Source organism: Cyclopterus lumpus, chromosome 15 (genome assembly GCF_009769545.1).
Source record: "Cyclopterus lumpus isolate fCycLum1 chromosome 15, fCycLum1.pri, whole genome shotgun sequence".
NCBI classification, from domain to species: domain Eukaryota; kingdom Metazoa; phylum Chordata; class Actinopteri; order Perciformes; family Cyclopteridae; genus Cyclopterus; species Cyclopterus lumpus.
Genome location: NC_046980.1, coordinates 15001 through 127500, shown reverse-complemented (window position 1 = coordinate 127500; position 112500 = coordinate 15001). Strand labels below are relative to the sequence as shown.

The 112500-nt window shown below is 44.6% G+C and overlaps 8 protein-coding genes across 20 annotated transcripts in view; 4 read left to right on the top strand and 4 right to left on the bottom strand.

Annotated features, from left to right (window-relative positions):
• ubr2 (ubiquitin protein ligase E3 component n-recognin 2) overlaps positions 1–3068 on the bottom strand; it is a 43516-nt gene extending 40448 nt beyond the window's left edge. For all 9 annotated transcript variants that reach the window (XR_004611135.1, XR_004611136.1, XR_004611137.1 and 6 more), the window contains exons 1-2: positions 2937–3068; positions 1351–1634 (exon numbers count right to left, since the gene is read on the bottom strand). Coding sequence is in view for 6 of the 9 variants with exons in the window: in XM_034551835.1 (XP_034407726.1) it covers positions 1351–1634; positions 2937–3020 (368 nt within the window). In the remaining 3 variants the exon portion in view is untranslated. The remainder of the gene's footprint in view (positions 1–1350; positions 1635–2936) is intronic.
• A 2654-nt stretch (positions 3069–5722) lies between these two features.
• LOC117744252 (transient receptor potential cation channel subfamily V member 5) lies at positions 5723–26940 on the bottom strand. The gene is made up of 16 exons (XM_034552440.1): positions 26854–26940; positions 21838–21924; positions 21400–21556; positions 20881–21042; positions 20215–20324; positions 19860–19971; positions 17679–17707; positions 17328–17419; positions 17105–17216; positions 16906–17018; positions 15451–15618; positions 13709–13833; positions 13020–13212; positions 6244–6451; positions 6003–6061; positions 5723–5927 (listed from the first exon to the last, which is right to left on the bottom strand). The coding sequence occupies exons 1-16, from the start codon at positions 26938–26940 to the stop codon at positions 5723–5725; spliced, it is 2019 nt and encodes a 672-aa protein (XP_034408331.1).
• A 6175-nt stretch (positions 26941–33115) lies between these two features.
• LOC117744402 (E3 ubiquitin-protein ligase parkin-like) lies at positions 33116–38171 on the bottom strand. Of its 2 annotated transcripts, XM_034552644.1 has the most exons (8): positions 37992–38171; positions 37724–37807; positions 37491–37606; positions 36175–36311; positions 36028–36089; positions 35321–35551; positions 33818–33935; positions 33116–33481 (listed from the first exon to the last, which is right to left on the bottom strand). In XM_034552644.1, exons 1-8 carry the CDS (start codon positions 38154–38156, stop codon positions 33378–33380), a joined length of 1017 nt encoding a protein of 338 aa, XP_034408535.1. In that variant the 5' UTR covers positions 38157–38171; the 3' UTR covers positions 33116–33377. The 2 variants fall into 2 exon arrangements, with proteins under 2 accessions (XP_034408535.1, XP_034408536.1); XM_034552645.1 differs by lacking the exon at positions 37491–37606 and having other exon boundaries at positions 37992–38109.
• Positions 38172–40715: 2544 nt separating this feature from the next.
• On the bottom strand, positions 40716–66614 carry LOC117743657 (E3 ubiquitin-protein ligase parkin-like). 2 transcript variants are annotated; one of them, XM_034551346.1, is made up of 11 exons: positions 66491–66614; positions 49236–49399; positions 48583–48847; positions 45596–45711; positions 45328–45411; positions 45091–45206; positions 43775–43911; positions 43628–43689; positions 42921–43151; positions 41418–41535; positions 40716–41081 (listed from the first exon to the last, which is right to left on the bottom strand). In XM_034551346.1, the coding sequence occupies exons 1-11, from the start codon at positions 66495–66497 to the stop codon at positions 40978–40980; spliced, it is 1404 nt and encodes a 467-aa protein (XP_034407237.1). In that variant the 5' UTR covers positions 66498–66614; the 3' UTR covers positions 40716–40977. The 2 variants fall into 2 exon arrangements, with proteins under 2 accessions (XP_034407237.1, XP_034407238.1); XM_034551347.1 differs by having other exon boundaries at positions 48637–48847.
• LOC117743658 lies at positions 66377–71023 on the top strand. Of its 2 annotated transcripts, XM_034551348.1 has the most exons (7): positions 66377–66560; positions 66716–66869; positions 67561–67823; positions 67906–67983; positions 68054–68267; positions 68411–68639; positions 68716–71023. In XM_034551348.1, exons 2-7 carry the CDS (start codon positions 66807–66809, stop codon positions 68835–68837), a joined length of 969 nt encoding a protein of 322 aa, XP_034407239.1. In that variant the 5' UTR covers positions 66377–66560; positions 66716–66806; the 3' UTR covers positions 68838–71023. The 2 variants fall into 2 exon arrangements, with proteins under 2 accessions (XP_034407239.1, XP_034407240.1); XM_034551349.1 differs by lacking the exon at positions 66377–66560 and having other exon boundaries at positions 66576–66869; positions 67561–67717; positions 67906–68267.
• A 119-nt stretch (positions 71024–71142) lies between these two features.
• LOC117743659 (potassium voltage-gated channel subfamily G member 3-like) lies at positions 71143–75003 on the top strand. Its single transcript, XM_034551350.1, is given in 5 exon segments — positions 71143–71883; positions 72052–73835; positions 73837–74254; positions 74257–74511; positions 74513–75003. Coding segments are annotated over 4 exon segments (879 nt in total). The 5' UTR covers positions 71143–71883; positions 72052–73758; the 3' UTR covers positions 74642–75003.
• A 7470-nt stretch (positions 75004–82473) lies between these two features.
• Positions 82474–88927, top strand: tspan14 (tetraspanin 14). 2 transcript variants are annotated; one of them, XM_034551924.1, is made up of 10 exons: positions 82474–82513; positions 82890–82999; positions 84050–84130; positions 85872–85922; positions 86080–86226; positions 86461–86631; positions 86743–86868; positions 87181–87231; positions 87638–87763; positions 87895–88927. In XM_034551924.1, exons 3-10 carry the CDS (start codon positions 84050–84052, stop codon positions 87958–87960), a joined length of 819 nt encoding a protein of 272 aa, XP_034407815.1. In that variant the 5' UTR covers positions 82474–82513; positions 82890–82999; the 3' UTR covers positions 87961–88927. The 2 variants fall into 2 exon arrangements, with proteins under 2 accessions (XP_034407815.1, XP_034407816.1); XM_034551925.1 differs by lacking the exons at positions 82474–82513; positions 82890–82999 and adding an exon at positions 83128–83651.
• Positions 88928–91635: 2708 nt separating this feature from the next.
• Positions 91636–112500, top strand: part of LOC117744250 (echinoderm microtubule-associated protein-like 4) — a gene marked incomplete at its 3' end in the record, with an annotated part of 32847 nt that continues 11982 nt past the window's right edge. The window contains exons 1-4 of the mRNA XM_034552437.1: positions 91636–91946; positions 99367–99549; positions 99717–99837; positions 111273–111467. Of these exons, the coding sequence (XP_034408328.1) occupies positions 91922–91946; positions 99367–99549; positions 99717–99837; positions 111273–111467 (524 nt within the window). The remainder of the gene's footprint in view (positions 91947–99366; positions 99550–99716; positions 99838–111272; positions 111468–112500) is intronic.

Below are 112500 nucleotides of genomic sequence, written 5' to 3'. Positions count from 1 at the left end.
CAAATATTATGAAAGAATTAGGGTACGTTTAGGGATGCCATGTGGACATAGGCTAGCAATTTGGTGAGGATAGGCCAAGAGATTTGAAAGTTATGTGTCTTTACATATTAGGCCACACCCATTAGAAGTTCATTGGTTCATATCTACTGAACACAATGAGATATCAACAAGATGTTGATAGGTTTTGATCACATTGAACCAATAATGAACCACAGAAGGTTTCGTAAGAATCGGACCCAGCGTTTAGGAGAAAATGGAAAGAACGTTTTTTTTTTTACAATATTCAAAATGGCGGCAAATCTGATTAGGCGCATTTTATGATCACCATTGACTTTTTTGTAGAGCAGGTCCAAGTGGACATGTATGCCAAATCAAGTCAATCGGTCATCGGTCTATAGAGGATTTTTTGAATACCCAAAATGTTGTGTTTTTCACCAGTCCTGATATGCATGTCAAATGTAACAACTTTTGGGATATGATAAAGGCAACATTCCTTAAGGAAATAATAATAACTCCATGAAAAACAATAGGTTCCTCTACGACGAAGTCGTCACAAGGACCCTAATAATAATAATAACCTTCTGGAGAAGAAGCTCCACCACCGAGCAATCGGCAGAGAGAGAGAAGCCGTATCATCAGAGATGAATTAACGGGGATATCCAAATCAACATGAACAAACATTAATGTTTACATTAAATATTATTGTATTGCAAATGTATTACATTTTCAATTTTGTTATTTTAATGGCAACTTTTATTGAATGAGTAATGTGAATGAAGGAGATGGTGCGAGATCTAGCTAGGCTAACAAACGTGATGTTCCCAATGCTGTTTGTCTATTGCTTAGTAACAGCCCCACACACAGGGACTATTGTCTCTGTGTTTGTTTTTATATATATATATATATATATATATATATATATATATATATATATATATATATATACACACACACACACACACACAGGACATTACATTTACAATATATTAAATAAAGAAAATGATTTTTTTTAATATATATTGTATATAAGTGTGTATTACATTACATTACATGTCATTTAGCTGACGCTTTTATCCAAAGCGACTTACAATAAGTGATTAAACCATGAGTCCAAACTCAGAACAACAAGAATCAAGCAAGTACAATTTCTTCAATAACGTTAAACTACAGAGTGCTATAAAAGTATATAAAGTATATACAGTGAAAGTGGTGCTAGGATTATTGATGTTGTTCAATTGGAGGAGGATGGCCCTGCTACACGGCGCCATCTTTTGACGGGGTGTGTATTTATATTTATATATATATATATATATGTGTGTTTGTGTGTGTGTGTGTATAAATATGAGTTACCTGCAGGAGTAGGTGGGCTCTCCCACCTTGAACACGTGTCCACACAGCGGTGATGGCTGGTTGTTCTCCTGCAGGAGGTGCAGGCCACTAGCCGGCTCTTCCCCCAGCAGGAGCCACTCCAGAGGAGCCAGGAGGAGCAGCTGAGAGGCCAGGTCCTCCCTCTGCTCCTCCCTCTGCTCCTCCCTGCTGCTCCCACCACTCGGCCCCAAGCAAAGGATTCTGGGTACGTACACGGCCAGGTGATAGGACACCTCCTGCTGCAGGTCGGCCGCCGCCAGCCATCGCTGAGGAGGAAGTGGGACAGTGGAGGAGATGAATAGACATTAAATACACAAGGAGGAGGAGATAAATGGATAATAAATACACGTTAAGAAAAACGTTAAATAGACACAGACTATAAGCGCTAATAAAGCGCCTCTTTGATAGTGCTTATAGTTAACGCTGAATCAGGTTTGCCCTGGTCCAGCCCCTTGATATGCTGCTATAGGCTTATAGGCTGCTGGGGGATGTTTTAGGATACACTGAGCACCTATCTATGCCATGGCCCTGCTAATGCAACCTGCCCCCCCTGTCCTCTCTGCTTCCTCCCCGGAGTCTTTGTGACTTCACATCTCATAGGGTCCATTGGACCTGGCTGTGTCTGATGCCTCCTGCCATGGCCCTGCTAATGCCCCCCCCCACCCCTACCTCCTTCTGTTTCATGGATTGTGGAGGTCTGGATTGTACTACTACTCATTATTCATAATTTCTGTCATATTCATTGAATGTTTATGTAACTGTTCATCTGGTCACATGACATCTATTCATCTGTCCATCCGGGGAGAGGGATCCTCCTCTGTTGCTCTCCTGAAGGGTTCTTCACTTTTTTGTGGGTCCAGCTGAGCTCGGCGTGCATAGTCTTGTTCTCAACTACATTTAAGTTCCCTGTTATATGCTTTTGCAAAAAAACTTTTTTTTCTTCAAAATTCCCGTGGAAACTTTCCGGAAATTTACCGGGAACTTTCCGCCCCTTTGCAACCCTACTTACATTACACTGTTTAAAGTACTGTTACCGGTTAGTCTGTGCACTTTATGTTATATAATATATTGTTCTGTACATTTAATGTTTCAATTCTTGCACTGTGTTGATTGTTGTTGATTTTTTAATGTTATTGTCTATTGTTGCACAACCCGCCATAACAAATTCCTCGTATGTGAAAACAATAAAAGTTCCGATTCTGATTTTGATAAATAAACATTAAATACACGTTAAATAAACAATAAATAAACATTAAAAACATGTTAAATAGATGTAAAATAGACGTTAAATAAATGTTAAATAGACAGTAAATAAACAAAAATAAAAAATGGAATAGACATGAAATAAACGATGAATAAATATTAAATATACATTAAAAAAACATAAAATAAACATTTTAAATAGTGCACAGACGCGTTACTCATCCAGATGTTTTGCAGATGATTCCGCGTATTAACGTTAGCATTAGCTCCTCGAGCAGATTAAGCAGGTGCGCGCTCGCGCTGTGACGTGGTGACAGGTGACAGGTGAGGGGTCGGGGTAACGGAAAGCTCGAGAGGCCTCTCACCAGTGCGGTGTCTTTGGCGGAGAAGTGCAGGAACTCTGAACACAGGAGAGACGGAGGGTCTCTGTCGGACTGGGCAGCCGCCATCTTTCTCTCTCTGCTCTGCTGCTGCAAGGAGAAGAACCCGGAACCGGAAGTCACCAACAGCTGAGGGGGCGGGGTCACACACCAGGAAGACAAGAAGCCACCTGTCAGTCACTAGGGTTTATTTATATTGCACAGACAAAGGTTCACAAAGTGCAGTACAGTAGTCAATTAAAACAAATTGACAATAACAAGGGCCAAAAACGTTTCAACAGTCAAAAGAGCAGAGTAAAATACACAGTAAAACAAATTATACAAATAAATATACAAAACAGATAAAAAGCAGGTCATAGAAAATGTAATTAACCAAACGCCAGTGTAAACAGGTATGTCTTGAGTTGCTGTTTAAATGAGACGATTGAATCAGAAACCTTCGGGGTGCAGGCAGAGCATTCCACAGCTTTGGAGCTACCGCCTCAAAAGCTCGGTCACCACGAGTTCTAAGGCGAATATGTGGGACTGACAAGGTTTTGGAGGTTTGATCTGAGATTGCGGGCTGTTGAATATGACTGAAGTAGTCTGGCCGTGCAGTGTTCTGTATGTGAGGGTGAGGATTTAAAAGTGGATCCTATGCTCTACAGGGAGCCAGTGAAGAGCACTGAGTATCGGGGTGATGTGAGACCGTCTTTGTCCTCGTTAGTATTCTGGTAGCAGTATTTTGGATTACCTGCAACCGGTTAATCGCATATTTACTGAGAGAGGAGAAAAGTGCATTACAGTAATCAATACGAGAAGAGATAAAAGCATGTGTGATCATCTCTAATTCAGCTGTAGATAAAACATCTCAATTTGCTGATGTTTCTTAAGTGGAAGAAACATGATCTAGACAGCTGCTTAACATGGGGGTCAAACAACAAGTATTTGTCAAGAATTACCCTGAGATTACGCAGGTTTAGGTGGACAGCAGAGTGGACCAATGCTCTGCTTGATCATATGGACAGCATCACCAGATGCAATAACTACAACATCTGTCTTATTATCATTCAGTTGTAAGCAATTTACTGCTGTCCAGTCCTTAATAGCATTGACACAATCAAGGAGGCTGGTTAACCTGAAGGCCTCACTGGGTTTAAAGGAGACATGGACCAATTTTATTTACCTTATATATGCTTCCTTTGGGCAACATTATCAGGAAACACTGCATAAACTTTCATTGCTATGCAGACGATACTCAATTATATCTATCGATCAAACCAGAGGAGACCAACCAGCTCGCTAAAATTCAAGAATGTCTTAAAGACATAAAAACATGGATGACCTGCAACTTCCTGATGTTAAACTCAGACAAAACTGAAGTTATTTTACTGGCCCTGAACACCTCAGAGATCAATTATCTGGTGATGTGGTTTCTGTAGATGGCATTTCCCTGGCATCCAACACCACTGTAAAGAATCTCTAGTTATCTTTGACCCAGACTTGTCCTTTAACTCCCACGTTAAGCAAATCTCAAGGATTGCATTTTATCATCTACATAACATTTCAAAAATCAGGCACATCTTGTCTCAAAAAGATGCAGAAAAGCTGGTTCACGCGTTTGTTACTTCCAGACTAGATTACTGCAACTCCTTATTATCAGGCTGCTCTAATAAGTCTCTTAAATCCCTCCAGTTGATCCAGAATGCTGCAGCTCGTGTACTCACAAAAACTAAGAAAAGAGATCACATGACTCCTGTATTAGCTGCTCTGCACTGGCTCCCTGTAAAATCAAGAATCACATTTAAAATTCATCTCCTCACCTACAAAGCCTTGATTGGTGATGCACCATCATATCTTAAGGAGCTTGTAGTACCATATTGCCCCACTAGAGAGCTGCGCTCACTAAATGCGGGGCTACTTGTGGTTCCTAGAGTCCTAAAAAGTAGGATGGGAGCCAGAGCCTTCAGTTATCAAGCTCCTCTTTTATGGAACCAGCTTCCACTTTCAGTCCGGGAGGCAGACACAGTCACCTCATTTAAGACTTAAGACTTTCCTCTTTAATAGTGCTTATAGTTAGGGCTGAATCAGGTTTGCCCTGGTCCAGCCCCTAGATATGCTGCTATAGGCTTATAGGCTGCTGGGGGATGTTTTAGGATACACTGAGCACCTATCTCCTCTTCTCTCTCTCCTTATGGATGAATTTACATCTCTCCATTGCACCTTATTAACTCTGCTTCCTCCCCGGAGTCGTTGTGACTTCACTTCATAGGGATTGTGGAGGTCTGGATTGTGGTCCATGCCTACTACTAATTATTCATGATTTCTGTCATATTCATTGAATGTGTTGTAACTCTGTAATGCTGTTTATCTGGTCACATGACATCTATTGCTTCTGTCCATCCGGGGAGAGGGATCCTCCTCTGTTGCTCTCCTGAAGGTTTCTTCCCTTTTTTCCCCTGAAAGGGTTTTTTATATTTCTTGGGAGTTTTTCCTGATCCGATGTGAGGTCAAAGTTCAGGGATGTCCAATATGTACAGAGTGTATAGCCCTCTGAGATATTGGGCTCTGAGATGTAGTACGGTAAATAGTAGAATAGTTACCTATGGGATGTAGTACAGTAAATAGTACAATATTTAGAACTTGAGTAAATGTACTTTCTCAATATTTCATAGTTTAGTCCAACAGAGAAGATTAAAGACAAGAGTACATGAAATATAAATGCAATAATACCTTTAAAAACCTAAAGTAACAGCATGACATACAGAAACCTGAAAAGGATATTTAATTTATTATTGTTTCATTTGGTCCTCAGTCTGGTTCTCCACTATCTGCTGGACCAGAGTCCGGTTCTCCACCAGCTGCTGGACCAGAGTCCGGAGCTGCTTCAGCTCTGCTCGGATAGCCTCAAACTCCTGGTTTTGCAGGTTCTGGAGCTCTTGGTTCCAGTCCTGGTAATGGTTCAAAATCTGGTCCCTGTCCTGGTTTGTATGGACTCTGGTAGGGAGATGAACACATGTAAGAGCCACACCTGTTGATTTAGACGGGATAGAAGAACATGAAAAAACTCACCCAGAACCTCCAACTGTCTCCTTGTTTCTCTGCAAGACCACAAACTGATCCAGGGTCTCCTTCAGGGGACATGCACGCACGGACGCACGCATGCACACGCACACACGCACACACACACACACACACACACACACACACACACACACACACACACACTTTACTTCCTAAACTTCACTCTAATTAATAATATAATAATAATAATGTAATAATAATAATGTAATAATAATCCCCAGACACAAACTTTAATCTGCGTAGTGATGCGGCCCATCTCGCCATGGTAACGGGAGTTAGTGGTGATGTCATCGTTGTGGGCATTGGCGAGCGGAGCACAGTGTTTGGAGATGTACTGGTTGTCATAGAAACGGCGTAGGAGAGGCATGGATTCCTCCACCTGCAGGATGACGGAGGCTTGTTGCATCACAGCGTTAGCCTGGGAGTTATCATGCACCCTGTATACACACATATTTACACACATATATATATATATATATATATATATAATGTATACATATATGTACACACACACATATATATATATATATATATATATATATATATATGTGTGTGTATTTTAAGTGCTAGTAAAGTGCTAAACTACAAAGTGCTATCGGTAAGGGACATTTAAGTGCTACTAGAGTGCTACTACGGCTCTACCTTCCCTATTCAAGGTATAGTCGAAAAAGATGTGTTTTTAGTTTGCGACGGAAGATGTAGAGACTTCCTGCTGTCCTGATGTCAATGGGGAGCTTGTTCCACCAATGAGGAGCCAGCACAGCAAACAGTCGTGATTTTGTTGAGTGTTTAGCTCGAAGTGAAGGAGCTACAAGCCGATTGGCAGAAGCCGAGCGAAGTGAACGAGCTGGGGTGTGAGGTTAGACCATGTCCTGGATGTGAGGTTAGACCATGTCCTGGATGTAGACCGGACCCGATCTGTTCGCAGCACGGTACGCAAGTACCAATGTTTTCAAGCGGATGCGGGCGGCCACCGGTAACCAGTGAAGGTCGCGGAGGAGCGGAGTAGTGTGGGTAAATTTCGGTAGGTTGAAGACCAGTCGAGCAGCTGCATTCTGGTAATGTTGGCAGTCAGGGAGAGTTGACTGTCGAGCGTCACTCCGAGGTTCCTGGCAGTCGGGGGCGGGGCCAACACTGAGTTGTTGAAGTTAATAGTCAGGTCGTGGGTGGGAGAGCCTTTTCCTGGAAGGAGGAGAAGTTCAGTCTTGTCCGGGTTAATTTTCAGGTGGTGTGCAGACATCCACTGAGAGATGTCAGTCAGACATCCACTGAGAGATGTCGGTCAGACAGGCAGAGATTCGTGCTGCTACCTGTGTTTCAGATTGGGGAAACGATAGGATCAGTTGGGTGTCGTCAGCATAGCTGTGGTAGGTGAAGCCATGCGAGCGAATGACAGAGCCAAGAGAGTTGATTTACAGAGAGAAGAGAAGAGGACCAAGGACTGAGCCCTGAGGAAACCCCAGTAGTCAGAGGACAAGGCTCAGACACAGATCCTCTCCAGGTTACCCGGTAAGAGCGGTCGGTGAGGTAGGATGAGAAGAGTGAGAGCAGAGCCTGAGATACCAGGTCCTGGAGGGAGGACATGAGGATCTGGTGGTTCACTGTGTCAAAGGCAGCGGAAAGGTCTAGAAGGATAAGGACAGATGAGAGAGAGGCTGCTCTAGCAGTGTGAAGCTGCTCAGAGACAGCAAGGAGGGCAGTCTCTGTTGAGTGGCCTGCCTTGAATCCAGACTGGTGGGGGTCTAGAAGGTTGTTACTGTGGAGAAAGGAGGAGACTTGGTTAAAGATAGCTCGCTCTAGAGTTTTGGAAAGGAAGGGGAGGAGAGAGACAGGTCTGTAGTTATTGACTTCAGATGGGTCGAGAGTGGGTTTCTTCAGGAGAGGGTTGACTCTTGCCTCCTTCAGAGAGTTAGGGAAACAGCCGGTTGAAAGGGAGGTGTTAATAAGATGGGTGAGAAAGGGAAGAAGGTCAGGAGCAATAGACTGGAGAATGTGAGATGGGATGGGGTCAAGGGGGCAGGTGGTTGGGCGGGCAAAGGTTACCAAGGTAAGAACTTGATTAGGAGACAGGAGGATAAAAGAGGAAAACAAGGGGGAAGAAGGTGAAGTTACTGGAGGTGTAGTTATGGAAGATGGATTAGTAAATGAAGAGCGTATGTCGTCTATCTTTTATGTAAAGTAGTCAACAAAGTGGCTTGGTAGAAGGGTGGAGGGAGGGGGGGGACCAGGGGGGTCAAGGAGGTTGGAAAAAATTGAGAAGAGCTTTTTGGGGTTAGATAAAGAGGATTCGATTCTGGATTGGTAGAACAGACTTTTGGCTGCAGAAATGGACGCAGAGAAGGAGGAGAGAAGAGATTGATAGGCGAGCAGGTCGCCGGCGTGTTTGGATTTTCGCCATTTCCTTTCCGATGCTCGCATAGTGGCTCTCTTGGCGCGCACCGGTTCGGACAGCCACGGAGCCGGAGAGGACTTGCGGACCTTTCGAGTCATAAGAGGACAGAGAGAATCAAGAGAGGACGACAGCGTAGAGAGAAGAGTGTCAGTGGCAGAGTTAGGCTGCATGAGTAAGAAGGAATCGGTTGAAGGGAGGGCTGACAGAACACTCAGCCATCATCCAGTCAGTTGTGTTCTTCCATCACTGTAAGGTTTGGATCACACCAAACAGGACCAAGACATGCCACAACGGGTACTCATGTCTGCAGGGAGAACTACTGGTTTCAGCCCGCCCTCCATCCTGGACTTGTACACCTCCAGAGTCAGGAAGCGGGCTGGAAAGATCACTGCAGACCTTCACACCCTCTGGGGGGCGCTACAGAGCCCTGTATGACCCAGGAAGAGCTTCTTTCCACTGGGGGGCGCTACAGAGCCCTGTATGGACCAGGAACAGCTTCTTTCCACTGGGGGGCGCTACAGAGCCCTGTATGGACCAGGAACAGCTTCTTGCCTCTGGGGGGCACTACGGAGCCCTGTATGGACCAGGAAGAGCTTCTTTCCACTGGGGGGCGCTACAGAGCCCTGTATGACCCAGGAACAACTTCTTTCCACTGGCCGTCCCTCTGATGAACAATTAGTCACCTCCATCTACAATACCTACACAGTTACGACCTTTCGGCACTAATATCCCAAATTCATTGTGAAACGCAACCTCTGCTCTCATCTCGATGGACCAGCTGTCTGCAGAGTTTGAAAAGCAGAGAACTACACTGATTCAAGACTGATTCAAGACTCTACCAAGCCAGCCTCACTAGATTCACTGCAGACAACAGTGAATACTTTCCAGACGCGTCCTCTGTGGAGTCCGTAGCTAGCGATAAATTTGAACGGTTAAACGTAACGGAGTCCACAATGAAAACACTCCAAACCCAGAACCAATCACTTTTGGCCCAACTCGAAGACCTCGAAAACCGATCGCGGAGAGCCAATGTCCATTCAATTCAATTCAGTTTATTTTGTATAGCCCAATATCACAAATTACAAATTTGCCTCAGAGGGCTTTACAATCTGTACACATACAACATCCCTGTCCCAGGACCTCACATCGAATCAGGAAAAACTTCCCAAAAATAACCTTTGACAGGGAAAAAAGGGAAGAAACCTTCAGGAGAGCAACAGAGGAGGATCCCTCTCCCCGGATGGACAGAAGCAATAGGTGTCATGTGTACAGAATGAACAGCATTTACAAAGTTACATAAATACATTACATGAATATGACAATGTATGAATGGAACTCCAGTCCATGAAACAGAAGGAGGTAGAGAGGAGGGGGCGGGGCATCAGCAGGGCCAACGCGGGAGGCCGGTTCACCAGCATCAGACACCTCCAGGTCCAATGGACCCTATGAGACGTTAAGTCTCCGGGGAGGAAGCAGAGTTAATAAGGTGCAATGGAGAGATGTAAATTCATCCATAAGGAGAGAGAGAAGATGAGATAGGTGCTCAGTGTATCCTAAAACATCCCCCAGCAGCCTATAAGCCTATAGCAGCATATCAAGGGGCTGGACCAGGGCAAACCTGATTCAGCCCTAACTATAAGCTCTATTAAAGAGGAAAGTCTTAAGTCTATTCTTGAATGAGGTGACTGTGTCTGCCTCCAGGACTGAAAGTGGAAGCTGGTTCCATAAAAGAGGAGCTTGATAACTGAAGGCTCTGGCTCCCATCCTACTTTTTAGGACTCTAGGAACCACAAGTAGCCCCGCATTTAGTGAGCGCAGCTCTCTAGTGGGGCAATATGGTACTACAAGCTCCTTAAGATATGATGGTGCATCACCAATCAAGGCTTTGTAGGTGAGGAGAAGAATTTTAAATGTGATTCTTGATTTTACAGGGAGCCAGTGCAGCGCAGCTAATACAGGAGTAATGTGATCTCTTTTCTTAGTTTTTGTGAGTACACGAGCTGCAGCATTCTGGATCAACTGGAGGGATTTAAGAGACTTATTAGAGCAGCCTGATAATAAGGAGTTGCAGTAATCTAGTCTGGAAGTAACAAACGCGTGAACCAGCTTTTCTGCATCTTTTTGAGACAAGATATGCCTGATTTTTTAAATGTTACGTAGATGAAAAAATGCAATCCTTGAGATTTGCTTAACGTGGGAGTTAAAGAACAAGTCTCGGTCAAAGGTAACGCCTAGATTTTTTACAGTGGTGTTGGATGCCAGGGAAATGCCATCTACAGAAACCACATCACCAGATAATTGATCTCTGAGGTGTTCAGGGCCCAGTAAAATAACTTCAGTTTTGTCTGAGTTTAACATCAGGAAGTTGCAGGTTATCCATGTTTTTATGTCTTTAAGACATTCTTGAATTTTAGCGAGCTGGTTGGTCTCCTCTAGTTTGATCAATAGATATAATTGAGTATCGTCTGCATAGCAATGAAAGTTTATGCAGTGTTTCCTGATAATATTGCCCAAAGGAAGCATATATAAGGTAAATAAAATTGGTCCAAGCACAGAACCTTGTGGAACTCCGTGATTAACGTTGGTGGTCATTGAGGCTTCATTGTTTACAAATACAAATTGAGATCGATGGATGATAAATAGGATTTAAACCAACTTAGTGCGGTACCTGAAATGCCAATCGACTGATCCAGTCTCTGTAATAGGATGTCATGATCAATGGTGTCGAACGCAGCACTAAGGTCTAATAATACCAGTACGGAGATGAGTCCTTTATCTGATGCAATTAGGAGGTCATTTGTAATCTTCACCAGTACTGTCTCTGTGCTGTGCTGTTTTCTAAATCCTGACTGAAACTCCTCAAATAAACTATTCTGATGTAGGAAGTCGCACCACTGATTTGTGACTACTTTCTCAAGGATCTTAGAGAGGAAGGGAAGGTTAGAGATCGGTCTGTAGTTAGCCAACACCTCTGGATTAAGAGTGGGCTTTTTCAGGAGAGGTTTAATTCCAGCTACTTTGAAGGAATGTGGTACATGGCCTGTTAGCAAAGACACATTAACAATATCCAGCAGAGAGGTGCCAATTAAAGGCAACACGTCTTTAAGCAGCCTCGTTGGGATGGGGTCTAAGAGACAGGTAGACGGTTTAGAAGTAGAAACCGTTGAGGACAATTGGTCAAGGTTAATGGGAGAAAAGCTATCCAAATATACACCAGGGCATACAGCCGTTTCCAAGGCCACTCCTATTGATGACAGATCGGCAGTAGTTAAGGGCAAGAGAGCATCAATCTTGCCTCTAATAGTTAAAATATTTTCATTGAAGAAGTTCATGAAGTCATTACTACTGAGGTCTATAGGAATACACGGCTCCACAGAGCTGTGACTCTCTGTCAGCCTGTCTACAGTGCTAAAGAGAACCCTGGGGTTGTTCTTATTTTTCTCTATTACTGATGAGTAATAGGCTGCTCTGGCATTACGGAGAGCCTTTTTATATGTTTTAAGACTATCTCGCCAAACTAAGCGTGATTCTTCCAGATTGGTGGAACGCCATATACTTTCGAGCTTTCGTGAAGTTTGCTTTAGGTCGCGGGTCTGAGGGTTCTACCAGGGAGCAAACCTCCATGTGCTGAACATACCAGAAGGCAGCGAGGATGGTCAAGACCCGGACTGCTTCTGCCATGCCCTAGGTCCCTCCTCCGGCTGCCCTCCACCCACCCTAGATGAACTTCTGAATGGACGTCTGAAATCCGTCCCTTGAGAAGGGGGTACTGTAACACTCCGTTAGTTCTGTGTCTGTCTCCCCAGTGTCTGTTGATTACTCGTTCCCTTCACCTGCCCTCAGCCACTCCTCTGCCTCCTTAATTACTCATGCCCTACACCTGTGGTTTTCCCCCTTATATATACTCCCATTCTTTCCCTTGTCCCCTGCCAGATTGTCATGTGTTTCGGCATGGTGTTTAGTCGTTGTTAATCCCTGTTAATCCCTGTTAGGGTTAGTGTTTTTCCTTTTTCGGAGTAAAAAGAGTTTTTTTGTTTCCCTGTACCTGGACTCCTGCCTATTCTCTCTGCGCCTGAGCCTTACCCTACCATCCGTGTGATGAAGACAGAACAGGTGAAGACAGACAGGTGAAGACCGACCAGGTCAAGTCAAGATAGACCAGGTGAAGACAGACCAGGTCAAGACAGACCAGTTGAAGACAGACCACGTCAAGACAGACCAGTTGAAGACAGACCAGGTCAAGTCAAGACAGACCAGGTGAAGACAGACCAGGTCAAGTCAAGGCAGGTGAAGACAGACCAGGTCAAGTCAAGACAGAACCAGGTGAAGACAGACCATGTCAAGACAAGACAGAACCAGGTGAAGACAGACCAGGTCAAGACAGACAGATGAAGACAGACCAGGTGAAGACAGACCAGGTCAAGGCAGGTGAAGACACCAGGTCAAGACAGAACCAGGTGAAGACAGACAGATGAAGACAGACCAGGTGAAGACAGACCAGGTCAAGTCAAGGCAGGTGAAGACAGACCAGGTCAAGTCAAGACAGACCAGGTGAAGACAGACCAGGTAAAGACAGACAGACAGATGAAGACAGACCAGGTGAAGCCACTGACCTCTGGAAGGTGTCCGTGAGCAGGGCTACTAGCAGGTTAACACACAGGATGGAGGACGCAGCCAAAAACGTCCCACAGAGTAGAGGAGCCATGATGCCGTCCACTGATGCCATGGCAGCGTACTCGTACTCGTCCACCAGAGTGATGCGGTATAGACTGAACAGCAGGCCGGAGACAGACTGCATGCTGGGAACTGAGGAGGAGCCTGGAGAGACTAATCAATTAGTCCATTTATCAATTAGTCAATTGATCCATTTATCAATAGGTCCATTTATCACGGACTAACATTATTAACACTATAAGTAACAATCTTAATAATGGTAATGGGTTTGTAATAATATAAATAGTGTTAATGTATTAGTAATAATTTAAATAATGTCAATGTATTAGTAATGTCAATCATTAATGTATTCATTATGATGTAAATAATGTTAATTATTAGTAATGTTAATGTATTAGTAATAATGTAAATCATGTTAAGTATTAATGATAAATGTAAATGTTTATTATTAGTGATAATGTAAATAATGCTAATGTAGCAGTAATATTGGTTATAATGTTAATGTATCAGTAATAATGTAAATATTGTTAATAGATTAGTGATAATGTAAATAATGTTATTGTATTAGTAATAATGTTAACAATATTAATGTTAACGTATCAGTAATCATTTTAAATACTTTGAACACACAAACCTCCAAATATGATCCAGAAGCTGCAGGCGTAGGGTATAAAGATCTCAGCGTAGAGAAACAGGAAACACATCAAGTCCCCGATGATGTTTCCCAACATGACAATGAATGGACCCATTAACCTGCACACACACAGAGAGTCATTATCTTCATTATTATACATATGAATTGTATATTTCTTTGTGTTGCTATGAGAGAGATAACAGATAACTTCCCCAGGCATTTGCATTAGCAGTTGCCTGTGGAAGTTATGTTGCAGTATTATAAATAACAGAATCTTAGATTATCTGGACCAACACAACATCGTTAGTAAAACTAAAATTGGGTTTCTTCCAAAACACCATTATACCCTTCACACGCTCATCCAGAAACATGTACACCAAACAAATAAACAAATATGTGCTTGTTTTATTAATTTTAAGAAAGCATTTGATTCAATTTGGCATAAAGGACTATATTTCAGACTTCTGAAATCTGGCGGAAAAGTCTATGACATTATAAAATCTATGTATTTGAACAATAAATGTGTTGTAAAAATAGGAGAAGGACGCACTGATTTCTTCACCCAGAGAAGAGGCATTCGTCAAGGCTGCAATCTGAGTCCGCCACTTTTCAACATCTATATAAATGAACTAGCAGTGCAGTTGGACCAGAGTGCAGCCCCAGGCCTCCGTCTCCTAGACAGAGAGGTGAAGTCTCTGTTCAATGCAGACGACCTGGTTCTGTTGTCTCCCACAGAGCAGATGTCAGGAAAACAAACACCATTTTACTCTAGGAAGTACCACCATAGAACACACCATGAGTTACACCTATCTGGGTCTGACTACAGGAAGTACCACATAGAACACACCATGAGTTACACCTATCTGGGTCTGACTACAGGAAGTACCACATAGAACACACCATGAGTTACACCTATCTGGGTCTGACTACAGGAAGTACCACATAGAACACACCATGAGTTACACCTATCTGGGTCTGACTACAGGAAGTACCACCATAGAACACACCATGAGTTACACCTATCTGGGTCTGACTACAGGAAGTACCACATAGAACACACCATGAGTTACACCTATCTGGGTCTGACTACAGGAAGTACCACATAGAACACACCATGAGTTACACCTATCTGGGTCTGACTACAGGAAGTACCACATAGAACACACCATGAGTTACACCTATCTGGGTCTGACTACAGGAAGTACCACATAGAACACACCATGAGTTACACCTATCTGGGTCTGACTACAGGAAGTACCACATAGAACACACCATGAGTTACACCTATCTGGGTCTGACTACAGGAAGTACCACCATAGAACACACCATGAGTTACACCTATCTGGGTCTGACTACAGGAAGTACCACATAGAACACACATCTTGATCCGATGTGAGGTCAATGGTCAGGGATGTCGTATTTGTACAGATTGTAAAGCCCTCTGAGGGGAGTTTGTAATTTATGACACTGGGCTATTCAAAATAAACTGAATTGAATTGAATTGTGTAGCTGTGTGCACGTGAGGTTATGTTAATCTAAGTTACCTTTATTCAGTTCAGTCAAACTTTATGTTTATATTGTTGGTATATTAGTTTGGTTCACGTGGAGCAGAGCTATTTATGTAAATAAACACCTTTGGTATCTCATGACTGCTTCCTACCACTTTCCAAAGCCACTCCGGTAAGGCTTCACCACAGGGTGAGAGAGATAGAGAGTACGTGTGAAAGAGTGAGTACCTGAAGGCTCTGACGTGCTTCATCAGTCGCAGCCACAGGAAGACAACCGTGATGGAGAACAGACGCAGGCTGGTGGTGTGAAGCAGGATGGACGGATGAAGCACGTCGGCCATGTGGACGCTGAAGGACACCGTCAGCAGAGAGTAGACCACCCAATCAAACACGTTCCTGACACAGGAACATGAATGATTAATACATGTTACTCTTCTCGTAGGGTACATCCTGACACAGGACGTGGGATGTAGCCTACGAGAAGAGTAACATGTATTAATCATTCATGTTCCTATAGTCAGGAAGATGTTTGATTGTTATATAAACAGAAACATGAAAGAGTATTAATCATTCATGACTGACATCTCTCAGTGGATGTCCACTCACCACCTGAAAATTAACTCGGACAAGACTGAACTTCTCCTCCTTCCAGGAAAAGGCTCTCCCACCCACGACCTGTCTATCACCTTCAACAACTCAGTGTTGGCCCCGCCCCCGACTGACAGGAACCTCGGTGTGACACCTGTCAGTCAACTCTCCCTGACTGCCAACATTACCGCAATAACACGCTCCTGTAGGTACATGCTGTACAACATCAGGAGAATACGACCTCTTCTCACTCAGAAGGCGGCACAGGTTCTGGTCCAGGCTCTGGTCCAGGCTCTGGTCATCTCACGGCTGGACTATTGCAACTCCCTCTTGGCAGGTCTACCTGCTAATGCCATTCGACCGCTACAGCTCATCCAGAATGCAGCTGCTCGACTGGTCTTCAACCTCCCGAAATTTACCCACACTACTCCGCTACTCCGGTTTAATGCACTTATTGTAAGTCGCTTTGGATAAAAGCGTCAACTAAATGACATGTAATGTAATGTAATGTTCCTGGCTCAGGAACGTGTTTGATTGTTATATAAACAGAAAAATTATGAAAGAGTAACATGTATTAATCATTCATGTTCCTGTGTCAAAGTCCGTGAGGGAGGAGGTTGGGATTACGCCATATTACCTTGTTTCCTTGTGTGTGTGTGTGTGTGTGTGTGTGTGTGTGTGTGTGTGTGTGTGTGTTACCACAGGTCCTGGCTGTAGCTTCCTCTCATCTTGTGAATCTGTTTGTTCTGATCCATAAGGAAAACTCTCTCCTTCAAGCACACACACACACACACACACACATACACGCACACACGCACACACACGTTATTATTATTATGATTATTACAACAGATGTTTTTAACACAATGGACCATACTGAATGCTGACCTTTGACCCTGTCTTTTGAACTAAAGGCTGACCTTTAACCCTGTCTTTTGAACTAAAGGCTGAACTTTGACCCGGTCTTTTAAACTGATGCTGAAATTTGACCCTGTCTTTTGAACTGAAGCTGAACTTTGACCTCCTGTCTTTTGTACCTGAGGCCACATGGGATGTGAGCAGCTCAGATCATCTTGGAGACGAAGCTCCGCCCACCGTCGCCATAGGCGGAGCTTCCTCCTTGACCGCAGGATGTCCTGTATCTCCCTCAAAACCTCCTCCACGGTCAACAGCAGCGCCAGGATCACAAGGAGGACACGCCACCAGTCCTGAGACAGAGAGACGGGTAAAGATACAGACAGACAGGTGGGGAGACAGACAGACAGGTGTAGACAATTAGAGGCAGACAATTCACCTGGGGGAGGATGTAGCGAGATGTGTCTTGGTACGCAGAGATTGAAATGGCGACGGTTGTCCACGAGACGTTGAACAGGAAGTTGAGGATAAGAAGAAGCCACGCCCCAAATCTGGTAGAGACAGATGGACAGACAGATAGGTACAGAAAGAAAGACAGGTACAGCAGTGACCTTGTACCTGAGAGGAATGACATAAAATAAATCAAACCAATCCCAGTTTACCTGCCGTACAGTTTCCATTTGACCTGGATCAGTTTAAGAAACACTGGATTCATGATAAGGTCCAGTTTTCCATGATGCACCACAACCTCCAGCTGAGGGACAAGAGAGACATGTAAGACAATAGAGACAGACAGACAGAGAGAGAGAGGACAGAGAGAGAGAGAGACGGACAGAGAGAGAAAAACAGAGGGAGAGACACAGACAGACAAACAGAAAGATGGAAACAGAAAGATGGAAAAAGATGGACAGAGAGAGAGAGATACTGTACATACTGGTTACTGTATACTGTGTTTATATGTATCCAGTTCAGTCGGCTCCACATTGAACTGGACTACAGGAAAGTGCACTCACTGGAGACGTTGGTTCACTGAGAACTGCTTCTGTCAAAACACAACAAAAAGACAGGTGTGTGAGACAGCACTGTATCATGAGTCGTAGTATTGTCTGTAACACTACGATAAAAGAATTCTCTCTAACACTACGATATAAGTATTGTCTTTAACACTACACTAGTAGTATTGTCTGTAACACTACGATAAAAGAATTCTCTCTAACACTACGATATAAGTATTGTCTTTAACACTACACTAGTAGTATTGTCTGTAACACTACAATAGTAGTATTATCTGTAACACTAGGATAGTATTGTCTGTAACACTACAATGGAAGTATTGTCTGTAACACTACGATAGCAGTATTGTCTGTAACACTACAATAGAAGTATCGTCTGTAACACTACGATAGAAGTATCGTCTGTAACACTACGATAGCAGTATTTTCTGTAACACTACGATAGAAGTATCGTCTGTAACACTACAATAGCAGTATTGTCTGTAACACTACAATAGCAGTATTTTCTGTAACACTACGATAGCAGTATTGTCTGTAACACTACGATAGCAGTATTGTCTGTAACACTAGGATAGTATTGTCTGTAACACTACAATGGAAGTATTGTCTGTAACACTACGATAGCAGTATTGTCTGTAACACTAGGATAGTATTGTCTGTAACACTACAATGGAAGTATTGTCTGTAACACTACAATAGAAGTATCGTCTGTAACACTACGATAGCAGTATTGTCTGTAACACTACAATAGAAGTATCGTCTGTAACACTACAATAGCAGTATTGTCTGTAACACTACAATAGAAGTATCGTCTGTAATACTACAATAGCAGTATTGTCTGTAACACTACAATAGAAGTATCGTCTGTAACACTACGATAGCAGTATTGTCTGTAACACTACGATAGCAGTATTGTCTGTAACACTACAATAGAAGTATTGTCTGTAACACTACGATAGCAGTATTGTCTGTAACACTACAATAGCAGTATTATCTGTAACAATAGGATAGTATTGTCTGTAACACTACAATGGAAGTATTGTCTGTAACACTATGATAGCAGTATTGTCTGCAACACTACAATAGCAGTATTGTCTGTAACACTACAATAGAAGTATTATCTGTAACACTACGATAGCAGTATTGTCTGTAACACTACAATAGAAGTATTGTCTGTAACACTACGATAGCAGTATTGTCTGTAACACTACAATAGCAGTATTGTCTGTAACACTACAATAGCAGTATTATCTGTAACAATAGGATAGTATTGTCTGTAACACTACAATGGAAGTATTGTCTGTAACACTACAATGGAAGTATTGTCTGTAACACTACAATAGCAGTATTGTCTGTAACACTACAATAGAAGTATCGTCTGTACCTCTACGATAGAAGTATTGTCTGTAACACTACAATAGAAGTATCGTCTGTAACTCTACGATAGAAGTATTGTCTGTAACACTACAATAGAAGTATCGTCTGTAACACTACGATAGAAGTATTGTCTGTAACACTACGATAGCAGTATTGTCTGTAACACTACAATAGAAGTATCGTCTGTAACACTACGATAGCAGTATTGTCTGTAACACTACGATAGAAGTATTGTCTGTAACACTACGATAGCAGTATCGTCTGTAACACTACGATAGCAGTATTGTCTGTAACACTACGATAGAAGTATTATCTGTAACAATAGGATAGTATTGTCTGTAACACTACAATGGAAGTATTGTCTGTAACACTACGATAGCAGTATCGTCTGTAACACTACGATAGCAGTATTGTCTGTAACACTACAATAGAAGTATCGTCTGTAACACTACGATAGCAGTATTGTCTGTAACACTACAATAGAAGTATCGTCTGTAACACTACGATAGAAGTATTGTCTGTAACACTACGATAGCAGTATCGTCTGTAACACTACGATAGCAGTATTGTCTGTAACACTACAATAGAAGTATCGTCTGTAACACTACGATAGAAGTATTGTCTGTAACACTACAATGGAAGTATTGTCTGTAACACTACGATAGCAGTATTGTCTGTAACACTACGATAGAAGTATTGCAGTGGTAGTGCAGCATTATCATTTTGTTTGTTTTCAATTTGAAAAGGTTTTAGTGGTGAGAGTACTCTAGTATACCTGTGGTTGTACTACAACAGCAGTGTTACCTTGCAGGTGGGTCCCAGATGGGTGTGTTTCCGGTTCCAGCAGGTTCAGGTAGTAGTACTGCTGTCGGGTCATTTTGTCAATCACATGGAACTGACTGAGCGCCATTTGGGCCTGAACACCACATACAAGCACATTTATCACAACTGCAGGTTACGTTCATGCTGTTCCACTGTATTCCATTCTATTCTACTCTGTCATTTAATTATATCCATCTTTCCACATTTTACAACATGATCTAACTTCAAATGTAAAGGTCATCAAGAAAATAGAGAAACAGAAATATGAAATAGTTGGACATGTTAATTCTGGATCAATCACAGCCCTGTTATCTGTCAGTAAATCGGACATCGTTACCACTGGACTCATCCGGCCAATAAGAGCAGTGATACAGAGCTGTCCGTCAGAGTCCATCTTCCCCGCCTCCGCACCGAGCTCCAACAGCACCTGGGCTGCTTCACTGCGCTCTGGAAGTACCACACACAGTCCTCATGTCAGTACAGGGCTCTATAAATGTTCAATAGTAGCTGCTAGTGTATTACACAATGTTCAAGGACAGGACAAGACAATGTGTTAATCCTCTGATCTCAATAGACTCTGTAGAGTCAATAGACTCAGTGGAGTCAATAGTCAGTAGAGTCCATCCATCCATTTTCAGGCACTTATCCGGGGTCGGGTTGCGGTGGCAGCAGACCCAGCAGGCTCACCCAGGCTTCCTTCTCACCCGCAACATCCTCTAGGCCAGCGTGTCCTGGGAACCTGATGTTCTCCAACCGTGAAAATCACGAACAGGATCGGTGATAAAGGGCAGCCCTGGCGGAGGCCAACACCCACCGGGAACATGACTGACTTAATGCCGAAAATGCAAACACAGCTCTTACTGCAGGCGTGCAGAGACCGGATAGCCCGTTCCAACGAGTCCGGAACCCTATACTCCCGCAGTACCCCCAAGAAAAAACCAGAGACCTGTTTGCCTTGAGAGACCCTATCAGGGGTCAATAGAGTCAGAAGAGTCAGAAGTACCCATGTTGGCGGCAAGCTGCAGTGGTGTTCTGCCCTTGTAGTCAGTGCAGTTGATCGAGGCTCCGATCTGCAGCAGCAGTCTGATGGAACTTACAGCATCATTCTTGGCAGCGTAGTGAAGAGGACTCTGCTGGTCCAGAAAAGTCAGAGCCTCTAGATCAGCTAAGGACACACACACACACACAGGGATATAAGAAGAGATGACTCGAGAACCCGCCGTCATCTGACTAGGGTTCGAGCCGACATAATTGACCTCATTTGATTAATTTTGTTAACTTTAATAGAGTTGAGGCGATATACCTCACTTCTACCGAGTGGCCCAGACTTTCATATATTTTTCTGTATGTGGCCCTCAGCTAAAAAAGTTTGGACATCCCTAGTATAGACAGTCTGGTTGTTAGGATTAGTTCAATAACTAGTAGGACCGTTTAGAGGGATCTGGTTGTTAGTTAAACCTGATGACCAGAAGATATATTGGACTCTTTGGATTTCTTTGTACAGGTACAGAGTATAGTCCACACAGACCTTTCCGGTCCAGCAGGAACTGAACCATGTCTTGGTAGTCCAGCGCCGAGGCCACGTGTAGTGCCGTGACTCCAAACTGATCTGGTTGGAGGAGGTCTGATCCCCGGTCTAAAAAGAACCGCATTACATCCACACTCCATGCCCTGGAGATCTAAAAACACATATCAGTGTGTGTGATGGTGAACATATTGACAACATGTTACACACAAGATCAGTAGGAAAACTAACTTCATCACACAAGTCTAACCCTTAAGTTTGTTTTTCGATGCACAAATAAAATGTCTAACTGTGACTACATTCAGGAAACATCTTAAAGGGTTAGTTCACTTAAACCAGTAGAATGTGAACCTGGATCACATCAGTGAGTCTGTTATTAAAGTTATTGTTGTGCGGTTAAGATGCATTCAGTGTTTATTCTTCATAAATGTTGACCTCATGCAGGATGGTCTGTCCATATCTGTCTGAGCTGTTTGGATCGGCTCCGTCTGAGATCAATTCATCCAAAAAGTCAAGGTCCACCTGCACACACAGACACAACACACAAAGACAAACAAAAACAAACAAAGACGAAAGACACACACAGACACAAGACTAATAAGGACAAAAGACACAACACACAAAGACAAAAAAACAAAAGATACACAAAAACAAACAAAGACAAAAGACACACACAGACACAACACACAAAGACAAACAAAGACAAAAGATACACAAATACAAACAAAGAAAAAAGACACACACCACACAAAGACAAAAGACACACACACACACACACACAACACACAAAGACAAACAAAGACAAAAGACACACACAGACAAACAAAGACAAGGAGACGCAACAGATCAAACAACACATAAAAGACACAGAGGCGCACCAATAAAAATAGACACAATACTCAAAGACAAAAATATATAGAGACAAAAAGACAGAACATAACACAACGCACAAGGACACAGAGACAAAACACACAATGACACACATGATTAATACAAAATTTAAACTCACTGATTCAAACTGTGAACTGGGTCAGAGTTCCCTGGTCAGAGTTCCCTGGTCAGTGTTACCTGGTTGGGTTACCTTGTCAGTGTTACCTGGTCGGTGTTACCTTTGTCAGAGTTCCCTGGTCAGAGTTACCTGGTCAGGGTTACCTGGTTAGTGTTACCTGGTCAGAGTTACCTGGTCGGTGTTACCTTTGTCAGAGTTACCTGGTCAGGGTTACCTGGTCAGTGTTACCTGGTCGGAGTTACTTGGTCGGTGTTACCTTTGTCAGAGTTACCTGGTCAGGGTTACCTGGTCGGTGTTACCTGGTCAGAGTTCCCTGGTCAGAGTTACCTGGTCAGTGTTACCTGGTCAGAGTTACCTGGTCAGAGTTCCTTGGTCAGTGTTACTTGGTCAGCGTTACCTGGTCAGAGTTACCTGGTCAGAGTTACCTGGTCAGTGTTACATGGTCAGGGTTACCTGGTCAGTGTTACCTGGTCAGAGTTCCCTGGTCAGAGTTCCCTGGTCAGTGTTACCTGGTCAGTGTTACCTGGTCAGAGTTACCTGGTCAGGGTTACATGGTCAGGATTACCTGGTCAGTGTTACCTGGTCAGAGTTCCCTGGTCAGAGTTACCTGGTCAGTGTTACATGGTCAGGGTTACCTGGTCAGTGTTACCTGGTCAGAGTTACATGGTCAGGGTTACCTGGTCAGTGGTACTTGGTCAGAGTTACCTGGTCAGAGTTACCTGGTCAGTGTTACATGGTCAGGGTTACCTGGTCAGAGTTACCTGGTCAGTGTTACCTGGTCAGGGTTACATGGTCAGGGTTACCTGGTCAGTGTTACCTGGTCAGAGTTCCCTGGTCAGTGTTACCTGGTCAGAGTTACCTGGTCAGTGTTACCTGGTCAGTGTTACATGGTCAGGGTTACCTGGTCAGAGTTACCTGGTCAGTGTTACCTGGTCAGAGTTCCCTGGTCAGTGTTACCTGGTCAGAGTTCCCTGGTCAGTGTTACATGGTCAGGGTTACCTAGTCAGTGTTACATGGTCAGGGTTACCTGGTCAGTGTTACTTGGTCAGAGTTACCTGGTCAGGGTTACATGGTCAGGGTTACCTGGTCAGTGTTACCTGATCAGAGTTACCTGGTCAGGGTTACATGGTCAGGGTTACCTGGTCAGTGTTACCTGGTCAGAGTTCCCTGGTCAGAGTTCCCTGGTCAGGGTTACATGGCCAGTGTTATCTGGTCAGAGTTACCTGGTCAGAGTCCTGGTCGGTAGCAGCCAGTAATCGAAAGTGATTCAGCAGTTTTTTATTTAGCTGTTGGTTTTTATTTGCGGCGTCAGTTTCATCACTCTGCTCTTCATGACCTTCCTCATCCTCAGCCAGACCTCTGTACTTCATCTCCAACTGAACACCTGGACATTAATTATTGATTATAACATTTTAATAAATCCATATCTGAAAAAACACATGGACTCTGTGTTTGTGTCACCTGTCAGTTTTCCTCTTCTCTGCTTCCAACGGTGGCAGGAGTACGACGCCCAGCGAGATGCAGCCTTCATTGCTGCAGACACTGAGGACCTGGCCCCCTGAAGATACCCTGGGACCTGAAGACACACAGAGACATGAAGACAGTCAGATGCATGAAGACAAATAGAGACCTGAAGACACACAGAGACCTGAGCACAAATAGAGACCTGAAGACACACATAGACCTGAAGACAAATAGAGACCTAAAGACACACAGAGACCTGAAGACACACAGAGACCTGAAGACAAACAGAGACCTGATGACAAACAGAGACCAGAAGACAATCAGAGTCTTGAAAAAACACATGGACCTGAATACACACAGAGACCTGAAGAAGCACAGAGACCTGAAGACAAATAGAGACATGAACCTGAAGAAACACGGAGACCTGTACCTGAAGACACAGAGATGCCTGAAGACAGACAGAAACTGAAGGCAAATAGTGACGTGAACACAAACAGAGACCTAAAGATAGACAGAGGCATGAAGACAAATAATTCAATTCAGTTTATTTTGTATAGTCCAAAATCACACATTATCTTCAGAGGGCTTTACAATCTGTACACATACGACATCCCTGACCTTTGACCTCACATTGGATCAGGAAAAACTCCCGGAAAAAAAGGTAAGAAACCTTCAGGAGAGCAACAGAGGAGGAGCAGATGAACAGCATTACATTGTTACATAAACACATTCAATAAATGTGACAGAAATTATGAGTAATGAGTAGTAAGCATGGACCACGATCCAGACCTCCACAAACCATGAAACAGAAGGAGGAAGAGAGGAGGGGGGCGGGGGCGGGGGCGGGGCGCATCAGCAGGGCCGTGGCAGGAGGCCGGCTCACCAGGCAAGAGGCATCGCGAAAGAGGCAGGACCAATAAGGCCAGGCCTTTGAGGCAGGAGGCACAGAGAAGGCGGCAGAGCCATTGGGAAGGAGGCCAGGTCCAGTCCAGGGGCTGGATCCAGGGAGCAGGGGCAAGAAGGCAGTGGGGGGGCAGGAGCCATGAGCCAGGACCGGCTTCAGACAAAGCCAGGTCTAATGGACCCTAGGAGAGGTGAAGTCAAAAAGACTCCGGGTAGGAAGTACAGTTAGTAATATGCAATGGAGAGATGTAAATTCAGCCATAAGGAGAGAGAGAAGAGGAGAGAGGTGCTCAGTGTATCCTAAAACATCCCCCAGCAGCCTATAAGCCTATAGCAGCATATCTAGGGGCTGGACCAGGGCAAACCTGATTCAGCCCTAACTATAAGCACTATTAAAGAGGAAAGTCTTAAGTCTATTCTTAAATGAGGTGACTGTGTCTGCCTCCCGGACTGAAAGTGGAAGCTGGTTCCATAAAAGAGGAGCTTGATAACTGAAGGCTCTGGCTCCCATCCTACTTTTTAGGACTCTAGAAACCACGAGTAGCCCCGCATATTGTGTCTTATGCTATACTGTTTGCTATTTGTTTTATGTTTGTTGTGTCTGTCAAGGGACTACAGATGCAAATTAGCTGTAGCTACAATCTGGTACAGGTGCATCAAATGGTGACATTTATGTTTTAACTGTACACGGTCCCTTTTAAATAAAGATAGAATAATAATAAGAGACCTGAAGACAACCAAAGACTTGGAGACACAGAGACCTGAAGACAAATAGAGATTTAAAGACACACAGAGACCTGAAGACAATTAGAATCCTGAACCTGAAGAAACATAGAAACCTGTACCTGAAGACATAGAGAGACCTGAAGACAAACAGAGAAATGAAGACAGACAGAGTCTGGAGGCAAATAGAGACCTGAAGACAAATAAAAACCTGAAGATACTCAGAGACTTGAAAAAACACAGACCTTAATACACACAGAGACCTGAACACAGACCTGAAGAGACATGCTTATAGGCTGCTGGGGGATGTTTTAGGATACACTGAGCACCTCTCTCCTCTTCTCTCTCTCCTTATGGATGAATTTACATCTCTCCATTGCATATTACTAACTGTACTTCCTTCTTTATGACTTCACGTCTCCTCAGTCCCACCTGGATTGTGTTGGTGCGTCCTATCATCTCCACCTCCAGTCCAGGATTTAGCAGACCTGTCAGACTGGCCCGAGGCCCCCTTTTCATTCTGGTTCTGTTGAGCTACCAGGTGAGAACTCCAGGCTTCCACACTCTCTTAAACCTGCCAGACCTCCAGAAACCTGCTGGACCTACTGAAATATGTTGGATTGTGAGGACTTGATGGACTTCCTGAAATGTGCCGAACCAGTCAGGATTATTCTGCCCTCGAACCTTGATCAAGAACAAAAATCCGCTAGGACAACCTGGTCTTCACCACATGATCCTGAAAGACTAAGCCGATCTGGATCTGTCTGAATTCAAAGCCACACCATAAAGTCAGCTGACAGTGACGTTTATCAGTCTGCTGCCCTGCTGAAAGGTTTATGGTTCATGTTATCAGTGGGTGGAGGATCCAGGTCCACCTCCCGGTCTCAGGTTGAACAAAACATGAAACAGGAAGAATCTGAATGCAACCAACGAAATTGTTTTATAAACATTTAATATATAAAACCAACAGCCCCCCTTTGGGATGACAGACATATGAGCGCTATCTGCTAGACTGCTTCATATTTACACTACAGAGACCTGAATACGTTTAGAGACCTTGAAGACACAAAGAAACCTGAAGACCAATAGAGACCTGAAGAAACAAAGAGACCTGGAGACACACAGAGACCTGAAGACAAATAGAGACCTGAAGGCACACAGAGACATGAAGACAAATAGAGACCTGAACCTGACGACACATTGCCTTAGTTTGAACTGTTATTTTTTGGTTTTAATCTGTTATTTAAAGTTTATTATCATGAGTTATGCTCCACCCGTCCAGGAATCCAAGCTGACTGGAACAAGCTCTCAGACTGAGGGTGGCCCTGGCTCTGGTTCTGGCTCAGACTCACCTGGATTGTGTTGGTGCGTCCTGTCATCTCCACCTCCAGTCCAGGATTCAGCAGACCTGTCAGACAGGCCCGGGGCCCTCTTTTCATCCTGGTTCTGTTGAGCTACCAGGTGAGAACTCCTTCCACACTCTCTTAAACCTGCCAGACCTCCAGAAACCTGCTGGACCTCCTGAAATATGTTGGACTGTGAGGACTCGATGGACTTCCTGAAACGTGCCGATCCGGTCAGAATTATTTCAAGATTGTGTATCTTCTGCCCTCGAACCTTGATGAAGAACTAAAATCCACTAGGACAACCTGGTCTTCACCACATGATCCTGAAAGACTAAGCCGATCTGGATCTGTCTGAATTCAAAGCCACACCATAAAGTCAGCTGACAGTGACGTTTATCAGTCTGCTGCCCTGCTGAAAGGTTTATGGTTCATGTTATCAGTGGGTGGAGGATCCCGGTCCACCTCCCGGTCTCAGGTTGAACAAAACAGACTTTTTTCATGAAACAGGAAGAAACTGAATGCAACCAACAAAATTGTTTTATAAACATTTAATATATAAAACCAACAGTCCCCCTTTGGGATGACAGACATATGAGCGCCATCTGCTGGACGGCTTCATAATTACACTATAGAAACTCACACTGGTGTCGTTTTGGTTTTGAGCCTCCTCGGACCTCCTCAGACCTGATTGGTTTCACCTTGACATTCTTACCTAAATGCGAACAAACCTAACCAACCCAACTAACGAAGGCAAAGAGAACTGGCCTATCCGAGGCAGGGTCGGGGCGGGTCTTAGTCCAACAGGAAGTCATTGTAACTGGTTCACTCCACAACAGCCAATCAAATTCCACTGTAGTATTCCGTATTATTACAGAAAACTCATTACATTACATGTCATATAGCTGAGACGTTTATCCAAAGTGAATTACAATAAGTGCATTCAACCATGAGAACAAACTTGGAACAACAAGAATCAAGAAAGTAACATTTCTTCAAGAAAGCCAACAAAAATAAATTTAGGAGGTTGAAGACCAGTCGAGCTGCTGCATTCTGGGTGAGCTGTAAAAGTCAGATGGCCTTAGCAGGTAGACCTGCCAGGAGTGAGTTACAGTAGTCTAGGCGTGAAATGACCAGAACCTGGACCAGAACCTGTGCCGCCTTCCGAGTGAGAAGGGGTCGTATTTTCCTGATGTTGTGCAGCATGTACCTACAGGAGCGTTGTTGTGGTAATGTTGGCAGTCAGGGAGAGTTGACTGTGTCACACCGAGGTTCCTGGCAGTCGGGGGCGGGGCTAACACTGAGTTGTTGAAGGTAATAGTCAGGTCGTGGGTGGGAGAGCCTTTACCTGGAAGGAGAAGTAGTTCAGTCTTGTCAGGGTTGATTTTCAGGTGGTGTGCAGACATCCACTGAGAGATGTCAGTCAGACAGGCAGAGATTCGTGCTGCTACCTGTGTTTGAGATTGGGGAAACAAGAGGATCAATTGGGTGTCATCAGCATAGCTATGGTAGGACGAGCAACCGGATGAGTAACCATCACAGCATGAAACTCAAAAGACAGTGGGGTAAACAATGGAAGCGGGTAGAGAGAAAAACACCATTTGTGGGAGATGAGTAGACCTGTGCCACCACCCCGACCAGAGGGTCTGGATGTGTGGCTGAAGGAGAAGGAGAGGAGAGGGCAGTAGGGGTAGATGTGTTGTCTGGTGTGATCCAAGTCTCAGTGAGATCCAGAAAGTCCAACGATTGCTTGATAGCAAAACCAGAAATGGTTTTGCTATCAAGCAATGCCTTGCGGTTAGCTGACTGCCAGTTCCAGAGGCGCCCTGTGACGGGAGATATAATCCCTCCAGCGTGTCCTCGGTCTTCCCCGGGGCCTCCTACCAGTTGGACGTGCCCGGAAAACCTCTAATGGGAGGCGTCCAGGAGGCATCCTGACTAGATGCCCGAACCACCTCAGCTGACTCCTTTCGACACGAAGGAGCAGCGACTCGACTCCGAGCTCCCCCCTGATGTCCGAGCTCCTTACCCTATCTCTAAGGCTGAGCCCGGCCACCCTACGGAGGAAGCTCATTTCGGCCGCTTGTATCCGAGATCTCGCTCTTTCGGTCACGACCCAGAGTTTGTGACCATAGGTGAGGGTTGGAACGTAGACCGACCAGTAAATGGAGAGCTTTGTCTTCCGGCTCAGCTCCCTCTTCACCAAGACGGACCGGTACAGCGCCTGTTTTACTGCTGCAGCCGCACCAATCCGCCTGTCGATCTCCCGCTCCACCTTACCCTCACTCGTGAACAAGACCCCGAGATACTTGAACTCCTTCGCTTGGGGTAGGCAGTTTGCCCCCACCTGGAGGGACCAATCCGCCGGTTTCCGGCAGAGCACCATGGCCTCAGATTTGGAGGTGCTAACTCTCATCCCTGCCGCTTCGCACTCGGCTGCAAAACGCCCCAGTGAATGCTGGAGGTCACGGTCCGAGGAGGCAAACAGGACCACATCATCCGCAAACAGCAGAGAGGCAATCCCGAGACTCCCGAACCGGATCCTCTCCGCCCCCTGGCTGCGCCTAGATATCCTGTCCATGAAGGTCACGAACAGGACCGGTGATAAAGGGCAGCCCTGGCGGAGGCCAACACCCACCGGGAACGTGTCTGACTTACTACCGAGGAGACGAACACAGCTCCTACTGCAGGCGTACAGAGACCGGATGGTCCGTGCCAACGGGTCCGGCACCCCATACTCCCGCAGCACCCCCCACAAAACCCCCCGAGGGACCCGGTCGAAAGCCTTCTCCAGGTCTACAAAGCACATGTAAACTGTTTGGGCAAACTCCCAGGACCCCTCCAGTAATCTTGCGAGGGTAAAGAGCTGGTCCACTGTTCCACGACCAGGACGGAATCCGCACTGTTTGTCTTGAATCCGAGGTTCGACAAGCGGTCGGAGCCTCCTCTCCAGCACCCTGGCATAAGCTTTTCCCGGGAGGCTGAGCAGTGGGATACCACGATAGTTTGAGCACACTCTCCGGTCCCCCTTCTTGAAGATGGGAATTACCACCCCGGTCTGCCAGTCCATGGGCACTGTTCCCGACCCCCATGCGACACTGAAAAGGCGTGTCAACCAAGACAGCCCAACAATGTCCAGCGCTTTCAGCATCTCAGGGCGGATCTCATCCACCCCTGGCGCCTTGCCACCAAGGAGCTTTTTGACTACCTTAGCGACCTCTGCCAGGGATATGGGTGAAACCACCCCAAAGTCTGCCGGCGCTGCCCCCTCTCCGGGGGACATGTTGGCCGGGTTTAGGAGGTCCTCAAAGTGCTCTTTCCACCGCCCGACGATGTCCCCAGTTCGGGTCAGCAGTTCCCCCCCCCCCCTGCTGAGAACAGCCTGGGGTAGACCCTGCTTTCCCTTCCTGAGCCGTTGGATGGTTTGCCAGAACTTCCTTGAGGCCAACCGAAAGTCCTTCTCCATGGCCTCCCCGAACTCCTCCCATGCCCGAGTTTTAGCCTCCGCGATCATCGCCGCTGCAGCCCTTGTGGCACCTTCCGGCCACAGCCCCGAGCAGCCGCGTCCACAATAGAGGCTTTGAACAAGGTCCACTCGGATTCCATGTCCCCAGCCTCCCTCGGGATTTGTGAGAAGTTCTTCCGGAGGTAGGAGTTGAAGACCTCCCGGACAGGATCCTCTGCCAGACGTTCCCAGTTCACCCTCACTACACGTTTGGGCTTGCCAGGTCTCTCTAGCCGAGTCCCTCGCCATCTGATCCAACTCACCACCAGGTGGTGATCAGTTGACAGCTCTGCTCCTCTCTTCACCCGAGTGTCCAAGACATACGGCCGCGGATCAGATGATACGATTACAAAGTCGATCATTGATCTCCGGCCTAAGGTGTTCTGGTACCAGGTACACTTATGAGCCACCTTATATTCGAACATGGTGTTCGTTATGGACAAACTGTGGCTAGCACAGAAGTCCAACAACAAAACACCATTCGGGTTCAGATCGGGCAAGCCGTTCCTCCCAATCACGCCCCGCCAGGTTTCTCTGTCATTGCCCACGTGAGCGTTGAAGTCTCCCAGGAGAACTATGGAGTCGGCAGGCGGCGCCCTTTCCAGGACCCCTCCCACCGACTCCAAGAAGGCCGGATACTCCGAAATGCTGTTCGGTGCATAAGCACAAACAACAGTCAGAGCCTTACTCCCCGCAACCCGTAGGCGCAGGGAGGCGACCCTCTCGTTCCCCGGGGAAAACTCCAACACAGCGGCGCTCAGCCGGGGGCTCGTGAGTATCCCCACTCCCGCCCGGCGCCTCTCACCCTGGGCAACTCCAGAAAAGGACAAAGTCCAACCCTTCTCCAGGAGCTTGGTTCCAGAGCCCATGCTGTGCGTGGAGGTGAGCCCAACTATATCTAGCTGGTACCGCTCCACCTCCTGCACCAGCTCCGGCTCTTTCCCCGCTAGTGAGGTGACGTTCCACGTCCCTAGAGCTAGTCTATGCCGCCAGCGATCGGCCCGCCCAGGTCTCTCGCCTGGCTCGCCGCCCGGTCTACATAGCACCCGACCCCGATAATTCTCCCTGTGGGTGGTGGGTCCACAGGGTGACTGCTGCTCCATGATGTTTTTTCGGGCTGAGCCCGACCGGGCCCCATGGGCGAAAGCCCGGCCACCAGACGCTCGCCGACGAGCTCCCCTCCTGGGTCTGGCTCCGGGTGGGTGCCCCGGTTTCCCTTGTCCGGGCAAGGTAGCTTCAGTCCGTGGGTTGCTTATCATCAGGGTTTATTGAACGGCTCTTAGTCTGGGCTCTCCCCCGAGACCTGTTTGCCTTGGGAGACCCTACCAGGGGCTGATGCCCCGGACAACATAGCTCCCAGGATCACTGAGCCACTCAAACTCCTCCACCACGTTAAGGTGGCGATTCATAGGAGGAGGCAGTAAACAATTAAATTGAATACTTGGACAACAAGCACCACTGTGCAGCCCTTTTTATTGACTTGTCCAAGGCTTTTGACACTGTCGATCATGGAATAATGAAGTATAGACTTCTTACAATTGGACTGTCAGAACAAACTATCTGTTGGTTTGAAAATTATTTATCAAACAGATCACAGTGTGTCCAGGCTGAAGGCATCACCTCTAGCTCTCTTAATGTAATAAAGGGTGTGCCCCAGGGTTCGGTCCTGGGACCACTTTTATTCACAATTTATATAAACAGTATCGGTCAAAGTGTGCCTAATGCAAATTTTCACTTTTATGCAGATGATACTGTTATTTACTGCTCTGCTCCTACACAGCATCAGGCTCTCTTTCAGTTGCAAAAAGCTTTGATACAGTTCAACAGACTTTTTATGAGTTGAAATTAATTTTGAATCCTGACAAAACAAAGCTGATGATGTTTACAAACTCAAAGAAAAAACCACTGAACCTTCCAGCTATAATTACATTTCAGGGCAATGTGATTGAGTCTGTATCGTCATATAAAGACTTGGGATTCTTAATTGATGATTCTCTCTCTTTTAAACCTCACATTCAGCAACTTGTGAAGAAGTTGAAGCTGAGGCTGGGTTTCCATTTCAGAAATAAGTCTTACTTTTCTTTTGATGCTAAAGAGACTTGTTGCTGCTACTTTTATGTCTGTGATGGATTATGGTGATGTTTTATATATGCATATATATATATATATATATATATATATATATATATATACTCCTTAGATACAGTCTACCATGGAGCATTGAGGTTCATAACCAATCTTAAGGCTCCATTGCTCCCTGTATGCTAGGGTTGGTTGGACTGCATTGTCCATCCGTAAACACATACTCAGAGCAGTTTTATACTCAGCCACCCCCGAAGACTCTAACCAAAGACTCCCATGTCTTTATCCTCCGAGTCTTCGTACAACGAGTATCCACTGACGCTAAAGCTGACTCTTAAAGACCCTTTAAGTATGGGGAATCTTCACTAATGATTCACTAGAGGGCAGTTTACTGACCTGTTTTATTTATCAGACAACTAAACGCTGTGTTAGAAGTACACCTGTGCATCCTTTTGTCCTTTAAGTGAGTCCTTGAGTAGTTCTGAGGACGTATTCATAAAAACATGAAACTGAAAGTTAATAAGGGTTAATTAATTAATTAATAATCCATATAGAAGAAAAGATCCCAGCATGCTGTTTGCTTAATGTCTGTTTCTTTAGTTTGATCTTTTACAAATAAATGAAGTTCAATTTCAACTTTGGATCCAAACCTTTAACCCCAAAAAGCAATCTGACACACATAAATATATATTGGAATAAATAGATATTTTTAATTAGACAGACGGAGAATGAACAGGAAACATGTTAATCTTAAACCTTTCAAGTCTGATATAGTCTAGTATATTTCTGATATGATCATTGATGCTTTAGACACGTTATATAAGACTTTATACAACTAAAACATCTGGAGAGAAGACAAGAGATGTTGGTGGTTTGATTCCCAGTTGCCCGAATGTCTTTGAAGAGGAAGCGTTCTATTGGAACCAGTGGTTCCCCATAGTTTGTTCTATCCGAACCAGTGGTTCCCCATACAGTCTCTGTTCCAGGAGACGCCACAGAGCCAGCACCAATCGGCTCGGCACAGAGGACACTGCATGTGCATGCAGCCGCCTACAGAGGGAGACAACAGTGAGACACTACTTCATACAGTAATTAGTCCTTCTACATAGTACTTACAGTACTAAATGTAGAATGTGTCTTTACTAACAGATGTTCTTTAGTTCAGTAGATGTTCCAACTAAACACTGTTCTCTACATGTCTGAATGTAGAACGTGTCTTTACTAACAGATGTTCTTTAGTTCAGTAGATGTTCCAACTAAACGCTGTTCTCTACATTCATACTGTTGTTATCTGTGAGAAGAGTTTATATTGAAGGAAGATAAACATTATGGTAACATTAAAAGATAGAAACACATCACTGAAGACCATTAAGTGTAAACGGTTACCGTCTCGCTCAACAGGAACTGAACACTGAGGACAGCGTTTAGTCGACTCCTGCAGGAGAAGCAAAGAGGCTCGATCCCACCTCCCTCTGAGAGACGCCTCATCCTCCACCATAAATCCCTGAGGAAAAGAGTGAGAGGAGGAGAGGTTATAATGTAATGTAGGACACAGGGGGTTGTACTTTTACCCCTAATTCCAGGATTCATCTGTATGCTGATGACACCACGTATGACACCATCATATATTCAGCTGGTCCTTCACTCCACTCTGCTGTGTCCACTCTTCAACAAAGCCTCACCTCCATCCAACAGTCTTTCAACAACCTCCACCTGCTCCTCAACTCCAAAAAGACCAAATGTATGCTGTTTGACCAGAAAAACCTCATCATCCCCAGCCCTCCCAATATCTAGTGCTGATGGCTCAGAGCTGGAGTTTGTCACCTCCTACAAATACCTTGGCTTCTGGTTGAACTCATCTCTCTCATTTAACATACACATCAATAACCTTCTGGCTAAAGTCAAAGCTAGACTGGGTTTCCTGTATCGAAACAAGGCTTTCTTCACACACTTTACCAAATTCACCCTTGTGAAAATGACCATCCTTCCTCTATTTGACTACGGCGATATCATTTATAAAATGGCATCAAAGACCACCCTCAGAAAACTGGACCCACTCCCCCACTCAGCAATCCGTGTTGCCACATGTGCACCCTTCACCACCCTCCACTGTGACCTTTACAGATTGGTGGATTGGCCCTCCCTTCATACCAGGCGGCTACAACACTGGCTGCTTGTAGTCTACAAACCCATTTTGGGAATGACCCCTCGCTACCTCTCACATCTTCTGCACATTTCTGACAGCAATCGCCGTTTAAGATCCAGTGACTTCATTAGGCTCATCATTCCAAAAGTCTGTACTGCGTTTGGTCGTAACGACTTTCATTTTGACGCTGCAAGTGACTGGAACTAACTACAAAACTCGCTCAAACTAACAGCTCTCACCTCTCTCAACATGTTCAAACAAAAGCTGCAACATAGTTGACTACTGTACTTGCTGACCAGCCATCACTTCTCTCTCTCTTCCATTTTTACAAAGAACATCCAGTAATCCGCCTTTTTTTTTTGTACATAGTGTTTATTAATTTACCTATATTGTTTTTAGCCAATTTCTCATGTGTTTGTCATACTGTATTGTATCTGTGCTGTATTGTATATGTGTTGTCTGGACTGTGCTACTGCCTCTTAGCCAGGTCATCATTGAAAATGAGAATTGTTTCTCAATTGATTTTACCTGGTTAAATAAAGGTCTAATAAGTACTGTACTGTAGAACATAGGTTATAATGTAATGTAGGACACAGGGATTATAACATAGGACAGAGGTTATATTGTAATGTAGTACGTGGATGTTTTGTTGTCTTCTGTCGAAATGCAGAACAGTATCCAGAACAAAATTTCTGATGGAGACAATGAAAGTATTTATAGTCCTATCTGATTGGTCAGCTCACCTGAGACGCTTCAGCTGTGGGCGGGGCCCGTTCAGTGAGACACGCCCCCTCATGGTATGCCTCTCTGCAGTATTTGCAGAAGACGAAGCCACAGCCCAGCTGTCTTTCACACTGCACCCTGCTGGTGCCGTCAGGTGGGATAAGCCCCGCCCCGCAGCCAGGTGACGGACACATCAGTCCTCCGTTCATTAGTAGGCACTCCTCCGCCCCGTACTGCTGGTACCGCCCATACTGAGAAACAAGTTACATCATGGGTTACAGATGGAACGGTCTGAACCTCAAACAATGCTCTGCTTTTTGCTCTGAAGATGAATAATGTGATAAAGTGTAACAATTCTCCCTCCAAATAAAACCTAAGGGGAAAAGTACAACGCTATTTTAAGGGAATGGGCGGATCTGATAGTGAGTGTTGTGTCCCTGCTTAATATGATGGAAAACCACCATGAACGGCAAATGTGAAATAATCATAAAAGAAACCAAACAGTCAATTGCGAGCACCAAATGTTATAATAAAATTAAAATCAATGCGTCATACGCTGCAACACACAAAACGAACACGCATCACGAACAATTAACCCCTCCCAAAGCATGATTCCATCCCCGGATGTCCCCAAAAGAAAGTTAATGCCAAATGAAATGGTCACACCGGTTACAATGGCCACACTGGCCACAATGGTGGAGGAGAAAGAGGAGGAACAAACACTCACCTGATCCTCTCCCAAAATCCGGAAATGATGCAACTCTTTAATGAGAGAGTCGATGCAGCCGGCTGGACACACAAACAGCACAGCTTATTATGAGATCATATTCACAAAAATCTAATGGTTTGTATTGATGACACATTGGAGTCGCACCAGCACATGGCAGCGAGTATCCAATCACAGGATGAGAAACAAACTGTCTCTCACTGAGACGAGTCTGACAATAGCGATGGAAACAGTCGAGACAGATCACATGACGCTCTGAACACTGGAAGACCAGGACCACGTCCCTGAGTGACAGACGGGGAGAGAGAGACAGGGAGCGAGGAAGAGAGAAAGAGAAAGAGAGAGAGACAGGGAGAGAGACAATGCTATTATGACAGCAGAAAATAAAGATCGCAATGTGTGTGTTACAGTGTGTGTGTGTGTATACAGTGTGTTACAGTGTATACTGTGTGTAACAGTGTGTACATACTGTGTGTTACAATGTTTACATAACGTGTGTTGAAGTGTATACTGTTTGTTACAGTGTGTACATACTGTGTGTTACAGTGTTACAATGTTTACATACTGTGTGTTACAGGGTATACTGTGTGCAACAGTGTGTACATACTGTGTGTTACAATGTTTACATAACGTGTGTTGAAGTGTATACTGTTTGTAACAGTGTGTACATACTGTGTGTTACAATGTTTACATAACGTGTGTTGAAGTGTATACTGTTTGTAACAGTGTGTACATACTGTGTGTTACAATGTTTACATAACGTGTGTTGAAGTGTATACTGTTTGTTACAGTGTGTACATACTGTGTGTTACAATGTTTACATAACGTGTGTTGAAGTGTATACTGTGTGTAACAGTGTGTACATACTGTGTGTTACAATGTTTACATAACGTGTGTTGAAGTGTATACTGTTTGTTACAGTGTGTACATACTGTGTGTTACAGTGTTACAATGTTTACATACTGTGTGTTACAGGGTATACTGTGTGCAACAGTGCATTAGTGTGTATACTCTGTTACAGTGTATACTGTTTGTTACAGTGTGTTACAATGTTTACATACTGTCTGTAACAGTGTGTTACATTGTATTCTGTTTGTTACAGTGCGTTAGTGTATAGTGTGTGTTACAGTGTGTTTGTGTGGTTAAACAGTGTGTTACAGAGTCTACGGTTTGTTACTGTGTAACAGGATGTCAGTGTGTGTATAGGTTTGTTGCAGTGTATACTGTGTGACAATGTATGCTGTTTGTTACAGTGTGTTAGTGTTACAGTGTATACTGTGTGTTACAGTGTATGCCGTTTGTTAGTGTTTACAGTGTGCTACAGTGTGTTCATGTACTTTGTGATACTGTATTACAGTGTGTATTGTTGGTTACTGTCTGTATACTGTGTGTTACAGTACATACTATGTAAATACAGTGTGTGTATATTGTGTTAATGTGAGCTAATTGTGTGTGTGTGTTACGTGATGTCGCAGCAGGCGATACAGGGGACGTCTCTACTGTTTGTTATAATGAGGTCGAGGGCCACAGAGAGCTCATCCTCTGAGGTCGGATGGGACGCACACTTCATGTAGAACTCCTACACACACACACACACACACACACACACACACACACACACACACACTACATCTCCCAGAATGCAACTGGATGAATGGACGTTACATTAACACACTGAATTCTGACGGCTTATTACCGCTTCATTGCCGTGACAACCGTCTGATTGGCACAAGCCATGGACACGACCTGGGAGGAGGACATCGTCCCAGCAGGACGGACCCTGAGAGAGGACACAGATACATCCCCTTCATCTTCATCACCATCAATATCACAACCATCATCACCCACCTGTGCTCCTGAGCGGAGCACTTTTATCCGAGGATAATAAATACATATAATATGTATTTATTGATACAAAGTTCTATAAAAACACATTATTTATGTATATTTTAAATTAAACTCACTCTGCTGAGTGTCAGCGTCGTTTGTCTGCAGCTTCTGCAACGAACTCTCAGCTTTCCTGGTTGTATCGACCGACAGCTCTTACAGTACACAAAGAAAGTACTGCAGGTAGGCACACCTGTACACACAAAGTCAGAGTAAAAATACTGATTTATAAGGGACGACATACTGAAGTGTACTGAAATACTACTGGAGTACTGACATACGGCATGAGTATAGAAATACTGTGGGAGTACAGACGTACTGCATAAGAGAAAATATAATATAATATTTTATTAGTACATGAGCACTGACATACTGCACGGGTACTGACGACATACTGCAGTAATACTGACGACGTACTGCACGAGTACTGTCGACGTACTGCAGGAATACTGACGACGTACTGCAGGAATACTGACGACGTACTGCACGAGTACTGTGGACGTACTGCAGGAATACTGACGACATACTGCACGAGTACTGACGACATACTGCACGAGTACTGACGACATACTGCAGGAATACTGACGACATACTGCAGTAATACTGACGACGTACTGCACGAGTACTGTCGACGTACTGCAGGAATACTGACGACGTACTGCAGGAATACTGACGACGTACTGCAGGAATACTGACGACGTACTGCACGAGTACTGTGGACGTACTGCAGGAATACTGACGACATACTGCACGAGTACTGACGACATACTGCACGAGTACTGACGACGTACTGCACGAGTACTGTCGACGTACTGCAGGAATACTGACGACGTACTGCACGAGTACTGACGACGTACTGCACGAGTACTGTCGACGTACTGCAGGAATACTGACGACGTACTGCACGAGTACTGACGACATACTGCAGTAATACTGACGACATACTGCAGGAATACTGACGACGTACTGCAGGAATACTGACGACGTACTGCACGAGTACTGTCGACGTACTGCAGGAATACTGACGACGTACTGCACGAGTACTGACGACATACTGCAGTAATACTGACGACATAGCACCCGACCCCGATAATTCTCCCTGTGGGTGGTGGGTCCACAGGGTGACTGCTGCTCCATGATGTTTTTTCGGGCTGAGCCCGACCGGGCCCCATGGGCGAAAGCCCGGCCACCAGACGCTCGCCGACGAGCTCCCCTCCTGGGTCTGGCTCCGGGTGGGTGCCCCGGTTTCCCTTGTCCGGGCAAGGTAGCTTCAGTCCGTGGGTTGCTTATCATCAGGGTTTATTGAACGGCTCTTAGTCTGGGCTCTCCCCCGAGACCTGTTTGCCTTGGGAGACCCTACCAGGGGCTGATGCCCCGGACAACATAGCTCCCAGGATCACTGAGCCACTCAAACTCCTCCACCACGTTAAGGTGGCGATTCATAGGAGGAGGCAGTAAACAATTAAATTGAATACTTGGACAACAAGCACCACTGTGCAGCCCTTTTTATTGACTTGTCCAAGGCTTTTGACACTGTCGATCATGGAATAATGAAGTATAGACTTCTTACAATTGGACTGTCAGAACAAACTATCTGTTGGTTTGAAAATTATTTATCAAACAGATCACAGTGTGTCCAGGCTGAAGGCATCACCTCTAGCTCTCTTAATGTAATAAAGGGTGTGCCCCAGGGTTCGGTCCTGGGACCACTTTTATTCACAATTTATATAAACAGTATCGGTCAAAGTGTGCCTAATGCAAATTTTCACTTTTATGCAGATGATACTGTTATTTACTGCTCTGCTCCTACACAGCATCAGGCTCTCTTTCAGTTGCAAAAAGCTTTGATACAGTTCAACAGACTTTTTATGAGTTGAAATTAATTTTGAATCCTGACAAAACAAAGCTGATGATGTTTACAAACTCAAAGAAAAAACCACTGAACCTTCCAGCTATAATTACATTTCAGGGCAATGTGATTGAGTCTGTATCGTCATATAAAGACTTGGGATTCTTAATTGATGATTCTCTCTCTTTTAAACCTCACATTCAGCAACTTGTGAAGAAGTTGAAGCTGAGGCTGGGTTTCCATTTCAGAAATAAGTCTTACTTTTCTTTTGATGCTAAAGAGACTTGTTGCTGCTACTTTTATGTCTGTGATGGATTATGGTGATGTTTTATATATGCATATATATATATATATATATATATATATATATATTATATACTCCTTAGATACAGTCTACCATGGAGCATTGAGGTTCATAACCAATCTTAAGGCTCCATTGCTCCCTGTATGCTAGGGTTGGTTGGACTGCATTGTCCATCCGTAAACACATACTCAGAGCAGTTTTATACTCAGCCACCCCCGAAGACTCTAACCAAAGACTCCCATGTCTTTATCCTCCGAGTCTTCGTACAACGAGTATCCACTGACGCTAAAGCTGACTCTTAAAGACCCTTTAAGTATGGGGAATCTTCACTAATGATTCACTAGAGGGCAGTTTACTGACCTGTTTTATTTATCAGACAACTAAACGCTGTGTTAGAAGTACACCTGTGCATCCTTTTGTCCTTTAAGTGAGTCCTTGAGTAGTTCTGAGGACGTATTCATAAAAACATGAAACTGAAAGTTAATAAGGGTTAATTAATTAATTAATAATCCATATAGAAGAAAAGATCCCAGCATGCTGTTTGCTTAATGTCTGTTTCTTTAGTTTGATCTTTTACAAATAAATGAAGTTCAATTTCAACTTTGGATCCAAACCTTTAACCCCAAAAAGCAATCTGACACACATAAATATATATTGGAATAAATAGATATTTTTAATTAGACAGACGGAGAATGAACAGGAAACATGTTAATCTTAAACCTTTCAAGTCTGATATAGTCTAGTATATTTCTGATATGATCATTGATGCTTTAGACACGTTATATAAGACTTTATACAACTAAAACATCTGGAGAGAAGACAAGAGATGTTGGTGGTTTGATTCCCAGTTGCCCGAATGTCTTTGAAGAGGAAGCGTTCTATTGGAACCAGTGGTTCCCCATAGTTTGTTCTATCCGAACCAGTGGTTCCCCATACAGTCTCTGTTCCAGGAGACGCCACAGAGCCAGCACCAATCGGCTCGGCACAGAGGACACTGCATGTGCATGCAGCCGCCTACAGAGGGAGACAACAGTGAGACACTACTTCATACAGTAATTAGTCCTTCTACATAGTACTTACAGTACTAAATGTAGAATGTGTCTTTACTAACAGATGTTCTTTAGTTCAGTAGATGTTCCAACTAAACACTGTTCTCTACATGTCTGAATGTAGAACGTGTCTTTACTAACAGATGTTCTTTAGTTCAGTAGATGTTCCAACTAAACGCTGTTCTCTACATTCATACTGTTGTTATCTGTGAGAAGAGTTTATATTGAAGGAAGATAAACATTATGGTAACATTAAAAGATAGAAACACATCACTGAAGACCATTAAGTGTAAACGGTTACCGTCTCGCTCAACAGGAACTGAACACTGAGGACAGCGTTTAGTCGACTCCTGCAGGAGAAGCAAAGAGGCTCGATCCCACCTCCCTCTGAGAGACGCCTCATCCTCCACCATAAATCCCTGAGGAAAAGAGTGAGAGGAGGAGAGGTTATAATGTAATGTAGGACACAGGGGGTTGTACTTTTACCCCTAATTCCAGGATTCATCTGTATGCTGATGACACCACGTATGACACCATCATATATTCAGCTGGTCCTTCACTCCACTCTGCTGTGTCCACTCTTCAACAAAGCCTCACCTCCATCCAACAGTCTTTCAACAACCTCCACCTGCTCCTCAACTCCAAAAAGACCAAATGTATGCTGTTTGACCAGAAAAACCTCATCATCCCCAGCCCTCCCAATATCTAGTGCTGATGGCTCAGAGCTGGAGTTTGTCACCTCCTACAAATACCTTGGCTTCTGGTTGAACTCATCTCTCTCATTTAACATACACATCAATAACCTTCTGGCTAAAGTCAAAGCTAGACTGGGTTTCCTGTATCGAAACAAGGCTTTCTTCACACACTTTACCAAATTCACCCTTGTGAAAATGACCATCCTTCCTCTATTTGACTACGGCGATATCATTTATAAAATGGCATCAAAGACCACCCTCAGAAAACTGGACCCACTCCCCCACTCAGCAATCCGTGTTGCCACATGTGCACCCTTCACCACCCTCCACTGTGACCTTTACAGATTGGTGGATTGGCCCTCCCTTCATACCAGGCGGCTACAACACTGGCTGCTTGTAGTCTACAAACCCATTTTGGGAATGACCCCTCGCTACCTCTCACATCTTCTGCACATTTCTGACAGCAATCGCCGTTTAAGATCCAGTGACTTCATTAGGCTCATCATTCCAAAAGTCTGTACTGCGTTTGGTCGTAACGACTTTCATTTTGACGCTGCAAGTGACTGGAACTAACTACAAAACTCGCTCAAACTAACAGCTCTCACCTCTCTCAACATGTTCAAACAAAAGCTGCAACATAGTTGACTACTGTACTTGCTGACCAGCCATCACTTCTCTCTCTCTTCCATTTTTACAAAGAACATCCAGTAATCCGCCTTTTTTTTTTGTACATAGTGTTTATTAATTTACCTATATTGTTTTTAGCCAATTTCTCATGTGTTTGTCATACTGTATTGTATCTGTGCTGTATTGTATATGTGTTGTCTGGACTGTGCTACTGCCTCTTAGCCAGGTCATCATTGAAAATGAGAATTGTTTCTCAATTGATTTTACCTGGTTAAATAAAGGTCTAATAAGTACTGTACTGTAGAACATAGGTTATAATGTAATGTAGGACACAGGGATTATAACATAGGACAGAGGTTATATTGTAATGTAGTACGTGGATGTTTTGTTGTCTTCTGTCGAAATGCAGAACAGTATCCAGAACAAAATTTCTGATGGAGACAATGAAAGTATTTATAGTCCTATCTGATTGGTCAGCTCACCTGAGACGCTTCAGCTGTGGGCGGGGCCCGTTCAGTGAGACACGCCCCCTCATGGTATGCCTCTCTGCAGTATTTGCAGAAGACGAAGCCACAGCCCAGCTGTCTTTCACACTGCACCCTGCTGGTGCCGTCAGGTGGGATAAGCCCCGCCCCGCAGCCAGGTGACGGACACATCAGTCCTCCGTTCATTAGTAGGCACTCCTCCGCCCCGTACTGCTGGTACCGCCCATACTGAGAAACAAGTTACATCATGGGTTACAGATGGAACGGTCTGAACCTCAAACAATGCTCTGCTTTTTGCTCTGAAGATGAATAATGTGATAAAGTGTAACAATTCTCCCTCCAAATAAAACCTAAGGGGAAAAGTACAACGCTATTTTAAGGGAATGGGCGGATCTGATAGTGAGTGTTGTGTCCCTGCTTAATATGATGGAAAACCACCATGAACGGCAAATGTGAAATAATCATAAAAGAAACCAAACAGTCAATTGCGAGCACCAAATGTTATAATAAAATTAAAATCAATGCGTCATACGCTGCAACACACAAAACGAACACGCATCACGAACAATTAACCCCTCCCAAAGCATGATTCCATCCCCGGATGTCCCCAAAAGAAAGTTAATGCCAAATGAAATGGTCACACCGGTTACAATGGCCACACTGGCCACAATGGTGGAGGAGAAAGAGGAGGAACAAACACTCACCTGATCCTCTCCCAAAATCCGGAAATGATGCAACTCTTTAATGAGAGAGTCGATGCAGCCGGCTGGACACACAAACAGCACAGCTTATTATGAGATCATATTCACAAAAATCTAATGGTTTGTATTGATGACACATTGGAGTCGCACCAGCACATGGCAGCGAGTATCCAATCACAGGATGAGAAACAAACTGTCTCTCACTGAGACGAGTCTGACAATAGCGATGGAAACAGTCGAGACAGATCACATGACGCTCTGAACACTGGAAGACCAGGACCACGTCCCTGAGTGACAGACGGGGAGAGAGAGACAGGGAGCGAGGAAGAGAGAAAGAGAAAGAGAGAGAGACAGGGAGAGAGACAATGCTATTATGACAGCAGAAAATAAAGATCGCAATGTGTGTGTTACAGTGTGTGTGTGTGTATACAGTGTGTTACAGTGTATACTGTGTGTAACAGTGTGTACATACTGTGTGTTACAATGTTTACATAACGTGTGTTGAAGTGTATACTGTTTGTTACAGTGTGTACATACTGTGTGTTACAGTGTTACAATGTTTACATACTGTGTGTTACAGGGTATACTGTGTGCAACAGTGTGTACATACTGTGTGTTACAATGTTTACATAACGTGTGTTGAAGTGTATACTGTTTGTAACAGTGTGTACATACTGTGTGTTACAATGTTTACATAACGTGTGTTGAAGTGTATACTGTTTGTAACAGTGTGTACATACTGTGTGTTACAATGTTTACATAACGTGTGTTGAAGTGTATACTGTTTGTTACAGTGTGTACATACTGTGTGTTACAATGTTTACATAACGTGTGTTGAAGTGTATACTGTGTGTAACAGTGTGTACATACTGTGTGTTACAATGTTTACATAACGTGTGTTGAAGTGTATACTGTTTGTTACAGTGTGTACATACTGTGTGTTACAGTGTTACAATGTTTACATACTGTGTGTTACAGGGTATACTGTGTGCAACAGTGCATTAGTGTGTATACTCTGTTACAGTGTATACTGTTTGTTACAGTGTGTTACAATGTTTACATACTGTCTGTAACAGTGTGTTACATTGTATTCTGTTTGTTACAGTGCGTTAGTGTATAGTGTGTGTTACAGTGTGTTTGTGTGGTTAAACAGTGTGTTACAGAGTCTACGGTTTGTTACTGTGTAACAGGATGTCAGTGTGTGTATAGGTTTGTTGCAGTGTATACTGTGTGACAATGTATGCTGTTTGTTACAGTGTGTTAGTGTTACAGTGTATACTGTGTGTTACAGTGTATGCCGTTTGTTAGTGTTTACAGTGTGCTACAGTGTGTTCATGTACTTTGTGATACTGTATTACAGTGTGTATTGTTGGTTACTGTCTGTATACTGTGTGTTACAGTACATACTATGTAAATACAGTGTGTGTATATTGTGTTAATGTGAGCTAATTGTGTGTGTGTGTTACGTGATGTCGCAGCAGGCGATACAGGGGACGTCTCTACTGTTTGTTATAATGAGGTCGAGGGCCACAGAGAGCTCATCCTCTGAGGTCGGATGGGACGCACACTTCATGTAGAACTCCTACACACACACACACACACACACACACACACACACACACACACACACACACTACATCTCCCAGAATGCAACTGGATGAATGGACGTTACATTAACACACTGAATTCTGACGGCTTATTACCGCTTCATTGCCGTGACAACCGTCTGATTGGCACAAGCCATGGACACGACCTGGGAGGAGGACATCGTCCCAGCAGGACGGACCCTGAGAGAGGACACAGATACATCCCCTTCATCTTCATCACCATCAATATCACAACCATCATCACCCACCTGTGCTCCTGAGCGGAGCACTTTTATCCGAGGATAATAAATACATATAATATGTATTTATTGATACAAAGTTCTATAAAAACACATTATTTATGTATATTTTAAATTAAACTCACTCTGCTGAGTGTCAGCGTCGTTTGTCTGCAGCTTCTGCAACGAACTCTCAGCTTTCCTGGTTGTATCGACCGACAGCTCTTACAGTACACAAAGAAAGTACTGCAGGTAGGCACACCTGTACACACAAAGTCAGAGTAAAAATACTGATTTATAAGGGACGACATACTGAAGTGTACTGAAATACTACTGGAGTACTGACATACGGCATGAGTATAGAAATACTGTGGGAGTACAGACGTACTGCATAAGAGAAAATATAATATAATATTTTATTAGTACATGAGCACTGACATACTGCACGGGTACTGACGACATACTGCAGTAATACTGACGACGTACTGCACGAGTACTGTCGACGTACTGCAGGAATACTGACGACGTACTGCAGGAATACTGACGACGTACTGCACGAGTACTGTGGACGTACTGCAGGAATACTGACGACGTACTGCACGAGTACTGTCGACGTACTGCAGGAATACTGACGACGTACTGCACGAGTACTGTGGACGTACTGCAGTAATACTGACGACGTACTGCACGAGTACTGTCGACGTACTGCAGGAATACTGACGACGTACTGCAGGAATACTGACGACGTACTGCACGAGTACTGTCGACGTACTGCAGGAATACTGACGACGTACTGCAGGAATACTGACGACGTACTGCAGGAATACTGACGACGTACTGCACGAGTACTGTGGACGTACTGCAGGAATACTGACGACATACTGCACGAGTACTGACGACATACTGCACGAGTACTGACGACATACTGCAGGAATACTGACGACATACTGCAGTAATACTGACGACGTACTGCACGAGTACTGTCGACGTACTGCAGGAATACTGACGACGTACTGCAGGAATACTGACGACGTACTGCAGGAATACTGACGACGTACTGCACGAGTACTGTGGACGTACTGCAGGAATACTGACGACATACTGCACGAGTACTGACGACATACTGCACGAGTACTGACGACGTACTGCACGAGTACTGTCGACGTACTGCAGGAATACTGACGACGTACTGCACGAGTACTGACGACGTACTGCACGAGTACTGTCGACGTACTGCAGGAATACTGACGACGTACTGCACGAGTACTGACGACATACTGCAGTAATACTGACGACATACTGCAGGAATACTGACGACGTACTGCAGGAATACTGACGACGTACTGCACGAGTACTGTCGACGTACTGCAGGAATACTGACGACGTACTGCACGAGTACTGACGACATACTGCAGTAATACTGACGACATACTGCACGAGTACTGACGACATACTGCACGAGTACTGACGACATACTGCAGTAATACTGACGACATACTGCACGAGTACTGACGACATACTGCACGAGTACTGACGACATACTGCAGTAATACTGACGACATACTGCAGTAATACTGACGACATACTGCAGTAATACTGACGACATACTGCACGAGTACTGACGACATACTGCACGAGTACTGACGACATACTGCAGTAATACTGACGACATACTGCACGAGTACTGACGACATACTGCACGAGTACTGACGACATACTGCACGAGTACTGACGACATACTGCACGAGTACTGACGACATACTGCACGAGTACTGACGACATACTGCACGAGTACTGACGACATACTGCAGTAATACTGACGACATACTGCAGTAATACTGACGACATACTGCACGAGTACTGACGACATACTGCAGTAATACTGACGACATACTGCAGTAATACTGACGACATACTGCACGAGTACTGACGACATACTGCACGAGTACTGACGACATACTGCACGAGTACTGACGACGTACTGCACGAGTACTGACGACGTACTGCACGAGTACTGACGACATACTGCACGAGTACTGACGACATACTGCAGTAATACTGACGACATACTGCAGTAATACTGACGACATACTGCAGTAATACTGACGACATACTGCACGAGTACTGACGACGTACTGCACGAGTACTGACGACGTACTGCACGAGTACTGACGACATACTGCACGAGTACTGACGACATACTGCACGAGTACTGACGACATACTGCAGTAATACTGACGACATACTGCACGAGTACTGACGACATACTGCACGAGTACTGACGACATACTGCAGTAATACTGACGACATACTGCAGTAATACTGACGACATACTGCAGTAATACTGACGACATACTGCACGAGTACTGACGACATACTGCACGAGTACTGACGACATACTGCACGAGTACTGACGACATACTGCACGAGTACTGACGACATACTGCAGTAATACTGACGACATACTGCAGTAATACTGACGACATACTGCACGAGTACTGACGACATACTGCACGAGTACTGACGACATACTGCACGAGTACTGACGACATACTGCACGAGTACTGACGACATACTGCACGAGTACTGACGACATACTGCACGAGTACTGACGAAATACTGCACGAGTACTGACGACGTACTGCACGAGTACTGACGACGTACTGCACGAGTACTGACGACATACTGCACGAGTACTGACGACATACTGCAGTAATACTGACGACATACTGCACGAGTACTGACGACGTACTGCACGAGTACTGACGACATACTGCACGAGTACTGACGACGTACTGCACGAGTACTGACGACGTACTGCACGAGTACTGACGACATACTGCACGAGTACTGACGACATACTGCACGAGTACTGACGACATACTGCACGAGTACTGACGACATACTGCACGAGTACTGACGACATACTGCAGTAATACTGACGACATACTGCACGAGTACTGACGACGTACTGCACGAGTACTGACGACATACTGCACGAGTACTGACGACATACTGCACGAGTACTGACGACATACTGCACGAGTACTGACGACATACTGCACGAGTACTGACGACATACTGCTGTATTACTTGTAATACGACAGGAGACACTGTGGCCTCCTCAACTGACCTTTCGGACCTGCAGCCTGCAGCTCCTCTCTTGCCTCCTCTGCTACTCTCTCACCTCCTTCTGCACCATGACCCCCCTCCAGGATCACCGCCAGGCCAGAGGAGGTGGAGGGGAGGCGCGAAGAGCAGAGGTCCAGCCTGGTCAGACCACCTGGCTCGTCCTCCCCTCCCCGAATCAAGCGCTCCTGCACAAGGAGCAGGGCCCGGGAGGAACCTGATGGAGGGAGGACGACATGGACGGTACTCTGCTCAGGGAGGTCACAAGCCTGAGAGGAGAAGGAGGGGAGGTGGTGAGGAAAAGGAGATGAGGAGGGAAAGAGAGGAAGAGACGAGGAGAAGATGAGAAGGAGATTAGGAGAAGGAGATGAGGAGTAGAGGAGAGGGAGGGGAAAAAAGGAGATGATGAGAAGGTAAGGAGAGAAAGAAAGGATATGAGGAGAAGGTGATGAGGAAAGGAGATGAGGAAAATGAGATGCAGAGAAGGAGGTGAGAAGAGGAAGAGCGGAGACAATGAGAGGAGAGGAAAAGGTGAGGAAAGGAAGAGAGGAGAAGGAAATGAGAGAAAAGAAAGAGGAGGAGAGATTGAAGATGATAATAGAGGAGGTGAAGACTACCCCTCCTTGCAGTATTCTTTCTCTCTTAGTGGCTCCTCACCTGCAGGGTGAAGGTGCTCCTTAGCTCCCTCCCAGCAAACAGCACCCTGAGGAGCTCTGGTCGGACTCCCTGCTGACTCCCCACCAGCTCCTTCAGCTCGACCACACTCGCACCATCCTGCAGCTCCACAGGCACACCTGGCCCCAGGTTGTACCTCACTAACACTGTGTACAGGTGGGTTAGTATTAATGTACTACTACTGCATGGAACTGATAACACACCTGGCCCGAGAACTCAGTAGAACCACCCACACTAGACTAGAACTCAGTAGAACTCTGTAGAACTAACCACACTAGAAATCAGTAGAACCAACCACACTAGACTAGAACTCAGTAGAACCAACCACACTAGAACTCAGTAGAACTTCGGTAGAACCAACCACACTAGACCTCAGTAGAACCAACCACACTAGACTAGAACTTAGTAGAACTTCGGTAGAACCAACCACACTAGAACTCACTATAACTCGGTAGAACCAACCACACTATAACTCACTAGAACTCGGTAGAACCAACCACACTAGAACTCACTAGAACTCGGTAGAACCAACCACACTAGACCTCACTAGAACTCGGTAGAACCAACCACACTAGAACTCACTAGAACTCGGTAGAACCAACCACACTAGACCTCACTAGAACTCGGTAGAACCAACCACACTAGAACTCACTAGAACTAACCACACGAGACATCAGTAGAACTCGGTAGAACCAATCACACTAGACCTCACTAGAACTCAGTAGAACCAACCACACTAGAACTCGGTAGAACCAACCACGCTAGACCTCACTAGAACTCGGTAGAACCAACCACGCTAGACCTCACTAGAACTCGGTAGAACCAACCACACTAGACCTCACTAGAACTCGGTAGAAACAACCACACTAGAACTCACTACAACTCGGTAGAACCAACCACACTAGAACTCACTAGAACCAACCACACTAGAACTCAATAGAACTCAGTAGAAACCACACTAGAACTCGGTAGAACCAACCACACTAGACCTCACTAGAAATCGGTAGAACCAACCACGCTAGACCTCACTAGAACTCGGTAGAACAAACCACACTAGAACTCGGTAGAACCAACCACACTAGACCTCACTAGAACTCGGTAGAACCAACCACACTAGAACTCAGTAGAACTTCGGTAGAACCAACCACGCTAGACCTCACTAGAACTCAGTAGAACCAACCACACTAGACCTCAGTAGAACCAACCACACTAGACTAGAACTCAGTAGAACTTCGGTAGAACCAACCACACTAGAACTCAGTACCAACCACACTAGAACTCAGTAGAACTTTGGTAGAACCAACCACACTAGAACTCACTAGAACTCGGTAGAAACAACCACACTAGACCTCACTAGACCTCGGTAGAACCAACCACACTAGAACTCACTAGAACTCGGTAGAACCAACCACACTAGAACTCAGTAGAACTTTGGTAGAACCAACCACGCTAGACCTCACTAGAACTCGGTAGAACCAACCATGCTAGACCTCACTAGAACTCGGTAGAACCAACCACACTAGAACTCGGTAGAACCAACCACACTAGAACTCACTAGAACTCGGTAGAACGAACCACACTAGACCTCACTAGAACTCGGTAGAACCAACCACGCTAGACCTCACTAGAACTCGGTAGAACCAACCACGCTAGACCTCACTAGAACTCGGTAGAACCAACCACGCTAGAACTCACTAGAACTCGGTAGAACCAACCACACTAGACCTCACTAGAACTCGGTAGAACCAACCACACTAGAACTCACTAGAACTCGGTAGAACCAACCACACTAGAACTCAGTAGAACTTTGGTAGAACCAACCACACTAGACCTCACTAGAACTCGGTAGAACCAACCATGCTAGACCTCACTAGAACTCGGTATAACCAACCACACTAGAACTCGGTAGAACCAACCACACTAGAACTCGGTAGAACCAACCACACTAGACCTCACTAGAACTCGGTAGAACCAACCACACTAGACCTCACTAGAACTCGGTAGAACCAACCACGCTAGACCTCACTAGAACTCGGTAGAACCAACCACGCTAGACCTCACTAGAACTCGGTAGAACCAACCACGCTAGAACTCACTAGAACTCGGTAGAACCAACCACGCTAGACCTCACTAGAACTCGGTAGAACCAACCACACTAGACCTCACTAGAACTCGGTAGAACCAACCACACTAGACCTCACTAGAACTCGGTAGAACCAACCACACTAGACCTCACTAGAACTCGGTAGAACCAACCACACTAGAACTCACTAGAACTCGGTAGAACTAACCACACGAGACATCAGTAGAACTCGGTAGAACCAACCACACTAGACCTCACTAGAACTCGGTAGAACCAACCACACTAGACCTCGGTAGAACCAACCACGCTAGAACTCAGTAGAACCAACCACACTAGACCTCACTAGAACTCGGTAGAACCAACCACACTAGAACTCGGTAGAACCAACCACACTAGAACTCAGTAGAACTTTGGTAGAACCAACCACGCTAGACCTCACTAGAACTCGGTAGAACCAACCATGCTAGACCTCACTAGAACTCGGTAGAACCAACCACACTAGAACTCACTAGAACTCGGTAGAACGAACCACACTAGACCTCACTAGAACTCGGTAGAACCAACCACGCTAGACCTCACTAGAACTCGGTAGAACCAACCACGCTACACCTCACTAGAACTCGGTAGAACCAACCACGCTAGACCTCACTAGAACTCGGTAGAACCAACCACGCTAGAACTCACTAGAACTCGGTAGAACCAACCACACTAGACCTCACTAGAACTCGGTAGAACCAACCACACTAGAACTCAGAACTTTGGTAGAACCAACCACACTAGACCTCACTAGAACTCGGTAGAACCAACCATGCTAGACCTCACTAGAACTCGGTAGAACCAACCACACTAGACCTCACTAGAACTCGGTAGAACCAACCACGCTAGACCTCACTAGAACTCGGTAGAACCAACCACGCTAGACCTCACTAGAACTCGGTAGAACCAACCACACTAGAACTCACTAGAACTCGGTAGAACCAACCACGCTAGACCTCACTAGAACTCGGTAGAACCAACCACACTAGACCTCACTAGAACTCGGTAGAACCAACCACACTAGACCTCACTAGAACTCGGTAGAACCAACCACACTAGACCTCACTAGAACTCGGTAGAACCAACCACACTAGAACTCACTAGAAATCGGTAGAACTAACCACACGAGACATCAGTAGAACTCGGTAGAAACAACCACACTAGACCTCACTAGAACTCGGTAGAACCAACCACACTAGACCTCGGTAGAACCAACCACGCTAGAACTCAGTAGAACCAACCACACTAGACCTCACTAGAACTCGGTAGAACCAAACACACTAGAACTCGGTAGAACCAACCACACTAGACCTCACTAGAACTCGGTAGAACCAACCACACTAGAACTCACTAGAACTCGGTAGAACTAACCACACGAGACATCAGTAGAACTTGGTAGAACCAACCACACTAGACCTCACTAGAACTCAGTAGAACCAACCACACTAGACCTCACTAGAACTCGGTAGAACCAACCACACTAGACCTCACTAGAACCAACCACACTAGAACTCACTAGAACTCGGTAGAACCAACCACGCTAGACCTCACTAGAACTCGGTAGAACCAACCACACTAGACCTCACTAGAACTCGGTAGAACCAACCACACTAGACCTCACTAGAACTCGGTAGAACCAACCACACTAGACCTCACTAGAACTCGGTAGAACCAACCACACTAGAACTCACTAGAACTCGGTAGAACTAACCACACGAGACATCAGTAGAACTCGGTAGAACCAACCACACTAGACCTCACTAGAACTCGGTAGAACCAACCACACTAGACCTCGGTAGAACCAACCACGCTAGAACTCAGTAGAACCAACCACACTAGACCTCACTAGAACTCGGTAGAACCAACCACACTAGAACTCGGTAGAACCAACCACACTAGAACTCAGTAGAACTTTGGTAGAACCAACCACGCTAGACCTCACTAGAACTCGGTAGAACCAACCATGCTAGACCTCACTAGAACTCGGTAGAACCAACCACACTAGAACTCACTAGAACTCGGTAGAACGAACCACACTAGACCTCACTAGAACTCGGTAGAACCAACCACGCTAGACCTCACTAGAACTCGGTAGAACCAACCACGCTACACCTCACTAGAACTCGGTAGAACCAACCACGCTAGACCTCACTAGAACTCGGTAGAACCAACCACGCTAGAACTCACTAGAACTCGGTAGAACCAACCACACTAGACCTCACTAGAACTCGGTAGAACCAACCACACTAGAACTCAGAACTTTGGTAGAACCAACCACACTAGACCTCACTAGAACTCGGTAGAACCAACCATGCTAGACCTCACTAGAACTCGGTAGAACCAACCACACTAGACCTCACTAGAACTCGGTAGAACCAACCACGCTAGACCTCACTAGAACTCGGTAGAACCAACCACGCTAGACCTCACTAGAACTCGGTAGAACCAACCACGCTAGAACTCACTAGAACTCGGTAGAACCAACCACGCTAGACCTCACTAGAACTCGGTAGAACCAACCACACTAGACCTCACTAGAACTCGGTAGAACCAACCACACTAGACCTCACTAGAACTCGGTAGAACCAACCACACTAGACCTCACTAGAACTCGGTAGAACCAACCACACTAGAACTCACTAGAAATCGGTAGAACTAACCACACGAGACATCAGTAGAACTCGGTAGAAACAACCACACTAGACCTCACTAGAACTCGGTAGAACCAACCACACTAGACCTCGGTAGAACCAACCACGCTAGAACTCAGTAGAACCAACCACACTAGACCTCACTAGAACTCGGTAGAACCAAACACACTAGAACTCGGTAGAACCAACCACACTAGACCTCACTAGAACTCGGTAGAACCAACCACACTAGAACTCACTAGAACTCGGTAGAACTAACCACACGAGACATCAGTAGAACTTGGTAGAACCAACCACACTAGACCTCACTAGAACTCAGTAGAACCAACCACACTAGACCTCACTAGAACTCGGTAGAACCAACCACACTAGACCTCACTAGAACCAACCACACTAGACCTCACTAGAACTCGGTAGAACCAACCACACTAGACCTCACTAGAACTCGGTAGAACCAACCACACTAGAACTCGGTAGAACCAACCACACTAGACCTCACTAGAACTCGGTAGAACCAACCACACTAGAACTCACTAGAACTCGGTAGAACCAACCACACTAGAACTCACTAGAACTCGGTAGAACTAACCACACGAGACATCAGTAGAACTCGGTAGAACCAACCACACTAGACCTCACTAGAACTCAGTAGAACCAACCACACTAGACCTCACTAGAACTCGGTAGAACCAACCACACTAGACCTCACTAGAACCAACCACGCTAGAACTCAGTAGAACCAACCACACTAGACCTCACTAGAACCAACCACGCTAGAACTCAGTAGAACCAACCACACTAGACCTCACTAGAACTCAGTAGAACCAACCACACTAGACCTCACTAGAACTCGGTAGAACCAACCACACTAGACCTCACTAGAACTCGGTAGAACCAACCACACTAGACCTCACTAGAACTCGGTAGAACCAACCACGCTAGAACTCAGTAGAACCAACCACACTAGACCTCACTAGAACTCGGTAGAACCAACCACACTAGACCTCACTAGAACTCGGTAGAACCAACCACACTAGAACTCGGTAGAACCAACCACACTAGACCTCACTAGAACTCGGTAGAACCAACCACACTAGACCTCACTAGAACTCGGTAGAACCAACCACACTAGAACTCACTAGAACTCGGTAGAACCAACCACACTAGAACTCACTAGAACTCGGTAGAACCAACCACACTAGACCTCACTAGAACTCGGTAGAACCAACCACGCTAGAACTCAGTAGAACTCAGTAGAAACCACACTAGAACTCGGTAGAACCAACCACACTAGACCTCACTAGAAATCGGTAGAACCAACCACGCTAGACCTCACTAGAACTCGGTAGAACCAACCACACTAGAACTCGGTAGAACCAACCACACTAGACCTCACTAGAACTCGGTAGAACCAACCACACTAGAACTCAGTAGAACTTCGGTAGAACCAACCACGCTAGACCTCACTAGAACTCAGTAGAACCAACCACACTAGACCTCAGTAGAACCAACCACACTAGACTAGAACTCAGTAGAACTTCGGTAGAACCAACCACACTAGAACTCAGTACCAACCACACTAGAACTCAGTAGAACTTTGGTAGAACCAACCACACTAGAACTCACTAGAACTCGGTAGAACCAACCACACTAGACCTCACTAGACCTCGGTAGAACCAACCACACTAGAACTCACTAGAACTCGGTAGAACCAACCACACTAGAACTCAGTAGAACTTTGGTAGAACCAACCACGCTAGACCTCACTAGAACGCGGTAGAACCAACCATGCTAGACCTCACTAGAACTCGGTAGAACCAACCACACTAGACCTCACTAGAACTCGGTAGAACCAACCACACTAGACCTCACTAGAACTCGGTAGAACCAACCACACTAGAACTCACTAGAACTTGGTAGAACTAACCACACGAGACATCAGTAGAACTCGGTAGAACCAACCACACTAGACCTCACTAGAACTCAGTAGAACCAACCACACTAGACCTCACTAGAACTCGGTAGAACCAACCACACTAGAACTCACTAGAACCAACCACGCTAGAACTCACTAGAACTCGGTAGAACCAACCACACTAGAACTCACTAGAACTCGGTAGAACCAACCACACTAGAACTCACTAGAACTCGGTAGAACCAACCACACTAGAACTCAGTAGAACTTTGGTAGAACCAACCACACTAGACCTCACTAGAACTCGGTAGAACCAACCATGCTAGACCTCACTAGAACTCGGTAGAACCAACCACACTAGAACTCGGTAGAACCAACCACACTAGAACTCGGTAGAACCAACCACACTAGACCTCACTAGAACTCGGTAGAACCAACCACACTAGACCTCACTAGAACTCGGTAGAACCAACCACACTAGAACTCGCTAGAACTCGGTAGAACCAACCACACTAGACCTCACTAGAACTCGGTAGAACCAACCACACTAGAACTCGGTAGAACCAACCACGCTAGACCTCACTAGAACTCGGTAGAACCAACCACGCTAGACCTCACTAGAACTCGGTAGAACCAACCACACTAGACCTCACTAGAACTCGGTAGAAACAACCACACTAGAACTCACTACAACTCGGTAGAACCAACCACACTAGAACTCACTAGAACTCGGTAGAACCAACCACACTAGAACTCACTAGAACTCAGTAGAAACCACACTAGAACTCGGTAGAACCAACCACACTAGACCTCACTAGAAATCGGTAGAACCAACCACGCTAGACCTCACTAGAACTCGGTAGAACCAACCACACTAGAACTCGGTAGAACCAACCACACTAGACCTCACTAGAACTCGGTAGAACCAACCACACTAGACCTCAGTAGAACTTCGGTAGAACCAACCACGCTAGACCTCACTAGAACTCAGTAGAACCAACCACACTAGACCTCAGTAGAACCAACCACACTAGACTAGAACTCAGTAGAACTTCGGTAGAACCAACCACACTAGAACTCAGTACCAACCACACTAGAACTCAGTAGAACTTTGGTAGAACCAACCACACTAGAACTCACTAGAACTCGGTAGAACCAACCACACTAGACCTCACTAGACCTCGGTAGAACCAACCACACTAGAACTCACTAGAACTCGGTAGAACCAACCACACTAGAACTCAGTAGAACTTTGGTAGAACCAACCACGCTAGACCTCACTAGAACGCGGTAGAACCAACCATGCTAGACCTCACTAGAACTCGGTAGAACCAACCACACTAGAACTCGGTAGAACCAACCACACTAGAACTCACTAGAACTCGGTAGAACCAACCACACTAGACCTCACTAGAACTCGGTAAAACCAACCACACTAGAACTCACTAGAACTCGGTAGAACCAACCACACTAGAACTCAGAACTTTGGTAGAACCAACCACACTAGACCTCACTAGAACTCGGTAGAACCAACCATGCTAGACCTCACTAGAACTCGGTAGAACCAACCACACTAGACCTCACTAGAACTCGGTAGAACCAACCACGCTAGACCTCACTAGAACTCGGTAGAACCAACCACGCTAGACCTCACTAGAACTCGGTAGAACCAACCACGCTAGAACTCACTAGAACTCGGTAGAACCAACCACGCTAGACCTCACTAGAACTCGGTAGAACCAACCACACTAGACCTCACTAGAACTCGGTAGAACCAACCACACTAGACCTCACTAGAACTCGGTAGAACCAACCACACTAGACCTCACTAGAACTCGGTAGAACCAACCACACTAGACCTCGGTAGAACCAACCACGCTAGAACTCAGTAGAACCAACCACACTAGACCTCACTAGAACTCGGTAGAACCAAACACACTAGAACTCGGTAGAACCAACCACACTAGACCTCACTAGAACTCGGTAGAACCAACCACACTAGAACTCACTAGAACTCGGTAGAACTAACCACACAAGACATCAGTAGAACTCGGTAGAACCAACCACACTAGACCTCACTAGAACTCAGTAGAACCAACCACACTAGACCTCACTAGAACTCAGTAGAACCAACCACACTAGACCTCACTAGAACTCGGTAGAACCAACCACACTAGACCTCACTAGAACCAACCACACTAGACCTCACTAGAACTCGGTAGAACCAACCACACTAGACCTCACTAGAACTCGGTAGAACCAACCACACTAGAACTCGGTAGAACCAACCACACTAGACCTCACTAGAACTCGGTAGAACCAACCACACTAGAACTCACTAGAACTCGGTAGAACCAACCACACTAGAACTCACTAGAACTCGGTAGAACTAACCACACGAGACATCAGTAGAACCAACCACACTAGACCTCACTAGAACTCAGTAGAACCAACCACACTAGACCTCACTAGAACTCGGTAGAACCAACCACACTAGACCTCACTAGAACCAACCACGCTAGAACTCAGTAGAACCAACCACACTAGACCTCACTAGAACCAACCACGCTAGAACTCAGTAGAACCAACCACACTAGACCTCACTAGAACTCAGTAGAACCAACCACACTAGACCTCACTAGAACGCGGTAGAACCAACCATGCTAGACCTCACTAGAACTCGGTAGAACCAACCACACTAGACCTCACTAGAACTCGGTAGAACCAACCACACGAGACATCAGTAGAACTCGGTAGAACCAACCACACTAGACCTCACTAGAACTCAGTAGAACCAACCACACTAGACCTCACTAGAACTCGGTAGAACCAACCACACTAGAACTCACTAGAACCAACCACGCTAGAACTCACTAGAACTCGGTAGAACCAACCACACTAGAACTCACTAGAACTCGGTAGAACCAACCACACTAGAACTCACTAGAACTCGGTAGAACCAACCACACTAGAACTCAGTAGAACTTTGGTAGAACCAACCACACTAGACCTCACTAGAACTCGGTAGAACCAACCATGCTAGACCTCACTAGAACTCGGTAGAACCAACCACACTAGAACTCGGTAGAACCAACCACACTAGAACTCGGTAGAACCAACCACACTAGACCTCACTAGAACTCGGTAGAACCAACCACACTAGACCTCACTAGAACTCGGTAGAACCAACCACACTAGAACTCGCTAGAACTCGGTAGAACCAACCACACTAGACCTCACTAGAACTCAGTAGAACCAACCACACTAGAACTCGGTAGAACCAACCACGCTAGACCTCACTAGAACTCGGTAGAACCAACCACGCTAGACCTCACTAGAACTCGGTAGAACCAACCACACTAGACCTCACTAGAACTCGGTAGAAACAACCACACTAGAACTCACTACAACTCGGTAGAACCAACCACACTAGAACTCACTAGAACTCGGTAGAACCAACCACACTAGAACTCACTAGAACTCAGTAGAAACCACACTAGAACTCGGTAGAACCAACCACACTAGACCTCACTAGAAATCGGTAGAACCAACCACGCTAGACCTCACTAGAACTCGGTAGAACCAACCACACTAGAACTCGGTAGAACCAACCACACTAGACCTCACTAGAACTCGGTAGAACCAACCACACTAGAACTCAGTAGAACTTCGGTAGAACCAACCACGCTAGACCTCACTAGAACTCAGTAGAACCAACCACACTAGACCTCAGTAGAACCAACCACACTAGACTAGAACTCAGTAGAACTTCGGTAGAACCAACCACACTAGAACTCAGTACCAACCACACTAGAACTCAGTAGAACTTTGGTAGAACCAACCACACTAGAACTCACTAGAACTCGGTAGAACCAACCACACTAGACCTCACTAGACCTCGGTAGAACCAACCACACTAGAACTCACTAGAACTCGGTAGAACCAACCACACTAGAACTCAGTAGAACTTTGGTAGAACCAACCACGCTAGACCTCACTAGAACGCGGTAGAACCAACCATGCTAGACCTCACTAGAACTCGGTAGAACCAACCACACTAGAACTCGGTAGAACCAACCACACTAGAACTCACTAGAACTCGGTAGAACCAACCACACTAGACCTCACTAGAACTCGGTAAAACCAACCACACTAGAACTCACTAGAACTCGGTAGAACCAACCACACTAGAACTCAGAACTTTGGTAGAACCAACCACACTAGACCTCACTAGAACTCGGTAGAACCAACCATGCTAGACCTCACTAGAACTCGGTAGAACCAACCACACTAGACCTCACTAGAACTCGGTAGAACCAACCACGCAAGACCTCACTAGAACTCGGTAGAACCAACCACGCTAGACCTCACTAGAACTCGGTAGAACCAACCACGCTAGAACTCACTAGAACTCGGTAGAACCAACCACGCTAGACCTCACTAGAACTCGGTAGAACCAACCACACTAGACCTCACTAGAACTCGGTAGAACCAACCACACTAGACCTCACTAGAACTCGGTAGAACCAACCACACTAGACCTCACTAGAACTCGGTAGAACCAACCACACTAGACCTCGGTAGAACCAACCACACTAGAACTCACTAGAACTCGGTAGAACTAACCACACAAGACATCAGTAGAACTCGGTAGAACCAACCACACTAGACCTCACTAGAACTCAGTAGAACCAACCACACTAGACCTCACTAGAACTCGGTAGAACCAACCACACTAGAACTCACTAGAACCAACCACGCTAGAACTCACTAGAACTCGGTAGAACCAACCACACTAGAACTCACTAGAACTCGGTAGAACCAACCACACTAGAACTCACTAGAACTCGGTAGAACCAACCACACTAGAACTCAGTAGAACTTTGGTAGAACCAACCACACTAGACCTCACTAGAACTCGGTAGAACCAACCATGCTAGACCTCACTAGAACTCGGTAGAACCAACCACACTAGAACTCGGTAGAACCAACCACACTAGAACTCGGTAGAACCAACCACACTAGACCTCACTAGAACTCGGTAGAACCAACCACACTAGACCTCACTAGAACTCGGTAGAACCAACCACACTAGAACTCGCTAGAACTCGGTAGAACCAACCACACTAGACCTCACTAGAACTCAGTAGAACCAACCACACTAGAACTCGGTAGAACCAACCACGCTAGACCTCACTAGAACTCGGTAGAACCAACCACGCTAGACCTCACTAGAACTCGGTAGAACCAACCACACTAGACCTCACTAGAACTCGGTAGAAACAACCACACTAGAACTCACTACAACTCGGTAGAACCAACCACACTAGAACTCACTAGAACTCGGTAGAACCAACCACACTAGAACTCACTAGAACTCAGTAGAAACCACACTAGAACTCGGTAGAACCAACCACACTAGACCTCACTAGAAATCGGTAGAACCAACCACGCTAGACCTCACTAGAACTCGGTAGAACCAACCACACTAGAACTCGGTAGAACCAACCACACTAGACCTCACTAGAACTCGGTAGAACCAACCACACTAGAACTCAGTAGAACTTCGGTAGAACCAACCACGCTAGACCTCACTAGAACTCAGTAGAACCAACCACACTAGACCTCAGTAGAACCAACCACACTAGACTAGAACTCAGTAGAACTTCGGTAGAACCAACCACACTAGAACTCAGTACCAACCACACTAGAACTCAGTAGAACTTTGGTAGAACCAACCACACTAGAACTCACTAGAACTCGGTAGAACCAACCACACTAGACCTCACTAGACCTCGGTAGAACCAACCACACTAGAACTCACTAGAACTCGGTAGAACCAACCACACTAGAACTCACTAGAACTCGGTAGAACCAACCACACTAGAACTCACTAGAACTCGGTAGAACCAACCACACTAGAACTCAGTAGAACTTTGGTAGAACCAACCACACTAGACCTCACTAGAACTCGGTAGAACCAACCATGCTAGACCTCACTAGAACTCGGTAGAACCAACCACACTAGAACTCGGTAGAACCAACCACACTAGAACTCGGTAGAACCAACCACACTAGACCTCACTAGAACTCGGTAGAACCAACCACACTAGACCTCACTAGAACTCGGTAGAACCAACCACACTAGAACTCGCTAGAACTCGGTAGAACCAACCACACTAGACCTCACTAGAACTCAGTAGAACCAACCACACTAGAACTCGGTAGAACCAACCACGCTAGACCTCACTAGAACTCGGTAGAACCAACCACGCTAGACCTCACTAGAACTCGGTAGAACCAACCACACTAGACCTCACTAGAACTCGGTAGAACCAACCACACTAGAACTCACTACAACTCGGTAGAACCAACCACACTAGAACTCACTAGAACTCGGTAGAACCAACCACACTAGAACTCACTAGAACTCAGTAGAAACCACACTAGAACTCGGTAGAACCAACCACACTAGACCTCACTAGAAATCGGTAGAACCAACCACGCTAGACCTCACTAGAACTCGGTAGAACCAACCACACTAGAACTCGGTAGAACCAACCACACTAGACCTCACTAGAACTCGGTAGAACCAACCACACTAGAACTCAGTAGAACTTCGGTAGAACCAACCACGCTAGACCTCACTAGAACTCGGTAGAACCAACCACACTAGACCTCAGTAGAACCAACCACACTAGACTAGAACTCAGTAGAACTTCGGTAGAACCAACCACACTAGAACTCAGTACCAACCACACTAGAACTCAGTAGAACTTTGGTAGAACCAACCACACTAGAACTCACTAGAACTCGGTAGAACCAACCACACTAGACCTCACTAGACCTCGGTAGAACCAACCACACTAGAACTCACTAGAACTCGGTAGAACCAACCACACTAGAACTCAGTAGAACTTTGGTAGAACCAACCACGCTAGACCTCACTAGAACGCGGTAGAACCAACCATGCTAGACCTCACTAGAACTCGGTAGAACCAACCACACTAGAACTCGGTAGAACCAACCACACTAGAACTCACTAGAACTCGGTAGAACCAACCACACTAGACCTCACTAGAACTCGGTAGAACCAACCACACTAGAACTCACTAGAACTCGGTAGAACCAACCACACTAGAACTCAGAACTTTGGTAGAACCAACCACACTAGACCTCACTAGAACTCGGTAGAACCAACCATGCTAGACCTCACTAGAACTCGGTAGAACCAACCACACTAGACCTCACTAGAACTCGGTAGAACCAACCACGCAAGACCTCACTAGAACTCGGTAGAACCAACCACGCTAGACCTCACTAGAACTCGGTAGAACCAACCACGCTAGAACTCACTAGAACTCGGTAGAACCAACCACGCTAGACCTCACTAGAACTCGGTAGAACCAACCACACTAGACCTCACTAGAACTCGGTAGAACCAACCACACTAGACCTCACTAGAACTCGGTAGAACCAACCACACTAGACCTCACTAGAACTCGGTAGAACCAACCACACTAGACCTCGGTAGAACCAACCACACTAGAACTCACTAGAACTCGGTAGAACTAACCACACAAGACATCAGTAGAACTCGGTAGAACCAACCACACTAGACCTCACTAGAACTCAGTAGAACCAACCACACTAGACCTCACTAGAACTCAGTAGAACCAACCACACTAGACCTCACTAGAACTCGGTAGAACCAACCACACTAGACCTCACTAGAACCAACCACACTAGACCTCACTAGAACTCGGTAGAACCAACCACACTAGACCTCACTAGAACTCGGTAGAACCAACCACACTAGAACTCGGTAGAACCAACCACACTAGACCTCACTAGAACTCGGTAGAACCAACCACACTAGAACTCACTAGAACTCGGTAGAACCAACCACACTAGAACTCACTAGAACTCGGTAGAACTAACCACACGAGACATCAGTAGAACCAACCACACTAGACCTCACTAGAACTCAGTAGAACCAACCACACTAGACCTCACTAGAACTCGGTAGAACCAACCACACTAGACCTCACTAGAACCAACCACGCTAGAACTCACTAGAACTCGGTAGAACCAACCACACTAGAACTCACTAGAACTCGGTAGAACCAACCACACTAGAACTCACTAGAACTCGGTAGAACCAACCACACTAGAACTCAGTAGAACCAACCACACTAGACCTCACTAGAACTCGGTAGAACCAACCATGCTAGACCTCACTAGAACTCGGTAGAACCAACCACACTAGAACTCGGTAGAACCAACCACACTAGAACTCGGTAGAACCAACCACACTAGACCTCACTAGAACTCGGTAGAACCAACCACACTAGAACTCGGTAGAACCAACCACACTAGAACTCACTAGAACTCGGTAGAACGAACCACACTAGACCTCACTAGAACTCGGTAGAACCAACCACGCTAGACCTCACTAGAACTCGGTAGAACCAACCACGCTAGACCTCACTAGAACTCGGTAGAACCAACCACGCTAGACCTCACTAGAACTCGGTAGAACCAACCACACTAGACCTCACTAGAACTCGGTAGAACCAACCACACTAGAACTCACTAGAACCAACCACACTAGAACTCAGTAGAACTTTGGTAGAACCAACCACACTAGACCTCACTAGAACTCGGTAGAACCAACCATGCTAGACCTCACTAGAACTCGGTAGAACCAACCACACTAGAACTCGGTAGAACCAACCACACTAGACCTCACTAGAACTCGGTAGAACCAACCACACTAGACCTCACTAGAACTCGGTAGAACCAACCACGCTAGACCTCACTAGAACTCGGTAGAACCAACCACGCTAGACCTCACTAGAACTCGGTAGAACCAACCACGCTAGAACTCACTAGAACTCGGTAAAACCAACCACGCTAGACCTCACTAGAACTCGGTAGAACCAACCACACTAGACCTCACTAGAACTCGGTAGAACCAACCACACTAGACCTCACTAGAACTCGGTAGAACCAACCACACTAGAACTCACTAGAACTCGGTAGAACTAACCACACGAGACATCAGTAGAACTCGGTAGAACCAACCACACTAGACCTCACTAGAACCAACCACACTAGACCTCGGTAGAACCAACCACGCTAGAACTCAGTAGAACCAACCACACTAGACCTCACTAGAACTCGGTAGAACCAACCACACTAGAACTCGGTAGAACCAACCACACTAGACCTCACTAGAACTCGGTAGAACCAACCACACTAGAACTCACTAGAACTCGGTAGAACTAACCACACGAGACATCAGTAGAACTCGGTAGAACCAACCACACTAGACCTCACTAGAACTCAGTAGAACCAACCACACTAGACCTCACTAGAACTCGGTAGAACCAACCACACTAGACCTCACTAGAACCAACCACACTAGACCTCACTAGAACTCGGTAGAACCAACCACACTAGACCTCACTAGAACTCGGTAGAACCAACCACACTAGAACTCGGTAGAACCAACCACACTAGACCTCACTAGAACTCGGTAGAACCAACCACACTAGAACTCACTAGAACTCGGTAGAACCAACCACACTAGACCTCACTAGAACTCAGTAGAACCAACCACAGTAGACCTCACTAGAACTCGGTAGAACCAACCACACTAGACCTCACTAGAACCAACCACGCTAGAACTCAGTAGAACCAACCACACTAGACCTCACTAGAACTCAGTAGAACCAACCACACTAGACCTCACTAGAACTCGGTAGAACCAACCACACTAGACCTCACTAGAACTCGGTAGAACCAACCACACTAGACCTCACTAGAACTCGGTAGAACCAACCACACTAGACCTCACTAGAACTCGGTAGAACCAACCACGCTAGAACTCAGTAGAACCAACCACACTAGACCTCACTAGAACTCGGTAGAACCAACCACACTAGACCTCACTAGAACTCGGTAGAACCAACCACACTAGAACTCGGTAGAACCAACCACACTAGACCTCACTAGAACTCGGTAGAACCAACCACACTAGAACTCACTAGAACTCGGTAGAACCAACCACACTAGAACTCACTAGAACTCGGTAGAACTAACCACACGAGACATCAGTAGAGATCGGTAGAACCAACCACACTAGACCTCACTAGAACTCGGTAGAACCAACCACACTAGACCTCACTAGAACTCAGTAGAACCAACCACACTAGAACTCACTAGAACTCGGTAGAACCAACCACACTAGAACTCACTAGAACTCGGTAGAACTAACCACACGAGACATCAGTAGAGATCGGTAGAACCAACCACACTAGACCTCACTAGAACCAACCACACTAGACCTCACTAGAACTCAGTAGAACCAACCACACTAGACCTCACTAGAACTCGGTAGAACCAACCACACTAGACCTCACTAGAACTCAGTAGAACCAACCACACTAGACCTCACTAGAACTCGGTAGAACCAACCACACTAGAACTCACTAGAACTCGGTAGAACCAACCACGCTAGAACTCAGTAGAACCGAGCAAAGCTCACCTATCATCGGTCACTTCGTCCTTCCGTCTCCATTCGTGTTTATGAGTCTGCATGCCGCAGTGCACTCTGGGTATTGTAGTCATATTACACCCACATGCACGTTACAGACCTGTAATAAAACTACAGCGCGGTTATCCGGAAATGACGTCAGGATCTGCAGGAAGCGCATTATATCTATGAATTTTAATAAACTTATTTTGGGTTTTCTTTGTGTATCTTTGTGAGCGGCCGGAGGCGGAGGACTGGGACATCGGTACCGGAACATTGGCGGGTTCCTCTACGTTAACGTGCTGCGGGTTCCGGATCGTTGACCCGGATGGAGGAGCGTCCGGACTGCAGCGTCCTGCAGCGGACTCACAGCGGCGGAACCGGCCCCATGGTGAGACACGCTACGGTCAGAGGACCGGTCCATACCACCGGAGACATGATGGACACACATACACATATATATGTACACACATATGGATCTCTGTACACACATATATATGTACTGTATAAATATGCATATATATGTATGTGTATGTACACACATACATATATATGTACACACATAACGTTATATATGTATGTGTATGTATACACATATATGTCTATGTATAAATATGCATATATATGTATGTGTATGTACACACATACATATATATGTACACACATAACGTTATATATGTATGTGTATACATACACATATATGTGTATGTATACACATATATATATATATATATATATATATATATATATGTGTAAGTACATACATATATATATATATATATTTGCGTACACATACATGTGTATGTGTACATGTATATGTGTATGTACACACATATATATGTATGTATGTACTTACACATATGTATGTGTGTGTACATACACATATATGTGTACACACATACGTGTATGTACACACATACATACTTATGTGTACGTACACACATACTAAATCTAAACTATGTAGGACTCCTAAAGTGATCCTCTCCTCCTCTGCAAAACCGATGAGACACAACATCCATATGCATCCCATGTCATTTGATAACCAAACACCAATCTGAGGCCCCTCTCCCTCCCTCCTGCAGGTGGTGAAGGTGGAGTCAATTGAGTCAGGTGAGTCAGTCCTGACGCCGTCACAGATTGCTGAGCTTTACTTCCTGCGTTCCCGTGTTGGACAGCTGGAGAAAGAAAAGGCGGAGCTGTCGGCTGAGAACCAGAGATTGAAGAACACGCTGGTCTATGGTGAGTCCACTTCACTGTCACCTGGTCTACCTGGTCTACCTTGTCTACCCGTTCACAGGGGACCAATCAGAGACCACTCGGGTTCTGACAGGAAGTTAGACAATGAGTTGAGTTACTTTCACTTGATCTGATTAAATCAATCTGATCTGGTTCGATTCTATGATATTTGATGTGATTACGTCTTCCAGAGATCCCTGGAGTCCTGTCCACCATGTGGCAGACGTTGGGCCATGTCAACAGTCATCACTCGGCCTCCCCGGCAGCAGGTAGGAGCGACAGGTACGCTCCATACTCCCATCATCACCACACAGCGACCAATCTGGACAGAGATTTCAGCCCCCAGGTTTCCATCCAGCAGCTCCAGGAGGAGCTAAGTGGGGACATGTCGGAGTCCTGGGGCCCACTGGGCTCAGATGACGAGGAGGTGCCAGACCTGGGGCTGGGGAGCCACATGGGAGAAGAGGCACCACTCTGCAGCCAGACCGACATGGAGGAGCTGAGGAGGAGCTGCTCCGAGAGCCAGTGTATCGCTGGACACGCAAACGGACAGGTGAGCACACCTCCGGTTTACACCTGGAACTGATCTGGTGTCTGACTGATCTGATCCGGATTTAAACAGAACTGATTCAATGTGATCTGGTTTTACATTTGTCTGTTAGCGCCTCGTTAACCACTCGTTATCTGTCTATCCAGGTGAGCCAGGTGGAGGTGTATCCGGGCTGTGGTGTTCTCTGTGATGTCCGCTCTTGGCAGGCAGCCAATCAGGCGCAGTCTCCGACAGCGATGGCGCGGATGTTGCTGTTGGGCGTGTTTGATATGAACACACTGATGAACAGTAACTTGCGAGGGGGGCGGAGCCGGAGGCCGGCCTCCCACTCACAACGCAGCGCTCTTGACCCGCACAAGATCAACGCCATCTTCAGTAGGTCCTAAACGTCGCCCAGAATGTTCACTTTATTCTGTCCTTCCTCTCTCACCGTCTTTTCTCTGTGTCACAGATGCCATCTTGGCTCGGTTTCCTCTCGCCAAGAGAGGAGTCATTGGCTCCGGCATCAACTCCAAACTGTCTGAGATCCGATTCCGCTCCCGGAGAGCCAATCCAGACCTGAGATTCCTCTGATGGACAGCTGGACGGCTCTGCCTACCTCACCCAAACATGTCAGTCATAACACAGCATTCCGAAGCTGCCGGACCGATGAGCATCGGACTGACTGTTGTTTAATTTTACCTTTGTTCAGTTCGGTCACTGAGTCAGCGGCTCTTTGAGAGCTGTGACAATGACAAATCGATAACCTACTACACAATGACCACAAAGAGATGTTAAATGACCAGAAATAAACTCAAAACAACGACAAAGAGACACAAAACAACGATAGACTCAAAACAATCACAAAGAGACGTTAAATGAAAGACTAAAAAAACAACCACAAAGAGACCTAAAACAACCACAAAGAGACGCAAAACAATCACAAAGACGTTAAATTACCATAAAGAGACTCAAAATTACATTATTACAATACATACATACATAAAATAACCACAAAGAGACGCAAAACAATCACAAAGACGTTAAATTACCATAAAGACTCAGAATAACGACAAAAAGACACAAAACAACCACAAATAGATGTTAAATGACCAGAAAGAGACTCAAAACAACCACAAAGAGACACAAAACAACCACAAAGAGACATTAAATGACCATAAAGAGATTCAAAATAACCTCAAAAAGACACAAAACAACCACAAAGAGACACAAAACAACCGCAAAGAGACATTAAATGACAATGATCAGACTCGCAACGTCATCAAAGGAACTCAAAACAACATCAAAGAAACTTTAAACTCCACAAAGACACTCAAAGAGACTAAAAACAAATGCATCAAACAACATAAAAAAGACATTATATGACTACAAAGAGACTCAAAATAACCTCAAAGACACCCAGAACAACCACAAAGAAACTAAATGACCTAGACAATACTAGTGTCTTTGTGGTTACAAAGACACTAAACAACCAGAAAGAGACACAAAACGACCTCAGAGAGACTCAAAACAACATCAAAGAAATTCAAAACAACTTCAAAGAGACTTCAAATGACCACAATGAGAATCAAAATAACATAAAAGATACTCAAAACAACATCAAAGAGACAAACGACTTCAAAGAATCAAAACAACAACAAAGAGACTCAAAAGACACAAAACGACATCAAAGAAACTCAAAAGAACCTCAAAGACAATCAAAACAACCTCAAAGAGACTTTAAGGTCCTCAAAGACACTCAAAACAACCATAGACTCAAAACAACCACAAAGAGACGTTAAATGAGACTCAAAACAACCACAATGAGATGTTAAATTACCATAAAGAGTCTCAAAATAACCACAAAGAGACACAAAACAACAAAATGTCATCAAAGAAACTCAAAACAACATCAAATAAACTTTAAACTCCACAAAGAGACTCAAAGAGACTGAAAACAACCTCAATAGACTCAAAACAACCGCATCAAACAACATCAAAAAGACATTATATGACTACAAAGAAACTCAAAAGAACGACAAAGAGAAACAAAATAACCTCAAATAGACTCAAAACAACATCAAAGAGACTCAAAAGACACAAAACGACATTAAAGAAACACAAAACAACCTCAAAGACAATCAAAACTCCTCAAAGAGACTCAAAACAACCTCAAAGAGATTACACGTCTTAAAGAGGCTCAAAACTCCTCAAAGAGACTGAAAACAATCCCAAAGAGACTCCTCAAAGAGACTCAAAACAACATCAGAGAGACTCAAACAACCTTAAAGGGACTCTAAACTTCTCATGTAAACTCAGAATTATCTCAAAGGGACTCACAACGACCTCAAAGAGACTCAAAACAACCTCAAAGAGATTACACTTCTCAAAGAGACTCGAAACTCCTCAAAGAGACTCAAAACAATCCCAAAGAGACTCAATACAACATCCGAGAGACTCAAAACGACCTTAAAGGGACTCTAAACTTCTCAGAGACTCAAAACAACACCAGAGAGGCTCAAAACGACCTAAAAGAGACCTTAAAGGGACTCTAAACTTCTTATGTAAACTGAAAAATGATCTCAACGGTACTCAAAACAACCTCAAAGGGACTCAAAAATACCCTAAAGGGACTCTAAACTTCTAATGTAAACTCAGAATTATCTTAAAGAGACTCAAAACAACCTCAAAGAGACTCCTCAAAGACATGTTAGAGGACCTCAAAGACACGCTTTGTGTTTTGTGTCATGAACATCAGTCTAATAAAGTTTGGATGTGAATTTGTTTGCTCCTCCTTCTTCTCCTCTCACATTTTCTCAACTCCTCCAGGGGTGACATTACTCTATCAGCTTGTTGCTCTGTACACAAGGTGTGTGTGTGTGTGTGTGTGTTTGTGTGTGTGTGTGTGACCTCACCAATGCTCCATCTTCTCCCCGGACAGGGAGACCACGTCCTGCCTGTTTTATTTTATTGATGAAGCACCTTCCATCCTCACTCATTCTGCTGTATTCTACTTACCGTTGATGTTATTGGAAAGTAAAAAATAATGTTGCATACAATTTGTGTCCTGTTCAAAAATCTGTATGTGTTAGATAGTAAATGATCACACACACATTACCTGCCAATGTCTCCAGACTCCTCCTCTTCAACATATCTGGCCCTGTGTTTGGAGCATCCTCCAGATCAAGAGGAAATATGCCATTAACATTAAATCAGCTGCAGTTGACTGAATCCTCCAACAGGGGGAGCTACCTCCTCACTTTAACCTCCACTGGTTATTAATACAATAACGTCTGACTGTTTATTCATATCTGCTGTTGATGTTCAGTGAAACATGACATTTAGTTTAATTTAATATATGTTAATATCTGTGATGAGGTCATCAGATCTGAGGAGCTGGTGAAATGGAGCAGCTCTCTTCAGGCGGTGAGACGCTGAGGGGTTTGTGGTTCAGATGCTCTGACTTACTGCTGCTTGAATCATCCACTCTGATCCTCCTCCTATCTGAGAGGAGGAGGATCAGAGCTGCTCAGTCTCAGATTCAACCATGAGAAGAATCCACAGGATCCACGGATGTGATTCATTCTGACATTTTATTTAAAGGAGTGAAGAAGAGCTGAATGTTCAATGCTGAAATCTGGTGAGTTTTTAAAATGAGGTGTTAAATGTTATTGTTTGTATGTTTGTTCTGGTGGCACAGGACAATATTTCTACTGTTTAACTATAACATACTGTATATAACATTGGAATTGGAATGAGTCCAGTAGGTCACTGAAACAGATTTAATACCATTTTTATTTCATTCAAGCACCGAAGAGAATAAATTAAGATGACAACGAGAAGCTGATTTGATGAAACAGCTTCTGTTAGACATGGAAGATGAAGTCTGGAAGCAGATTTGAAGAAAAACAGCAGGAGGTCTGCTCACAACAGGAGGTCTGCTAACAACAGGAGGTCTTCTAACAACAGGAGGTCTGCTAACAGCAGGAGGTCTGCTAACAGCAGGATGTCTGCAAACAACAGGATGTCTGTAAACAACGAGGTCTGCTAACAACAGGAGGTCTGCTAACAGCAGGATGTCTGCAAACAACAGGAGGTCTGCTAACAGTAGGAGGTCTGCAAACAGTAGGAAGTCTGCTGAAGGCAGGAGGTCTGCTAACAGCAGGACATCTGCTAACAACAGGATGTCTGTAAACAACAGGATGTCTGTAAACAACGAGGTCTGCTAACAACAGGAGGTCTGCTAACAGCAGGAGGTCTGCAAACAACAGGAGGTCTGCTAACAGTAGGAGGTCTGCAAACAACAGGAGGTCTGCTAACAGCAGGAGGTCTGCAAACAACAGGAGGTCTGCTAACAGCAGGAGGTCTGCAAACAACAGGAGGTCTGCTAACAGTAGGAGGTCTGCAAACAGTAGGAAGTCTGGTAACAGCAGAAGGTCTGCTAAAAAGCAGGAGGTCTGCAAACAGTAGAGGTCAGCAAACATGAGGTCTGCTAACAACAGGAGGTCTTCTAACAACAGGAGGTCTGCTAACAGCAGGACATCTGCTAACAACAGGATGTCTGTAAACAACGAGGTCTGCTAACAACAGGAGGTCTGCTAACAGCAGGACATCTGCTAACAACAGGATGTCTGTAAACAACAGGATGTCTGTAAACAACGAGGTCTGCTAACAACAGGAGGTCTGCTAACAGCAGGAGGTCTGCAAACAACAGGAGGTCTGCTAACAGTAGGAGGTCTGCAAACAGTAGGAAGTCTGCTGAAGGCAGGAGGTCTGCTAACAGCAGGACATCTGCTAACAACAGGATGTCTGTAAACAACAGGATGTCTAAACAACGAGGTCTGCTAGCAACAGGAGGTCTGCTAACAGCAGGATGTCTGCAAACAACAGGATGTCTGTAAACAACGAGGTCTGCTAACAACAGGAGGTCTGCTAACAGCAGGATGTCTGCAAACAACAGGAGGTCTGCTAACAGTAGGAGGTCTGCAAACAGTAGGAAGTCTGCTGAAGGCAGGAGGTCTGCTAACAGCAGGACATCTGCTAACAACAGGATGTCTGTAAACAACAGGATGTCTGTAAACAACGAGGTCTGCTAACAACAGGAGGTCTGCAAACAACAGGAGGTCTGCTAACAGTAGGAGGTCTGCAAACAACAGGAGGTCTGCTAACAGCAGGAGGTCTGCAAACAACAGGATGTCTGCTAACAGCAGGAGGTCTGCAAACAACAGGAGGTCTGCTAACAGTAGGAGGTCTGCAAACAGTAGGAAGTCTGGTAACAGCAGAAGGTCTGCTAAAAAGCAGGAGGTCTGCAAACAGTAGAGGTCAGCAAACATGAGGTCTGCTAACAACAGGAGGTCTGCAAACAGGAGGTCTGCAAACAGTTGGAGGTCTGCAAACAGGAGGACTGCTAACAACAGGAGGTCTGCTAACAGCGGGAGGTCTGCTAACAACAGTCTGTGATTTTAAACCAACAGAGGATGAAGTTTATACACAGTCTGTGATTTTAAACCGACAGATGATGAAGTTTAGAAGCAGACTCTGCACCCTGAACGTCGGCGGCCGCAGGTTCTCCTTCCCAGCGGAGCTGATGAAGCCGGCTGCATGACTGCGTGTCAGAGAGCGAGCTGCTGGAGTTCTGCAACGACTACGACCGCGACAGGAACGAGTTTTTCTTCGACCGGCACTCGGAGGCCTTCAGCTTCATCATGCTGTACATGCTGTACGTGCAGCACGGGAAGCTGCGCTTTGTGCCGCATATGTGCGAGCTGTCCTTCTATAACGAGATGTTATACTGGGGCCTGGAGAGCTCTGACTTGCAGCTATGCTGCCAGCGACGCCTCGATGACCGCATGTCCGACTGCTTCGTCCACTTCTTCCCTGATACTCTCCAGCCAGTGGAGAGTATCAGGAGGATGTTTGAGGAGCCAACATCCTCATTCGTAGCGCAAATCCTTGCCTCTGTTTCAATGCTGTTTGTGGTAATCTCCATGGTGATGCTGTGTGCAAGCACCTTACCATCTTCAGTGCGCTGGCCCAGCTGCTGGAGCATGGCCTGGACCTGGAGGCCGGGAACCAGGACTACGCCAGCATCCCCAAGGCCTGTTGGTGGGTCATCATCTCCATAACAACAGTGGGCTACGGGGACATGTACCCGGTGACGGTGGCGGGCCGTGTGCTGGGCGGTGTCTGCGTGGTGAGCGGCATCGTGCTGCTGGCATTGCCCATCACCTTCATCTACCACAGCTTCCTCCAGTGCTACCACGAGCTACGAGCTCCGAGTACGCTCGCCCCGCTGCGGTCGACGAGTTCATCAATTGACTGACGAGTTCATCAACTGTCCAACAAGTTCATCAACTGACCGACGAGTTCATCAACTGTCCGACGAGTTCGTCAACTGACCGACGAGTTCGTCAACTGACCTCAGGGCAACGCTGAAGTCATCAGGGTACAAACAGAGAACAGATATATAACAAACCCCTAACCCGTCATGACTTCTTCTACTTTCCTTTGAGGGTACATTCAGTGTCACTGTTTCCACAGCAACAGCAGAGAGGAAGTGTCGGAACGGTGGAGTGTGACTCATCTCAAGCTTCTTTTGTGGTGGGAATCATCTCACTGGACACCCTTCTTCTTCTGTGGTGCGAAATACGGCAACTTTTAAACTATTCAATTTCAATTCAGTTTATTTTGTATAGCCCAATATCACAAATTAGCCTCAGAGGGCTTTACAATCTGTACACGTACGACATCCCTGTCCCAGGACCTCACATCTATTCAGGAAAAACTCGCCAAAAATAACCTTTTACAGGGAAAAAAGGGAAGAAACCTTCAGGAGAGCAACAGAGGAGGATCCCTCTCCCCGGATGGACAGATGAATAGATGTCATGTGTACAGAATGAACAGCATTATACAGTTACATAAACACATTACATGAATATGACAATGTATGAATGGAACTCCAATCCATGAAACAGAAGGAGGTAGAGAGGAGGGGGCGGGGCATCAGCAGGGCCAATGGGAGGCCGGCTCACCAGCATCAGACACCTCCAGGTCCAATGGACCCTATGAGACGTGAAGTCACAACGACTCCGGGGAGGAAGCAGAGTTAATAAGGTGCAATGGAGAGATGTAAATTCATCCATAAGGAGAGAGAGAGAAGAGGAGATAGGTGCTCAGTGTATCCTAAAACATCCCCCAGCAGCCTATAAGCCTATAGCAACATATCTAGGAGCTCGACCAGGACAAACCTGATTCAGCCCTAACTATAAGCACTATTAAAGAGGAAAGTCTTACGTTTATTCTTAAATGAGGTGACTGTGTCCCGGACTGAAAGTGGAAGCTGGTTCCATAAAAGAGGAGCTCGATAACTGAAGGCTCTGGCTCCCATCCTACTTTTTTGGACTCTAGAAACCACAAGTAGCCCCGCATTTAGTGAGCGCAGCTCTCTAGTGGGGCAATATGGTACTACAAGCTCCTTAAGATATGATGGTGCATCACCAATCAAGGTTTTGTAGGTGAGGAGAAGAGCAGCTAATACAGGAGTAATGTGATATCTTTTCTTAGTTTTTGTGAGTACACGAGCTGCAGCGTTCTGGATTAACTGGAGGGACTTAAGAGACTTATTAGAGCAGCCTGATAATAAGGAGTTGCAGTAATCTAGTCTGGAAGTAACAAACGCATGAACCAGCTTTTCTGCATCTTTTTGGGACAAGATGTGCCTGATTTTTTAAATGTTACTAGATGAAGAAAAAAAATTCAGTCCTTGAGATTTGCTTAACGTGGAGTTAAAGGACAAGTCTCGGTCAAAGATAACTAGAGATTCTTTACAGTGGTGTTGGATGCCAGGGCAATGCCATCTACAGAAACCACATCACCAGATAATTGATCTCTGAGGTGTTCAGGGCCAGTAAAATAACTTCAGTTTTGTCTGAGTTTAACATCAGGAAGTTGCAGGTCATCCATGTTTTTATGTCTTTAAGACATTCTTGAATTTTAGCGAGCTTGTTGGTCTCCTCTGGTTTGATCGATAGATATAATTGAGTATCATCTGCATAGCAATGAAAGTTTATGGAGTGTTTCCTGATAATGTTGCCCAAAGGAAGCACATATAAAGGTAAATAAAATTGGTCCAAGCACAGAACCTTGTGGAACTCCGTGATTAAAGTTGGTGGTCATTGAGGCTTCATCGTTTACAAATACAAATTGAGATCGATCTGATAAATAGGATTTAAACCAACTTAATGCGGTACCTGAAATGCCAATCGACTGATCTAGTCTCTGTAATAGGATGTCATGATCAATGGTGTCGAACGCAGCACTAAGGTCTAATAATACCAGTACGGAGATGAGTCCTTTATCAGCACTAAGGTCTAACAAAACCAGGACAGAGATGAGTCCTTTATCAGCACTAAGGTCTAACAAGACCAGTACGGAGATGAGTCATTTATCTGATGCAATTAGGAGGTCATTTGTAATCTTCACCAGTGCTGTCTCTGTGGTGTTTTCTAAATCCTGACTGAAACTCCTCAAATAAACTATTCTGATGTAGAAAGTCACACAACTGATTTGCGACTACTTTCTCAAGGATCTTAGAGAGGAAGGGGAAGGTTAGAGATCGGTCTGTAGTTAGCCAACACCTCTGGATTAAGAGTGGTCTTCTTCAGGAGAGGTTTAATTACAGCTACTTTGAAGGAATGTGTTACATGGCCTGTTAGCAAAGACACATTAACAATATCCAGCAGAGAGGTGCCAATTAAAGGCAACACGTCTTTAAGCAGCCTCGTTGGGATGGGGTCTAAGAGACAGGTAGACGGTTTAGAAGTAGAAACCGTTGAGGACAATTGGTCTAGGTTAATGGGAGAAAAGCTATCCAAATATACACCAGGGCATACAGCCGTTTCCAAGGCCACTCCTCTTGATGACAGATCGGCAGTAGTTAAGGGCAAGAGATCATCAATCTTGCCTCTAATAGTTAGAATCTTTTCATTGAAGAAGTTCATGAAGTCATTACTACTGAGACATCCCAGCGGTTTTTAGAATTTGCTTTTTTCCACTCTTTTGCAGATCTTATTGCTCTTTCAGCTACCCCGTTAGTTTCAGGTTTATAGGGTATTGAGTATATTATTTCACATCCAATTTGTTCCAATAAAGTCATCATCATATCATTTAAAAAATGGGTTATCCATTTGGCAAGACAGCGGGGTCTTGCGGTTGCAGTCCGCATGGGATAAACGTTGGTATCACCTCCCCCGTTATCTGTGATAACTAAAAAGTACTTGTTTCCCACGGTAGACGGGATCAAGGGCCCTGCAACATCAGCCGAGTAATGTATTCCAGTGTTTGAGATTTAATGTGTCTCAGGCCACATTTAATGCAAGGCACAGTTTTCACATCGTCTTTCCATAATATTAAAATGTTCTTCGAAATTAAGAAGTTTTTTTTCCAGTTTTTGAGAAATGCTTTCATTCTCGCTAAACCTATGTTACCGAATGATTGGTGGATGTTTAACAAAACCCTGTGTGCTTCATTATCTGGTATCACAATCTGATCATTTTGCTCCCATGTTTCAGGGAATATGCAAATCGTGTTATATATTCATTTCAACTGGTTCGGGATAGTTGCTACGGTCTTGTGCCATTTTGTCAATTTCTTCATTGAAACGTGCATTATCTTTTAGTGCTTGAGTGTGGCTGTGTATGTGTCTCATAACAACTCTTGGTGTGTTACAAGATCCAACAGAACCCGGACCACCCTCTCTACCACCTACTGCAGGGACAGTGGAGCACAGTCTCCAACAGACTGCTACAGCTCTGCTTCACAAGGACAAATACAGGAGAACATTCCAGATACAGGAGAACATTCCATATACAGGAGAACATAACATTCCTGATACAGAATAACATTCCTGATACAGGAGAACATTCCAGATACAGGAGAACATAACATTCCTGATACAGAATAACATTCCTGATACAGGAGAACATTCCAGATACAGGAGAACATAACATTCCTGATACAGAATAACATTCCAGATACAGGAGAACATTCCAGATACAGGAGAACATAACATTCCTGATACAGAATAACATTCCTGATACAGAATAACATTCCAGATACAGGAGAACATAACATTCCTGATACAGAATAACATTTCAGATACTGGAGAACATTCCAGATACAGGAGAACATTCCAGATACAGGAGAACATAACATTCCTGATACAGAATAACATTCCTGATACAGAATAACATTTCAGATACTGGAGAACATTCCAGATACAGGAGAACATTCCAGATACAGGAGAACATTCCAGATACAGGAGAACATAACATTCCTGATACAGAATAACATGTCAGATACTGGAGAACATTCCAGATACAGGAGAACATAACATTCCTGATACAGAATAACATTCCTGATACAGAATAACATGTCAGATACTGGAGAACATTCCAGATACAGGAGAACATTCCAGATACAGGAGAACATAACATTCCTGATACAGAATAACATTCCTGATACAGAATAACATCTCAGATACTGGATAACATTCCAGATACAGGAGAACATTCCAGATACAGGAGAACATAACATTCCTGATACAGAATAACATTCCTGATACAGAATAACATTCCAGATACAGGAGAACATTCCAGATACAGGAGAACATAACATTCCTGAGACAGAATAACATTCCTGATACAGGAGAACATTCCAGATACAGGAGAACATAACATTCATGAGACAGAATAACATTCCTGATACAGAATAACATTCCAGATACAGAATAACATTCCAGATACAGGAGAACATTCCAGATACAGGAGAACATAACATTCCTGATACAGAATAACATTCCTGATACAGAATAACATTCCAGATACAGGAGAACATTCCAGATACAGGAGAACATAACATTCCTGATACAGAATAACATTCCTGATACAGAATAACATTTCAGATACTGGATAACATTCCAGATACAGGAGAACATTCCAGATACAGGAGAACATAACATTCCTGATACAGAATAACATTCCAGATACAGGAGAACATAACATTCCTGATACAGAATAACATTCCTGATACAGAATAACATTTCAGATACTGGATAACATTCCAGATACAGGAGAACATTCCAGATACAGGAGAACATAACATTCCTGATACAGAATAACATTCCTGATACAGAATAACATTCCAGATACAGGAGAACATTCCAGATACAGGAGAACATAACATTCCTGATACAGAATAACATTCCAGATACAGGAGAACATTCCAGATACAGGAGAACATAACATTCCTGATACAGAATAACATTTCAGATACTGGAGAACATTCCAGATACAGGAGAACATTCCAGATACAGGAGAACATAACATTCCTGATACAGAATAACATTCCTGATACAGAATAACAGTCCTGATACAGAATAACATTCCAGATACAGGAGAACATAACATTCCTGATACATAATAACATTTCAGATACTGGAGAACATTCCAGATACAGGAGAACATTCCAGATACAGGATAACATAACATTCCTGATACAGAATAACATTCCTGATACAGAATAACATGTCAGATACAGGATAACATAACATTCCTGATACAGAATAACAGTCCTGATACAGAATAACATTCCAGATACAGGAGAACATAACATTCCTGAGACAGAATAACATTCCTGATACAGAATAACATTCCAGATACAGGAGAACATTCCAGATACAGGAGAACATTCCAGATACAGGAGAACATAACATTCCTGATACAGAATAACATTCCTGATACAGAATAACATTCCAGATACAGGAGAACATTCCAGATACAGGAGAACATTCCAGATACAGGAGAACATTCCAGATACAGGAGAACATAACATTCCTGATACAGAATAACATTCCTGATACAGAATAACATTCCAGATACAGGAGAACATAACATTCCTGATACAGAATAACATTTCAGATACTGGAGAACATTCCAGATACAGGAGAACATTCCAGATACAGGAGAACATAACATTCCTGATACAGAATAACATTCCTGATACAGAATAACATTTCAGATACTGGAGAACATTCCAGATACAGGAGAACATTCCAGATACAGGAGAACATTCCAGATACAGGAGAACATAACATTCCTGATACAGAATAACATGTCAGATACTGGAGAACATTCCAGATACAGGAGAACATAACATTCCTGATACAGAATAACATTCCTGATACAGAATAACATGTCAGATACTGGAGAACATTCCAGATACAGGAGAACATTCCAGATACAGGAGAACATAACATTCCTGATACAGAATAACATTCCTGATACAGAATAACATCTCAGATACTGGATAACATTCCAGATACAGGAGAACATTCCAGATACAGGAGAACATAACATTCCTGATACAGAATAACATTCCTGATACAGAATAACATTCCAGATACAGGAGAACATTCCAGATACAGGAGAACATAACATTCCTGAGACAGAATAACATTCCTGATACAGGAGAACATTCCAGATACAGGAGAACATAACATTCATGAGACAGAATAACATTCCTGATACAGAATAACATTCCAGATACAGAATAACATTCCAGATACAGGAGAACATTCCAGATACAGGAGAACATAACATTCCTGATACAGAATAACATTCCTGATACAGAATAACATTCCAGATACAGGAGAACATTCCAGATACAGGAGAACATAACATTCCTGATACAGAATAACATTCCTGATACAGAATAACATTTCAGATACTGGATAACATTCCAGATACAGGAGAACATTCCAGATACAGGAGAACATAACATTCCTGATACAGAATAACATTCCAGATACAGGAGAACATAACATTCCTGATACAGAATAACATTCCTGATACAGAATAACATTTCAGATACTGGATAACATTCCAGATACAGGAGAACATTCCAGATACAGGAGAACATAACATTCCTGATACAGAATAACATTCCTGATACAGAATAACATTCCAGATACAGGAGAACATTCCAGATACAGGAGAACATAACATTCCTGATACAGAATAACATTCCAGATACAGGAGAACATTCCAGATACAGGAGAACATAACATTCCTGATACAGAATAACATTTCAGATACTGGAGAACATTCCAGATACAGGAGAACATTCCAGATACAGGAGAACATAACATTCCTGATACAGAATAACATTCCTGATACAGAATAACAGTCCTGATACAGAATAACATTCCAGATACAGGAGAACATAACATTCCTGAGACAGAATAACATTTCAGATACTGGAGAACATTCCAGATACAGGAGAACATTCCAGATACAGGATAACATAACATTCCTGATACAGAATAACATTCCTGATACAGAATAACATGTCAGATACAGGATAACATAACATTCCTGATACAGAATAACAGTCCTGATACAGAATAACATTCCAGATACAGGAGAACATAACATTCCTGAGACAGAATAACATTCCTGATACAGAATAACATTCCAGATACAGGAGAACATTCCAGATACAGGAGAACATTCCAGATACAGGAGAACATAACATTCCTGATACAGAATAACATTCCTGATACAGAATAACATTCCAGATACAGGAGAACATTCCAGATACAGGAGAACATAACATTCCTGATACAGAATAACATTTCAGATACTGGAGAACATTCCAGATACAGGAGAACATTCCAGATACAGGAGAACATAACATTCCTGATACAGAATAACATTTCAGATACTGGAGAACATTCCAGATACAGGAGAACATTCCAGATACTGGAGAACATTCCAGATACAGGAGAACATTCCAGATACAGGAGAACATAACATTCCTGATACAGAATAACATTTCAGATACTGGAGAACATTCCAGATACAGGAGAACATTCCAGATACAGGAGAACATTCCAGATACAGGAGAACATTCCAGACACAGGAGAACATTCCTGCCCACCGCTATTAGAATGTATAATAAATCACCACTTGCCAAATCCTCCTCAAACTGAACATCAATAAACATTGCACTGCTGTCACTTTATACTTTTAGAGACACTGTATAGCTGCACGGCGGTGTAGTGGCTAGCACTGTCGCCTCACAGCAAGAGGGCCGCGGGTTCGATTCCCGGTCGGAGCGGTCCTTCTGTGTGGAGTTTGCATGTTCTCCCCGTGGCAGCGTGGGTTCTCTCCGGGCTCTCCGGCTTCCTCCCACAGTCCAAAGACATGCTGCAGGTTAATTGATCTCTAAATGTCCCATAGGTGTGAATGTGAGAGTGAATGGTTGTATGTCCCTACATGTGCCCTCGATGGACTGGCGGCCTGTCCAGGGTGTCCCCTGCCTTCGCCCTATGTCAGCTGGGATAGGCTCCAGCGCCCCGCGACCCTAATGAGGATAAGCGGTATTGAGGATGGATGGATGTATAGACTTTCATTTTATTTTTTACATTTTCATTTCCTTTATTATCATTTAAATTCTTAAATGTAATATGCCCTGCTATTTTATTTTATTGTATTATATATTCAAGTAATTTCCCTCTGGGGATGAATAAAGTAAAATCTAATATAATCTAATATACTGTATATACATAACTGATTATTTAACAAACAGTAGATGGCAGCATAACGCCGTTGCACCGTCTCTTCTGCTGGAACCAAAGAAGAAGAGGAAGAGCGTATTTTGTTTCTTCCGGAAGCAGAAGGAGTCCTCGTCTGAGCAGGGTGTGTTACTTCTACTTTAATCTTTCAGTGTGTTACTTCTACTTTAATCTTTTAGTGTGTTACTTCTACTTTAATCTTTTAGTGTGTTACTTCTACTTTAATCTTTCAGTGTGTTACTTCTACTTTAATCTTTTAGTGTGTTACTTCTACTTTAATCTTTTAGTGTGTTACTTCTACTTTAATCTTTCAGTGTGTTACTTCTACTTTAATAATTCAGTGTGTTACTTCTACTTTAATCTTTCAGTGTGTTACTTCTACTTTAATCTTTCAGTGTGTTACTTCTACTTTAATCTTTCAGTGTGTTACTTCTACTTTAATCTTTCAGTGTGTTACTTCTACTTTAATCTTTCAGTGTGTTACTTCTACTTTAATCTTTCAGTGTGTTACTTCTACTTTAATCTTTCAGTGTGTTACTTCTACTTTAATCTTTCAGTGTGTTACTTCTACTTTAATATTTCAGTGTGTTACTTCTACTTTAATCTTTCAGTGTGTTACTTCTACTTTAATATTTCAGTGTGTTACTTCTACTTTAATATTTCAGTGTGTTACTTCTACTTTAATATTTCAGTGTGTTAGGGTTCCTCTGAGCACGGTGTGTTGATCAATGCATGAATAAACACATTTACCGGTTTTATATATATACACACATACGGTAGGTAGGGTTAGTAGGTATATGTGTGCACAATTCTTTAGGTATATGTCAGTGTTTCCTCTTTCTGAATAACACAATGTTGAAGAATTAATTTTGTATACTTGAATCTTTTTGAATTGTTTTATTTATAGTTTTTGGATGAAAGCTGCTCCCCAAGACACTGACTTGTTTCCATAGTGCAGCATTTGTTATCATAGATTCAGTATTCTCAGCTAAAGTTACGTCATTTCCGTCTTTTTGAAACTACTTCTCAGTAGTTGGACTTTTGTTATTTCATGTTATGAAAGCCCTGTTGAGTCGTTTACTGAAGGCTGAAGTTACTGAATTGTTATTTATGTTGTATTACAATGTGTCCTTAAGATACAATAGATAGTATATAACTTATTTATCATTGGCAGATGTACTACTATCGATATGACAGCACTGAGGTGAGCTGCTGCTACAAGTACCTCATGTTCAGCTACAATATCATCTTCTGGGTGAGAAACCTGAACAATACACACACACACACACCTTACAATTTATCTTTTCAATACATCATTAACAATACATGTTAACAATATAAAATGTACTAGAATACATCTTAACAATATATTCCTTTACTAGAATACATTTTAACAATACATTCTTTTACTAGAATACATCTTAACAATATATTCCTTTACTAGAATACATCTTAACAATATATTCCTTTACTAGAATACATCTTAACAATATATTCCTTTACTAGAATACATCTTAACAACATATTCCTTTACTAGAATACATCTTAACAACATATTCCTTTACTAGAATACATCTTAACAATATATTCCTTTACTAGAATACATCTTAACAACATATTCCTTTACTAGAATACATCTTAACAATATATTCCTTTACTAGAATACATCTTAACAATATATTCCTTTACTAGAATACATCTTAACAATATATTCCTTTACTAGAATACATTTTAACAATACATTCCTTTACTAGAATACATCTTAACAACATAGTCCTTTACTAGAATACATCTTAACAATATATTCCTTTACTAGAATACATCTTAACAATACATTCCTTTACTAGTATACATTTTAACAACATAGTCCTTTACTAGAATACATCTTAACAATATATTCCTTTACTAGAATACATCTTAACAACATATTCCTTTACTAGAATACATTTTAACAATACATTCCTTTACTAGAATACATCTTAACAATACATTCCTTTACTAGAATACATCTTAACAACACATTCCTTTACTAGAATACATCTTAACAACACATTCCTTTACTAGAATACATCTTAACAATATAGTCCTTTACTAGAATACATCTTAACCATTCCTTTACTAGAATACATCTTAACAATACATTCCTTTACTAGAATACATCTTAACAATACATTCCTTTACTAGAATACATCTTAACAATACATTCCTTTACTAGAATACATCTTAACAACACATTCCTTTACTAGAATACATCTTAACAACACATTCCTTTACTAGAATACATCTTAACAATATAGTCCTTTACTAGAATACATCTTAACCATTCCTTTACTAGAATACATCTTAACAATACATTCCTTTACTAGAATACATCTTAACAATACATTCCTTTACTAGAATACATCTTAACAATATAGTCCTTTACTAGAATACATCTTAACAATACATTCCTTTACTAGAATACATCTTAACAATATAGTCCTTTACTAGAATACATCTTAACCATTCCTTTACTAGAATACATCTTAACAATACATTCCTTTACTAGAATACATCTTAACAATATAGTCCTTTACTAGAATACATCTTAACAATACATTCCTTTACTAGAATACATCTTAACACTAGAATACACACATGTAACTGCACTGAGCTCTATGGTGCTCCAGGTGAGGCAGTACGATATTAAGAATATTAGGTTTTGCATTCACAGTCAGTGTTTCTTCTAGCCACTTTTTTGTATTTGTCTAATATTACAGTTTTACATGTTCAAATGGTGTTCACATGTTCAAATGGTGTTCACGTGTTTACCTGTGTTTCCTTTCAAAGCTGAGAGAGTTATTTCCTGTCTGCTCACCAACTGACAGGAAGTGGTGACTTCCTGTCAGTTGGTGAGCTCAGTCAGTACTATTTGCTGGACTGTGTGATTTCAAAAAAACACTTGACTTTGTGTTATTGGATATGCCTAATCGCTGGTGTGTGTCTTTGTGTTGCAGCTGGCTGGAGTTGCCTTTATTGCAGTTGGTTTCTGGGCATGGAGTGAGAAGGTGAGGAAACAGTTTTCATATTAACCGAAGAGTGAATGACACTGCATTTTTCTCTTATTTCATTTATAATAGGCCAAATAATTGAATTCAGTTACTTAATTGAAAGAGTTACAGACTCTTAACTGGTTTCCCCTTCCTTGTGTGTTGTGGATTACAGGGAGTGCTGTTGGATCTGACCCAGGTGACCCGGCTGCATGGTTTCGACCCAGTTTGGTTGGTCCTGGTGGTTGGTGGAGTCACCTTCATCCTAGGCTTTGCCGGCTGTGTGGGAGCTCTGAGAGAAAACATCTGTCTGCTTAAGTTTGTACGTTAAAAAGTCTGTCTGCTTATGTTTATACGTTTAAAAAGTCTGTCTGCTTAAGTTTGTACGTTAAAAATGTCCGCCTGCTTACGTTTGTACGTTAAAAACATCGGTCTGTTTTCGTTTTTACATTAAATGTCCGCCTGCTTACGTTTGTACGTTTAAAAACGTCCGTCTGCTGAAGTCTGTACATAAAATAATGCTCGATGTTCTCGGCCTTTGTGTTTTTTCCGTTAGTTTTCTGGTGTGATCGGCTTCATCTTCGTCCTGGAGCTGACTGCTGCGGTGCTGGCGGTGGTTTTTCAGAGTCAGGTCAGAGAGTGGATCAACGACTTCTTCTTGGCAAGCGTTAAAGGGTACAGAGACGACATCGACCTGCAGAACCTAATCGACTCTCTGCAGAGGATGGTAACCTATCACTGTCTGAGTTAAACCTTTATTTTCTAATTCTTTAACAGAACCACTGCTGTGGAGCTCAGGAACCTTCAGTTAAACCTTTATTATCTTGTTCTTTAACAGAACCACTGCTGTGGAGCCCAGGAACCTAACGACTGGGATCTAAATGTTTATTTTAGCTGTAATGGAACCCATCTCCGCAGAGAGAAGTGTGGCGTTCCTTTTTCCTGCTGCATCACTGATCCTGCTGTGAGTGTGAGAGTGTGAGAGTGTGAGAGTGTGAGAGTGAGAGTGTGAGAGTGTGAGAGTGTGAGAGTGTGAGTGTGTGTGTGTGTGTGTGTGTGTGTGTGTGAGTGTGTGAGAGTGTGAGAGTGTGAGAGTGTGAGAGTGAGAGTGAGAGTGAGTGTGAGAGTGTGAGAGTGTGAGTGTGTGTGTGTGTGTGAGAGTGTGAGAGTGTGAGAGTGTGAGAGTGTGAGAGTGTGAGTGTGTGTGTGTGTGTGTGTGTTATTCACTTTAAACCTGATTCAGTCTCAGGTAGTGAATGGATTGTGTTTGTTTCAGGACTCTGTGCTGAACACTCAGTGTGGATATGACGTGAGGAGCCTGCAGGAGGTGAGGTCACTTCCTGTTCTTTAAATGTAGCTTCTTGTTTGGACAGGTGAGGGCTAGCGTGTGTGTGGGCCGTCTCTTCACGGGATCCAGGTTTATCATTACAGAGGTTTTGAACCCTGCGGTAGGAGGTTGCTGAAGATGACTGGTCAGGAACATTCTGTCTCTTTTGTGGACCGATTTCGTGTGACCAATAAACCCTTAAAGGTGTCCAACCATTCTCTTGTCTACTGGTAGCTAGCTTGTAGTTTCCACTGTGAGGAACAAAACAAAAACTATTCTCATCTGTGTTCATGAGAGGAACTATATATCCGACTAGCTAGCTAACATTATGTGTCGTGCCAGTTGCTGCTGTGAGCGGGATGACGGCACAAAATCTTGTTAGAACCTGTTCTGTAACGTTCTGCAGGATCCTGCGCAGACGAAGTTGACTGATCACATCTACACTAAAGGCTGCATAGCTGCGCTGGAGGACTGGTTACCTGGAAACCTCTACACCGTGGCCATCGTCTTCATCGTCATCTCTCTGCTGCAGGTTACAATTTAGCTTTATTTATGTTGTTCAGGCTCAGAGACTCAGATCTTTGAGATCTGGGTCTCTGGACCTGCCTGGTTTCTCCTGGATTCAGAGTTCTGTACCTGATGTGTCTTTCTACTTGTGATCAGATGGTGGGGATCTACTTGGCCAGGACTCTGATTTCGGACATCGAGAAGGTTAATTTCAGCTACTGAAGCAACACCCACAGAGGGCGGGGCTTCTTACACAGGCCCGAGGCCCTCCGCCAGGGGGACCTAGTTTCTTCAGATGTGCCTTCTTCTTCTTCTTCTTCTTCTTCTTCTTCTTCTTCAGTAACTCTGCTGCACCTGCCTTTATTTCCTCTCATCAGTCAGATGATCTACTGAAAACATGGCTTCCTGTTGAATGTCATGAATCTATCTTTGGGCCTTTGGATGTTGTTTGGTCCGTCTCCACCAGACTGCCTTCACCGTCCTGCCACTTAAGAATCAACACACTTGGTTTCTAACAGCTGCCTACGATTCAGTGCCTCCATCATCATCATCATCATCATCTTTAGGTTGACCTGAAGACAAATATCACTAATTGAAAGCAACATTGAAACACGTTTTTTAGAGGCGGGCTAACAAAGGCTCCAGCTCTCCCATTGGATAACTGACGGTTCAGACCAAAGAAGAAGAACAGCCGTTAGCTTCCATTAAAAACTAGACTGATTCCCGGCGGCTCGCTGAGGTTTCGTAGTGACGAGTAATCATTCCATGACGAGTTCCAGTGGTGATGAATGAAGAGGGTTCTTGGTTCTACTCCTGTTCTATTTCCACAGTTCAGATGGTCACATACTGAACACTGAGTTAAGAACCTGAGTTCACCTGAAGGTCATGTGACCATGTGTTTGATCGAATATGAAGACTTTTTTTATTCTGGAGCTTTATGTGAATAAGGTTTTGGTTTCAATGTTTTGTGTGAATAAACATGTTTTAGATGTTTATTCACACAACCCTAAACCAGAGAATATTCTGAATTGTTTGAATTTTCTACTTTAACTGATTCCCTCTTTCTGTTCATAAATGAATGGTTTAATTGTAGTGTTTGAGTTTTATTCTAAAGGGATTAAAAAAAATAAAAAAAAATAAAAGTACATTTGTTATGTCTTTATATTCATTATAATAAAAATGAAGTTTAGTCGGAGGGTTTCATTGTTCATTGAGGAACGTTTTTGACCTGATGAAGTTTAAACTGTGTTCATTCATGAAAAGTTATTTCAAACCTTTGTGTTGATCAATTATTTGATTTACAGACTAGTTCACAGTTATAAAACCAGATAATACAATAAATCACATCTCTGCTTTTGATATTGGATTTGTATTTCACTTCTCTCATTAATAATAATAAATCAAACTACCACTGTTTCTATATGCTTACATATTCAAATATTAAATCAAACAAGTCAATGATCATAGCTATCAAATATTCATTCACCTTCAGAATGTTAACCTAAATGGCAACAGTAAACGTGTACTTTAACTGATATTTCCATAGATTTTTAAATTATTTTTGTTAACATATACAAACACAACAAAACTATCCATCCTCTACAGAGTAAATACAGTCATCACATCATACAAGCATAATATACCTAATGACAATAGGATTGGCCAGTAGGCAGAAACCAGAGTGCTAAAACTGTTGCTTATCCAACAGAGTCAAATACATACATGAATATAAAAACAGTTATGTCTATTGTGCGCCTCATGACAGCTACAGGGTATCAGGCATAGTTTTGAGTTTCCCCAAGTATGTCAGAACCGGATCCCAGGTGGAGAAGAAAGTGTTCCTTGACCCCCTCAGCACATTCATCTTGATGCAATGAAATAAATGAATGAATTTACATCTCTCCATTGCACCTTATTAACTCTGCTTCCTCCCCGGAGTCTTTGTGACTTCACGTCTCGTAGGGTCCATTGGACCTGGAGGTGTCTGATGCCTCCTCCCATTGGCCCTGCTGATGCCCCACCTCCTCCTCTCTACCTCCTTATGTTTCATGGATTGTGGAGTTCCATTCATACATTGTCATATTCATGTAATGTGTTTATGTAACTCTGTAATGCTGTTCATTCTGTACACATGACATATATTGCGTCTGTCCATCAGGGGAGAGGGATCCTGGCCCAGTGACGACAGTGTCAGATGCAACCGGAACCGGGCCGACGCGTTTCTTCTTTTGGCTACCTCGGCAGTATATAGTTTCAGTCTTATAAGCAGTCTATAGTTTCAGTCTTCCTATAAACAGTCTATAATTTAAGTCTTCTTATAAACAGTCTATAGTTTCGGTCTTATAAACAGACTATAGTTTTAGTCTTCTTATAAACAGTGTATGGTTTCAGCTTTCTAAACAGTCTATAGTCCATGGTTCAGCCTTATAAACAATCTATGGTTTCAGTCTTATAAACAGTCTATGGTTTCAGCCTTATAAACAGACTATAGTTCCAGTCTTCCTATAAACAGTCTATAGTTTCAGTCTTATAAACAGTCTATAGTTTCAGTATTCCTATAAACAGTCTATAGTTTCAGTCTTCTTATAAACAGTATAGTTTCAGTCTATTAAACAGTCTATAGTTTCAGTCTACATATACACAGTCTATAGTTTAGGTCTTATAAACAGTAGTTTCAATCTTCTTATAAACAGTCTATAGTGTTAGACTTGCTATAAGCAGTCTATAGTTTCAGTATTCCCACAAACAGTCTATAGTTGCAGTCTTCTTATAAACAGTCTAGGGTTAGTCTTGCTATAAACAGTCTATAGTTTCAGTATTCCTATAAACAGTCTATAGTTTCAGTCTTCTTATAAACAGTATAGTGTTAGTCTTCCTATAAACAGTCTATAGTTTCAGTCTTATATAAACAGTCTATAGTTTCAGTCTTCTTATAAACAGTATATAGTTTCAGTATTCCTATAAACAGTCTATAGTTTCAGTCTTCTTATAAACAGTCTATAGTTTCAGTCTTATATAAACAGACTATGGTTTCAGTCTTCCTATAAACAGTGTATAGTTTCAGTCTTCTTATAAACAGTATATAGTTTCAGTCTTCTTATAAACAGTCTATAGTTTCAGTCTTCTTATAAACAGTCTATAGTTTCAGTCTTATATAAACAGACTATGGTTTCAGTCTTCCTATAAACAGTCTATAGTTTCAGTCTTCTTATAAACAGTCTATAGTTTCAGTATTCCTATAAACAGTCTATAGTTTCAGTCTTCTTATAAACAGTCTATAGTTTCAGTCTTATATAAACAGACTATGGTTTCAGTCTTCCTATAAACAGTCTATACTGTCAGTCTTATAAACAGTCTATAGTTTCAGTCTTCTTATAAACAGTCTAGTATTAGTCTTGCTATAAACAGTCTATAGTTTCAGTATTCCTATAAACAGTCTATAGTTTCAGCCTTCTTACAGTCTATGTATTGTAATGGTAAATGTTATATGCTTAGTAGTATTTTATATTTTCATATAAGTAAATAGCGTAGACTACCACGTGTGACTTTCATGCAGTAGATGTCCTTCTGTCTGAATAACCATCAAAGTAAACAGACCTCTCTGTAGACTTGGACTCTGGAGGACTCTGTGACACTGTAGAGCCTCTTGAAAGGACTCGGTGAAGACCTTCACACGAGGAACCTTGTTCCGCTCACATGTACCCTCTGTTAGTGTTGTGGTGCCGGTCAGTGACCTCTAGGCGGCGCTGCAGCTCACCATCTGCGGTGAAGGCGCTGAAACTTGACCCCCCCCCCCCCGTTTCCTCCATTCCTCCCTCTCCTTTGCCTGCTCCCTCTCGCCCCCCCCCCCCCCCCCCCCCGTTTCCCCCCCCCCCCCCCCCCCTCAGGGGGAAGCGCGCTCCCGGAGAGGCGGAGTCGGAAACGCGCAGCATCGGTCTGTCGTTCTGCGGCTCTGCGGCTCCTCTCGTCTGTTTCTCGGCTGATCTTCCGCGTTTCTTCTTCTTTCTGCCCGCTGGAACGCGTCGGATCTTCGGCCTCACGGACGGACGGACCCGGCGGGTATAAACCCGGCTAGCTCGGCTCGGCTCTACCCTCTGCGGTGAAGAAACCCGGACGGAGGCCCGAAGCGTGCGCTTAGACTCCCCGAGGCCTCCGGCCCGGACTCCCGCTTTTCTCCCGAAAAATGGACGGATTCACCGGCAGTTTAGGTGAGTCCCGGCCGCCGCGAGCGCCCCAGAGACCACCGGGATACCTGTCCGCGCTGCGGGGGCAAGATGAGACCTGCACACGTGTCACTGTTGTATTTATCAAGAAGCCTCTGCACCGCCCCTCCGGCTTCTGCAGGGACACAAAACCAGCAGCTCCTTCTGAAGATAAAGACCTGTATCTGTTAGAGACCTGCAGAGATAAAGACCTGTATCTGCTAGAGACCCGCAGAGCTATAGACCTGTATCTGTTAGAGACCTGCATAGCTATAGACCTGTATCTGCAAGAGACCCGCAGAGCTATAGACCTGTATCTGTTAGAGACCTGCAGAGATATAGACCTGTATCTGTTAGAGACCCGCAGAGTTATAGACCTGTATCTGCTAGAGACCCGCAGAGCTATAGACCTGTATCTGTTAGAGACCTGCAGAGCTATAGACCTGTATCTGTTAGAGACCTGCATAGCTATAGACCTGCAGAGATAAATACCTGCATATGTTAGAGACCTGCAGATATATAGACCTGTATCTGTTAGAGACCTGCAGATATATAGACCTGTATCTGTTAGAGACCTTCAGAGATATAGACCTGTATCTGCTAGAGACCCGCAGAGATATAGACCTGTATCTGCTAGAGACCTGCAGAGCTATAGACCTGTATCTGTTAGAGACCTGCAGAGCTATAGACCTGTATCTGTTAGAGACCTGCAGAGCTATAGACTTGTATCTGTTAGAGACCTGCAGAGATAAAGACCTGTATCTGCTAGAGACCCGCAGAGATATAGACCTGTATCTGCTAGAGACCCGCAGAGCTATAGACCTGTATCTGTTAGAGACCCGCAGAGCTATAGACCTGTATCTGCTAGAGACCCGCAGAGCTATAGACCTGTATCTGTTAGAGACCTGCAGAGCTATAGACCTGTATCTGTTAGAGACCCGCAGAGTTATAGACCTGTATCTGCTAGAGACCCGCAGAGCTATAGACCTGTATCTGTTAGAGACCTGCAGAGCTATAGACCTGTATCTGCTAGAGACCCGCAGAGCTATAGACCTGTATCTGTTAGAGACCTGCAGAGCTATAGACCTGTATCTGCTAGAGACCCGCAGAGCTATAGACCTGTATCTGTTAGAGACCTGCATAGCTATAGACCTGCAGAGATAAATACCTGCATATGTTAGAGACCTGCAGAGATCAGAGATACAGACCTGTATCTGTTAAGAGACCTGCAGATATATAGACCTGTATCTGTTAGAGACCTGCAGAGATAAAGACCTGTATCTGTTAGAGACCTTCAGAGATATAGACCTGTATCTGTTAGAGACCTTCAGAGATATAGACCTGTATCTGTTAGAGACCTTCAGAGATATAGACCTGTATCTGTTAGAGACCTGCAGAGCTATAGACCTGCAGAGATATAGACCTGTATCTGTTAGAGACCTGCAGAGATAAAGACCTGTATCTGCTAGAGACCCGCAGAGCTATAGACCTGTATCTGTTAGAGACCTGCAGAGATAAAGACCTGTATCTGCTAGAGACCCGCAGAGATATAGACCTGTATCTGCTAGAGAACCGCAGAGCTATAGACCTGTATCTGTTAGAGACCCGCAGAGCTATAGACCTGTATCTGTTAGAGACCTGCATAGCTATAGACCTGTATCTGTTAGAGACCTGCAGAGATAAAGACCTGTATCTGCTAGAGACCCGCAGAGATATAGACCTGTATCTGCTAGAGACCCGCAGAGTTATAGACCTGTATCTGCAAGAGACCCGCAGAGCTATAGACCTGTATCTGTTAGAGACCTGCAGAGCTATAGACCTGTATCTGTTAGAGACCCGCAGAGTTATAGACCTGTATCTGCTAGAGACCCGCAGAGCTATAGACCTGTATCTGTTAGAGACCTGCAGAGCTATAGACCTGTATCTGTTAGAGACCTGCATAGCTATAGACCTGCAGAGATAAATACCTGCATATGTTAGAGACCTGCAGATATATAGACCTGTATCTGTTAGAGACCTTCAGAGATATAGACCTGTATCTGTTAGAGACCTTCAGAGATATAGACCTGTATCTGTTAGAGACCTGCAGAGATAAAGACCTGTATCTGTTAAGAGACCTGCAGATATATATACCTGTATCTGTTAGAGACCTGCAGAGATAAAGACCTGTATCTGTTAAGAGACCTGCAGATATATAGACCTGTATCTGTTAGAGACCTTCAGAGATATAGACCTGTATCTGTTAGATACCTTCAGAGATATAGACCTGTATCTGTTAGAGACCTGCAGAGCTATAGACCTGCAGATATATAGACCTGTATCTGTTAGAGACCTGCAGAGATAAAGACCTGTATCTGTTAGAGACCTGCAGAGCTATAGACCTGTATCTGTTAGATACCTTCAGAGATATAGACCTGTATCTGTTAGAGACCTGCAGAGATAAAGACCTGTATCTGTTAGAGACCTGCAGAGCTATAGACCTGTATCTGTTAGAGACCTGCAGAGCTATAGACTTGTATCTGTTAGAGACCTGCAGAGCTATAGACCTGTATCTGTTAGAGACCTTCAGAGATAAAGACCTGTATCTGTTAGAGACCTGCAGAGCTATAGACTTGTATCTGTTAGAGACCTTCAGAGATAAAGACCTGTATCTGTTAGAGACCTGCAGAGCTATAGACTTGTATCTGTTAGAGACCTGCAGAGCTATAGACCTGTATCTGTTAGAGACCTGCAGAGCTATAGACCTGTATCTGTTAGAGACCTGCAGAGCTATAGACTTGTATCTGCTGTGTGTTTGTAACTGTGTCACAAAACCTAACCCTATTTGTAATTGTGTTTGAGTTACCGTGTGTTATGTTTGTAACACAAACACACAGTAAGACAAACACAGTTATGCAAGCACACAGTAACAAATACACACAGTAATACAAAAGTTGTCCCGTGTTATCCTGTTGTTGTAATGTGTTAGTCCTGTTGTTGTCCCGTGTTAGTCCTGTTGTCCCGTGGTATTCCTGTTTTCCTGTTGTTGTCCCGTGTTAGTCCTGTTGTTGTCCTGCTGTTGACCCGTGGTATTCCTGTTGTTGTCCTGCTGTTGTCCTGTTGTTGTCCCGTGTTAGTCCTGTTGTTGTCCTACTGTTGTCCCGTGGTATTCCTGTTGTTGTCCCGTGTTAGTCCTGTTGTTGTCCTGCTGTTGTCCCATGGTATTCCTGTTGTTGTCCTGTTGTTGTCCCGTGTTAGTCCTGTTGTTGTCCCGTGGTATTCCTGTTGTTGTCCCGTGTTAGTCCTGTTGTTGTCCTGTGTTAGTCCTGTTGTTGTCCCGTGTTAGTCCTGTTGTTGTCCTGTTGTTGTCCCGTGGTATTCCTGTTGTTGTCCCGTGTTAGTCCTGTTGTTGTCCTGTTGTTGTCCCGTGTTAGTCCTGTTGTTGTCCTGCTGTTGTCCTGTTGTCCCGTGTTAGTCCTGTTGTTGTCCCGTGTTAGTCCTGCTGTTGTCCCGTGGTATTCCTGTTGTTGTCCCGTGTTAGTCCTGTTGTTGTCCCGTGTTAGTCCTGTTGTTGTCCTGCTGTTGTCCCGTGGTATTCCTGTTGTTGTCCCGTGTTAGTCCTGTTGTTGTCCTGCTGTTGTCCCGTGGTATTCCTGTTGTTGTCCTGTGTTAGTCCTGTTGTTGTCCTGCTGTTGACCCGTGGTATTCCTGTTGTTGTCCCGTGTTAGTCCTGTTGTTGTCCTGTTGTTGTCCCGTGGTATTCCTGTTGTTGTCCCGTGTTAGTCCTGTTGTTGTCCTGTTGTTGTCCCGTGGTATTCCTGTTGTTGTCCCGTGGTAGTCCTGTTGTTGTCCTGCTGTTGACCCGTGGTATTCCTGTTGTTGTCCCGTGTTAGTCCTGTTGTTGTCCTGCTGTTGTCCCGTGGTATTCCTGTTGTTGTCCCGTGTTAGTCCTGTTGTTGTCCTGTTGTTGTCCCGTGGTATTCCTGTTGTTGTCCTGTGTTAGTCCTGTGGTTGTCCTGCTGTTGACCCGTGGTATTCCTGTTGTTGTCCCGTGTTAGTCCTGTTGTTGTCCCGTGGTATTCCTGTTGTTGTCCCGTGTTAGTCCTGTTGTTGTCCTGTTGTTGTCCCGTGGTATTCCTGTTGTTGTCCCGTGTTAGTCCTGTTGTTGTCCTGCTGTTGACCCGTGGTATTCCTGTTGTTGTCCCGTGTTAGTCCTGTTGTTGTCCCGTGTTAGTCCTGTTGTTGTCCTGCTGTTGTCCCGTGGTATTCCTGTTGTTGTCCCGTGTTAGTCCTGTTGTTGTCCCGTGGTATTCCTGTTGTTGTCCCGTGTTAGTCCTGTTGTTGTCCTGCTGTTGTCCCGTGGTATTCCTGTTGTTGTCCCGTGTTAGTCCTGTTGTTGTCCTGCTGTTGTCCCGTGGTATTCCTGTTGTTGTCCCGTGGTATTCCTGTTGTTGTCCCGTGTTAGTCCTGTTGTTGTCCCGTGTTAGTCCTGTTGTTGTCCTGCTGTTGTCCCGTGGTATTCCTGTTGTTGTCCCGTGTTAGTCCTGTTGTTGTCCCGTGGTATTCCTGTTGTTGTCCCGTGTTAGTCCTGTGGTTGTCCTGCTGTTGTCCCGTGGTATTCCTGTTGTTGTCCCGTGGTATTCCTGTTGTTGTCCCGTGTTAGTCCTGTTGTTGTCCCGTGTTAGTCCTGTTGTTGTCCTGCTGTTGTCCCGTGGTATTCCTGTTGTTGTCCCGTGTTAGTCCTGTTGTTGTCCCGTGGTATTCCTGTTGTTGTCCCGTGTTAGTCCTGTGGTTGTCCTGCTGTCGTTAAGATTACATCAATCAGGCTTTTCGGTTCCACAAAGCAAGTTTGGCAAAATCACCATAGCAACACATCCATAAACTTTAACTTGCTCCAGCGCAGGCTAAGTTAAATTAGCTGGATAAGCTGGCAGCTCCTTTCCTCAGAGATCCCATTGATGAAGGAGTGATATTAGTTAGATTAATGTTTCATAGAGAGAGAGTTCTTATGACGTGATGACTTCCTATAGAGTGATATTAGTTAGATTAATGTTTCATAGAGAGTTCTTATGTCATGATGACTTCCTATAGAGTGATATTAGTTAGATTAATGTTTCATAGAGAGAGAGTTCTATTTACAAACCTTGTGGAGCCGAGGTAGATGTTGTCAATCGAAAAGGCTTTCACAGCAATAATGTGCAGGTACTTATGACATCATACAATACTCATGTAGTGTACAATACCCATACTGTATAATATTACATTACATTTTATTTAGCTGACGCTTTTATCCAAAGCGACTTACAATCATGTTACAGAGAGCAATTCAGGGTTAATTGTCTTGCTCAAGGACACATCGACTGATTGAAAGATGGACCTGCTAACCACTGACCCACAGTCGCCCTGTAGTGTACAATACCCATACTGTACAATACTCATGTAGTGTACAATACCCATACTGTACAATACTCATGTAGTGTACAATACCCATACTGTACAATACTCATGTAGTGTACAATACCCATGACATCTTAGGTGATCTGTGACTCCACCTGCCTCATAACAAATGTTGAGACTCCAGAATATTGTAGAACATGATTAAGGTGGACTCCTGAGAAGAATAGAGAGAATCATACACAATTTCTTTTCATTGCTTCAATTGATTGAATTTCTGATTATGAATAATAAATACATACATACTGATCTGCCCATACACAGATTCACACACATATTCAAACTCCTAGTTCTATATGGTCATCTCCACATACATGTATACACATATGTATTATCTACTTGTTCTGGAAGAGTTGAGATAGTTATTTTAGATCTCATTGGATGATGCATGCCAGTAAGCCGACTGCCAGCAGGCACATTTAAAGAAATATAATCGGATGGATTGGGGTGATGAGGCACTTAAAATTATCCAATACATTTTTCCAACACTTAAGCAGCGTTCACACCAAAAGCGTTGTGAGTAGATTCTATTAAAGTCAATGCACAGACGAATGGATGCGAATAAAGCACATTTTCATCCAGTTATTCAGACGTAGTCGGTGAAAGTTACCGAGCTGTGTGAGCCTACGGGTGATGTTATGTATATGATATTAATGTTATGAACCCAGACACAAGGGCGTTTGATGTTCCGACGTTTGTGGGATTTCCACACAAGTATAAAGCAGAAATAGTGGTTATTTCTTCCTTGGTGGATGGTGGAAATTATAACTGTTTCCACGGCGTAAAGCCACGGAGATAAGCCACGCCCCCTCTCCAGCGCGAATTAATCGAGTGAATAAACCACACATAGTCGGGCGAGTAAACTCGCATTACTCATTTAACTTGTCTGACATGTTGCCATGCTTCTTGTCTAGCCCTCACAGCGGTGGCCATGTTGGATGTTCCATGATTATGGTCTGGAATTCCTCAAATACGTTCATGATCATCTCCTGCTCGTCAGCGGAGAACAAAGAGGCTCTTCCTTTTGAGTTTATTTGACTTTGTGCTGTTAGAAAATTATGTTTCAGTGATCGACGCTTCAACCTTTAGGATGGGCACGCACAAATATCCTGATTACTGAAGTCTGGTTCAACTATCCTGAGTACTGAAGTCTGGTTTAACTATCCTGATTACTGAAGTCTGATTCAACTATCCTGATTATTGAAGTCTGGTTCAACTATCCTGATTATTGAAGTCTGGTTCAACTATCCTGATTACTGAAGTCTGGTTCAACTATCCTGATTACTGAAGTCTGGTTCAACTATCCTGATTATTGAAGTCTGGTTCAACTATCCTGATTACTGAAGTCTGGTTCAACTATCCTGATTACTGAAGTCTGGTTCAACTATCCTGATTACTGAAGTCTGGTTCAACTATCCTGATTACTGAAGTCTGGTTCAACTATCCTGATTATTGAAGTCTGGTTCAACTATCCTGATTACTGAAGTCTGGTTCAATTATCCTGATTACTGAAGTCTGGTTCAACTATCCTGATTACTGAAGTCTGGTTCAACTATCCTGATTATTGAAGTCTGGATCAACTATCCTGATTACTGAAGTCTGGTTCAACTATCCTGATTACTGAAGTCTGGTTCAACTATCCTGATTACTGAAGTCTGGTTCAACTATCCTGATTACTGAAGTCTGGTTCAACTATCCTGATTATTGAAGTCTGGATCAACTATCCTGATTACTGAAGTCTGGTTCAACTATCCTGAGAACTGACATCTGGTTCGAATTAACGAGATTATTTGAGCGCGGATCAGCCTTTGAGAAACCGAGATAGCCTGATTTCAATCATCGGGTTAATTTAATCTGGATAATAGGACATTTGATCGACTTAGTTGACCCGCGTACGAGGAATAGGGCCCTGTTGTCCTGCTATCGCGTTAGTCCTGTTGTTGTCCTCATGTCCTGCTGTATATTCAGAGTCAGTGTCTCTGTCTCTTGCTAGATGACAGCATGTCAGGAGCAAGTGTCTCAGATGTCAACGACCGTCTCTCTGCTCTGGAGCTTCGTGTCCAGCAGCAGGAAGATGAGCTGACAGTCATGAAAGCTGCTCTTGCTGATGTCCTCCGCCGCCTCGCTGCCTCTGAAGCCTCTGCGGCCTCCTCAACCAAAAAACATGGAGGGAAAGGTGAGATGTTACTGGTTAAGGTCAGTCTTTAACTGCAAACGTGAGTTGTGAATGGTTTTGGTCAGTCTTTAACTGGAAAGTTTCCTTTATTTGCGGTTCTAGTTGTAGCCAACTGACTGGTTAGCTCAGTATGACCAGTGTTAAAATGAGTATGCTTCCTCCATCAGGTGGTGCCGCTCTTCGTGAAGCCTACTCGATGTCCTGTATCGCTAACGGAGGAACATCTGGGCGGAAAAGAGACTCCACCTCGGTCACCAGGAAGGAGACGATGGCGTCTGCTGCCAAGAGGTAAAAATACAGACTAACATACACACGCACACTAAAGCTAGTCATACCTATCATACCTCCAAACTTGACACTTTTTGGCAAAATTCGCCGTTTTGAAATCAAATTATGTTATCCACATGAATCGTGTAGATCCAAAGATCTGGGTGGGGTGGGGTGGGGGGGGGATCAACTGGCCGGCCAGCATTTCTGAGATAGCCTGATTTCAATCATATATATATATATATATATATATATATATATATATATATATATATATTTTTTTTGGAAAAAAGGGTGAAATGTGGAAGTACTTTGTCTACATTGCAGACAGTGAAGGAAAGCCCACTGACACACAGACAGTGAAGGAAAGCCCACTGACATACAGAAAGTGAAGGAAAGCCCACTGACATACAGAAAGTGAAGGAAAGCCCACTGACATACAGACAGTGAAGGAAAGCCCACTGACATACAGACAGTGAAGGAAAGCCCACTGACACACAGACAGTGAAGGAAAGCCCACTGACATACAGACAGTGAAGGAAAGCCCACTGACACACACACAGACAGTGAAGGAAAGCTCACTGACACACAGACAGTGAAGGAAAGCCCACTGACATACAGACAGTGAAGGAAAGCCCACTGACACACAGACAGTGAAGGAAAGCCCACTGACACACAGACAGTGAAGGAAAGCCCACTGACATACAGACAGTGAAGGAAAGCCCACTGACACACACACAGACAGTGAAGGAAAGCCCACTGACACACACACAGACAGTGAAGGAAAGCTCACTGACACACAGACAGTGAAGGAAAGCCCACTGACATACAGACAGTGAAGGAAAGCCCACTGACACACAGACAGTGAAGGAAAGCCCACTGACATACAGACAGTGAAGGAAAGCCCACTGACATACAGACAGTGAAGGAAAGCCCACTGACACACAGACAGTGAAGGACAGCCCACTGACACAGAGACAGTGAAGGACAGCCCACTGACATACATACAGTGAAGGAAAGCTAACTGACACACATACAGTGAAGGAAAGCCCTCTGACACAGACAGTGAAGGAAAGCCCACTGACACAGAGACAGTGAAGGAAAGCCCACTGACATACAGACAGTGAAGGAAATCCCACTGACACACAGACAGTGAAGGAAAGCCCACTGACACACAGACAGTGAAGGAAAGCCCACTGACACAGACAGTGAAGGAAAGCCCACTGACACACAGACAGTGAAGGAAAGCCCACTGACATACAGACAGTGAAGGAAAGCCCACTGACACACAGACAGTGAAGGACAGCCCACTGACATACAGACAGTGAAGGAAGACCCACTGACACAGACAGTGAAGGAAAGCCCACTGACATACAGACAGTGAAGGAAAGCCCACTGACATACAGACAGTGAAGGAAAGCCCACTGACATACAGACAGTGAAGGAAGACCCACTGACACACAGACAGTGAAGGAAAGCCCACTGACACACAGACAGTGAAGGAAAGCCCACTGACATACATACAGTGAAGGAAAGCTAACTGACACACATACAGTGAAGGAAAGCCCTCTGACACAGACAGTGAAGGAAAGCCCACTGACACACAGACAGTGAAGGAAAGCCCACTGACGTACAGACAGTGAAGGAAAGCCCACTGACATACAGACAGTGAAGGAAAGCCCACTGACACACAGACAGTGAAGGAAAGCCCACTGACACACAGACAGTGAAGGAAAGCCCACTGGCCAGCATTTCTGAGATAGCCTGATTTCAATCATATATATATATATATATATATATATATATATTTTTTTTTTTTGGAAAAAAGGGTGAAATGTGGAAGTACTTTGTCTACATTGCAGACAGTGAAGGAAAGCCCACTGACACACAGACAGTGAAGGAAAGCCCACTGACACACAGACAGTGAAGGAAAGCCCACTGACATACAGAAAGTGAAGGAAAGCCCACTGACATACAGAAAGTGAAGGAAAGCCCACTGACATACAGACAGTGAAGGAAAGCCCACTGACATACAGACAGTGAAGGAAAGCCCACTGACACACAGACAGTGAAGGAAAGCCCACTGACATACAGACAGTGAAGGAAAGCCCACTGACACACACACAGACAGTGAAGGAAAGCTCACTGACACACAGACAGTGAAGGAAAGCCCACTGACATACAGACAGTGAAGGAAAGCCCACTGACACACAGACAGTGAAGGAAAGCCCACTGACACACAGACAGTGAAGGAAAGCCCACTGACATACAGACAGTGAAGGAAAGCCCACTGACACACACACAGACAGTGAAGGAAAGCCCACTGACACACACACAGACAGTGAAGGAAAGCTCACTGACACACAGACAGTGAAGGAAAGCCCACTGACATACAGACAGTGAAGGAAAGCCCACTGACACACAGACAGTGAAGGAAAGCCCACTGACATACAGACAGTGAAGGAAAGCCCACTGACATACAGACAGTGAAGGAAAGCCCACTGACACACAGACAGTGAAGGAAAGCCCACTGACACAGAGACAGTGAAGGACAGCCCACTGACACAGAGACAGTGAAGGACAGCCCACTGACATACATACAGTGAAGGAAAGCTAACTGACACACATACAGTGAAGGAAAGCCCTCTGACACAGACAGTGAAGGAAAGCCCACTGACATACAGACAGTGAAGGAAATCCCACTGACACACAGACAGTGAAGGAAAGCCCACTGACACACAGACAGTGAAGGAAAGCCCACTGACACAGACAGTGAAGGAAAGCCCACTGACACACAGACAGTGAAGGAAAGCCCACTGACATACAGACAGTGAAGGAAAGCCCACTGACACACAGACAGTGAAGGACAGCCCACTGACATACAGACAGTGAAGGAAGACCCACTGACACAGACAGTGAAGGAAAGCCCACTGACATACAGACAGTGAAGGAAAGCCCACTGACACACACACAGACAGTGAAGGAAAGCTCACTGACACACAGACAGTGAAGGAAAGCCCACTGACATACAGACAGTGAAGGAAAGCCCACTGACACACAGACAGTGAAGGAAAGCCCACTGACACACAGACAGTGAAGGAAAGCCCACTGACATACAGACAGTGAAGGAAAGCCCACTGACACACACACAGACAGTGAAGGAAAGCCCACTGACACACACACAGACAGTGAAGGAAAGCTCACTGACACACAGACAGTGAAGGAAAGCCCACTGACATACAGACAGTGAAGGAAAGCCCACTGACACACAGACAGTGAAGGAAAGCCCACTGACATACAGACAGTGAAGGAAAGCCCACTGACATACAGACAGTGAAGGAAAGCCCACTGACACACAGACAGTGAAGGACAGCCCACTGACACAGAGACAGTGAAGGACAGCCCACTGACACAGAGACAGTGAAGGACAGCCCACTGACATACATACAGTGAAGGAAAGCTAACTGACACACATACAGTGAAGGAAAGCCCTCTGACACAGACAGTGAAGGAAAGCCCACTGACATACAGACAGTGAAGGAAATCCCACTGACACACAGACAGTGAAGGAAAGCCCACTGACACACAGACAGTGAAGGAAAGCCCACTGACACAGACAGTGAAGGAAAGCCCACTGACACACAGACAGTGAAGGAAAGCCCACTGACATACAGACAGTGAAGGAAAGCCCACTGACACACAGACAGTGAAGGACAGCCCACTGACATACAGACAGTGAAGGAAGACCCACTGACACAGACAGTGAAGGAAAGCCCACTGACATACAGACAGTGAAGGAAAGCCCACTGACATACAGACAGTGAAGGAAGACCCACTGACACACAGACAGTGAAGGAAAGCCCACTGACACACAGACAGTGAAGGAAAGCCCACTGACATACATACAGTGAAGGAAAGCTAACTGACACACATACAGTGAAGGAAAGCCCTCTGACACAGACAGTGAAGGAAAGCCCACTGACACACAGACAGTGAAGGAAAGCCCACTGACGTACAGACAGTGAAGGAAAGCCCACTGACACACAGACAGTGAAGGACAGCCCACTGACATACAGACAGTGAAGGAAAGCCCACTGACACACACATACAGTGAAGGAAAGCTAACTGACACACATACAGTGAAGGAAAGCCCTCTGACACAGACAGTGAAGGAAAGCCCACTGACACACAGACAGTGAAGGAAAGCCCACTGACATACAGACAGTGAAGGAAAGCCCTCTGACACAGACAGTGAAGGAAAGCCCACTGACATACAGACAGTGAAGGAAGACCCACTGACACAGACAGTGAAGGAAAGCCCACTGACATACAGACAGTGAAGGAAAGCCCACTGACACACAGACAGTGAAGGAAAGCCCACTGACACACAGACAGTGAAGGAAAGCCCACTGACATACAGACAGTAAAGGAAAGCCCACTGACATACAGACAGTGAAGGAAAGCCCACTGACACACACAGACAGTGAAGGAAAGCTCACTGACACACAGACAGTGAAGGAAAGCCCACTGACATACATACAGTGAAGGAAAGCCCACTGACACACAGACAGTGAAGGAAAGCCCACTGACATACAGACAGTGAAGGAAAGCCCACTGACATACAGACAGTGAAGGAAAGCCCACTGACACACAGACAGTGAAGGAAAGCCCACTGACACACAGACAGTGAAGGAAAGCCCACTGACATACAGACAGTGAAGGAAAGCCCACTGACATACATACAGTGAAGGAAAGCTAACTGACACACATACAGTGAAGGAAAGCCCTCTGACACAGACAGTGAAGGAAAGCTCACTGACACAGAGACAGTGAAGGAAAGCCCACTGACATACAGACAGTGAAGGAAATCCCACTGACACACAGACAGTGAAGGAAAGCCCACTGACACACAGACAGTGAAGGAAAGCCCACTGACACAGACAGTGAAGGAAAGCCCACTGACACACAGACAGTGAAGGAAAGCCCACTGACATACAGACAGTGAAGGAAAGCCCACTGACACACAGACAGTGAAGGACAGCCCACTGACATACAGACAGTGAAGGAAGACCCACTGACACAGACAGTGAAGGAAAGCCCACTGACACACAGACAGTGAAGGAAAGCCCACTGACATACAGACAGTGAAGGAAAGCCCACTGACATACAGACAGTGAAGGAAGACCCACTGACACACAGACAGTGAAGGAAAGCCCACTGACATACAGACAGTGAAGGAAAGCCCACTGACATACAGACAGTGAAGGAAGACCCACTGACACACAGACAGTGAAGGAAAGCCCACTGACACACAGACAGTGAAGGAAAGCCCACTGACATCCAGACAGTGAAGGAAAGCCCACTGACATACAGACAGTGAAGGAAGACCCACTGACACACAGACAGTGAAGGAAAGCCCACTGACACACAGACAGTGAAGGAAAGCCCACTGACATACATACAGTGAAGGAAAGCTAACTGACACACATACAGTGAAGGAAAGCCCTCTGACACAGACAGTGAAGGAAAGCCCACTGACACAGAGACAGTGAAGGAAAGCCCACTGACATACAGACAGTGAAGGAAATCCCACTGACACACAGACAGTGAAGGAAAGCCCACTGACACACAGACAGTGAAGGAAAGCCCACTGACACACAGACAGTGAAGGAAAGCCCACTGACATACAGACAGTGAAGGAAAGCCCACTGACACACAGACAGTGAAGAAAGGCCCACTGACACAGACAGTGAAGGAAAGCCCACTGACACAGACAGTGAAGGAAAGCCCACTGACACACATACAGTGAAGGAAAGCCCACTGACACAGACAGTGAAGGAAAGCCCACTGACATACAGACAGTGAAGGAAAGCCCACTGACACACAGACAGTGAAGGAAAGCCCACTGACACAGACAGTGAAGGAAAGCCCACTGACACAGAGACAGTGAAGGAAAGCCCACTGACATACAGACAGTGAAGGAAAGCCCACTGACACACAGACAGTGAAGGAAAGCCCACTGACACACATACAGTGAAGGAAAGCCCACTGACATACAGACAGTGAAGGAAAGCCCACTGACACACAGACAGTGAAGGACAGCCCACTGACATACAGACAGTGAAGGAAGACCCACTGACACAGACAGTGAAGGAAAGCCCACTGACATACAGACAGTGAAGGAAAGCCCACTGACATACAGACAGTGAAGGAAGACCCACTGACACAGACAGTGAAGGAAAGCCCACTGACATACAGACAGTGAAGGAAAGCCCACTGACATACAGACAGTGAAGGAAGACCCACTGACACACAGACAGTGAAGGAAAGCCCACTGACACACAGACAGTGAAGGAAAGCCCACTGACATACATACAGTGAAGGAAAGCTAACTGACACACATACAGTGAAGGAAAGCCCTCTGACACAGACAGTGAAGGAAAGCCCACTGACACACAGACAGTGAAGGAAAGCCCACTGACGTACAGACAGTGAAGGAAAGCCCACTGACACACAGACAGTGAAGGACAGCCCACTGACATACAGACAGTGAAGGAAAGCCCACTGACACACACATACAGTGAAGGAAAGCTAACTGACACACATACAGTGAAGGAAAGCCCTCTGACACAGACAGTGAAGGAAAGCCCACTGACACACAGACAGTGAAGGAAAGCCCACTGACATACAGACAGTGAAGGAAAGCCCACTGACACACAGACAGTGAAGGACAGCCCACTGACATACAGACAGTGAAGGAAGACCCACTGACACAGACAGTGAAGGAAAGCCCACTGACATACAGACAGTGAAGGAAAGCCCACTGACACACAGACAGTGAAGGAAAGCCCACTGACACACAGACAGTGAAGGAAAGCCCACTGACATACAGACAGTAAAGGAAAGCCCACTGACATACAGACAGTGAAGGAAAGCCCACTGACACACACAGACAGTGAAGGAAAGCTCACTGACACACAGACAGTGAAGGAAAGCCCACTGACATACATACAGTGAAGGAAAGCCCACTGACACACAGACAGTGAAGGAAAGCCCACTGACATACAGACAGTGAAGGAAAGCCCACTGACATACAGACAGTGAAGGAAAGCCCACTGACACACAGACAGTGAAGGAAAGCCCACTGACACACAGACAGTGAAGGAAAGCCCACTGACATACAGACAGTGAAGGAAAGCCCACTGACATACATACAGTGAAGGAAAGCTAACTGACACACATACAGTGAAGGAAAGCCCTCTGACACAGACAGTGAAGGAAAGCTCACTGACACAGAGACAGTGAAGGAAAGCCCACTGACATACAGACAGTGAAGGAAATCCCACTGACACACAGACAGTGAAGCAAAGCCCACTGACACACAGACAGTGAAGGAAAGCCCACTGACACAGACAGTGAAGGAAAGCCCACTGACACACAGACAGTGAAGGAAAGCCCACTGACATACAGACAGTGAAGGAAAGCCCACTGACACACAGACAGTGAAGGACAGCCCACTGACATACAGACAGTGAAGGAAGACCCACTGACACAGACAGTGAAGGAAAGCCCACTGACACACAGACAGTGAAGGAAAGCCCACTGACATACAGACAGTGAAGGAAAGCCCACTGACATACAGACAGTGAAGGAAAGCCCACTGACATACAGACAGTGAAGGAAGACCCACTGACACACAGACAGTGAAGGAAAGCCCACTGACATACAGACAGTGAAGGAAAGCCCACTGACATCCAGACAGTGAAGGAAAGCCCACTGACATACAGAGACAGTGAAGGAAAGCCTACTGACACACAGACAGTGAAGGTAAGCCCACTGACATACAGACAGTGAAGGAAAGCCCACTGACATACATACAGTGAAGGAAAGCCCACTGACATACAGACAGTGAAGGTAAGCCCACTGACATACAGACAGTGAAGGAAAGCCCACTGACATACAGACAGTGAAGGAAAGCCCACTGACACACAGACAGTGAAGGAAAGCCCACTGACATACAGACAGTGAAGGAAAGCCCACTGACACACAGACAGTGAAGGAAAGCCCACTGACACACAGACAGTGAAGGAAAGCCCACTGACATACAGACAGTGAAGGAAAGCCCACTGACACACAGACAGTGAAGAAAGGCCCACTGACACAGACAGTGAAGGAAAGCCCACTGACACAGACAGTGAAGGAAAGCCCACTGACACACATACAGTGAAGGAAAGCCCACTGACACAGACAGTGAAGGAAAGCCCACTGACATACAGACAGTGAAGGAAAGCCCACTGACACACAGACAGTGAAGGAAAGCCCACTGACACAGACAGTGAAGGAAAGCCCACTGACACAGAGACAGTGAAGGAAAGCCCACTGACATACAGACAGTGAAGGAAAGCCCACTGACACACAGACAGTGAAGGAAAGCCCACTGACACACATACAGTGAAGGAAAGCCCACTGACATACAGACAGTGAAGGAAAGCCCACTGACACACATACAGTGAAGGAAAGCTCACTGATACACAGACAGTGAAGGAAAGCCCACTGACACAGACAGTGAAGGAAAGCCCACTGACACAGAGACAGTGAAGGAAAGCCCACTGACACAGAGACAGTGAAGGAAAGCCCACTGACACACAGACAGTTAAGGAAAGCCCACTGACATACAGACAGTGAAGGAAAGCCCACTGACATACAGACAGTGAAGGAAAGCCCACTGACACACAGACAGTGAAGGAAAGCCCACTGACATACAGACAGTGAAGGAAGACCCACTGACACACAGACAGTGAAGGAAAGCCCACTGACACACAGACAGTGAAGGAAAGCCCACTGACATACATACAGTGAAGGAAAGCCCACTGACACACAGACAGTGAAGGAAAGCCCACTGACACACATACAGTGAAGGAAAGCCCACTGACACACAGACAGTGAAGGAAAGCCCACTGACACACAGACAGTGAAGGAAAGCCCACTGACACACATACAGTGAAGGAAAGCCCTCTGACACAGACAGTGAAGGAAAGCCCACTGACACAGAGACAGTGAAGGAAAGCCCACTGACATACAGACAGTGAAGGAAATCCCACTGACACACAGACAGTGAAGGAAAGCCCACTGACACACAGACAGTGAAGGAAAGCCCACTGACACACAGACAGTGAAGGAAAGCCCACTGGCATACAGACAGTGAAGGAAAGCCCACTGACACACAGACAGTGAAGAAAGGCCCACTGACACAGACAGTGAAGGAAAGCCCACTGACACAGACAGTGAAGGAAAGCCCACTGACATACAGACAGTGAAGGAAAGCCCACTGACACACAGACAGTGAAGGAAAGCCCACTGACACAGACAGTGAAGGAAAGCCCACTGACACAGACAGTGAAGGAAAGCCCACTGACACACAGACAGTGAAGGAAAGCCCACTGACACACAGACAGTGAAGGAAAGCCCACTGACACACATACAGTGAAGGAAAGCCCACTGACATACAGACAGTGAAGGAAAGCCCACTGACACACATACAGTGAAGGAAAGCTCACTGATACACAGACAGTGAAGGAAAGCCCACTGACACAGACAGTGAAGGAAAGCCCACTGACACAGAGACAGTGAAGGAAAGCCCACTGACACACATACAGTGAAGGAAAGCCCACTGACACACAGACAGTGAAGAAAGGCCCACTGACACAGACAGTGAAGGAAAGCCCACTGACACACATACAGTGAAGGAAAGCCCACTGACACAGACAATGAAGGAAAGCCCACTGACACACAGACAGTGAAGGAAAGCCCACTGACATACAGACAGTGAAGGAAAGCCCACTGACATCCAGACAGTGAAGGAAAGCCCACTGACATACAGAGACAGTGAAGGAAAGCCTACTGACACACAGACAGTGAAGGTAAGCCCACTGACATACAGACAGTGAAGGAAAGCCCACTGACATACATACAGTGAAGGAAAGCCCACTGACATACAGACAGTGAAGGTAAGCCCACTGACATACAGACAGTGAAGGAAAGCCCACTGACATACAGACAGTGAAGGAAAGCCCACTGACACACAGACAGTGAAGGAAAGCCCACTGACATACAGACAGTGAAGGAAAGCCCACTGACATACAGACAGTGAAGGAAAGCCCACTGACACACACAGACAGTGAAGGAAAGCCCACTGACATACAGACAGTGAAGGAAAGCCCACTGACATACAGACAGTGAAGGAAAGCCCACTGACATACAGAGACACGTCTGCTGAACGTGTTTCAAAGCCACACAGACCAGTTTTTTTTTTACAGATGGTGAAAACCTCAAACACACATCTGTAAAACTATGTAACTCTACAATTGCTCATACTTCTGGAAGGAACTATGTAGTCATCTGGTCAGGCCTACATAGCCGTGTATAATCAATACTAATATTAATGACATTTGTTAAGTGTTCAACAAGCTGGGCAGGAACAAGCTGGTAAAAAGGGAACCATAGAGATGTCTTATTTATTACTATTATAGATAAATATACCAGTATCGTATTTGTGGTATTGTATCGTATTTGTGGTATTGTATAAAATTGTGGTATTGGGTATTATATTTATGGCAGGTATCGTATCAAAGTTATAATGTTGATATCGTGACAACCCTAGCAGGCGGTACAGGCAGAAAAGACTCAAGGAAAAGGCTTGTTGAGGCCCAAAACAGGAAGTTAGTTCATGAATGACTTTAACCATATTATATATAATGAAAATGTATATTTGTTATTCTTATTATTAGGGCCCGAGCAGTGACGTAGTCGGAGTGGAGGACCTATTGTTCTTAAAATGTTTATTATTATTACCGTAGGTGTTTTCGGCGCAATCTATGTTCTTTGATTCTTGTATTTTTCTGGTTTTGTGCCAGTTGGATGGAGACATCATCAACACACTCGTAATTCTTCCGACAATGACCGGCTGTATTCACACATCAATCAGACTTTGTACTTGTTGTCCGGTCTAACTGATCTGGACACTTGCATCACATACAGCTCCTCCGAGTAATGTCTAGATAAGTTCAGGGTTCAAACTATTCTGTTAACTCTCACTGATTTTTCTTTTCAGCGCGTTGATTTCAACCTCCAGAGGGTCTACAGACCAGATCTGAATGATCTGATCAATGAGTCTACTGTTTGTTTTGACTATTTATTTGTCAAGTGCTCTAGTCTGACCCGGGCCATGTTTTATTTGCTTGAATTACTGTTTAAGTAGCAAATTGTTTGTCACAAAGCAATGTGTGCCATGGTGTCTTAATTGGAGAGAGTAGGTTTTGGGTGAATCAGTACAAGACAACTATGAGACACAGTACAATCGATAGAAACAGTAGAACCAGTAGAAACACAGCAGAATCAGTAAAAACACAGTATAACCAGTAGTTTGTGGACTCTCACGGTCCTGGTTTTGTCCACAGTGGTACGGAGAAGAAAGAGGTCAGCAGCCAGAGGTCTCAGATGGAGGAGATCCAGGAACGCGAAGAGCCTCCTCACCCAAAGGACCTGTCCCCCTCCCCATCCTCCCCCCACCCTCCCCCCACCCATCAGACCCCCCAGCAGCAGAGACCAGCTCAGTCTGCTGACAGCAGTAAAGGGCACATTACTCCCAAAAGGTTCCACTTTGTTATCTGACCTCACTTCCTGCTGACGCTGCTTTGATATCACTTAACTCCGCCCCTGAGGACTCACAGTCCCACCTGTCCAGCTCAGGTATAGGTGCTCCTGCTTGGCTGAACATGCCTGATCCAGTTAATCAGGAACAAAAGATAAACAAGCAGGACTGTGGCTCTTCAGGAGCAGTCCAGATGGTCTCCTGGAGCCTCCTGAGGTATCCTGGAGTCTCCTGAGGCTTCCTGGAGTCTCCTGAGGGCCTCATATGGTATCCTGGAGTCTTCAGAGGCCTTCTGGAGTCTTCTAAGGTATCCTGGAGTCTCCTGAGGTATCCTGCAGTCTCCGGAGGCCTCCTGAGGTATCCTGGAGACTCTCTTTGCTGGTAGAGCTGTGTTTAACTAACATTTCCTTCTAGTTTCTTCTGATTCTTCTGGAGGTCCTCGAGCCTCCTGACACCTGGTCCTCCCATGCTGCTCAAAACTCTTTGCTAGTAAAAAGAACTAACCTGTTCTGCTCCCAGCTTCCCCTGAGTACCTCCTTCTCTTCCGCCTCTTCTTCGCCCCCCCTCCTCTTTCTCCTCCTCCAGCAGGCCTCCTGCAGCCTGGGGCTTGAGTTTCTGATGTATACCAGCTCACTAACCTCGTGCTGGGTTGTGTTTTATGTCGGTGGAGGAAGATTTTGAAGTTTGTTTAGAGTGGTGGTTAAAGCAGGATATAACTGGTTTCTATGGAGATGTAAAACAACATAACAGTAGATATAACATCACATCCTAAATCATGTGATGACTGTCCACATCTTACCTGGGTTTGGTGACTTCTGAAGACCAGCTACTCTAACATGAGCTGGTCACTACCACCAATCAAGAGGTCACTTGTTCACCTCTCACCATCCGAGAGGTCACTAGTTCACATCTCACCAACCGAGAGGTCACTTGTTCACATCTCACACACCGAGAGGTCACTAGTTCACCTCATCTCACCAACCGAGAGGTCACTTGTTCACCTCATCTCACTCACCGAGAGGTCACTAGTTCAC

Coding starts and splice junctions, on each gene's coding strand:
- LOC117744252 (XM_034552440.1), bottom strand. CDS start 26,940: ATGAAAAGAGGGCCCCGGGCCTGTCTGACAGGTCTGCTGAATCCTGGA. Junction 17,217..17,327: donor AAATGGAAACTGTACGGCAG/GTAAACTGGGAT, acceptor TGTCTCTACCAG/ATTTGGGGCGTGGCTTCTTC. Junction 13,213..13,708: donor GATCATATTTGGAGGTTTGT/GTGTTCAAAGTA, acceptor GCTCCTCCTCAG/TTCCCAGCATGCAGTCTGTC.
- LOC117744402 (XM_034552644.1), bottom strand. CDS start 38,156: ATGTCGTCCCTTATAAATCAGTATTTTTACTCTGACTTTGTGTGTACA. Junction 37,808..37,991: donor CGACGCTGACACTCAGCAGA/GTGAGTTTAATT, acceptor GTCCTCTCTCAG/GGTCCGTCCTGCTGGGACGA. Junction 33,936..35,320: donor CCACAGCTGAAGCGTCTCAG/GTGAGCTGACCA, acceptor TCTTTTCCTCAG/GGATTTATGGTGGAGGATGA.
- LOC117743657 (XM_034551346.1), bottom strand. Junction 45,712..48,582: donor GCAGGCTGCAGGTCCGAAAG/GTCAGTTGAGGA, acceptor TTGTGTGTACAG/GTGTGCCTACCTGCAGTACT. Junction 43,690..43,774: donor ATACTCGCTGCCATGTGCTG/GTGCGACTCCAA, acceptor TTGTGTGTCCAG/CCGGCTGCATCGACTCTCTC.
- LOC117743658 (XM_034551348.1), top strand. CDS start 66,807: ATGGAGGAGCGTCCGGACTGCAGCGTCCTGCAGCGGACTCACAGCGGC. Junction 66,870..67,560: donor GCGGCGGAACCGGCCCCATG/GTGAGACACGCT, acceptor TCCCTCCTGCAG/GTGGTGAAGGTGGAGTCAAT. Junction 68,640..68,715: donor CAAGATCAACGCCATCTTCA/GTAGGTCCTAAA, acceptor TCTGTGTCACAG/ATGCCATCTTGGCTCGGTTT.
- tspan14 (XM_034551924.1), top strand. CDS start 84,050: ATGTACTACTATCGATATGACAGCACTGAGGTGAGCTGCTGCTACAAG. Junction 84,131..85,871: donor GCTACAATATCATCTTCTGG/GTGAGAAACCTG, acceptor TTTGTGTTGCAG/CTGGCTGGAGTTGCCTTTAT. Junction 86,227..86,460: donor ACATCTGTCTGCTTAAGTTT/GTACGTTAAAAA, acceptor TTTTTCCGTTAG/TTTTCTGGTGTGATCGGCTT.